Below are 108,365 nucleotides of genomic sequence, written 5' to 3' on the forward strand. Positions count from 1 at the left end.
GAGGGGTCAGGTAGCAACCCGGACCCTCGAGCCCAAATTCCAGGTTTGTGTCATGACACGCTTTGGTCATTTGCGCCCCCTTGTGGAGCTCTCTTGTAACAAGTGCCGGTGTGGCGTTTAAGGCCCAGCTTCTCTGGGAGCAGATGAACGCCGGTGGAAAAGGCGGAAGCCCCTTGGCTGGGAAAGGGGGGGGGGGCTGGCGGCCAACTTCGCCCCTCTGTTCACGGTTTCATCCGAGACCCTTCCTCCACTTGGATGTGGCCGTTCCCAGAGATGCTGTTGCCTGGGCAGCACAACGAAGAGGCAGCCTCGGCTCTGGGAAGCAAAGCGCTGGTTTAGAAGCTGCAGCTTGGATCCGGCCCTTGGCCTGGAGTTAGGGGACCCCCCACCCATGCTTCCCTTTGTTCGGTTAGCCCATGTGGGGCGGTGGCTTCGCAGGATCCAAGTTCAGTATGGCCAAAAAGGGGGGTGGTTTGAGTTAGACTCGTCCTGAAGGGGGGCTGAGGGGTGGGTGGGGGGTGGATTTCATTTGCTGGTCACTAGAATGGGGAGGGGGCAGCTGAGGGCTGGCAGAACTCAACCTCCTCTCTTTTTTTTTTTTTTAAATTTTTATTTTTTTATTACACAGACAACAATGGGAAAGGGAGAGGATGGAAAGAAAAAAGTGGGGGGAGGGAAAACCCATCTTCACATACAATATGTCGTTTAATCACAGGTGCATCCCTACTTAGTTTATACATCCCGTATCTCTCTATTGTATATTTAATAAGCACCACAATAAGCTAGGGTTTAAAGAACAAAAAATAACAAAATAAAACAAGGGAGAGAGGGGGGGAAAAGGGGGGGAGGGGGGGAGGCCAAAAAGGACAAAAAAAGGTCCAAGAAGGAAAGGGGAAAAAAAACAAAACCGAAATGAGTAAATTGACATTTGAAATTAGAGAGCAAGAGGATGAACAATTTTATAAGATATGGGACTTGTTTTATCAATGGCTAAGGGAAAAAAAACAAAATTTTGGAAATGAAAAATGATACACTTATGCCTTAATTGGAAAAAGTAAATGATGATATAATTATGCTGTGAAATAATTCAACAATGATATAAGGAAGTACTAATATAAGGTCTGGTGATATAATGTATAAGGTTAAGAACTTATTATAATGATATTTCGCTGCTGATAAGGCAATTCTAATAGGGGAACAAATGAAAACTGGTATATATAGGCAGCGATGCCTTGTTGAACAATGAAGGAATAAGATCTCTGTTTGAAGGTATGAAATGCAAGGTTAACAATGAATAGAAGTATATTCTTATATTCTCTGGGGGAAAACAATGTTAATGTTAACTGAATATATGTTGTAGAAGGAAAATGAGGCCTTTAGTTACATTAGAGGAAATATCTGAGATGGTAAATATTATTTGAAGATGTAGATGTTAAAACAACCGTAATCAAACGACATGCTGCATGTGATGATGGGTTTTTGTTTTTGTTTTTTTGTCTTTGTTTTGTTTTTTCCCCTCAACCTCCTCTCCTTATTGGGGGCCTGTTCTGGCCTTCAGCCGCCCCGTGCCTCGTTTGTGCACCTGGTTCCCCAATTCTATCGCATCTCCACCTCTAAGGGTCCCACTGAAGTGGGTGGGGGTCCCTTCTCCTTTGCCCGCTTTGCCTGGGATCCGGCAGTTCTGGCTGGGCCAGAGGCTCCTGCTGAAAAACGGCAGCTCCCTCTGAGGTGAGGCTGGGCGTGTTTGACATCACGCAGAAGAACAGGCGGATCTGCCTGGCATCACCGAAACCCAGATGGCAGAAAAGAGGGCGGGCCCTGCAGGTTTCAGCCTGGCAGCAGCTGTTGGAGTAGTGCGTGGCATAGGTGGGCCTGAGAGAGAGAGCCCTTGCCAGAGACGGAGCCAAGTGATGGGTCAGCATTTCCGGGGGGGGGGCTCATTTGGCTGTGGCAGGTCTGGCAGTAGAGTCCCCTTGGCTAATAATGGGGGGGGATGTGGACCACAGCTGGGTGCCACACAGTCGGTGTCTCTCCCTCCAGCCACGTGGGACCGGGCGTCTCTTCCCCAGGTCCTCCTCAGAGAGTCGGGGAAGCCAGCAGCCTTTTGAGCACTGGGGGGGGGGGGCATGTTGAGTTTCCGCAGAAGCTCTCACAGACTTGAGCTGATGAAGCTGAGGGAAGCAGTTTGGCACAGACCCAAGAAATTCCAAACTCTTCACTGACTCCTGGAGTTCATTACAAGATGAGCCGATGGCCTCGGATGGCTCAGCAGGGTTACTTGCCCCAAATACCAGGGACAGGGAAACAATGGAGGGCGGGGGGAGACCTCCAGGGGATTGCGGGCTTGGCAGAGGCCCTGGGTGCCAGCTGTGGAAATGGGACAGGCGGGCCTTGGCCTGATCCATCCAGGTGGTTTTGTGCGGCTGATGGAGCTCCACCGCTTGAACCCCCAGCCTCCCTGGTCCTTCCCACCCAGCCACCCTTGGGCAGAAGCTGGGGGATAATGGCTGCATCGGCAGCAGGTCTCCACAGAATCGTTCCCAAGTTTGCAGCGCTGATCAAACCAGGGGCACCGATTCCCCTGCCGGTCCCCCAATGTGCCAGTTCTGAGTTGGTGCGGGCACAAACTGCCGTAGGTCCTGGCCGTGGGCAGAAGGTGGGCAGCCTTGGTTTCACTTCCTTCGGACAAGCGGCAGGAAGCTGGGTGGGTGGGAGCCACGTCCCAGGAGAGCTTCCCAGGGAGAACCCAGCCAGCCGGTTCTGCCCAGGTGGGCGGTTGCTTCTGCTGCTGCTGCCCCCTCTGGCCTGGCCTTTCCCAAACTCAGACCACTGGCTAGAAGAAGCCCTTGAGGGCTGCTGGGCTGGGCTCCTCCCCGTGGCTGGAGAGGGTCTCGCTGGGGGTGCCTGTTCTGGCTGCCCAACCTCAGCAGGAGAAGCCTTTCGTGGCCTGTTTTGGAGGCTCTGCTGGTGGTGCGATGGGACCTCTCTTCACGAGCAGCAGGTGCGTCCAGGGTTGAAGGAATCCAGGATGATCGTGTGCATTTCAGGGTCCTGGCTTATTACTTCCGCTTCTAATCTGCTGAGGGTGCTGGAGTAGAAGCAGAAGGTCAGCCTTGCCAAGCAAAAAGGTCCTTGCCCAGAAGTTCAATCTTGACTGTAAGGTGACATTAACAAAATCTCTGAAAACACTCCCCCCCCCACTTTTACAGCTGAAGAAATTAGGGGAAACGGGGGAGGCTTCCTCGGGGTCCCCTAATCCTTTCCCTGGGCTTGGCTGCCTTTTCTCTGGCCTGTTGCCTCCTGCAAGGCCTTTCCCGTTGCACAGAGAGGCCCGAGATCCCTTCCCTACATGGCATCGGACCTGGGTACCTGAGAGACCGCCTCCTGCCAATTACCTCCCATACACCGATCAGATCTCACAGACTAGGCCTTCTCCGGATCCCATCTGCCAGCCAATGTCGGCTGGCGACTCCCCGGGGGAGGGCCTTCTCTGTTGCAGCTCCAGCCCTCTGGAACGAGCTCCCTGTTGAGATCCGGACCCTTACTACCCTCCTGGCCTTCCGCAAAGCCACAAAGTCCTGGCTGCTCCAGCAGGCCGGGGGGGGCTGTTGAAGTACCCAGCCCCACGGTAACTCTGAATGTTGTGTATTTTAAAGTCTTGTTTTGTCTATTTCTCCCCCTTCCCTTGTTTATTGTAAGCCGCCCGGAGTCCTTCGGGAGTGGGCGGCATACAAGACCAATAAACTCAACTCAACCCTTCCGGAGGCTCAGGCACCTCGCTCAGCTCCAGGCTGCAAAGTTGGGAACAACCATCAACGCACCCTGGCTAGGAACGGTGGATTTTGCTCCTCCCTTGAGTAAGGATGGTTTATGCTCTAGTCCCAGGGGATTCATTGAATTAAACAAGAATAGAAACAATGAAAGACAGCTGCTAATCGGTCCAGGGTGGCCTTACCAAGGGGCACTGTGGTCCATCCCCATTCCTGTGTGGGCTCAAAGTGAGCCCCATATCCCTGGGGGAGACAGCCAGCCCCCCTCCCCCATCTGCCCTGCAGCCGCCTTTGATTCACAGAGAGGCTCTTTGGAAGAACCGCAGGCTGGGCTCCAAAGAGCTTGGCTGGTGGCCCCCAGCGCCAGGGGTTTTGTGGGGGCGCCAGCTGGCAGCCGGTGCAGCTCCTGCAGGGTTGGCGCTACGCAAATAGACCGAGTGTGCCCTGATTCTCCAGGCCCACTGCAAGGTGTGCCAAGCGACGCTTCCCAAGGGCCCTGAGCTCCTACTTAAGCGCACCATGTGAGCAGCGCACAGACGGTGTCCAGTTCAGGTTCTACATTTAACAGGATCGCTTTAAGCCTCCTGCACTGAGGATGAACCTGCTAGGATGGCTGGCATTGGCGGAAGATGGGCGGGTTAGTGCAAAGCTGTGCCAGGGCAACCGGGGGCCAGGAGAACCTGGACACCTCCCTCCGCCTGGGACAGCGCCCAGTGAGGAGGCCTGGAACCGCTGAGCTGCCCCACGGTCTTCCAGGGTCCTCTCCACTGTGGGAGGGGGGCTTGGAAACCCATTCCTCGTGGGCCTGACCTCTGCCCTCTCCCTGGGATGGGCAGCCTCTGCTGCTCCTCTGCTTTCTGCCAAGTCCAGGGCTCCTTCCTAATGGGCACATTTCGCCTGGTTTGCCACTAGCCTCCCCCAAGCCCTGGTCTGACCGGGAGAGCATCTTCCAGCTCTTCCAGGCAAGGCAGGGTGTCTGATTTAAGCCAGCGCCTGGTTGCCTTGATTGCGTGAGGAAGAGGCCGCCTTTAACAAGGAGAGTTCCGTGGTCCTCCGTGTCAACCAGGTGGGGTTTCCCTTCCCTCAGCTCAGGCCGAGGACAGCAGGGAGCCAACTTTGCATCTCGGGCAGCCCTTTGGCTCCGGCCCAGGTTCCCCCTGCCCTTCCCCCCTATGCCGAGTCTGGCTGGGCTCCCCTGCAGAGCCCCCTTGGACCCCAGCTACCCTTTGTCCCACCCACCCACCCAAGGTTTGGCTCTCACAACTCTGCAGGACCCACTTCTGGTGGAGGGGGGAGAAATGGGGCAGGCCCCCACCTGGGCAGAGTCCAGGGGAAACTTCTGCGGGTGAGAGCAGGGCAAGGAAATCGGATGCTGCTCTGAGACCCGGCCAGGAGAGGCTGACCCTCGGGGCCTGTGCGAAGGAGGAAGAGCCGCTCGGCCCAACTCTGAGGAAGGAAATGGGAAGGAGCAGGGAGAGGACCGGAAGGAATTCTCCCCGTTTCCCAGAGAGTGAAAGTGGGCGCCCGGAGGGGACCTTCGGACCTGCAAGAAGATTCTGCCACTGTAACCTTAACCATGAAGGTAGAGGAGGTGCTGGCATCTGAGCTGCTTCTACCCCAAAGGGCTGGCACAGCAGGCGGGCCCTTCTCCACCACCGCCCTGGGCTCTTGCCCTCAGCGCTGCTGGCGTAGCTGGGCCTGCTACTTTCCACATGGCTCAGCACCAGCAACCGAGGGCCACCGGCTCCCAGCCTGCCTGGTTGGCCTGACTGCAAAGGGCTAGGTGGTCAAAGGTGGACCTCTAAGCATCACCCACCCGCCCCCAGAAGCCTCGGCCACCCTGGCCTACCTGAGGGCCAAACGCTTCCCCTCTTGTCCCCCCCCCCCCCCCCCGCGAAGGCGCTGAGAGCCTGGAGCAGGAAAGGCTGCCTGGAGCAACCGGGGATGCTGAGAGAGCGTTGAGGCCCTACAGAGGAATCAACCTCCGGCTGCCCTTCTCTGGCCCTGCAGGGGGGAGCCAGCCGGTACTTTAGCCTCCCAGCAGGACCGATGGCCTCCAGCCTGGAGCCACATGGCAGCCAAAGGCCCCATCGGGACAGGCAACCGCAGGGGCACGAAAGCAGCCTGGGAAGTGGCACCGAGAAGGAAGACGGCCCAGCTGGCCTTAATCTTAAATGCCAGGATTAACTTCTTGGCCTCCTCTTGGCTGTTCTGCTATGTAGGCCAGGCACCGGGGGGGGGGGGAGTTATGGACATCTCCAACCTACCTGTCCGTCCCCCCCAAAATGGTGCCAAACTCTTGCCAACTCCCAAGGCCAGCAGGCCCACCACCGGTCTCCCCGCTCTGCAGTCAGCAATTCCAGGGCCTGGGCGGGGGGGGAGCAGCCCCCAGGAATGAACGACGGGGGCACTGAGCTTCTTCCTCCCAGTGGACTGGCAGAGCTGGGACTTTGTGGGAGGGCTGGGGGTCTGACATCCCAGGACATGGACTGAGTCACTCACTGCCCCCCCCCCGGGTGTTCCCACCCAACCCCCCCCCCCCCATCTGTGCTTGACTGTGCTGCCTTCCAAACGCCAGAGCAAAACCAAAACAGTGAAACGTGGCAGAGAACGGCTGGCCTCCACTTCAGAGGTTACCCACGCCAAGAGAGGGGTTGTCTGGGTGGGAAGAGCCCCCCAGGCACAGCGGCCTTCCTTCCGTTGTGGGGGAGGGGGGCTTCCTCTGCAGCTCAGCTGTGAAGACGCTCCCAGCCCCAGATCCTCTTCCTGGCACGGAAACACGTCAGCAGCAACAGCAACACTTTGGCCTCTGAGCACGGAACACGCTTAGCTGAGCCCCCCCCCCCCCCGTCCTCTCTCTCGTGCCAGAAAGCCGCCCAGGGTCTTTGGCGGTCTTGAAAGTTTTCCTCTGGGAGCAGCCGTCCTTAAGCGCCATGACTGTCCCTGCGGCCTCACTTCACTCTCGCCTCCACGCGGCGCCCTGGGAGTCCCTGCCAAGTCCATAGCCCCTCTCATGGACCCCCCCCCCACTTCAGAAAGACTCAGCCCCCCCACCCTCTGTGGAAGCTGCCTGGGCTCCTCCTCCCCCAGCTCCCCCAGTTCCCCGTTTCTGCCTCCTCCTTGGGCAAAGTTAGCAGTTGGATGAAAGTTCTCAGCATCAGGACCTTCGGCTGCAAAAGGCCCAGAGCAGGGACTCCTCCCGCCTCGTCCCGGAAGCCTCTGCTCTTTTAGACCCAGCGTTGAACTTGCTCTGAGGAAGATTTGGCTTTTTTCTCTCTGCAGATCACCAGGAAAAAATGTTGGCCTGTGTGGGAAGGAAGCCTCTCTGAACGCAGCTGCCAGGGAGGAAGAGGAGGAGGAGGAGGAGGGGGGGGCATGCTTCCCCTGATAAGGAACCACCAACCGCTTCCCCCCTCGCTCGTTCGCCCTGCTGAGCTGCTGCCGCTGACTCTCCTGCCGCTCCTGGGACGGGCACAAAGGGAGCTTTTGCTGCCCCTGAAGATGGTGGAGGGGTTTGTTCCAGGCTTCTGCATCCCAGATGTTTGGGGGGAAGGTTCCCCAAAGAGTCAGTGGGCGAGGGAACTGAGGCACAGCCATCCCTCCCCAGGGGCGCAAACGGCCCTGCCCAGGAGCCCCCCCCCGCATCAGGACAGCCCAATCGGTGGGCCTGAAAGAGGGGAGGGCACAGCCGACCGGTCGGCCAATCTGCCCAGGATGATGGGCTGCCACGTTTGTTCGCACCGTTGGCCTCTGCTGAGGCTGCCTCCTCCTCCTCGCCTGGGCAGAGCCAGCTGGCAAAGCCACACTGACAGGGAAGCCTGGTTTGGCTACCTGGCTCTGCCCAGAAACTCTGGGCGTGACACGCACCCTCCTGCAGAGCAGCCTCGGCCAAGATGGCAAAGCTCTAAGTGCCCCACCTGGCTCCAAGGCCGGTTGGTTTTCTCTCCGACTGGCCTACCTCGCACGGTTGCTGTGACGCAAACTGGGGAAAGAACGTGATGCCGTCCGTCCCCCCCCCCCCCCCAGTTAACAGAATTAGATGAGCTGGTTGTTCTTTATGGTGGGGCTGCACGAACTGCCTTGCAAGTCTCAAAGCCTCCTCCTCCTCCCTCCTCCTCCTCCTCCTCCGCGGGTGACTTCCGGCAGCCCTTCCTGGGTTTCTTCCTCCGAGCTTAAGCCAACCGGGGCTCCTGCCTCCTTTCTCCGATGGCTTCCTAGGCCGCCGCTCTTGCCCCACTCTTCCCCCCACACCTTCTGTGGCACCTGTGGAGTAGCATCAGCAGAGCTCCTACCGGTCTTCCTCCCTGCCAAGGTCACCCAAGGGTGGAAAAGTGGCTGGGGGGCCTTTCAGAGGCCTAAGGCACAGAGGCATCAGTGGAGGGGGGGGCTGCCTTGTGTAGTGGGGAGGACACCCCATTCTCCTTATGCAAGGCAAGGGAAGCCTTCCTCCTCCTCTGAAGGGGGGTCTGCTCTCCTTACCCACCTGCAGGGCGCCTGCTTCCTCCCTGGAGGGGACCAGAGCTGGCTGCTGGGGGGGAGGGGCTGGAGACAAAGCTGTTGGGGGAGGAGGTGATCAGGAGGACAGAAGCTCCTAGAAGAAGGGAGGGGGCGGGGGAGTCAGTCCTCAATACTAGGCAAGATTGGACCACTTAAACAAACTCAAGAGTCCAAGAAATCTAGGAGGCCCCATAAGCAAATAGCTTCAGCCACAGCTTGCTACAGACCCCTACCCAAAAGACCCCTACCCAAAAGATTGCTACAGACCCCTTCCGCTAAACAAAAGAGGTTCTCTTCCTCCTTCACCCCTCACATCCTGGACATAGCGCATTTTCCGAAGTATAAGACGCACTGGGGTATAAGACGCAGCAAGGTTTTGAAGAGGCAATTTTTTTAAAAAAAGTAGGTAGGTAGGTAGGTAGATGGAGGGGGAGGGAGAGAGAGAGAGAGAGAGAGAGAGAGAGAAATACAGTAGGTAGGTAGGGAGAGAGAGTAGGTAGGTAGGTAGGTAGGTAGATGTTTCCAGGTGCATTTATCCATGTGCTGGAGAAGGAGATCGCTGACAACATGAGACTTGTTCCTGCTGGCACAGCACTTGATCAATGTGATTCTCATCAATCACTCTAACTAAAAAGCTTTCCAAAAGGAAAAAAAAAGTTTTTGTACGCTGCAAACCTCCCAAAACGGCTCATTTTTTGTGAAAACGGGCCTGTTTTGTTTCAAATAAAAGGCATGAATAGCCTTGGGGGGCCTCACGACGCTATAGGGCACCGCAAACCTAGACAACTAGACAAGAAGAGTTTTCTCCCGAATTCCATCACTCTGCTAAACAAATAATTCCCACAACACTAAGTTATCTACTAAGACTATATTACCATTCTTCTTCTCATTCTTACTAGTACATATCTCTTTCCCCTTATGGCTATATCCATTTGCTTGCATCTTGACAACTGATATTATTTTTATTGTTTCCTAGTATGATTTGATTGCTTACTAGTATCCTATGACTGTCCCTGTTGTATCTTACGATTCTTGAAGAATATATTTTATGTTTTCTTTATGTCCACTGAGAGCTTCTGCACCAAAGACAAATTTCTTCTCTGTCCAGTCACACTTGGCCAATAAAGAATTCTACTCTATTCTGTCTAATTTCTATTTCTAATTTCTATTTCTAATTTCTATTCCTATTTCTGTTCTTATTTTCTTCTTGCTCCTCTTGGCTCCCTCTTCACAGCAGGGTGGCTGTCTGCTTCCTTCTTTCCTGCCCTGCCAGATTCATCCCTTCCCATGGTCCCTCCCTGTGGATGTCTCTCTGCAGACCTCCTGGATGAAGAGCCAATAGAAGGACCCTCCCTCTATGGTGAGGGGGGGGTTGCACCTGGAGACTCCGAGGCTGCTCCCACAAGGCTCAGGACTGAGGAGAAGGGAAGGAGGGGCTCCGCAAAGGGAAGATCAAGAGATCCACTCCACGTTATCACAAAAACTGAAATCACGTAGGTCTGATTGTGCTTTGCCTCCTCGCTGGGAGTGGGGCGGGGTCTGCCCGAGACTTTGCCCACTCCTCCTTTGGGCCATTCCCGCCTGGTGAGCTGCTAAGGAAACTCTCGGGCGAGGCTGCTGGCCTCTTTGCTCTCTGCCATCCCAGCTTCTCCCCCCAGCAAGGAAGGGAGGGGGGATTTGTGCTAGTTGTGGCCAGAGGGCCCCTTGCCCACCCACAGCTTGGAGAAGAACATGATTTCCCTTTCCTTGCAGCAGGTGCCAGGTGTGACCCTCAGCAGCCTCCAACCTTCCTGATGCCTCCACTAAGCATGGGGGGGGGGGGCAGAGGGGTTGCAGGGCTGTAAATCCTGCCCAATGAAAGCAGCCCCCAGGAAAAGGGGAGCGAGTCACCCCCTTACGCTGCAAATACCTCTGGGCACAATTGCTTAATAAACTTCCTTCAAAGTTGGGAGGCTCTTCTCAGCCTCCCTCCTGTCAAGCCTAAATTGAATGTCAATGTGCCAATCAGCAGCAACCAGAGGGTGGGAGGGGAGCCCTGCACAGATTGGGGAGGGGGCAGAAAGGAGGAGGGGTCCTGTTCTTCTTGTAGCCCTAACCAGGGCCCAGCTCCCCAGCCTGGCTTTGCTCAGCGACCCCACTGATTGGGGCCAGAAGGCAGGAGTCCCCCAGGAAGGGGCTGCGGCTAGCCTCACCCAGCTGAACGGCTTCCTTTTCTCGGGTGGCTGATGCTCGGCCTTCACCATAACCCCTCCACCCCACCCCCATTTCCCAAACTCCTGCCCTGTCTGTGGCTCCTTCGGAGGTTTCTCTTCTTTGGCACTTTTCTTCCCACCAGAAACCTTTTCACTCCCACCAGCACCTCTCGGGATGAGCCCCTCAAAGCCAATTTGGACACTGTGAGGAAACGTAAGGAGTGCTTGTGTGTGTGTGTGTGTGTGTTTTCCCTCGTCTGCTCTTTTTGAAGAAAGCTAATTTAAAACTGGATTTGTCTACTGTTGGAATTGGATTACTAATTTGGACTATACTAACTCAGGGGAACCTTTGAAGAGAAGAGGAACAATTGGAGAAAAGAAGAAAAACAGGGAAACTAAAGACTTGAAATTCGGGTCAATTGTGAAAAGAGATAATTGGGGAGGTTGTAAAAACCTTTTAAACTGTTGTAAAATGGAGTTTCAGATATATGGAGAAATATTTTTGATGCTTAAAAAAGCGTGTGAATCTTTGATAGACAACCAAGAGATAGAAAGTTTGTTTATACACCCAGAAAACAGAAATAGAATTTGAAGGGGGGAATTTAAATGAAACGCAAGAAGTTAAAAGAGAAGAGGAAGAACAAGAGTCAATTGGACAATATTATGGAAATTCAGAGAAAGGTAGAAAGAGTAGAGAGGAAAGGGGGGAAACCCTCCCCAAAAAAGAAGCAGTTAAAAGATAAAAAGGGAAACACTTTGCAGAGACAAGTGGAAGTTTTGGTGAGGGGTGGGGCAAATAATACAACTAAAAGAGATAAAAAGGGATACAGGAGAGAAAGCGCAACACAGACCACCAAAATGGAAATAAGTGAAATAAGACTTCAAGAGAGCTGGATAAAAGGCAGATTAAAAAGCCAACGGGATCCTTAAAAGGATAAGAGATGATGCATAATCAGGAAAAGGTCAACAGGTAAAGATTAGTAAATATATATAATAAGGTAGATCATTAGATGGGAATGTGAAAGTAGACAATAATATTATTACTTTTGAATGTAATCTAATGTGGGGAATTTTAAATGTTAATGATTGGGGAAGGGGAATTTGTGAGATTTTTGGGGAAGAAGAAATAGAAATATAGGGCATACAGGGATGTCAACTATGGGTAAAATTGAATAAGAAATGAGAATAATTATGTAAAGAGAATAATATTGTTGAAATGGGAATAGCAAAAATATTGTGATAAATGATTAATTTAAGATGAATTAACAGTAATTAGTTGAAGACCAAAAAAAAAAAGTATTTAGCAATGATATGTAAAATTAAATGAATTGATGGGAAAGACAAAGGATTATATAAAAGAGGTGAATATTGATAAATGAAACTGTGATTATAAGTGTGATGTATAAGAGGAGACCTCTGTCCATAAGCACTCTCTCCATAAAGGAGAAAGAATCTATCTTGGGGGAAAAAAATAAAAAATAAAACTTGTAGTAAAAAGAAAAAACCGGCCAAGCCCTCCTGGGGGGGGGGGGCGGAGAGAAGCCGTCGGAGGGGGCGGAGGGAGGGAAGCGGCGGAAAGATCTGCGGGGAAAGTCGCCCGTTCCCCCTCCGAGCGCCTGGCGGGGGTTTCCGTGGCCTTGGCCGAGTCGGGCGCTCCGGCTGCGCTTAGCCTCTGCCCGAGGGAGCCCGGCTGCGTCTTCCCGCAGAGGAAGCCTTTTCCCCCCGGAAGATGGCAGCAACTCCGCCTGGAAGGGTTGCAGGCAGAGGACGCCGCTTGCCCCGAGACGGGCGGTGGGTGGGTGGGGGCCGTGGGGGCCCCAGGGCCGAGCGGCTCCCGAGCGGCAAAGCGCCTCTGCGGAGCTCCAGGGCCCGCGGCTCTTCCCGGGCAGCCAGGTGGGGGACGGGGGAGAATGAGCAGCCGAGCGGGCCCAGGGAAAGACCCGGGAAGGCTCAACTGCTGGGCGGGGCTTTCCCTCGGCCCTTGGGGGCTGCCAGGGGAAACGGGGAGGGGTCCGTTTGTGGAGGCTGACGGGCAAGAGCCCCCGCAGGCTCTTGCTTGTGCGCCCCCCCCCAAAGGGGAAGGCAGTCCAGGGCTTGGAGGCCCCCCTCCCTCCAGACAGCTCGGGGGAGGGGGGGGTTCGCCCTCCAGGGGCCCCAGAACAGGCTCTCCTGCGGGGGGGGGGGGGCTGTGGTTCTCCTCATCTTATGGCTGCCTTCACTGGAGGCCCCTCGTTCCCCCCAAAGAGCCCAACGTAACTTTTCCAGAGATAAATAGCTGCAGCTGCCAAATCAGAGGCTGGGATTACACAACAGGAAGCTGCACAGGACACTCTGTGATAAAATGTCCCTGAAATCAGCAGTCCAAAGATGTGGGAGCCTCAGCGCTAACGCCAAGCAGGCCACAGCTGGCGGGCTCTGCCCTTCTTCTTCAGGGTGGCTCAGCCGAAGGGCCGGTGCCCCAACCGAAGCGCCTCCCGGGGCCTGGGCTGGCCCACAGGTGCCTCCTCCCGAGATGCTCCCGGGGATGGCAAACACACCCTGTGCTCCTTCCTCCCCCCCCCCACTTTCCCCCCACAACAACAAAACCCCGGCGGAGGAGGTGGCCCCAGGTTGAGGGAGGGGCGGCTTCCATGGCTGAGAGGGCACCGCCCCCTGGCTCCTAGCCTGCCTCCCTCCCCACTAGGCCAACCGGGGCGGAATGAAGCCCCGGAGGAGGAACTCTGGGCTCCTGCAGATGTGCCCTCCAGGCAGTGCAGCTGGCAGGAGAGACCCAGGAAAGAGGCTGGGGGGGAAGGGAGCGTCTCCCTTGGAAAGTGGGTGGCTCCTTTAGGATTGCAGGGTGGGGGGGGGGGAACGTGGGGTTTTTTTTTAGGAAGCAGCTGTTTCCTGCAGAGGTGACAGTGAAATCTCTGCTGGGGGGGGGGAGGGCTGCCAGCAGAACCATTGCCAGTGGGAGTTCATGGCAGGAAAATTGCAGCCTTGGCAGGGAAGAAAGAAGAGGCAGGGAGCCTCTTCCCCCACCACAGCCCCCTCCCCACCCAATCCTCTAGCTGGAGGAGGAGGCTTGTGAGGAAAGGGGCTCCCCCTCTGCGCACCTTCCCTTCGCACAGCCATGAAAGGATTCTTCAGCGTCTCCAAATTGCATTTCAGGAGGAAATCTCCCAGCAGGCCCCAGCAAAGAGGGAGGAGGGCTGCTGCCCCCAGGACCTCCTGGCCGAGGGGGCAGCAGGGGCACCCCTAGAAAAGCTTTCCTGATCCCGACTGGAGTCCCAGCCAGCTTCCCTCCGGCTGGGCCACAAGAGCCTCTTCGGAAGGGCCGGCAAGCCCACCTCAGGGGAGGGGCAGCTGCTCCTCCGGGCTGACCAGGGAGGGCCGTCCTTGTGGGAGAGGAAGGCAAGCGAGCCCGGCTGCATCTGGAGAAGCTCAGCTGCCCTCGAAGGCCGGACAGGACTTCCCCCAATTGGTGCTTTGGGGAGTTCAGGAAAGGCAGGAAATCTGGGTCCATTTAAGAGGAGTCACTGTTTTGCCTTTGCTTTGCCCAATATGGAAAGTCCCAGGGCCGGGAAGGGGATCGGAGAGAGTCCCACGGGTCTGCCAGAGGCTCTCCTGGGGAAGCCCCGCGTCCCACCCCAGGCTTGGTGTCCTCTGGGGGAGGCTTCGGAGGGGCCTCTTCTGGCCTGGGCCCCTTTCCAATCTCCCAGGGCCCTTGAGACTGCGCGAAGTCAAGCTCCGTGAAAGCAGACTGCGTCTCCCGGCCAATTCTTCCTTTCTCCTTCCTGTTTTGTCCAAAATATTTCCCTTCCAGTTCCTCCCTCCTACAGCCTGGTCCTTCCTGTAGCTCAGGGGAAGGCGGCAGGGATGGACACAGCGGTCAAATCTGAGGGACCGCCAGAAAACACCCTTTGATTCAACTACAGCTGGGTTCCTGCAACGGGTCCTCTGGAGAACGTAGAACAACAGGGTTGGAAGGGACCTTGGAGGCCTTCTAGTCCAACTAGAAGCAGGGGGCTCAAGCAGGAGACCCTACGTTATTTCAGAGGAGTGACTGTCCACTCCGGTCCCTTCTTGAAACCCTCCAGTGTCTTAATGGTCACATTCATACGATAAGCAGTGCTTCCTTACTGTTAGCCTGGGTTAGATTTTTGAGAGGTGGCTTCCCATGTTGTGCGAACCCCATTGCTCTCTTCCTTAGGCTTTGCCCCTCCCTTTTTGCCTCCCCCCCCCCTCCGTGGGCGGATGATGCCTGAGAGGCAAGGAGGTGCCAGCCCTCTGCTGGGAGGCAGGCGGGGGTCAGGGGGCGCCCAGTGGCTGCTCCTCAGGCCCAAGGCAGGGTGGCCTTGGGAGAGGTTGGTTTCCCCATTCACCCCAAAAGGAAAAGTATAATAATAATAATATTATTATAATAATAACAGTAGACTTATATGCCGCTTCCTAGGGCTTTCAGCCCTCTCTAAGCGGTTTACAGAGTCAGCATATTGCCCCCAACAACAATCCGGGTCCTCATTTCACCCACCTCGGAAGGATGGAAGGCTGAGTCAACCTTGAGCCGGTGAGATTTGAACCGCTGAACTGCTGATCTAGTCCCCCCCTCCCGCCTTTCCTCCCTCCTGAACTGGCCCTCCTGGAGATCCTGCATCTAAAGGGCATCTGAGCAGCTGGGAGGGAAGAAGGAGCCCCCGAGGGGAGTCCCTGGGGCAGGAGAGGCTGGGAAGAAGCTCCCGTCATTCTGCTGGGCAGGTGCTGAGCCAGGGCTTTCCCCCCCCCCTTGTGCTACTATGAAGGACACCACGAAGGTCTTCCCAGAAACCCAGAGCCAATGGTCCCCTGGCCGCTGCTCCCTTTCCTTCCTTGGTTAAGGTGGGTCTCTGCTGGGGCTCCATCTGCCTGGATCAGGCAAGGTGCCCGTGGCTGAGCAGCCGGGGGGGGGGGGGGGCTGGTCAGCCCAGCAGGAGGCTTCCTGCCTCTGCCCCACAACCACCAGGAGGTCAAAGGTCGGTAGCGTGGGGGCCGTGCGCTGTGGGAAGCAGGACTGGGCGCAAGGGAGCAGCCGCGGCTTAAGAACAGGCTCCGAGCTCACCCACCAGGGGGAAAGGGTTCGTCAGTTCTGCACAGCAGACACCCCCCCCCCCGCAATGCCTTCTGCAGCCGCCCCCTTCCGCCCCAATTGTGCTGACCGGAACAGCCAAAGCTGCTTCCAGGAAGAGGAGGCAGAGGCAGAAGGGGGAGGGGGGCAGCTGGCCTCTACGGTTCTTCATGCTGGGGCCGAGGCCCAACTCTCTGGGATCCATCGCTGCTCCTCGTGCTCGGCCGCGTCTGATCAGGCCTGGGAGAGCAGCCTCTGCGGTCATCGTTCAGGGCCACCTTTGGAGGCCAAACCTTCTCATGCATCTGCTTTCCATGATCCCTCGACCACGGTCCTTGGGGCCTTTCTGGGAACCTCTCCCGGTTTCTCTCGGCCATTTCAAGGGGGGAGCCTGCAAGCGGGACTCCGGCTGAGCACGGGCCAAAGCAGGGCAGGCTGGCAAAGGGAACCCTCTGCTGGGCGGCCCTCAAGGGGGCTTTTGCAAAGGGCAACTGGACTTTCTTCTCTCCGTGAGAGGAAGACCTTTTGCTTCTCGCCCAAGAAGCCCCATCCGTTCTGAACTGAGGAAGCCTCTTGGATGGGAGGGTAAATGCTCTCCAAGGAGGGTGGGGGGGGGAAACCCCCAAGAAGGTCCCGTTGCCTCTTTGGGCAACCGCGGCCTGAATGAATCTCCACAGACATTGAAGCAGCCTCAGTTATTCAGGTGGCAATTAACCTTTTCTCCCCCTGTTTTGAGGCTGTGTGTCTGCTGTTCTGCAGGGAACGTCTACGCAGGACCTCTCCTTCCTTGGAGAAGAGCCTTGGATCCGTCTGTTCAATTTTATTTTCATTTTAAACACGTTTCAGTCTCCAGGTCTCCAGCTTCCTTACGTTTGGATTCCACGCCTACCCAGCTGCCCTCCCTCCCTCCCTCCCTCCCTCCCTCCCTCCCTCCCTCCCTCGCCCTTCCGACAAATCTGCTCAGGCTCCGCTTCCTCTAAGTCAGAAGGAACCTTGAGCTGATTCAGCCGGTCCACATCTCTCCCGGGAGCCCCTTCTGCCCTCGTGTGCCCCCAGCCCCCCCCCCCTCAGCCCAGCCCCCCTCAAGCGCCGGCTTCAGCTGCCAGGAGTGCCCGGCTTCCTCGGCTGCCTCTGGCAGAGCCCCGCTTTGTGCGCTGAGGCTGCGTTCACACAGCATGCTGAAGGAGGTTGGTGTGAGAGTGAGCAGCTGCATTGGCATAAACATTTAATGAATTAAATAGAAACCAAATAAAAGTTTAAGTGATCATTAATTTCATTTCAATGGGTTTGGGGGGATAAAATCATCGTCTGGTGCAAACGCAGCCCACCTGGAGAGATTCGGCAGAGGGTGCAGAGCCAGAAAATGTGGGGGAGCATGGGAGGGGAGAAGGAGTGGGCAATGGCAAGTATCCCCCAAGCATTTCAGGGCCCTGCAAGCACTTTATGGGGAGGGGGGCTTTGCCGGCCTCTCCAACCTCCCTCTTTGCAGCCCCTTTAAGCAGCTGGCCAGGCTCAATGGCAACCTTGACTTCTGCGGGGGGGGCAGGCAGCCTCCCCCTTGCCTGGCACAAACTCCTGCCCCTCCCTCGTGCCCGGCTGCCCAGCCCTCCCAACAAGGAGCCCAAGAGAGCCCCCTCCGTGTGTCTGAGTGGCCAGCCTTGCAAGCCACGCCCAGCCTTGCTGGTGGACCCCCAGGAGAAGCACAGGGCTTGGGAGGGAAGGGGGAGAGCAGGGCAGGGTGGTTGGGGTTTGGCCCTGGCAGGGCAGAGCCAGCAGGCAGCAGGAGTCGGGAGGAGTGGCTGCCCTCTGGCTTTGAGTTGGCCAATGGTGGGGGAAGCTTCCCTGGCACAGGTGCTCTCCCCCACCCCCAAAAGAAAGATTTATAGGACTGAGTGTGTGTGTGTGTGATAGCCTTTTGGTGCTGGGAAGGGTCACCCCACCTTTCAATGGAAGCCCTGGCTGCGAAGGAGGCTGTTCCCCCAAAGGCCTTCTGCTTTCCAGCCGTGTCTCCCCCCCTCCCTGAATGAAGGGTGCAAGTAGAGAAGGTGCCCAGATCTTCAATCCTGGGGGTCTCCCATCAATCAGAACAGATAAAGAAGGGGCCTCGGAGGTCTTCTAGTCCAACCCCTGCTCAAGCAGAAGACCCTACACCATTTCAGAGGCTGTCCAGTCTCTTCTTAAAAACCTCCAGTGATGGAGCACCCACAACTTCTGGTGGCAAGCTGTTCCACTGGTTAATTGTCCTGACTGTCAGGAAAGTTTCCCTTATTCCAGGTTGCTTCCCTCCTTGATTAGTTTCCGTCCATCACTTCTTCCCTTGCTTTCTGGTGCCTTGGGAAATACCTCGACCCCCTCCTCTTTGTGGCAGCCCCTCAAATACTGGAAGATGCTCTCAGGTCCTGCCCTGGTCCTTCTTTTCTCTGGCCAGACCCAAATCCCGCAAAGTTTTTAGTCTCCAGGCCTTTAATCGTTTTAGTTGCCCTTCTGCGCATGTTTTCCAAAGCCTCAACATCTTCTTTGTAATGTTGTGACCAAAACTGGATGCTGCAGGATTCCACGTGTGGCCTTGCTAGGCTTCATGCTTCACTTGAGTTTGGTTCTGTGCTTCTGTTTATACAACCAAGGATGGTATTGGCCTTTTTGGCTGCTGCCTCTCCTTGAAGGGATCGTCCACTAGGACTCCAAGGTCCCTCTCAACAGTTCCAGTTTTGTAACCAGGTTTCGCCTAACCTGTGCTGGTCCCTTTGGTGCTTTTCCCGCCTAGTTGTAAAACCTGGCTTTTCTCCACATTACATTTCATTTTGCTGGATGGGGCCCATTGTTCATGTCTGTCAAGGTCTCTCTGGATCCTGAGCCTTGTCTTTTGGTGTGTTGGCTGTTCCTGTCATCAGTGTCATCTGCAAATTTGACGAGTTCCCCTTCTATCCAGTGGTGAAATTCAATTTCTTTACTATGGGTTCTGTGGGCGTGGTAGGCAAAATCCCCATTCCCCTCCCCCCACTCTGGGACCAGCCAGAGGTGGCATTTGCCGGGTCTCCTGACTGCTCAGAATTTCCACTACCGGTTCTCCAGAACCTGCCAGAACCTTCTGGATTCCACCCCTGCCCCTATCCCCTCGTCTATGTCATCCATGAAGGCACTGAAGAGCCCTAAGGGGGTGGCACCTCCCCTGCTTACTTCCCTCCATGCGGATGTAGAACCATTAAGGACTAATCACTGAGTACGCTTTGTCAGCCAGTTACAAATTCATCTGGTGGTGATGGAGTCTATCCCACATTTTTCTAGGTTGCTAAGAGGTAGGTTGTGGTTTACTTTGTTGAATGCCTTGCTGAAGCCCAAGTATATTATGTCTACAGCATTTTACTGATCTATTAATTTAGTCATTTTGTTGAAGAAGGAAATAAGATTGGTTTGGCGTGATCTGTTTTTGATGAACCCATGTTGGCTTCTGGTTATAATTTCTAGGTGTTGCTTGTTTCTAGATGTTGGCAGATCTGGTTTTTTATTCTCTTTCCCAAGATCTTCCCAGGTGTTGATGTTAGATTGGTCTGCAGTTTCCTGCGTCTGTTTCCCCCCCACTTTTTTTTTGTGAAGATGAGAAACACATCAGTCCTTTTCCAATCCTCAGGTGGTTCCTGGTACTCCAGGAGTTTTGAAAGATGCAGTGGTGCCTTGGTTCTGAAATAATACGGCCGGCCGGCCGGCTCCTTCAGGAGACTGGGATGTAATCGGTCAGGTCCCAGTGACTTCAATTCCTCAAGGCCAGGCAGGGGTTCTCTTACCATTTTCCTGCTGGGCCCGCAGCGCTGCTGACGGGGAAAGGGCCTGGCTCCGTCCATCCGAGGTGTGACGTCAAGCCAGCCTGGCCATCTTCATCCCCACGGGGGACGCAGGGACTCCAGCTCTCTCAGGAAGGGGAGGAAACAGGAAAACCTGAAAGCCTCAACACAGGAAGCCAAGCGGGGCGGGGGGGGGAGGACGGGGGGGGGGGGCTGGGAGGAGGCAGGACGTTTAGATCCAGGCCTCGGGAGGGGGAGAGGCCGGGATGTTTGTGGGGGGGAGCAGTTAATGAAACTCTTATTTGGGAAAGGCAGCAGGGATCCTGAAGGGCAAATCATTGACCTCCTCAGCAACCGAGTGGTCAATGCTCTACCTGACCCTGTGGCTTCTTACCCCAACCCCCCAGACTTTAACCTTAGACTGTCCACTGCCGACCTCCCCGCATTCCCAAGAGGTCCTGAAGGGACGTGCATAAGCGCACCAGCATTCCTACCGTCCTTCTCCTAATGTTTCTTTTTATTCGTACCCATTTCATGTATCCAAAATCATGTTTATACACATATATGTTGACTAATACATGTTTGACAAAATAAATAAATAAAATAAACTGATCTTTTCTCCCTTCTGAAAGGGGAAAGAAGGGATCTATGGTGCCTCCACAAGCAGGGGCAGTATACCTTGGAGTACCAAGGTTAGAGACAAGCTTCACCCCTGCAGGCACGGGATGAACGCTGGAGGGCCTGGAGGAAAGGAGGTCCGCCAAGAGGAGGGGGTGCAGGAGGAGGAGGACAATGCAGCCCCCACCCTTAAGGGGCACCTCGAAGCGGCTGGCCTGGCTCTGCTACAGAAGGCAAGTGGGGGGGGGCAGGCAGGGGCTGCGAAGGCCTTGGAGCAAAGGTCTGGGGGATTCGGCTGCTGAGCCCAGGGTGTCTCTGGGAGGAGCAGAGCCCCTGGCACACAGCAGGGCAGAGCAAGGGGCAGGGTCCTAAAACATGGCCCCCTCAGGCCTGCTAGAGGGCCGCCTCCAAGGCCAGAGGCCGTGCAGGAGAAGCCGTGCAGGGGAAGCCGCAGGGGAGCTGAGCAAGGCTGCTGCTTCACAGCTGAAAGTCAGAGCAAAAGGGGGGTGGGGGGGTGGGCTGGCTGCATGGCGCAGCTGGGGAGGGGTGAGTCCTCCTGGGAGGAAGGCTGCAATCATCCCCGTCAGCGGAGCAGCTGCTGTCTCCCTTCTGGAACAACAGCAACCCATCATTACCCAGCCTGGCAATTGCCTGCAACAAGAATAGCTTCTATGCCGCAGACCTGCCTGGCCTCGCTGGGGGGGGGGGGCTGCAGCAGCAGGGGGGGGTGGCTGGGGGGCAGTTTCACAAGGCAATGCCTAGGCAGTCCCCCCCCCAACACACACACCGGTCAGAGGACCTGCGGAAAAGTGGGCTCTGGGGAGGCAGCTGGAGGCTGGGCAGGAGGAAGTTCTTGCCAGAGGACCAGCTAGCATTGGTGCCCCGGAGGCCCCCCTGGACCTCGGCCCCACTGCAATCAAGCAGGCAGCTGTGGAGCTGGCTATACGTAGCCCCCCCCCACCCTGGCACGTGGGTTTCCTTCCTAGCTGCCAGAGGGTGCAGGTCACAGAAGGGACCCTGCGGCCTCCCCCCCCCACCACCCCCGGCCTAGTGAGGATGCTGTCCAGTGCCCAGGTTCTGCTTGTGAGAGTTCAGAGAAAGGAGGTGGCAGCTGGGGGGGGGGTGCTCAGACCCCTCCCTTTTTGAGATCCTGGTTCTGGGGTTCAGACTCCACCTTGTGCCCAAACAGGTGGCAGGTGGCACAGACCTCACAACTCAAGGGACGCCCCTTGGAAGCCCCCCGAGAGGCTCTCCCCCTTGGCTCAGCGTTGCCTCACTGACCCCGCGGGCACCGGCACACACATCCCCTGTGTGCCACGGTCTCCTCAGGCAGAGCAGGGGGCAGAGCTGCCCATCTTCACAGCAGCGTCCCTGGCATCTCACCCAGGACTGCTCAGGCCTTAAAGGGGCTGCCAAACATGTTGTTCTTTTATCTGGCCTCCAAAGCCCCGGAGGAAGGGAGGGAGGGAGGGAGGGAGGGAAATTCCCAGCCTGCTCTCTGCATCATGACCATTTCCAAAACAAGGCCTCCCCCCCCCGCCTCCTGTGGGGAAGCTGCCAGCCAGGTAGGGAGGAGGAATCAAGCAGGCAGGCAGCCTTGAGTCACTGTGCAGCAGCCACAAGAGACCTCGGGCTCCCCCACCTCCCCCGTGACCCGTCAAAAGCGCGGACGACAAAAGCGCGATCGACAAAATCGCGCCTTTGACGTCATCACAGCGCGACGAAAAAGATCGAAAAATTCAAATAAAAATTAATAAAAATTAAATTAAAGCAAGCCGATTCACATAAAGGTAAGGGTTAGGGTTAGGGTTAGGGTTAGGGTAAGGGTAAGGGTTAGGGTTAGCTTTAGAGCGTTAGCGTTAGCGTTAGGGTTAGGATAAGGGTTAGCGTTACGTTTTTCGTTACTTTAACGGTTAGGTTTAGGGTTAGGTTTAGGGTTAGGTTAAGAGTTAGGGTTAGGGTTAGGTTTAGGGTTAGGTTTGGGGGGGTTAGGGGAAGGTTTTAGCTTTATTTTTACATTTTTTCGATCTTTTTCGTCGCGCTGTGATGACGTCACAGCGCGCTTTTGTCGAGCGCGATTTTGTCCTACGCGCTTTTGTGGTGGAACCCACCTCCCCAGGCTCCGCGGGGCCTTCTCTCTTTGCTCCCAAGAGAAGGGGAGCCATCCGGGGAGGCAACACAGGCGGAGGACAAGAAGGTCGTCATCTGAACCTCCACCTGTGGATCTGGCTGCCTGTACCTGACACCTCCCGGGTGATGCTCCCAGGCCCACCCAGCGATGGAAGCAGCCCTTTTGCCTCCCCACTTCCCCTTTCTTACACAGGGTGAAACGCCAGTTTCTACTGTGAACCGCTGGGAGCAAAAACCGTAAGAATGTAGAAAAGCTCCAGTCCGGATGCAGATCAAGGATAAAAATGGAGCCCTCCGGTTCCCTTCCCCCCATCCCCCCCCCCACACACTTCGGTAGCCCCACAGTTGGTCTGCAGCTGCCCGACATCCATTGTTTAAGTCAGGAAAGGGAAAGAATCTGCTGGCGGGAGGGGGGAGGGCAAGGCTGCCTGCAGCTGCTTCCTTCCAGAGACCGTCCAGGGACCTCCACAACACTGGAGAGGGAAGGGAGCCTCCCCCTCCCTCCCTCCCTCTGGCTCCCAGCAGGGCCCAGGGCGGCTGGCTGCTCTCCTTTCCGCTCCTCGGCAGAAGGAAGGCAGGGGATCCCCGAGTCCGTCCAGCCAGCGAGCGTCCCGTGAGCGGCCTGGGTGCTTTAATGAGCCCCCAAGAGAGAGGCTGCTTACAGAAGCCAGCTCTTCCTACTTACTGTTGCCAGCTGCAAGCACTTTTCTACTCTGACTCCAGCTGGAGGATCATCCCTTCCTCCTTTTGTCTCCTCTGGGGGCTTCATAGCCCCCAGAGCAGCCTGATGTCCAGCCCTGGGAACTTTAAGACTTCTGGACCTCCCAAGGCTGGACACTCTGCTCCGGACACTCCATCCTCATCCGTATCTAGCCTTCCTTTGCTGACAGCGCCTCTGCTAAGCACCCTGCAGGGAGCAACCCAAAGTCCCCGGGGGGGTGTGTGTGTCTGAATGGGGGCTCCGTGGCCAGAAGAGCCTCTGGCAGGACCTCCCAAAGATGGACTCCTCCACCAGCCTTCCCAGGACTGTGGAAGAGCCTTGCCTGGTGGTCCTGGGAGGGGCAGAAGGGCACCAGCCCTTCCCTTCCCATCGAACTAGGAGGCAGCTGACGTTACCCCCAAAGGCCCAAAGGAGCCCCTTGGATCCGCCTGGGGATTTCCCAGGATTGGCCTTTCAGCCTGTGTTGCAGGGCATCATCGGCTGTGCCAGGCAAGAGGGGCGGCCTTTAACCAGCGCCTGCTTCCTGCTCTGCCAAGCACAGCTTGTCCTTCCACCGGCCGGGGTTGGTTCCTTCGTTTGTTTATTGGATTTATATGCCGCCCTTCTCCCAAAGGACTCAGGGCGGAGTACAACATTAAAAAAACCCCACATATTACACACAAAAAAACAGAGTATCCAAAAAACAAACCCAATTAAGATTAACCGTAACATTTAAAAGCTGGGGAAGCTGCTGGGGGAGGCCATCGTTGGTATGTCCTGCCAGTGGCTCTTCTGCCCACCCCACCGTGTCCTCAGGCCGATCAGACCCCCCCACGGGGACTCTGGGTCGCTCCCTGCAGGGTGCTCCAAGCGTCTGTGGCCAGGGGGGCTTTCCCAGTGCCAGGAGGGGGCGAGGCAGGGGAGTGGCTGCTTTTCCTTAGAGGGGCTTCTTCATGCCAGGTGGCTCCCCTAAGAGCCAACCCAGGCTGGTCCTGTGGCTTCAGCGCCGATTCCCGCTGGGCCGGCTGCTCCGCTCATGGCAGCCACCTCCTCCGCCAGAGCAGGCTGGCCTGAGGAACCTTTGTTCTGTGTGTGTGCTAGAATCCCACTTACAGGCCCAGCTGTTTTCTCACAGATGCTCTGCTGGGCAGAGTCTTCCAAGCAGGGCTTGGATCTGCCAGCTTCCCCTGCGCTGCTCAGATGACAGCAGCTGCCCAGCCTCTCCCAACTGGAGTGGAACAAGGCCTGGGCCCAGAGCTGCTCACCGCCTCCTCCCTCGCTCACAGAGCTTGCTGTGGCCTCCCCCGTGCAGCCTTTTCACTCGGGGCTTCTGCCGGCCTCACGCTGGCCTGGGGCTTTGAGGGTCCTGCAAGGCATACCCCTGCCTGCCCGGGTTGAAGGGGAGAGCGGCGGCTCCCTAGCCGGGGCTTGCGGCAGCGGCCGAGGGTTCCTCCTTCCAGGAGATGCGGCCCCCCCTGCAGAGGGGGCGTCCGGCGGCTCTTCCCTGGGAGGCGGGACTGGCTCCTCCGCCTGGAGCGGCTCCTGAAACTGCGCGGATGGAACGCGACTCCCCTGAAAATAGAAGCCGCCCTTCTAAATAAAAACCCGGACGGGCACAAACGGCCGGGCTTCCCGCCATTCTCCAGGCCGCCCTTGGAACGAGCCGAGTTCGGGTGTGTGCACGCGTGGGTGCGAGTCTGCGGGCGGAGAAGCTTCCCGAGCTCGCCTGGCTGTCAGGACGGATGCGGCCGCCGCTTCTCTCTCGGTCAGGGCGGGATCCGTGGGCGATGCGCGCCGTGAGTCACCGCTCCGCCCGACGCTCCTGAAAGACCCTCTGGCTGCTCCCGGGAGACCCGTTTTCGCCCCGCCTTCTCTGCTTTGTGGATGCCTCATTATCCGTTTATTAAAAATATTTCTATACTGTTACTTCGCTTAAAAATCCTGAAGACACCAATAATATTTGCTCAAAAAATAGATTGAAAGTTGAATTATAACTATCCATTCAACCCCAGAGGGAAATGTTAGTAGAATTAATGACAAATGAAAGGCAACATGAAAAGTTATTTTTTCCCACAGGTGCCAGAGAACCATCAGGCAGGAAGGGCTCTCTGCTGCTCCGTCCAGGGGCTCCCCCTGCAGGAATCCCCCCACCTCCTTTCCCTCTGGCTGGCAGGCCTGGGACCCTTGGGGGTCTCCACCCTTTGGCTTCATAAGGCCCCCTTTCCTGCTCTCCCGCTTTGCACCTTGGGTATTGCCCAAGTAGAATGTACTCCATTCTCAGCCCCCTCCCACAATGCCCTCTTTCTTTCTTTGGCAGCACACCCCCACGTTGGGCAAGGGCGATGCCCAGAAGGTGGGCTGTACCATTTCCCCAAGTTATAGGGCAAATGTTCCTTTGCCACCCGAGAGTCGTTCACACTGCATTCTGCCAACCTTGGTTCAACAGCTCTAGTATCTTTGGATTTTGCCCCAAGGTATTGTGTGAACCCAAAAGAATCGGTTAATCCAGTGCCCCGTGGAGCCTGTTGTCCGGAGGCAGAACCGCCGTAGTTCCTGCAGAGCAAGGGGTCCGTCCGTGGGTGGCCATGGCTAGAGTGAGTGGGAGCTGTGGGGCTTCATTAAAAAAATAAAATCCTTTAAAAACTCCCAAGGGCTTTTCCAAATCCTGAGCAAAGGATTTGACTGGCATCTCAGGGCCAAGCTGCCTACAACATTCCTATGGGAACAAATGGTGGCTGCCTCTCTTGGGACCAAGGTTTGGTTCACGAAACTCAGGTTAAAAACCTCTTGGCTACACAGACAACTCACTAGGCTCGACTGCTACTTTTAACCCTTTTTTCATTGGCCTGGCATGTTAGGGGATGGCAGGTGCTACATTTCTACGTGATCAAAAAGTATCTTCTGGAACTCGGCTCCTTTGGAGAGCTCAGGGCCAAGGTCCCCACAGTGGGCTAATTAATTAAACCAGCTGTGCTGCATGGAACCTCCCCCTCCCCCCCCTCAGCTCAAGGGACGGAAAGCTGCTGTGGCTGATGGAGGGGCAGAATAGACCTGGAGAGGCCGGGAGAGCCTCCTGCCACCCCTTCAGGGCCCAGCCAGGGAGCAAAGCCGGCTGTGGCGAGAGTGCAAAGGGGAAGGAAAGACCCCCAAAGCCTGCTGGTCAGCCACCCTTCAATGGGGACGTTTCCTTCTTCCTAGCAACTCACCCCCCCCTCCAAGGCTGAGAGACCCCTTTCTGGGCAGAGGTGCATGAGGGCCCTAGTAGGTCTAGGGAGGCTAAGGATGCTGGTACTGCTTCCCCGCCTAAAGGCCCAGAGAATCTCCTGGATCTGCTGAGAGATCTGTCCGGATGGAGAAAGCAAGGCCCCATGAGCCACAGCCACACTGGCTCACCTGGACAGAGAGGGCCGAAGGTGGTCTCTGCCCATCGGAGGACACTGCTGGCACCCACCTGTGGGACTTCCTGCTGCAACCCCCCCCACCTCCAACAGCCTGCAGTCCCTCCCAGGTGGACTGAAACCAAGCCAGACACGAGCCTGGATTAATTATAGCTGAAATGACACCCACAGAATTCAGCTCTCAACCTCCATGCTGCCCCGCCCAGCACAAGCTGGCAGCAGCCTACCCGTCTAGCTGTGGGCCTTGGGGGCAAAGTCCAAGAAGGCCCAGTCTGGCCATCGGCCACGCTCCTCGGAGCAGCCTCTCCACCCCCACCCCGGAAGGGCTCCTTTTGGCCAGGGGCTCCCAGGGCTCCAAGTGATTTGGGCTCTGGGCAGATGGAAGCTTGACTGAGAAGCGACCAAGAAGCCACCATCGCTCAAACCAGGTCTTGGAATAATATTGGCCCAATAAGGTCCCTGGCCTTGCAGGTGAGATGGAGCAGGATTGGGAGATGCTGAGGAGGCTGTGAGGTGCCAAGGCAGGGGGGGAGGTGCCAGCAAGCCCAGCTATGTCAAGGCTGAGGAACAGCCCCCCCCCCTCCACACACCTTGCACCAGCAGGGAGATGCCAGGGCTGGGTGCAGACTGCCCATCAAATGAAGGCACACAGGGTGGGAGGGGGGCTGGGGGGGTGTCAATGTGACCAGCTGCTCCCTGCCCAGAAAAGGTTGCAGGATTCAGTCCTGCTGGAAGTAATTGACGGACTTCTTATTCTTTAGCTTAAAAAACCAAAAGCTCCAGGAATCAGGCTGCAAACGGGACAGTTGTTCAAATTCTTACACCGAAAAAGCTCCTCCCACCCCCAGAAGAGCCGCCTAAGGCAGGACTCCAACAGGCAGCCCCTTCCCAGCCCAGACCCACCACCACCATCCGAAGCCCAGCTGGGCTGTGGGAGGGGCTCAAGGACAGGGCCCTCCCTTCCCGGGAAGTACGGCGGCGGCGGCGCTTTTCTGTTGCTTTTATTGTGTGCAAGACAAACCGAGACAGCCAAAATCCAGGTGTCCCCCCCCCCCCGCACCGAAGGGGGCAGCGACTCCTCAGGTTCCAGTGAAGATCCACACGGTCCAGTTTCTTTTTGCACAGCAAAAAATCCGGGGGGCGGAGAGGGAAGATGAGCCCCTGGGGAAGAGCCCCTCTGCCCGCAGAGCCACGAAGGAGCCCCGCCCTTTCAGACGCCAAATTCCACGGCTGGAAACAAACGCGCCCCCCCCCACCCGGAGGACCGACCAACGTTTGGCCGCAACTGCGGGGAGGGGCGGCAGGCAAGCCGGCCTCCGGCGCCCATCCCGGATCGTTCTCCGCCGGGCCGCCCCCTTTCCTGGCGCCGTCTGGGGCCCCGCGGAGCTGCGGGAGGAAGCGGGGCTGGTCAGCCGCAGTCGGGCTCCGGGCTGTGACAGGACCGCAAGGGCGGCGGGGGTGAGGAGCCCCCTGTTCCCCCTCCTCCTCCTCCTCCGCCGCCGCCCTCGTGTCCGTTGCTCTCGATGGAGGACTCGCTGCCGGTGCTCTCCCCGGAGAGCAGGCGGGTGACGCGCAGGTCGGCGCGGAGAAGCGCCACGTCGTTGCCGATGGCCAGCTCGCCCAGGCCGCAGATCAGCTGCCCCAGGCTGGACCCCGCGGGCGCCGCGCCCTCCCCGTCCTCGTCCTCCTCTTCCAGCGGGGCCAGCAGCTCGTCTTCCTCGTCCTGGGCGCCGTCGCACTCCTCGTCCTGGGCGCCGTTGGCGCAGGCCGGTCCGGCGGCGCGCTCCTCCAGTTCCTCGCCCAGCGAGTCCTCGGTGATGGAGCCCAGTTTGGGCGCGCTACGGCTTCGCTCGACGGGCGGCTTGTAGCAGCCGCCCGGGCCGTGCAGGAGAAGCTTGCGGAGCGGCACCAGCGGGATGGCGCCGTCGGCCCCGGGGCCCACCTGCTGCAGCTGCTGGTGCCGCGCGTCGGCGCGCTTCTTGAGGCGGCGGAACTCGGCCAGCGCCGCCGCCGACGTCTGGTACAGCAGCAGCGCCATGGCGCGGGCCTTCTCCGCCTTCGAGACCAGCACGGCGTGGCAGCGGAGCAGCACCGCCTTGTGCTTCACCTCGTGCCGGTAGATCCAGGCGAAGAGGCGCGGCAGGCGAGGGTCCGCCACGCAGTAGGTGACGCGGTGCAGCAGGTAGAGGTGGCCCGGGCGGGAGGCGGCCTCGGCCGGCACAGCGGGCGCCAGGCGGATGCCCTGCGGCCCGATGGTCAGCTTCATCTTGGTGCCGTGGCGGCCGGCCTCGCTCTTGGCCCAGATCTTGGCCACGGCCACGTCGGTGCAGCCCTCGCCCTTGGCCTGCAGCGTGGTGGCGTTGCCCAGGTAGAGCGCCGTGTAGGTGGGCGCCTCGCTGCTCACGCGGAACTTCTTGCGCTTGGAGCGGAACAGGCTGCCCATCCTGGAGAGGGCGCTCTCGGCCGGGCAGGCGCGGGCCAGCGAGCCCAGGGCGGCGGAACAGGGCAGGCTCCCGGCGCCCGCCTGGCAGTAGTCCTTGGCCTTTCCCGACGGCGGCGGCGGAGGAGATGCGCCGCGCGGGGCCGCTTGCTGCTGCTGCCGCTCCCGCCGCCGGCCCTGCTGCGGCTGCTGCGGCTGTTGCTGGCCCTCCTCGTCCGTGGCCAGCAGCTCGAATTTGTGCCTCTTCCAGGGCAGCATCGCGGCGCCCCCGCCGCCTCCCGGCGGTGCAGCCAGCCCGGGGCGCTGCGGCTGCTGCTCCCGGTCCTCAGCTGGACGCGGCCGCCGTCGCCCAGGCCGCCCGCGCATCCCGAGGGACCGCCGGCCCGGGCCCCGCCGCCTGCCGCCGCCGCGCGCGCGCCCGCCGCCACTCCGTCGCCATCACCACCGCCGCCGCCGCTGCGCGCGCGTTACATGCCGGCCTAGCCCCGCTCCGCCGCCGCGCCTCTGCTGGCGCTGCTTGGCCGCGCCGCTACATATAGGCCGGGCGTGGGAGGTCGCTGCGCCGGGAGGCGGCGCCCGCGATGCCGGTAGCGAGGCGAAGGGGAGGGCCGAAGCAGCCGCCGCAGGAGGGGCCGAGGATGTGGCCGTTGGGTCGGGGGCCTCAGCTGGGGCTCCCCGCTCTGCTCACTCCCGCTGCCCCCGCCGGCAGTCTGAAGTCCCTGCGGCCATCGGGCGGAGGGAGCCTGTCCGCCTGCCCCAGGACGAAGCGGAGCGACTTCGCCCCTCGGGAGAGGCCTCTGAAGAGCCCCGCCGGCCGCCCCGCGCGCCTGGGGGTATGTGTGTGCTGCGACCGGGCGCCCAAATGCGGAGCCGCACTCAGGTCGCCTGCTCTCCGCGCCGACGGCCTATCCGCTCCTGCCGGTCCCAGCCCTTCAACCGGTGGGACCACCGCAAGGCGTTCCCCTTGGACAAGCGTCGCCGCCTGGGCCGTTTCCTGACCCGCAGCGGGGGCTTTAAAGCGCGCCCGGCCTCATCCAAACCCGTCTTGCACCAGGAGGGCTGCTGTGCTGATGCCCGGAGGGGAAGCAGCGTCTGGTGCTTTCGGGGTTTTCGCTGCCAGATAAACCTATTTCTGGAAAGGCCTTTTTTTTGTTCCTGTTTTGCTTCTCTAGTTGATGTCATGGAGGATTTTACACTTCGTGTTCAAAAGGAAGATTTTCAGAGGTAAATGGACCATCTCAAAAAGTGTCTGACTTTGGACTTAACCTGATAACTGAATTAACCGATGCCTTGATTAATGGACAAAGTGGGTTTGCTACAGCAATAAGTCAGAACTGGCAAACCAAGTTTTAATGTGAGTCTGTGGCTTCCCTGAGGTGCCCCTGTTTACTCAGCTTTCTGGTCAGAGTGAAGAGACAGACACCCTGGGACCCAAGAACAAAAAGGTTAGCCACCACTGTCCTGTACCCTTTAATACAAATGGCTGCCCAATCCGTTCTTGGAGCACCCACAACTTCTGGAGACAAGCTCTTCCACTGTCCTGTCAGGAATTTTCTCCTTGGCTCTAGGTTGGTTTTCTCCTCGATTCGTTTCCTCTTGTCCTGCCTTCAGGTGCTGTGGAACACGGATTGACCCCCTCTTCTTTGTGGCACCCCGTCAAATATTGGAACACGGCTATCCTGTCGCCCCAGTCCTTCACTAGAAGAGTAGACGTACCCAATTCTTGCAACCACCTTTCATATGTTTCAGCCTCCAACTCTCTTAATCAGCCTCCTAATTAAGACTCGCAGTCTGCCCTACTGCACAGGGCTATTGTGGGGAAAAGAGGAAGCACATCTAGATCAGCAGGTCAGCGGTTCAAATCTCACCGGCTCAGGGCTGACTCAGCCTTCCATCCTTCCGAGGTGGGTAAAATGAGGACCCAGATTGTTGGGGGCAATATGCTGACTCTCTGTAAACCGCTTAGAGAGGCCTGAAAGGCCTATGAAGCGGTATATAAGTCTACTGCTATTGCTATTGCTATTGCTATTGCTATCCTGCCTTGAGCCACCAAACAGAAGTTGGGAATGAAATCTAAGAAATAAGCCAATAGATCTTTCTGCTGACTGGGTGGAGTCTGCTGTTTTGGGGGGGGGGGCGATCTAGACAGAGGGGCAGGGGGAAGGAGAAGCAGTGCCACACAAACACAACCTCTTGCATCCTGTGCTAGAAGAGAAGGTGGGTGTGGGCTTAGTCACAGGCCAGTGAAAGATTCTTCAGCTGGCAGGATCTGTGATGGGAAGGAGGGGGGGGGCAGGATCTCAGGCAAGTCCCAGTAAGTGGGAAAAGGCTGCTAGTGCTCTTCCCTCTGTTGGTGCTGGTGCTGCCCCAACCCAGCCTCCCGACTCTTCCTAGCAAGGGATGAGACCAAAATGTGCTGCCTGCCACTGCTGGGCAGCTTAACTTGGAGGCTTTGCCCTTCTTTGTTCAGAAGTACCTGGTCACTTAAGGTAGCCTAAAGCGCTGTCCAACCAAAGTTGTCGTTCTCCGCTTAAAAGCCACCCCTCGACCTGCTCCGTGGAATGAAAGTGGCCTGAGACCGGCCAATTCTCCTTCCCTCTGCTGGACCCTTTGCACTCCCTGGCATCAACCCCCCCCCCCAGGTGCTCACTCTGACTTCGGACGTTTTGGTGCTCAGCCGGTGTTTGCGGGAGCTACAAACTCCCCAGGCTCCCCTCGCCCTGCAAGCGCTTACGGCAACCACAAGCAGCTCTCCCCCGTCCCGTCCCCCCCAGTGCACGGCCGGCAGGACCTTTGGACCAAATCGAGGCCGGACAGAGGCGTCCCCTCCTCGCCTCCGCCTGAGTTTGGAGGCCACCCGCGGCCCCCCGGCGCCCTTTCGTCCCCTGCAGACGGTCAGGGTGAACCCTCGGGCGTTTCCGGCAAAAGAGGCCGAGCTGTGCCTTCGTGACGCCGGCGGGGATGCGTGTTTGCCGCATTCTTTCCCCTAAAGGCTGAAGGGTCGGCCTCGATTAGCCGCCTTCCAGCGCTTCCCCACGCTTCATGCTTAAGTTTCTAGTCCTCCTTGTCCTCCGAAGCTTCCCCGAGGCAAAGGGAAGGAGCCGCGGCCCTCCAGCGCCCCCGTGAGGCCGGAACTGACGGTTTCCGGAGGTCGGTTTCCGCCCGGACCCTTCGCGGTAGCGCTCCCGGCCGCGCCGCTGATTGGCTGCCCGCGCCACGTGCCCGGAAGCGCCGGGCGCGCGATGGGCAAGAAGCAGGCGCCGGCGCTGGGGCGCTCCCTCCGCCGCGGGGGCCGGGCGGCCGGGGCGGGATGGGTGAGCCGCGCCGCTTCCCCTTCCCGTGGGGGTGGGGGTGGGGTACCGGGGCGGGCCGGGAGCTCCCGAGGCCCCCGTGACGGCGCGTCTCCTCCCGCAGCGCCACACGAGCGAGCTGAGCGAGCAGGGCCGCGGCCCCCCGCCGCAGTCGGTGACGGAGCAGAGCCCGCTGGAGGCCTTCCTGGCGGCGGCGGAGCTGGCGGGCGCCGCCTTCGCCGCAGGTGAGGAGGGCCGGGCCGGGCGGCGGGTGGGGGGCGGCGGGGGCGCCTCTGCCCGCCTGACACCGCTTTCCGCCCGCAGAGAAGCTGAACGTGCGCTTGGCCCCCGGCTGCGGGGCTGCAGAGGAAGCCGGCCGGCCGCAGGAGGAGGAGGAGGAGCGGGTGCTGCGCATCCCCAGAAGGTGCGTCCCCCGAAGGACCCGGCAGCTCCGGAGAAGCGGAGGGAGGGTGGGTGTGTGTGTGTGTTGCGGGGGGGGGGAGGATCTCCTAGCAAAGGCCGGGCAGGCCGAGGGCGAAGCGCTGCTGGGTCCTTTCCCCTTTTTCTTTCCTGGGGATGCTGGAGTTGGCATCTCCTTCCCTCCCTCTTCTGAAGCATCGGCTCCTCTTTCCGGCTTTGTGATTTGCAGATTTGATCCTGAGGTTATAATAAACCCCTAGGGTGGTAACACCTTTATTGCTCAGCTAAATGTGAGCTGAAGCTACAGGCAACTTTGAGGATGTAAATAAACTCTGTTGAAAGGTGTTTGTTTGTTTTGTCCCTATCAAGGCTTTGTGAGCTTTGCTTAACGGTGAAGCATATGTTGAGTATAAAACTAGGTTTCGTATTTCTACTACAATAACTGTGAGACTGAGATCCTGTGAACGGCTCATGTCTCAGCCAGCCTTGAAATCTTGCCTGCTCTATGCCTTGTTTCATTATTCCTAAATAGGAATGATAGGCAAGACTTGGGCATCTTTTCCTTGCCTCTTCTGTGTTTTTAAAACATAATTTTCTCTAGAGAACTACTTTTGAAAACCTGACAGTTTGTGATATTTTGTGTTCTTCAGCTGACCTATGTAACATGTCGATATGGATTGTTGCTTTTATGTAGCATTAATGATAGGGAACCCTTTGGATGAGGTCTTTGCCCCTGGGGAAAACAAGGATCGAACATGTTCTTGTGCTTTCCCTGCCTTTTTTCTAGGCCACCAAGGAAGGACTTTATGCAGGACAAGAGGTCGGGCTAGGAGACCTCCAGGTTCCTTCCAATTCTAAGATTCTAAAATTCTGCATCCCTTGTAGGCGGCTGATAGCCAGCTCTCTTCAGGATTAATTTCCATCCCTTGTTTTGCTTTCCTGCTCTTTCATCAGGTGTTCTACGAAATCTGTCCTCCCATGAATTTTAGATTGATACAAAATGTTTTGAGTTCTGTTCCTCTTTCCTTCCGTGTTCCTTTTAACTATTCATTCTCGGGTATAGAAGCTGTTTGCGAAAAGTTCCCATCTTCCCTGAGGGGCATGAAGAACTGCCTGAAAGGCTCACCGATCAGAAAGTCACTGTCCAGTTAGCTCTCTTCAGCCTTCCTCTAGGATCCCCAATCTCTGCACCAAGACCCACTACTGGGCTGTGGCTTATTCTCAGCCAGGCCGCATGAGTGGCAGCCGGTATGCTCATGCGCACAGCTCAACTTACACGAGCAGCGAGTGCCAGCATTTGCAACCCCACTCACACAAATGAAGCTGTAAGCGTGCACACAAAACCATCTCCTACCCCCAACCCCCAACCCGGAAAGGTTGAGGAATGCTGCTCTAGCAAGTGTCTTTTGGTTTCCATTACCAAAACTGTCTCTTCCAAGATCATTTTCTATTGCTCTGAAGCAAGCATTTCTTTGTGGTGCATTCAGCAGGCTAACCTCTTTTTTCATTTTGTGCTTGGTTCTACCAGGCCGCCATGGGATGAACAAACAAGCCCTACAGCATTGGACCAGGCCGAAAGAGACAGCTTCCTGAGGTGGAGGAGGCGGCTTGCTTGGTGAGTCTTCTGGCGTTGGCCCAGGGAGTCATCAAAGAGCAGTTTATAAGTGTAAAAATGAGAGACTTCCAGACATGAGTTCAAAGCACATGGGCACGTTTAAGAGGCTGGAGTGAGCAAAAGAGGCCCTCCTCCCCACAGAGACACTGAGGGGGAATGTTGGGAGCATCTTTCAGATGCTTTTTCAACCGATGTCAAGAAGTGCTCAATATACTGAATATCCAAGACAGGAGGATTATCCAGAATGAAGCAATTTTAAAAAATTGCTCTTGTGCTGCTTCCTGTTTTGCCATGGCCCAGCCTTAAAATGAAATCAACTGAAAATAAAAGTATAGCATTAAATAAAATTCAAATAACAGCAAAGCTTTTATTAAACGGCAGAAACAGCCCTGAGGACAAAGTTAGCCAACAAGTGGGGAAGATTGCTTCTGCAAAGGAAAAGGACAGCACCACCACCCCGCCATGTCTGGAGCGAGGGGGCTGCAAGTTCCACCTCCAGGGGAAACTGGCAGAAGCCAGGGTCAGGAAGGAAATTGTTGGTTTTAGAGCCAGCCATCTCATGCAGCAAAAGGGGCTTTTGTGATGAGGGACTTCACAAAATTGTTCTTTCAGAACTGTTTTATTCTGCAGGGTTTATGCCTCTCAAGTTCATGGTATCGCTCATTAAATAAAAATGTGATTGTAAACAGAAAAGCATCTCTTGAGTGTGCTTCCTTAAAATCCCCAAGACTCTTCCCCTGCGTTCTTACAGGCTGGAGGAAGAGGAGAACCTCCTGCTGACCCCATTTGAGCGAAATTTGGATTTCTGGCGTCAGCTCTGGAGAGTCCTGGAGAGAAGGTAGCTCTGCTTTGACTGCGAGAGTCCAGTCCGCCTCCCGGGGCCAGGCAGGGTCTCCTTGGCAGCTCAGGCTGCCTATCAGAGCAGGTGGGATGGTGAAAAGGAGTCTCCTTGTGGACAGGATGCTCTTGGCAGAGGCTGAGGCCGTTGGTCCTGGCGAGAGGAGCTCCTGCCATGAAGGATCAGCCTCAGGAACATACGGGGGGGGGGGGCACTACACACTTGCCTGCCTGTGTGTGGGGGGTGTCTGTCTGCTGCCTCAGGCTCCATGCTGGGCTCCTGTGGGTCAGGACTGCCATGAGCTCAGGGCTTTAAGCTGGGGGAATAGCGCCTCTTGCCTTCTCTCTTGCAGTGATGTCGTGGTTCAGATCGTGGATGCCAGGAACCCCCTCCTGTTCAGGTGCCGAGATCTGGTAGGTAAAAGGAACTGAGGCAATAGCTCCACTTTCTGCTAAAAGTCACCCATGTTCCAGGACAGGCGAACTATATTGCCTCCTGGCCAAAATTAGGGTGGGAATAGAATACCCGTATTTGTCGGAGTATAAGACGCACCCTTTTTCCTCAAAAAAGAGGCTGAAAATCTGGGTGCGTCTTATGCATCGAATACAGCATTTTTGCTTCCCAAACCCCGCCCCCTTCGCCAAAATGGCCGTGCATACCCTTATGAAAGCTTTCAGAGAGCTCCTGGGGGCTGGGAAGGGCAGAAATGACCCCCCCCCACAGCCCCCAGGAGCACTCTGCAAGGCCCCCCAAGGCTATTCATGCCTTTTAATTGGAAAAAAAACCAGCCCTGTTTTCACAAAAAATGGGCCGTTTTTCAGAGGTTTGCAGACTGCAAAAACTTTTTTTCCCCTTTGGAAAGCTCTTTAATTGATGAGAATCACATTGTTCAAGTTCTATGCCATCAGAAACAAAGCCTTAAGGTTTGTCAGTGATTTCCTTCTCCAGCACATGGATAAATACACCTGGAAACATCTTGCTACATATCTAGTCACTCACTCACTCTACCTATCTGCTGTATTTCTCTATATATATATTTCTCTCTCTCTCTATGCCTCTACCTACCTACCTACTCACTTTCTCTCCCTACCTATCTACTGTATTTCTCTCTCTTATTTCTCTCTCTCTATCCCCCTACCTACAGTTGCAAGAAAAAGTATGTGAACCCTTTGGTTCACATCAGACAGTGCTTCTTGATACCAGTACACCCAAAACAAGTGTGACCCGTTGCTCTCCTGGAGTCTGGATCCAGGGACAGGTGGAGTTCCCTCTTGCAGGGACGGAACCTTCCAGGGTTCCAGGAACATCCTGTTTTCACTGCCTGGGCCACATCCAGACCATGACAAATCCCTTCCTGAGTCAGAAGTTTTGGAAAATTGCAAGCAAGCCCTGCAGATTGGCACATTCAGGCAGGAAAACTGAACATGATGATGGGGTGTTACAGTGAACTAACTTAAAGCCACAGACCTGCCCTCGGGATTGCATTCCACTGCTCAGATCTGTATAGGAGCCAACCTCTGTTTTGGGGGACCAGCAGGACAGATTGGTGCATGAGTTATCGTAAATGGATGGCTTTTAACAAGAACCCCGATAAATCACCAGGGGGCTTGAGGAGAAGTCTTGACTCCTGCGATCGGCAGAAAAGTATTTTGTCGCAACCGAGGACATAAATTGGTAAATGTGGAAACAGAATGGCCGAATGAGCAGCAGCAGCTCGTGCAAAAAGAGTAGAAAGTGCAGCCTGTAGGTTTTCAACCTCTTAACAGAATAACAGAGTTGGAAGGGGGGCCTTGGAGGTCTTCTAGTCCAACCCCCTGCTCAGGCAGCAAACCCTGTTTCATTGGTGGGGAAGTTCATCTCTGGCATCTCCAAAGCTCTTGTTCCTCTGACCTCTCTCTCTCTCTCTCTGTCTGTCTGTCACAATCTGGTGCTCTTGGGGACATCTCGGCTCGGTCATCCTCAAAAGAGCACCAGATTGTGAGAGACCCGAGAGCGATGAGGAAAGAGTGGCTCTGGGGCTTCCTGGTGCACACGAATGGACCGTCACGGGGTCCTGGGTTGCCTTCTGGCCCTTCTGGCTCCAGCTCCGAACACTTGCTGTGACTTGCGCTTCCTCTGTCGGGCTCGATTTCTCAACCGACTCCGATGGGGATCTGATGATGTATTGCTTAGTAATTGCTTAGTGCTTGTGGTTAGGGAAGAGCACGAATCACAGCATGACAGAACTCAAGGGGGCCGTTTAGCCCACTGGAACAAAGTCCTGGCTTCCTGCAGACATAAACGCCTCTTTGGCCTTTGCCCTAAGATGCCCAGTGAAAGAAAATCTAAAGCATCATAACGGGTGATGTGGTTCCATTATCCAACTCCTCTCATTTTTAGGATTGTGATGGTGGTATATTAAGTTATAAACGTTCTTAACTGTTATGTACATTAGCAAATCAGAAATGAAAGGATTAATCTAGCAAAAAAAAAAAAGAAAGAAAAGATTCCTTGAGAGAGCCATGCTGGTTTCTGGCATTTTTTCAGAGTGCTTTCAGACCATTCTGCATGAGGCTGTGCTGTGGGAAGGACCTTGGGGGCCCCGAGGAGGATCCACAGCTTAGGTGACCTCTGATAGGAAGCAACTCGGTCTGCAGGTGGGCAAAAAGCCTTTCCAGGTTTTTTGGGGACTAAAGAGAGGAAAGGCTTCCTGTGCTTGCCCCACCTGTCCCTGAGGCGGCCTGAGCTGCCCCTCCTCCAGCTGTGCCCGTCTGTCTCCCAAGACTTTTCCTCTGGCATCGGGCTCCGCTTGCCATCTGCGCTCTCGGGGAGATGCTTGCCAGACTGCCCGGTCTTCAGTCTGCCGGGACTTCTTTCCTGGCCTTCGAAGGGAGGGGCTACTTGGCTTTTCTCCAGCCATTGGCCACAGTTCAGTTAAGAGGAGCCTCCGATCCCTCCTCTCCGTCCTTGGACAGCCCACCGTGCAGCTCCTCTGCTCCTGGAGGTTGGGAGAGGCCTTGCCCTGACCGTGTTTCTCTCAGCTTCAGCCTTCGGTCCAGCTCCCGGCGGCATTTTTCTTTTGGCGACGGGTGAATCAAAATGGGCCCTGAGCAGGCCTGCCTTTTCTCTCTTACCTGTTGGTCTTTGGGCTTCCCTATTGAGCAGAGTTGGCATTTCTTTTGGGCACAGAAACCCTTTCTTATTCTTACCATCCTTAGAATCGCCTCCGGCGAGACACACTTGATAAGTATATCAATCCTTCACCATCCTCATTCTGAGCTTGGTTTTCTTCCCTGGGGTTTCATAGCTCTGGCACACCTGCCCGTCCTCTTCCTCTGCCACCTGAACTGTACTTGTCCTCCTCCTAGCCACTGCTAGCCCAGCAACAGGTGAGGAGGACGGTGCCCATCTCCTGCTTTGTTTCCATTTATTCCTTAGGGTGGGAACTGTGTTTAAGTGGACGTAAATCCCACCCACCCACCCAAAAAGGAGAAAAGAAAATTGGCTGCCCAGGAAATGGATGCCAGCGATTTGGGTCAAGCTGAAAAGAAGAAATCGGAAGCAGAGCGTGAGGCTCCGGCCCAGACTCTGTAAGGAGCTGGACGATGATCCAACCTGGGGGGGTGGGAGGGCGGCCACCGGGGCAGCTCCTAAGGCTTGGGAGGGTCTTGCAGTCAAGGGAGGGAATGCAGTCAATGGGAGGGTCTAGCACTGGAATTAAGGCCAAGAAAGTTTGTTGGTTGCGTGCAGTTTTGGTTTCCTTCAAGAAATCCAGTGCTGGAGAGTCCCATTCCTCCAGTGTTCCCACTACTCCAGTTCTTCCACTGAATTTCCCCTGGTGGTTAGCATGGGAGAGCTGACCCCCTTCTTCTGTCAGGAGAGAACTCTCAGCAAACAGTTGAGGAATTCCCCGGGAGGAGGACCGTGCTTGGTGACATCACCCAACGGATGCCGTCACAGGACGACGATGTTCATAAATATCAGCTGGCGTCATTTCATGTGACTGAGGAGAGGCGGCCCCTTCCCTGGAGAGAAGGAGGAAGTTCTTGCGGCTGCGACTTCCTGCCTGAAGGCAACTCATCCTTTCATGACGGTGACGGCAGAACCATCCGATTCTCCAGCCTTGGCCACCTTAAGGCTTGGGGACTCCCAGATTTCCTCAGCCAGCCTTCTGGGGGTTGACGCCCACAAGCCGTAAAGTAGCCAACGTTGGAGAAGCCTGAGTTCTAGTCCAGCACAGGGCTGCCCCACTGTCCGCCTAGCATCCCCACCAGGCGGCCTTTCGGAACGGCTCCCTCCAAGAGGGAACTGGGCCGCCTCCTGAAGTTTCTCTTCCGTGGCTGAACATTTCCTGAGCTCCAGCCAGAATCAGCTTCCCTGCAATGGAAGCGCCTCGATGCCTGAACAATCCTGCCCTGCCTTCCCCATAACGCCCCTCCAAGTATCTAAGGACAGCTCCCTTGTCTCTCGAACGAGCCCTGCGTTTCCTATTGTCCCTCCTAGGTTTTCCCTTCAGGCCTCTTTTGGTCTCCTCTGGAGAAGCCCCAGATGGGCAACCTAGAAACGATGGTAGAAAGAACTAGGGGTCCAGGGAGCCTCCCCTCTTTGTTGTTGTGGTTTTCTTCTTGTTTGTGTTTAGATTTTTGTCTGATGCTTCCCCCAGGGGTGTTGCCTCCGCTGGAAGTAGGTACCCAGCCTCCACGACTCTCTCTGTGTGGGCATCATCCCTTCTGGCGTCAGCTTTCTCAGTTTGGCCCCCTGGCGCCTTGGTTTTCACTTCCCTTTTGACGTCCTTCCTGGAAGGTGCTCAGAACTGGGTCCTGGGTGCAAAATGAGCCATGCAGGTTAGAGGGGAGCAAGAGATCCTCTCGATCTTGACCCCCTTCCCTTTTGGTTGTATCGGCATCACTCCCTTGGCTCACACCCGGGTTGGGATCCTTCGAAGCACTGAGATCCTTTCCACTCAGATCCTTCTTGCCCAGAATGTTCCCAACCAGGGATTTCCCCCCCCCAAAAAAAAACCCCTCCCAGGTGTGGCCCTTGGCGTTTGTCCCTGTGGAGGCTTAAGAGCTGCGGTCCCACAGGGGTTAGAGTGCAGTACCGCTGGCTCCTTCTGCCGACTGCCGGCCGACAGATCAAACCTCTCCGGGCTCAAGGTGGACTCAGCCTTCCGTCCTTCCGAGGTGGGTAAAATGAGGGCCCAGATAGTTGCGTGCAACATGCTGACTCTGTAAACCACTTATGGCCGTGAAGCCCTGGGAAGCAGCATATGAGCCCTAAGGGCTGTTGCTATCTTGTGGGCCTCTGCCCGTGACTGTAGCTTGCAAGACCCTCCTAAGTCTTAGGAGAGCCCCAATGCCCCCCCCCCTCTAGATTGGCTCATCGTCCAGCTCCTTACAGAGCCTGGGCCAGAGCCTGGCGCTCTGCTTCTGGTCAGCTTGACCCAAGTCGCTGGCCTCTGTTCCCTGGGCAGCCGTGTTGGGTTGCCGTTCCTTTCTTTCCATCTGGGTTTTCTTTTGTTACCCCTACTTACACCCAGATCCCCTTTAAGGAACAAATGGAAAGAAAGTTGGAGATGAGCACCGTCCGAGCCAGGGGTCCGTCCCATCCTTCCCCTCCACCGAGAGAGCCAGAAAGCCCCCCGTCTGGCTCTCCCTGTGTGGCATCTGCACTTCCACGGCTCCTGGGCTTCCTCCGACGGCGCTTCCTGGCCACGAGAACTCAGCTAGGCCTCCTCTCAGCTGCCTTTGATTGTCTCTCCAGAACTCCAGAAGCCTCTGGGGAGCTTTTGGGATCTTGCTCTCCTGGCCAGGTTGTCCTTTATTGCGTCCCTCCTGTCCGAGGGCTCCGAGGGCTCCATCAGCACCAGGAGGGCCCAGGCCTTCTGCCAGCCAGGAGCAGAGCTGGCCGGTGTTGGCTTTGTCTCGCCTCCTTCCTGCCCGAATGTTCTCGGCTGAACCCCTTCCTGGGTCACCCTCCTGGGTCTCATGTTCCCTCCTCCTCCTCCAGAGGGATCCTTCCCGTGAGGTCCGAGGGCCAGCTGCTCCTCCACGGGAGCTTTGAAGGGGAGGGGATCCCCTCCCGTCAGTCTCCCGTCGCTTGGCGTCTCTTGTAGGAATGCTACGCTAAGGAACTCAGCCCGGAGAAGGAGAACCTCATCCTGCTCAACAAAGCGGAGCTGCTGGGGGAGGAGCAGCGCTCGGCCTGGGCCCGGTTCTTCCAGCGGGAAGGGGTCCGCGTGGTCTTCTGGTCGGCCTTGGCAGAGGGGAGCCGGCTGGGGGCCACCCCTGAGGTGAGAGGAAACCGGGGCTTGGTTGGTGGGTGAAGAAGCCCTGCTTGGCCTCCCAAAGGCCCCCGGGGGGTATGTGGCACCCAAACCTTCAGCTGCCTCAAGCCTTGAATTCCCGGCCCTGCGAGCGCCTTGCGTGGACCCCCTGGGCTGGCAAGCCCTCCTGCCTCCCCCTTCCCTTCCCCTGGCCCCCTTCGGCTCCTCTCCGGCTGGGGAGGGCCGCGTGCTTTACACCCGCCTCACCTGGCCAAGGAGCTGCCCCGGGGGGGGGATGCATGGGGTCTGTTTTGGGGGGAAAGTGGGGGTCTCTTCTGCGGCTTTTGGCCACAGGCGCCCCCTTTTCTTCGCTGAGGAGCTGGAAAGCAAGGAGGAGGAGACCACCCACCGAGGGAGCCCCCCCGGCCCCCAGCAGGAGAGCGACACGGAGGAGGAGGAAGAGGGGGAGGTGTATGAGGACTGTGAAGAGGAGGAAGAGGAAGAGGAGGAAGCCTGGCTGACCTGCTCTGAAGATGGGGAGCACGAGAGCCCCGTTGCGCCCTTGGGGAGAAGCAGGGCTGAGCTCTCACAACCCCCACCGCCCCCCCAGGGCCCCCCCGTCAGAAACAGCAGCCGCCTGGTACAAAGAGAGGAGCTGCTGGAGATACTTAAGGCCGTCCACGCTGGGAGGAAGAAGGTCCGGGAGGGAGAGCTGACCGTTGGCCTGGTGAGTTCATGGCTGTCCTGGGGAGACTCTGGCCGTCAGGTCCTCCTCCTGTGGAGCGGGGGGCGGCTTGGGGAAGGGGACGCCTGGCTCCTTCCTGGTCCCAGAGGGCCAAAGGTGGTGCTGGGCGAAGGCTCCGGGGGGGGGGAGGGAGTTAGGGTACGGAGCCCTTCCCCCCTCATGGCTGGGTTGCTGTGGCCCAGCGGGGGATGGGCTGCGGGGTCTTGGGGGCTCCTCTCCGTACGTCTCTTTTGCAAGCAGCTTTTCCATGGCCTGCAGTCAGGCCTCCACCGTGGCTCGTTCCTTCCGGCACTCGTCCCTTCTCCTCACAGCCGGTTGGGAAAAGGGGCTACTCTGCACCCTTCGATTCCTGGACTCTGAGGGCCCCGAAAGGGGCTTCAGCAGAGCCTCCTGCTTGGAGCCAAAATCCCAGGCTGTGCAGCCCCCCCTTGCCAGGCGCCTTGTCTGCAGGGAGCTGCCTCCTGGGAGGAAGCCCGCCTGGCCCTTTCCCAAGCCAGCTGACCCACACCACTCAGCCAAGCTCCGTGAAGTGACCAGTATCTGCCCCGCCCCCCCCCCCTCCCTCCCTCCCTCCCTCCCCAGGTGGGCTACCCCAACGTGGGGAAGAGCTCAACCATCAACACCATCCTTGGGAAGAAGAAGGTGTCTGTCTCCACCACGCCAGGACGCACAAAGCACTTCCAGGTACTGCCAGGAGCTCTGTGGGCTGGTGCTCGGAGCCCCCCTCCCTCCTCCCCGCTTGGTCGCCCCCTGGCAGTGAGCCCCCCCCCCTTTGAATCTCCATCCGGGAGAGGCCTGGCCCTGGGCTTCCCTTTCTGCTCCCCCTGGGCTGCCTCGTTCTTTCCTGTGGAGAGCCCGGGAGTGGGCAGAGGGGCCCTTGCGTGAAAAGGCAGAGGGTGCAGAAGCCCCGGGATAGGAAAGCCCATGCCCCCCATCCCCACCCACCCACCCCCTGGCTCTGCTGCAGCGGAAGCCCGGACCTGGGCTGGCCTGCCTCGCCCTTCCCTGCAGGAGGGAGGAGCGTGTCCTGAGCCTGAGGGGGGGGGGGACTTTGCAGACGCTGTTCGTGGAGCCCTCCCTTTGCCTTTGCGACTGTCCCGGCCTGGTGATGCCCTCCTTCGTCTCCACCAAAGCCGAAATGGTTTGCAGCGGCATCTTGCCCATCGATCAACTGCGTGACCACGTCCCCCCCGTCACCCTCATATCCTTTCTTGGGGTACACCATGGCCGGGCAGGGGAGGTGCACGGAGGGTGGGCAGGAAGGGAGGAGGCTGCCCAGGTTCAGCCTGGAGAAGGGAGGCAGGCGAGGGCCTCTGGCCGGAGAGGGCCAGTCCTTCAGGCCCCACGTCTGGAGACAGCTGGGGGGGGGCAAAAGGGGAGGGGCCGGCCCACCCAGGCGGGGCTCAGCTGTTCTGGAGTGAAGAGGGGAGGAAGCGTGGGGGGGGGGTTCTCTCAAGAGGGAAAGAGGGCCCCCCCACCCAAAGGCCCTTCCTTCACTCCCCCACGTCTGCCAACGGATCCCTCGGCCAGTCCTGGAGGCCACCTATGGGATCAGCATCCTCCGGCCACGCGAGGATGAGGACCCGGACCGGCCACCCACACCGGAGGAGCTTCTCTCGGCCCTGGGCTGTGAGTAACACCCCACAACCCCCGGAGGCCCAGAGGGGCTGCGAGGAGCTTTGTGCAGAATCTGGATGTCCCAGGTTCACAAGCTCCAGGGAGAAGAGGGCAGGAGCTGCCCCTTGGACGCTGGTCTGGAGGGGGACCTCTGGGGTTGCTGGGGGAGGGCAAGGGCAGGGGGGATGGGGGGGCATGGATAATGTTTCGGGAGCGGAGAAGTAGAACCTCATAGCAGAGAAAACCACTGGGCGGAAACCTGGGCCGGGAACAGGCAGTTCTCTGGCTGAGACTGAAAAGGGGGAGGAAAAGGGGGGTTGTCACTCCCCAAGGGCAGACCCTGGGCAGCTCTGAAAGGGGAAGGGCACAGCCCCCTCCCTCCTCCCCCTCCCTCCTCCTCCTCCTCCATAAATCTGATCCTCCGTCCATGGGTCTCCTTGGAAGGGGCAGAGGGGCATTCTGAGTGCTGGGTTGGGCTAAGCCCTGTGTGGCCCCCCCCTGTCTTCCCAGCAAAGGCCCCGGGGCCCGGGCTTGCTTCCCCCCCACGATGCTCGCCCCGCAGCCTCTCGTTTCCTCCCTCCCCTCCACATAGGCATGAGGGGCTTCATGACGGATCACGGGCAGCCAGACCAGCCACGCTCAGCCCGCCTGGTGCTGAAGGACTTTGTGACGGTGCGTTTGGGGGGCGCCTGAGCCTTGGGGGCAGAGCCGCTTTCAGAAGGGGAGGGCGCAGAGGAGGCATCCTTTTGTCCCAGGGGCTTCACTGGGGGGGGGGGGGCTTGTCTGCACCACCGCTGGCCTGGCAGGAGGCAAAGCCCCCCCCCCCGAGCACCCCTCCCCCCTGATTCCATGAGGGATTCTTGTGAGGAGGCCCCCGGAGCCCCCTTTCCTCCGGGGTCTCTGATCCAGACAGACAGGCGGAGGGAGGTGGACGTATGCAGCCACAGCAAGCCTTCAGCTGCTGCTGGAGCCCACAGGCCGGGCTGGAGAAACCGCCCTTCCAAGGCCAAAGCAAACTGCAGGGGGTTTAACCCAATGTGTGAACCCGGCCAGAAAGCAAGAAACACCCGGGAACGGGGAGGCCCTGATTAGCGGCAGACTGGCTGCCTGGGCAGGGACCGGGGGGGGGTCCCCCAGGGCTGCTTTGGGGGGGGGGGCGTGGGCACGGCCTTGCTCCCCCAGAACGTTTCTTCCCCTGGCCTTCCCTGCAGGGCAAGCTGCTCTATTGCCACCCACCTCCGGGGACGGATGCCAAGCTCTTCCAGCAGGGGCTCCAGCGGCTTCGTGCCAGCAAAGGGGCAGCAGTGCAGAGTGACGGGGAGCCGCCGCCTGGCAGGGGCCCCAGGGCAAAGCAGGTGGAGAACCCAGTGGACCTGGCCTTCTTCCACCAGGTGAGGCGGGGGGAGGCCTCAGGCGGCCGGTGGTCCTGCTCGCTCCGCCCTGCCAGCAGCCCCTTCAGGGGCAACGTTGCCTGGGCCTTTGCCCGTCCTTGGACCTTGGGGCCTCAGTGCTCTGCCTGTCTTCCAGGAGAACGTCCGGGCCCTGACCAGAGGCAACCGGGCCGGGCTGGGCTACCCAGCAGGGACGGCTGACCACCCCCTTTCCGGACCTGGCATGGCCGATGGAGCCGGGAAGCCGTGGAAGAGGCACGGCAACAGGAACAAGAAGCAGAAGCTGCGCCGCCTCACCCGGCACCTGGAGGCCTGATGGGGGGAGGCCTGGGGGTGGGGGGCAGCAGAGGCTCCCGAGGGAAGGGGCTGTCCTGGCGCCCTCGGGCGTGGGGAGGGGGCTCACCCGGGGCCCTCAGAAATAAAGGACGTTTCCGAACGGCGTCTCCTGATCCCTTGGGCTCGGTCGTCTCCTGAGTCACCACGAATGGAGCCTGACACCCATCGGCCGGCTGAGGGGGCTGGGTGGTTCTGCCAGAGGGGGGGGTGGGTGGGGTTTTTATGGGCTTTTTTATTACTATGCACTGGAATTACAAATGATGTAAGGTGCCAGGAGCCGAAGTGCAACGTAACTTTGTTAAATGAAATAAATGAAAGGCTGAGAACTTCCCGTCAGCAGAATCTACTCCCCAAGTGGTGCCTTTTCCTTTCTCAAGCCTCCTCCCTTCGCTTCGCACCCCGGCCGGGCAGGTGCCTCATGGGGACAGAGCTGGCTGTAGAAGCCACAATGACCGTAGCAGCCTCTGAAGCCTGTCCTGGCTCAGGAGACCTGGGTGGGTCTTGCCACAAGGCCAAGGAGGAGGAGGAGGAGGAGGCTCAAGGGAGGGGGAGGGGGGAAGGGACCACCCCAAAGGCCCCCGGTTGGCCTCCAGGGAGGAGCAAAGGCTGGCCTGACCCCCCCAAGGCTGCCCTCAGGCCCCCCAAGGAGCGCTGGCTCTAGTCCTGCTGGGCCTGGGCCAGCTTGGAGCCTCATGGCACCCGCTTCTGCCCTGCCCAGTGTGGGTGGGGGTGAGGGGTCGCCTGATCCTTGCAGGGATTCTCAGCTTTCCCGGGGCTGCCGGGAGTCTGTCCCCCTTGTGGGCATCCCCTGCAGCTCATTCCCTCTCCCCCACACGGGGGCGCTCTTCCCCCTGGATTAGCCCCAGGGAGTTTCAGCCAGAAACAAGCCTCTTTCCCCTTATGGGGACGGGGGAGGGGGCAACCTTGGAAAGTCATTGGAAAAACAACCCCCTGTAAGGTTTTATTATTGGTTCTTTTACATATGCGGGCTTCTTAATATTTTGTCTTTATTATATCAATATATATATATAGGAGTGATGTAACTGAACAGAAAAACCCATGGAAAATTAGCTGGCAATATTTGTATTCAGCAAGAAATTAACAGATGCATCTTCCCTTCTGTGGAAAAAGTAAAAAAAATTTTTTATTTATTTATTTATTATCAAAATTTATTTGCCGCCCAATCCCGAAGGACTCCGGGGGGGGGGGGGGCTTACAAAAAAGAGAGGAAAAAAAGAGAGTTTAAAATCACAAAACCACCACATGCATTCATTCTAATCAGGGCTGGAGCTCAACAATGAGGCCAAGAGCCCCAGGCCTGCCGGAACAGCCCGGTTTTTACAGCTTCCCTGAAGGCTTTATTTCCCCTTCAGGCAGAAGCAACCTGGGGGGGGGGGATTTTTTTGGAGCTGCCTCCGACCCTCTGACATACAAGCGTGGGCGGGGGAGGGGTGTCCCTCGCCTCCATGCAGCCTGTTTTTCGCTGTGCAACACTTGAGGTGTTCCATGCACCCAGCACCTTGATGGGATTTAGAGGTGGGCTTGACTCGGCCATCCCCAAAACCTCCATTTCCTTTTTCCAGCTCTGCTTTGGGGGATTTCCGTGGTCATGTTGCAAGGCCCCCTTTGCGCTGAGTTCCAGTCTCCCAAGAGATGTTGTCCTGCTACCCCGCAAGCGTCCCCTGGAACAATGAAGGCTTTGTGGTGCCCTCTGGGGTGTTGAGCTGCCCAGGTCCTGACGCCATGAAGCAGTAGCAGACCATAACTTTAACTCTCCCCCTGTCCCAAAGGGGCTTTTTCAGGAGGCAACTGGCCTTTTGTTTTTTTTCTTTGAAGATGTTTTGTTTCTCATCCAGTGTTTGAAGAACCCTCTTTCCCCAGGCCATCCACACATTCCATTCCAGGGCTGCAACCAGAAACTCCAAACCTGGTTGTTTAAGCTTCTATTTCATTCCTGTGTGGCTTAGCAGCTGGTGCGGGGCTCCACAGGGATCAGTTCTAGAGTTGGCCCCATTGCACAAATCCAGCAGGCACCCACACCACCCACACAGCTTCTCCATTGAACTGACCGCTTCAAAGTTCAAAGCAATTCCTGAGCCAATAAGGAGGAGCCGGGACGGCAGAAAAACGAAAGCCCGAAGTCTTGGAAGGAAGGAAGCTCAGCTAGGCTGCTCCCCTTCTGACCTGGAGAGCATGTCTTCCCCAGATGCCCCCAAGCGGAACCCCCAAAGGCTGCCTGCCCTGCCCTGCTCACTACAGCTGAGGAGGGGGCTTCGGATGGTTTTCTTTTTCTTAAAACACTCTTTATGTTTTGCTGTGAGCTGCTCTGAGTTACCGATGGCAGGTAGCAAGGACTTGTTAATATTTTGGAAGCAGCAAAGTGCATGGAAGGAATGTTCCAGTGACATCACCGGCTTTTGTGGGGTGGGGGCATCGGAGGAGCCCTTGCTGTGCTTGTACAGAAAGTGGACGAAGGTCTCTGGCTTCACTGTCTGTGTCATTCAGACAAAGCTGTGTAAATGCTCTTAGCACTGGAGTGGGTCCCACACCTCCTCCAACACCCGGGGTTGTTTTTTTTTGGGGGGGGATGCTTCTCTGGCCAGTGGGTAGATCTGCCTAGCCAGGGACGTTTCATGGGGGGAGGGGCTTCTAGGTGGCCCTTGGGGACTCGCCAGCTATCTTGGGTGCCAGAGAAAACACCTGCAGCAGCTGTTGTCACCTGTGTGTGTGTGGGGGGGGGAGGCTCGTCAGGCCCACAACTAAGGCCCGGTTCCTAAGACCCACCGGCTGCAGCTCCATGTCCCCCCCCCCCTTGTGTCGCAACTTCTGCCTGGTCCAAGACAAGGGGGGAGGGGGGAGAAAGGAGCAGCTCAGGGCCCATGACAATGGGCGAGGTTCCCCTGGATCCCCTCCTGATAAGACCCGGACCCCGGGACAACTGCCCTCCCGCTTTCTGCCCGCTGGGGCGGGGTCTGTTCCGGGGCCCTGGCTCACGTCCAGGAGGAAAGCCTGCGGGGGGTGGGGGGCGCTTTCCCTGCAGCTGGGCAGGAGGCGTCCTCGGCCTGCTCGATCAGGGGGCTGCCCGGACGCTCTGCCCCCCCCAGAGTCCTGCTGGCCGAGCGGCTGAAGGGGCGCCGGAGGGCAAAATCCCCCCAGGACGGGACGGGGCATCTTGAATTGGGGCTGCGGCCCGGGGGAGGCCTTGGAGAGTGCCGGGGAGGCCTCCCGCCGGGGGCTGCATCGGCCGCACTTCCACGGCGGGCACCGGCCCTTCAGAGCCGCGGGGGGGAAGGGAGCGGCGGCCCCGCAGGGTCCCCTCGCGGGAGGGGAGAGGTTGCCGCCGCCCCTCCCACGCCGCCGCCGGTGAGGGGGGTCGCCCGTGGCCCCGGGGCGGGGGGGGGGTTGGGGAGGCGGGAGGGGAGCCCGGCCTTGGGGGGGGGTCGCGGGGGCGGGGCTCCCCAGGGGAAGGGCGGGGCGTGAGGCAGGTGCCCCTCCCGCGAAGGCACGTGGGCCCGTCGGGAGGCCCGGCCGGCGCGGTGCGTGACGTCACTTCCCGTCGCCGGCGCGGAGGGCCCCGCGGAGCCGGTTGGACGCCTGCAGCCTGGCCGGGCGGGCGAGGCAGGTGAGTGCGGGCGGGCGGGCGGGCGGGGGCGGGGAATCCGAGGCTGGGGGCCGTCGGGCGCTGCGGTGGGCCAGGCAGGGTCCCGGGGGGTGGAGAGCTGGGAGGGAAGAGGCGGCGGCGCGGGCCACGCGGGGCTCCCATCGGGCGAGGCTCCGTCGGGGCGCGTCTGCCCAGGAGGCCGCTCAAGGGGTCCAGCCTCCCCCCCCCCCGGCAGGAACCCCGCTGGCAGCTGCGGAGGGGGAAGCGGGACGGCGCCCTCCGTCCGTCTCCCCTCTCGCTTCCCCGCGGGAGGAGCCGCCTTTGCTGCCCTCGGGGCTGCCCCCCCATCGCCCCCCTATTCGTGTCCCGGAGCCCCCGGGTGGGACGGGAGAGGGAAGCCGAGGCTCTCCCGCCTGGCCCGGCTCCTATCCCCAGCTGCCTCCCTCCTCCTGGTCAGGCTGAGGTTCGGGGCCGGGCCTGGGTCCTGCCCTTCCTGGCCAGGGCTGGGGGGCTCGGGGTGGAAAGAGCTGCCCTTTCCGGTCGGAGGAGGAAAGGACCCCGCGGCCCCAAAGGGCTCTCCCCCCCCCTCGGGCCAAGGTAAGGCTCTGGGTTCAAGAGACGCGCCTCTCTACACCCCCTCCCCCTCCCTGAAGTCCGATTTATGAAACGGCTGTAATTTACATTGAGCACACCGGGTGCGATTTTATGAGTAAACCAAGAGAGGAATTTATGTTTTATGTTTATTTTAAAAAAAGAACGAGGTTTTGGGATTGGTGAAGTTGGGATTAAACCAATTTTTCGAAGGTTCCCTCTGAAGGTGAAAGAGAGGTGGGCACAATGCAAATCAAGGTACAGGATTACTGCATCGTGCCCACCTCTCTTTCACCTCTGGCAGGCACTCTTGGGAGTGGAAGCCTCCTGAGTTTTACAAAGTCTCTGCCAGGCATTTGGGCAAAATGGCCCTTTGGAGCAACAGGGGAAGAAGAGGCGTCCTTGGTGGTGGTGGTGGTGAAATGGGAGGGGAGGCAGGAACCCTTTGCATCTTGTCTTTGAGAACACCCAACAACCTGGGCCCTGCAGGCTGCTCATCCTTTGCAAAACCTCCCCCATCGATTCCCCCAGGCTCTCAACAGGGGCAGAGCTTCACTGGGAAAGTTGGGATACATTCAGCCAGGCCTTAAAAGTCGCCCCTCTTGAACTGTATAACATAGGCAGACTATCAGCACGGGGAACATTTAATTTTGCATTACCGGTATGTCATAAATCGCTTTATGATAAATGTCCTAAAATGTTCTTTAAAAATTGCCAAATTTCAATTCTGTGGGAATCCTGCATCCTGGGTTTTGGATGCATTCTGTAAGTTAGCCCGTTTGAGGTGCCTTGGTTCAAAATGTCTTGCCCTGTAATGCATCGTTTTGCCAAGTTAAAGGTTGCATGCATCAGATTTTTATTAGTTTATAGATTTAAAGCCGCTTAATTCCAACCACCGCATCTAGCTTGGTAGTTTGATGGATTCCCTCCCAAGAGAAACCTGCACCCCCTGTTGATTTCATGTCATTGTTCACCCAGGAACAAGGAGGATTAAGATATCTTTTAAAATTACTCTGAATTTCTTTACATAGAAATGCCTGAGGTTGTATCCTTCCAAAGATCCTTATTGTGGATGTTTTACTTTTTATAATACTTTATATATATCCCATTCAGGAGAGTGAAAAAAGCAGAAAATGATGAAATTTTCCCCCAGTCCTTGTGACATAAAGCGGCATTTCCTTAGAAGCCCATCTTGTGTCTGCTGAGTTCAATCCCTTCAGAAAATAAAACTTCAGCTATTTGGGGAGGGGGGTGGGGGGGCCGTGAAAGGGCAATGACATTTGAGACTGGTGGTTTTCATCAGTTTTTATTCCTTCTTTGTTTAATATGGCAGTAAAAAGTTCAGAATTTAAAAAAAAGAAAATAGAGAACTAAAGGCCAGCCAAAAAAATCAGAAAGGCTTACATTACATCAACAAGAGACTTAAGGAAAGAGGCCCATGGCTGGAGTTACCTATTCGATATTCCTAGAATTCCCTTAGAAGAGACAGCCGTAATCTTGGTCAATACAGGCAAGAATAAAGGGCCAGATTTGGGGGGGGGGGGAGACCCACCCTGTCCTTTAATAGCCGGGTTCATTGACGTTCTTTAACTGTCGCTTTAGTCAGAACTCTTATAAGTAGGAGGTTCATTTCTGACTCAGGCCTAGAGTTTAGTCTGGCAGCCTGTTAAAATTGAACTTCCAGGTTGGACCTGAATCATATCTTGTGCTGGCTGTGCAAATCCCTATCTTAACTGGGATGCAGGTCAGAGTGTCTTGACATAGCAGATCTGCTTGCCACACCTGCCCTGTTGCGAAAGAACGTCGTCGTTGTCGTCGTCCTCCGCCTGGGCATATCTGGAGGGAGCCCAACAGCCCCCCTCTCGGGCGTACATTGTACCTTAGCTGTGATGTGAGGCTTGGCTTGCCTGATTTGTTAGCATAAGGTACCTTTGGCCTTAAGCCTCACTGTCCAAGTGAATTTTTTTTTTAATACACGGCAAAACCCATAATTCTGTAAAGAATGCACTTTTCAGCAATGTAAATATTGTTTTAGCTTGATGGGTGCTCCATACAATGGTCTTCCTTAGGCCCAAACTTTGAAACAAAAGCTTACATTATGCTGCAAATCCCAAGATGGGAAACGATAAAAGAGAGAGCTTTGTTAAAAAGTTGCTGGTATACTTGTAAAATTTCCAGGTATTCATCATCCAGCGATGATATCATGCAGATTTCCAAGTGGTGTCAAGGGGGCAGCTTGACGCCATTCAGCTGCGGAGTCCTTCTGGCCGCACAGAAGCTCCTCGGAGGGCTGGAGGGGCTGCACAGAGGCAGGAGGGAAACCAGGGCCTGGGCCATTGCGTAGCCTCCTCCGCCGCCTCCTTCTCTCTTCACGGAGGATACCCCAGAAGAGGAGGCAGAAATGGGAGGAAGGGAGCCCTTGTTCACTTTTCAACAGGAAGCGGAGGCGACCCTCCTGTGGGCCACTGAGGGAGGAGAAGCTTCTTTAGATCTGCTTTACAGTTGCGCAGCCCCTTTAGACCAAGGGAGGCGTGACTGCAGCCTCCTTTCGTTCCTCGATGGCATTCGCTCTCTGGGCCCGGAGTTTATTCATTCATTTGGCGTTTTCAGTTTTTCTTTGAGCTGAGCGCAGGACAGGCAGCTGGCGAGGTGGTGGTTGTGGCGGCGGCTCTTGAACCGCGGGGAGGGTGATGTCAGATTTTGGAAGTCTCTCAGCGGGGGACAGGAGGGGGTGGCAGGGTTGGGCGCTTTGTTCCCTCAGTCTGGAGGGCTTCAGGGCACGGATGGCGGGGTCTTCCCTAACAAGACCCCCAGTATCGTCTCTCCTTAGAAATCTTATCGCTCGGGAGATAAGAACAAGGACAGACAGGGCGGCTGCTGTCGCATGACACGGCCCAGGTATTGTTTAAGCAAAATATGCAGACTATTTTTAGGTGCCTCCAAGCAGCTCTTGCCAACTTCCTCTGTGATTTCATCTGGCCTCCCAACTCCCTGCTGAGCTCTGGGTCATACGGGCCACTCTGGGAGGCGCCTTTCTCGGAATGCGGCTGGGCGCTCCGGAGCTCCAGTCTCCCTCAGCTCTGAATGCCTATGAAACAAAGCAGGCACGACGCTGCTGCTGCTGCTGCTGCTGCCCTTCCTGAGCCCTTCCTGGTTTTCAGGGGCGGTGGGGGGAGTCCGTGGGATCTGAGGGGAGCTGCTTCCCTGGTCCGGCGAGGTCCCTGGCCTCTTGCCTAGTGAAGCATGGAGGCCCACTGGGGGTGGTGGGGGTGGCGCAGCTTCACCCTCTGCTCCAGTGATGGGGAGCCCCAAAGAAACTGCACTGTGAATAAACCATTCTCTGCCTCAGAAACAGGTTGAAGGAGCATCGAGTCCTCCTGAAATCCAGGCAGGATCATCGCTTCTACTTGAGGGTTGGTGTGATGCCCACACAAGGACACCCCCCCCCCACAACATCCGTGTGCAGCTGTTATTGTCTCTCTTTCGTAGCTCTGCCTCTCCTAAAAAGGCCCTTGCAGCCCTGTGCAAAGCTTCCTTCAGAGCTCCTCGGTGGAGGCTGCTGCTCTTCCTGCCCGGTGGGGCTCCCAGGGGTCTGGATTGCCCGAGGGAAGACTGGGCAGCTGCTAGGAGAGGCATGCAGTGGAGTTTCATTCTGAAGCGGTTGGTCTTTGGTTTTTGTCTTTATTTTGGTTGGACAGCGATGATTGAGTTGTTGCTTTTCACGTTGTCGTTGGCTTAGTTGCTTGGCGAGTGAGCAGCCGTCCAAACCGAAGGAATGAATGGGTGAATAAACAGTTGCGTCAGGGAGGGATGCGATCCGGTTGAATCCTGTGCATACTTTTCCTTCTGCACTGGCAGCGTTTCCGGATTTGTGCACTTGCACAGCTCTTCTCAGCAGAAGCCGTGAAGCGGAAATTGGGGGCTCTGACCTCGTGCTCCTCCTGAGTCCAGGTGTGGCTCCCTTTGAGCCACACCTGGACTTCTGGCACCTCTCTTTCTTCCCTGCAGGAAGTGGCTCCATGAGCCGGGAAACAGATTCTTGGGGAGCGTTTCAAGCTTGAATCCCGAGTGGGGCGTCTTCTATGCCAGCGTTTCTCAACCGTGGCGACTTTAAGTCAGGCGGACTTCAATTCCCAGAAATCCCCAGCCGGCAAAGCGTTGAATGTCTTGACTTAAAGCCGCCACGGTTGAGAAGGACTCTTATGGGCTCTTCCGCCATCTGCTGACGGAGCAGATGAGGGACAAGGCTTTGCAGGGATGGCGAGAGGCCGCCGCCAGGGGAGCAGGCAAGACCCCCTCATTCCTGCCACCAGTCTGCCACACCTCCAGCCGAAACCCAGTCGCCCACCCCCAATTCTCCTTCCGTGCTGTGGAAGCTAAAGATGACCTCGCAAGCCCCCTTTTCCCGACGGCTGGGCGCCCCGGAGGCCTCGGGTGCATCTGCCTGTTTTCTTACGAGGAAGTAAGGAGTTGGGCAAACGGGGGCAAATTCAAGGCACGCAGGGGGGGTTCTCAATCAAGAGGCCTCCTGGCAAAATGAGAAATAACCGAGTCCGGAAGGAAGGAGCATTGAACGAAGGAGAGCAGAAGGGAGCGATCAAAATGGAGAGAATGAGAACGCCTGAAGGAAGAGTGTTTGTTTGTATCCCACCTTCATTATTCTTACTAATAACTGGCACAGGAAGAGGAGATCGGCCCGCTTGCCCCCTGATTCGTTTTGGCCGACAGAAACAGAAATACAGGACCCGCTGTGCCAAGGGGAGTCCACGCACCCCTTGAAGCGGCAATTGAAGCCTCTCGCCCACCGACTCTGACCTGGCCCTCAAGGCCCTTTGGCAGGCAGCCCTCAGGGTCTCCCTCGGGGGGGGGGGTCCCTGGGGGCAGGGCAGGCACAGCCAGGGTGGAGGAGCGGGAGGGAGGGGAGGGAGGGGGGCCACCGGCAGCCAGGCTTTTCTGAGAGCCTCCCTAAAGGGAGAAGATGGGAGAGGAGGGGTGGAAGAAGGGCAGATGGCTGGGTCAAGGGAAGGGGAGCCAGGCCTCAGGCTGGAGGCCCCAGGGACTCTCTCTCTCCTTCCTAAAAGCCTCCAGTGTTGAAGTTGAAGGGAATGTTGGTTGGACAATCAAGGTAAAGGGCCTCCTGCCTGAGAAGGGGGCTGGACTAGAAGACCTCCAAGGCCCCATCCAGCTCCATGACTCTGTCATTCTGTTAGTGAGCAATGCTGGCATTCAGCCCTCCCTCCCTTTCCCTTGCCTTTCTCCCTCATCTGCTGGCTGTTTTCCCCCCAAAGGGAAGAGTGGGATGGGGGGGGTGTCATCAGTCATGGGGGCAGTTTGTGAGCCTGCCCCCCCCTCCCCGGTCCTATCCTCTGGCCACAAAGCCCCACCCCCACCCCCCGGGGCAGCCTCCCAGTCTTCGAGTATTTTTTTCGAGTATTTATTAATACTTATAGGCCGCCCTTTTCCCTGAGGGGACTCAGGGCAGCTTACATAAAATGAGGGGAGGGGGTATACAAACAATAGACACACACAACACATAGAGTAAAATAATAAGCAACATTCATTCATCATTCGGGTGGGGGCAATTATCTTTGTCCCCAGGCCTGACGGGATAGCCAGGTCTTGAGGGCTGTGCGGAAGGTCTGGAGGGTGGTGAGGGTACAAATCTCCACAGGGAGATCGTTCCAAAGGGTCGGAGCTACTACTGAACAGGCTCTCCTCCATGTAGTTGCCAGTCGGCACTGACTGGCAGATGGAACTCGGAGGAGGCCTAATCTATGAGATCTAATTGGTCGCAGGGAGGTAATTGGCAGGAGGCGGTCTCTCAAGTACGCAGACCCACTACCATGAAGGGCTTTATGAGTGACAAGTAGCACCTTGAAGCGCACCCGGAGATCGACAGGTAGCCAGCGCAGCTCGCGGAGGATAGGTGTTATGTGGGTGAACCGAGGTGCACCCACAATCACTCGCGCGGCTGCGTTCTGGACTAGCTGAAGTCGCCGGATGCTCTTCAAGGGCAGCCCCATGTAGAGCACATTGCAGTATTCCAGCCTAGAGGTCACAAGGGCCCGAGTGACTGTTGTGAGAGCCTCCCGGTTCAGGTAGGGTCGCAACTGGCGCACCAGGCGAACCTGAGCAAATGCCCCCCTGGTCACAGCCGTCAGATGATGGTCAAAAGTCAGCTGTGGGTCCAGGAGGACTCCCAAGTTGCGAACCCTCTCTGAGGGGTATAGGGTTTGACCCCCCAGCCTGAGCGATGGAACACTGATCGAATTATTGGGAGGAAAACACAACAGCCACTCGGTCTTCTCCGGGTTGAGTACAAGCTTGTTAGCCCTCATCCAATCCATAACGGCCTCAAGACCCCGGTTCATCACGTCCACCGCTTCATTGAGTTGGCACGGGGCGGACAGATACAACTGAGTATCGTCCGCATATTGATGGTATCTTATCCCGTGCCTCCGAATGATCTCACCCAGCAGTTTCATGTAGATGTTAAATAGTAGGGGGGATAAGACCGAACCCTGCGGCACCCCATATGTTAGGGGCCTAGGGGTCGATCTCTGCCCCCCCACTAACACCGACTGCGACCTGTCCGAGAGGTAGGAGGAGAACCACCGTAACACAGTGCCTCCCACTCCCACCTCCCGCAGTCGTCGCAGAAGGATACCATGGTCGATGGTATCGAAAGCTGCCGAGAGGTCGAGGAGAACCAGGATGGAGGGATGGCCTCCATCTCTGGCTCTCCAAAGATCATCGGTCAATGCGACCAAAGCGGTTTCTGTGCTGTAACCGGGTCTGAAGCCTGACTGGAAGGGGTCGAGATAGCTTGCTTCCTCCAAGGACCGCCGAAGCTGGAAGGCCACCACCTTCTCAACAACCTTCCCAACAAAAGGGAGGTTGGAGACTGGACGGTAGTTGTTAAGGACAGCTGGATCCAGAGATGGCTTCTTCAGGAGGGGTCTCACCACCGCCGCTTTAAGTGCGGCGGGGAAGTGCCCCTCCCGAAGAGAGGCGGTAACAACCGCCTGGATCCAGCCTCGTGTCACCTCACTGCTGTTGACAACCAGCCATGAGGGACACGGGTCCAGTACACAGGTGGAGGCACTCACAGCTCTCATGGCCATGTCCATATCCCCAGGGGCAACATCCTGAAACTCAACCCAGAGGTGGTCTACCTCATCCTCTTGTGCTTCGGCTGGAACTGCAGGGATGGAGTCCAAATCCGACCGAAACCGAGCAATTTTGTCCGCTAAGAATTGGGCATAATCCTCAGCTCTACCCTGCAAGGGTTCCCCCGTATCCCTCCTATTTAGGAGGGAACGGGTTATCCTAAACAGTCTTGCTGGGTGCTTCTTTGTGGGCTGGGTGTCTTTGGTGCCGTCCCTGCAAGGCGGGCTCCCCAGGGCAAGCAGTGACCGCCGTATGTCCGTGCCAAAGCGTCGGCGCCTTTCCCCCTGTTTTGGGGTCTCGTGCTCGCCCCAGCTCTGAGCACAAAGCCGCCCATTGTGGAAGCAAGGAAGGGTTTGGTCGGAGGCATAATATCCTCCGCGCTTTTAGCCCTGCAGATAAGATCAGGACTCCTGCCTGCACGGCCCTCGGCCCCAGCGGCCATTTGTGTGCTTTGAATAGAGTGCGCTGCTCCCTCCGTCTGGGGGCCGAGGGCACATCCTCCGCCCCCCATTCAAGCCAGCCATTGTTGGCCTTTTCGGTGGTTGCGCTCCAGGGCGAGCTGTGCCAAGAGCCTTTCTGATAAAAGAGTTTAAGCACTTTGGAGACTTTGTTTTCTGAAGGTTCTGACAAAACAGTTCATTGGCAGGACTTCCTCCCAGATAGCAGGATGGCTATTAAGGAACGGCCTCAGCGATAAAAGCTGGCCAGGCAGCGGAGAGGCTGGAGGGGAGCTGCCGCTGCCGCTGCTGCTGCTGGCGCTGAAGGAGCCGGGCCGTGGGCTCCAAGCGCCTCAGGCGAACGGCCGGCTTGCCCTTCTGATGCGCGGCCTCTCCAGGCTTTCCTCCCTGGGGGTGAGCGAGGCGCCTGGGGGCCGGGGGACGATGGGCGCTTGGCAGTCTGGCTGGAGCAGGAGAAACGGGGAGGGGGGAGCAGCAAGGAGGGGAGGGGAGGGCTTCACCCACCAGGGTCTCCCTGGATCCTTTCAGCTTTGGTGTCTCGTGTTAGGGTCCCAAATAGAATCCGAAACCAGGCGTCCGGTCAGGTCTGCAGCCGTATTCCTTCTGGATCTTTGGCCTGCCATCTTGTCCTGCAGGGAGGTGCCAAAGCTGCAGAAGGCGGGGCTTGCTCTGGGGTGAGGGTGGGGGGGGTCGCGTTCTGTGGGAGTTCAGAGTTGACACTCTCCAGCTTTCTGTTGTAGAGGGGGGGGGGCTTTTCTCCCTTCGGCTGCCTTGCTTGGAAGGGCAGAATAATCTTGAGGACCAAGCTCAGCTTCATGGATTATAAAATGGGTTTTCTGTGCCCGGTTATCCTTTCTTCCTGAGGCCTTCCGATCTGGCAAGGAGGCGGGGACCCTATTTGCCTTTTCCGAGGGGCGGGGCCAGCCCTTCAATGGGACAACAGGCTGAGAGCAGCAGTGTTGTTATTTATTATGGTTGGTCAGCCAGATGTTTAGAGAGGAGTTGGTCGCCTTATCCTCTTATCGGAAACTGGGGTGTTCCGGTGTTGTTGTTAGATGGTATTACAGGTCTTGTCCCAAAAGTTAAGCCCTTCGGAGCCAAGCTGCCCTTTGCAATTGACTGGTGGTGATTTGGTCAATGCCGCCCGTGTTCAAGCGGTGCTCCAGGTGTCTTCCGATGGCACCCAAAGCGTCTCCCATTGCTATAGGTCTGGTCCTCGCTCTCTTCGGCCACAGTCATTCAACTTCCGTTTGCAGGTCTTTGTAAGTTGGATTTTCTCCAGTTTTTCTATTCGGTATCTCCAGATATTGTAAGATCCATTATTCAGATATTACTTCTTCTTTTTTTTTTTGTCTTCTGAAAAGTTGTAAAGTCTAGAATGTTCTGTGCCTGGTCTGTGTCGGTTTGCCTTCTAAAGTCCCGGAGCACTTTAGAGTTCCTTTCTTTTCAATGACTTTCTCTGTTTTATGATCCCACCAATTTTTCCTTGCAGGCAAAAATGGTATTTCTTGAAGATCTCTGTGGCTACCTTGCCATGCCGTTGCTTGTAGTCGGTCCTTGTGATTTTCTTGCAGCAGCTGCTAATCAAGTGGTCTCCTTCTCCTCCTGCATCGGTTCTCCAGGCTGGGTTTGGAGCAGCCAGAATTAGCTCCCTTCTTCAACTCTCCTGCTCTGAGCCATTTGCCACGTCTCGTGGTTACCTGCCTTTCCCCCCCCCCCCAATGTAGTGGCCCCGTGATACTTTTGTCTTCTTCCGGTGCCTCTTTCCTGTTCTTCATTTGGTCTTCCTCGTAGGCCGTTTTGGTCTCCCCGGTGCTCAGGAAGCGTCAGTGCATCTCCTTCGCTGTCCTTCAGATAGTCCCCCAAGGCCCTTTTCACTCCTCCAACTGCCTTGCGTACTTGCAACGTTCCCCGCCCCTCCGTTTTCCTTGGGAGGGAGAGTCTGTCAACACTGCTGTGTGGATACCTTGTTTTTCTGACCTTCCTATCCTTTAGTTCTGCTTGGGTCCAGGTCACTCGTACGGCTGGAATTGCCCAGGTGTCGGCTCCCTCGGTGCTGTTTCCTCCTCTGAGTTTTTCACTCTCCCGGCGCCTTCACTTCTCACCACCTCCTTGACTTCCGCGTGCCTGACGTTGTTGGTTTGAAGGATGCCCAGGTGTTTTTAGTGGCTGTCTTCACCCAGGCAGACTTGGTGTTATTTGCAGAGGCCTCTGGATTCCTTCAGCGTTACTGTTTTCCCCTGTTGATGCTAAAGGAGGCATCTTCATCCAGGCCAAGCTCTCCACTACACCCGTATCCTCTTATTCCTCCCTTCCCTCCCACAACAGGTAAGAAGAGGGTGGACCTCCTTCTTCCTCTTCCTCCTCCTCCTCCTCCTCCTCCTCCTTCTTCTTCTTCTTCTTCTCCTTCCTCCTCCTCCTCCTCCTCCTCCTCCTCCTCCTTCTTCTCCTTCTTCTTCTTCTTCCAAGAACACATTCTTAGATCAGTTCGGACAGGAGCATGGATTCTGGAAGATGCTTTATTTTGGGGTCCAAATCTAAAGGGCAGATTTTTAACTTACTCAGGGGGAGGCCCCAAGTTGGCTTTACTAGTGCAGTAAGAAGTGAGTTTTACAAGGAGTTTTAAGAGCTGCTCAGCTTGAGGTGGCATTTCCCCCCACCCAGTGACAGCACCTGGGGCTGCGCTTGTGGGGAAAGAGCGCTTGCCTCGTGGCCTCCTTGGGGGCCGGTTGTCCCTTTGGGGACAGCGGCTGACCTCCCTCTTCCGGGGGTCTCCTGGGAGTTTGACTAACTGGGTTTTATTCTCTCGGGAGCGTCACTCCCACCTTCACCGTGGGACGGCCAGAGGCCCCAAGTCTCCCCTGGCTCTGGAAGAAACGGGGAGGAGGCCGAGGCTGGCTGCTTGTTTCTCCAAAGGCAGCCTAGGCCCCAGGAGCAGGGTGGGGGGATAGCCCCCCTGCCCTTTGGAGGTCATGCTGAGCTCCGAGCAACGGGCCTGATGGCCACCTGGGTACAGAGAGTGCTGGGCGAAATGATGAGCGTCCTCCCATGGACAAGGAAGGGAGCAGCTGGAGCGCCCACTGGGTGGGAAAGCCCACCGGGCGTGGAATCACAGGCCAGGTCTTTAAAAGCCCCCCTTCTCCTGGGCAGAAGGAAGCCCCTTGCTGCCTCCCCTTGGCTCTGGCCTGTGAAGCCTCTGGGGATGGCTGGGAGCCCTGTGGTTCTTTGCCTCCCTCCCTCTTCCCTGCAATTGGAGAGGAACCTTCTGGACTCTGCCAGAAAACTCCCCCCTCCCCCTTTAACTTAGATTGATTTAGATTTATGCAAAGGCCTTAAACTAAAAACTGGAGGCGGGGAGACAGCCGCTTGTAGGGCCTGAGCCCAGGGAAGGTCGCCCGAGTGGTGGGAAAGAAGGGAGCTCTCGGTACAAAACGGGAGACGGAGGAAGCAGACAAACATGGGGTCAGTCAAAAGGCCCCCAGATGCCCCCCCCCCCCACACCAATCCTCAAAGGACGAGGGAGAGGCTTTGGGGGAACGTCCTGGCCCAGGGCTGCCTTGACTGGAACTTGGTGGGAGGAAACGCAAGGCTGGAATGTGCAGCCAGAAGGATTTAAATGGTTCAAAAGAAACAGACCTAACAAAGGTAGAGTAGCACTAGATGTGAGAAATAACTACACCTCTGCAAAAGAAAAACTCCTTGGTTGCATTTGAATTAAGATCAAAGTGGGGGGGGGAGAGAGAATGATGTGGGCTGCAGCTACCAGAAAGGTGATAGTGGAATCAAGATCCGGTGGGGGGGACGGGGGACAGTGCTGCTTTAGGACGGTTAAGGGGGGCGAGGTACCTTCAGCCTGTTGAAAGGAAAGATTAGGGCTGACGGGTCTCCCAGTCACGGTTGATAAAAAATTGATGATTTTTATCAAACTTACTTTAATAAAATGCTCTTGGAGTAAACATCTATCTAAGGATAGTTTTCTATTTAAGATGTATTAATAATTTAGTTTATTCAGCATGAAACGGAGCTTAGTTGTGTCCCACGAGGAGGCTGTATATTCTGCAGTATCGGGACTGTCGGTGAGTCAAGAGCGGGTCAGAGGAGGAGCCGCTGCAGGACATCGATGGCAGCTGCCCTTCAAAACCATGACTTGATTTAAGCCAAGCCTTTTTACTGGTGACTTAAATCATCATTTAAATCCAATCCCCCGTGGCTGAAGGGGCTGCCCCGGGGAAGAGGGCTTCAATCTCTCCTCCAAAGCACCCGGTGGCTGGACTGGAGGTAACTCGATGGAAGATGGTTAAAGAGAGACGCAACCTAGGAGTGAGGCAGAAGGAGGAAGCCGTGGAACGGCTGTCCTCCAGAGGTTGTGCTGGCTCCGTCAGAAGAGGCTGGGCAGCCATTGGCCCAGCCTAGTTTGGGGCCTTGGACAAGGAGCCCCTCCTGACTCTCCTCCTTCCCCCCACCCCCCTTTGTCTTTTCCCTCCGAGGGGGAGGCTGGGGAACGAGGTGGAGCCCTCTGGCAGGGAGAGGAGGGGGGCAAAGGTCCACTCGGGAGCCCTGAGAGAGGGAGACGGTGGCAGCTCTGCCCTTTGCCCTCCCGGGGGCTTCCTGCGGTGGGTGCTGCTGACGCAGGCGGCCCAGGGCTTCCCCTGCACCCAGGTGGAACCAGCCGGGGCTCGCTGGAGCTCATCCGTTGCACAAACAAGCCCAGCCTCCCTGGGAGGCGTCAGGCATTGCTGGCAGCATCACCTTATTTCCTGGTCCGGGGAGTCCAGGATGGCGAAAGAAGGGGAGAGGCACACCTGCCACCATCCCTTCCTGTCTTCAGCAGAGGAACAGAGACCGGAGGGGCAGAGAAAACGCCAAGGAGGGAGGGGGGGTGGCCAGGTGTGGCTCTTCAGGTGCAGCTGCCTTGCATGGCTGACAGGCTTGGTTTCTGTTTACTTCAAGAGGATTTCTACACAGATAGCCCTCCACTGAAGGCGGATTCCCTCTGCTAAGCACCTCCTGCCCCATTGGATGATCTCGTCTCACCACAGTTCAAGTGAATCCCTGCAGCTGTTCAGGGAGAGGCGGGGGGAGAGGCGGGGGGGGGGGGTTAAGGAAATCCGGCTTCCCCCAGAGACTTTGCTTGCTGCAGGAGGGGAAGCTGTGGCCGTCCTACAGCCATGCCGGTGGTTCTTTCAAGGAGAGGCTGGACTGCCATTTGTCAGAAAAGGTGTAGGGGGGTTGGACTAGATGACCTACAAGGTCCCTTCTAACTCTGTTCATCTGTAAAGTGTCCAAACTTTGATCCCATCACTGCGGGGAGGCTGCGGCGCTCGTAAACAAGTGTGAAAAACGCTCATAAGTGGCCTTTTTTCAGTGCTGCTGTAACTTCGGATGGCCACTAAATGAGTGGTCGTAGGTTGAGGGCTGCCTGCACCCCCTTTTCTAGCCGAAGGATGACAAGGAGCAAAAGCTGTGCATCCTTTCCAAGAGCTCCCTTGTAGAGTCCAGGCCAGGGATTTCCTCCGGGCTGTGGCCACAGAGCCCGTGCCCCCCTCTTCTCCCCCCCACCACCAAGCGGGCGAGAGTTGTGGGGTTTCTCTCCAGAGGGGCTTTGCCCGAGGAAGGCCAAGGCAGAAGGCAGAGCAGCTCTTAGTAAATGGGCTTCAACTCAGCCCTCCTCCCGCGTGGCTGGGCGTGGCTGGGCGGGGAATTCTGGGAGCTCTTAAAGGGGCCGAGGTTGAGAAACTCTGGTTTCAAAGCTGCTTCCTTTTTCTCCCCCAGTCCGAGGTTCCCTGGGACCAAGCTAAGAATCCAGCATCATGGACAATGAAGAGAACGTCCTCCAGGAAGGCGAAGAAGAGGAGCTGGTAAGCCCTTCATCCTCATCTCCCTCCCTCCCCCCTCCCAGGCTTAACTCCATGGCATCAGACACACAGACAGACACAGACACACAAGCACATACACTCGCAGCTGCAGGCAATAGTTGAGCAGAGACGAAAGGTTCCCTGCAGCCATTCCAAGCCCTCCCACAGGTTGGCCAAGATCTCGCCTGCCTTCAACATGCCCTCCTCACCCGTGGGAGTCCCCTGGGCCTCTCGGGTCAGGCCCTCGCTCTCTCAGCCCAGCCTACCTCACATGGCTGTTTGGGGAGATGAATACCCATGGAGACCTCCTAGACCTATGGGAAAATCCTTCCTTCCTTCCTTCCTTCCTTCCTTCCTTCCTTCCTTCCTTCCTTCCTTCCTTCCGAAGATGTGAAGGTGAAAGCTCCCGCAGGGGCCCCAACAAGCTGCACCCCCATCTCTATAGCAATAGCAGTTAGACTTATATAGCGCTTCATAGGGCTTTCAGCCCTCTCTAAGCGGTTTACAGAGTCAGCATATCGCCCCCAACAACAATCCGGGTCCTCATTTCACCCACTTCGGAAGGATGGAAGGCTGAGTCAACCCTGAGCCTAGTGGGATTTGAACAGCCGAACTGCAGCTAACAGTCAGCTGAAGTGGCCTGCAGTGCTGCATTTAACCACTGCGCCACCTGGGCTCTAGGCAAATGGGCCCTCAAGCTCCTTGGGCTGGTGGCATTCGGCCCAAGAGCCGCTGTAGCTGTGCCCAGCCAGGCTGTGGGGGGAGGGGGCGGGGGGGTGCCCTTCCGCAGGAGTCCTGCCAGGCTCAGCCTCCTCTCTCCGTCTGTGCAGAAAATCTACGGGTACAACTTCTGCCGGTGGAAGCTGGTCTTTGTGGCCGGAGGGGTGCTGTGCTCGGGTGGCCTCCTCCTCCTCCTCCTCTACTGGATGCCAGAGTGGCGAGTCAAAGCCACCTGCCAAAGGGCTTCGCTCAGGCACTGCCAGGTGGTCCTGCTGAGAACAACCGTAAGCCGGGCAGCTGCGGGGGGGTGGGGGCCTTTTGGGGCCGGGTCTGTCCCCACCTGCTCCTCCGGATTCAGGAATGGTCCTTAGCGCCTCCCCCTCAGGCCTTCTGCTTCGAGAGCCAGCGGGCGGTGGGGGTGGCTCGTCTTTCCTGGTGGGATCCACCTTTTGATGCTGTTTTCCTGGCTAAGGTGTTGTCATAAAAAGCATGGAAGGAAATGGAGGTTGGGTCGGAGGGCATGCTGGCACCTAAACCTGGGTTAGCTAACCCTGGGCGGCTCCCCCTTTGTCGCCTGGGCCCCAGAGAGCCCGCTCCGCACGGCCAGGCGGCTCTGAGGGCAGGAGGAGGGCTCTGTCAGGGCGGCCCAAGCGGGTCTCGGAGGGTTGGCAGCCTCCCGCGACTGCAGGAACCGGAATGGAAAGGCCTCCTCCTCCCTCTTTTCCTCCTCCCTCCGAAGGACGAATTCCAGAGCTGGTTCTGTGCAAAGGTCCGCACGGTCTTCTCCCTGGGCCCCCACCCCTTACAGGCCCCCCCAGAGCTGGCCTCGGAGAAGGTGGCCAATGGCTCCAGCACTCCTCTGTGCGTCCCTCCCTCGGACGAGAACAGCAGCAGCGCCTTGAACGGCCACCCCCAGGCCCCCCAGCTCCTCCAGGTACCCAGCACGGGCAGAGCGGCCTGGCGAGGCCTCCTTTCGCCAGCGAGGCTTCCGGGAGGCTTCCCTGATGGGGCCACAAGCGAAGGAGCCCCCCGTTCGGCTTGCCTCTCCTGTGGGCATTCTGACCCAGGGAAGTGGGGCGAGGAGGGGGGCAGCAGGTGGAACCCCTGCTGAGTCCCCCCCTGAAGCGGCAACCCGGCGTGTGTTTCTTGCCTTCCAGCTGCGCTATTTCACCCACCACAGCGTGAAGTATTTCTGGGATGAGGCCGTCCAGAACTTCACTTCCATAAAGTAAGAGGCGCTGAGAGGGGGAGGCCCTGGCAGCACGAGGGCTTCACCCGCCTGGGCCGGCCTTTCACACAGCCCTCCCCTCCCTTCCCTGCAGAGGCTTGGATGACTCCGCGACCTGCGCGTCCATCCATCGGGAACACAGCACGGGGCTGACGAAGGAGACGCAGGACTACAGGTGAGCCCCATGGCAAGGAACACGGGGAGGGGGGGCTCCCCCCCCACCAGCTTCCCCCTCAGCAACAGCTGCTGCTTCTCTGCCTCTCGGCCAGCAATGTCACCTCTTCCTCCCCACACACACACACACTCGGCTTGCAGGTCCTTGTGGCCATCCGGAAAGGGCCCAGAGGTGCCCAGGAACCCCTGCAGGACCGTCGGCCTCCGAGTGTGTGTGTGTGTGTCCCCCCACCTTGCCCGGCCAGCTCTTCTTCCTCCTCCTGGCTGGTCAGTGCTGGGGGGCCGTTTTGGGCAGCAGCCGCCAGCTAAATTTCTGCCCTTTTCCTTTTTTCATCTCCTTCGGATGCAGGAAGATTTTCTACGGACTGAATGAAATTGCGGTCAAAGTGCCTTCCATTTTCAAACTGCTGATTAAAGAGGTGAGCCTTCTGCCTCGGAAGAGGGGTGGGGTGGGGGGGGCTGTCCTTGGCCCCCGGGGTCTTGGGAAAGCATGAGCAGGGAGGGAGGCTGGGGGAGACTCCCAATCTCCCAGGGGCCCCCGTGTCTCAGGCTGCTGCCGCCGCCGCCTGCGTGTTCCTGTGAAAAAGTCGGTGTCAGGGTTGGGCTATGCACAGGAGCCCCCCAACGTCTCTTCATGGGCTGCTTTTAACTCGCTGCGTCACCTAAAAGTGTTCCCGCTCCTTAAGCAGAGTCTGGTTGCTCTGCTTCCGGGATCCTGGGGTGGGAAGAGGCCAGGCGTGGACAGAGTGGGGGTGTGGGGGGAGCAGGACTGGGCCATCACCCTGAGGGGGGAGGCCTTTGCAGGTGGGTGTAGGGCAGGTATGTGCAAGCGTGCCGACCTCAGCTCCCAGAATTCCCTGGCCAGCAGGAATCACTGCTGCGGTGCCCAATTTCCTTTTGCTTTTATGGAATGAACTTTAAAGAAAACAAAGAGAAGGAAAACTAACAATAAAGAAAAAGGAAATGAAATTAAAAATCAAAAGTAAAATATATATATGCACAAATGCATTTGAGTAAGGAACTGTCCTTCCTTACAATCAACCTGTAGCTAATCTGTTTCAATGCCTGATTCTGTCCTAATATCACCAACGCTGGAAGCTACTGGATAGCTGAGGAGGCCCCGTGCTTCTCTTTCCCGAGCTGGAGAATATTTAAGTAGGACCCAGGGGATCCAATTCCTTGGTCCAGGCGCCAGTTTTCCCATAATAAGAATATAGCTCCAGGGGATCTAATATTAAATCTTCTCTCAAATTGAGTCTTAAAGCTTTTGGGACCTGCAGCCTTTAAGTGAAACATTCGTCTCCAGCATCTTCCCAGGGAAACAGCTGAAGGCAACGGGAGCTGAACTCCTGTTATGTCAAAGTTTGCCTGTCGAACCCACCCATCGCAACAGAAAGGCATCAAGTGCAAGTGTGCGTGCGCGTGTGATAGGCAGCTGAGTGTGCCAGAGCTCCAGGCTGAGCCTGGGCAGGCCCTGTGGCTGCAAAGCCTTCCCCAGAGCCCTCGGAGAGGGGAGAAAAAAAACACACGGCCATTTTCCTCCCTCAGGAGCCTCCCCCCCAAAGGATGGCTCTCCCCACCCTCAGGACCCCACTTTCCTAGAAGCAGTGCCTGGGCGAGGGACCCCCGCAGCCCCTCCTCAGGGTTGGGGCCCTTGCAGAGTGCCCAGGGGCCGCCCTCTGCGACCTCCACCGTGGTGGGAAGCCACGGGAGATCCCAGGTGGATCCTGGACGCTGCGGTCGTGCAAGGTTCGCCTCATGGCAGCCACTGGGACTGCCACAAATGCCACGTGTGGGCCAGCACGGCCCTGCGACATCAGCCCCCCCCCCCCCCCCCGGGACAACCGTCTGGCTCAGGGACGGAGTTCCCAGGCGCTTTTGTCCCCGGAATGGCTGCTTTCCGCCTGGATCTCAGGAAGGCTCCCGACTGAGATGCCCCCTGCGGACCTTTGGGGGGGCCCCAAAGAAGGCTTTCCACTAAGGGGGGGGGGCACCCGCAATTTGGTGCTGTAAGAAATGCAAAAGGCCTAATTCAAGATGTGGAAAACCATCAGGCAGCTGCACGTATTTAAATCCCCCCACAGCCGTTTGTGAGACCTTGGGCTGAACGTTAGGAAAGTAGATGTTGCCCCTGAATAGGGAATTCAGCATTCGGACAACCCGGCGGAGGAGACGGCTGCTCTCTAACCCTCCTTTCTGTTTCTCTCTGTTTCTCTCTCCCCCCCCCGACACCCCCCCCCCCGGCAGGTCCTCAATCCGTTCTACATTTTCCAGCTGTTCAGTGTGATCCTCTGGTGCACGGATGAATATTACTACTATGCAATTGCCATTGTGATCATGTCCCTGATCTCCATCGCCAGCTCTCTCTACAACATCCGGAAGGTGGGGCCGGGGGGGGGGGGGGCAGAGGGGCCACAAGCCCTGCGGGGGCCTCGGATTCTTTTACTGTGGCTGCTGCTCTGCATGATCAGCTGGCTGGGTTGGCACCACGGGCCAAGCGTGGGTTATTTTTAACTGACCGAGTGAATCCGTCCAGCTGGGTTAGTTTAGCACCCAGGGCCTCTGAGCAAACGCTCCAGTTGGTTATTGGGTTAAGTATGTTGGTGCACAAAGGGAGCCTTGGTGTTCCCAGCGCGTTGCGTCGTCCTGCCCTAAGCCGGCATGGCTGTGCCTGGTCTTGGATGGTGTCCTTCCTTGGCATCAGTTTGCCTGAGAGACGTCCCGGATCCTGCCGTCGATGGGCCGCCTACTCCATGCTGCCCAAACGTCCGAAGGTCCAGAGACATTTCAGAGCAGATGACTCTGACGCTGAAAAGCTCACGAAGCCTTTTGAATGTTCGACGTTTCTGCATAAATGACTCAGAAATAAATATGTATAGTTTTGGATCCCTTTCTTCAATGAAGAGGTTAGCAGGTCTAATATTTTTGACTAATTGGATTCGCTTTATCTGCTTTTAGGGCTTGGGTGGAGAAGGGAGCCCATTCTGGGTCCTATTTATGCAGAAATAATGGAAATTCAAAACGGTTCACAGACGTTTAAGCACAGCTCTGGAAACCCGAAAGTGCCGGTCGCAGGGGACCCATTTGGGGCACCCCCATTATAGCAGCCTCTGCAGAGAATCGGGCAGAAGGACCGTGCTGGACCCCTGGGCGGCCTTCAGGAGCCCCCAGAAGTAGCTGGCAAGGAGGGAGCCTGGCGGGTTTGATCCACTGAGGTTCCCCCCAGGATTATCCTTAGCTCACAACCATCAGTCAAGCGGCAATAAGATCAATAAGCGATTAAGATGAAAGATAGCGAGCACGGAGAAGCAAAAAGTCTTGCCAAAGTCCTGGGCAATCAGCCAATTATTTCAGAATGTGTCTTCTAATTCCCCCCTCCTCCCTCCCAATTTGTCTGGTGCCACAAGCGTTTGCCCGGGGTCTTGCAATTGGTGCCACATCCGGCTGGGGTGCCAGGCGCAGCCTCAAGTGAAGCCCAAGGGAGATTTTTGCGCTGCGAATGGGTGTGTGTGTGAGTCATCCTTTGAAAGGCAGACCAGGATTATGGTTTCCTCTGCAGACTCGGTTTCCAGGTGCTCCTTAGTTCATCCCTGAATTTGGGTTTCAGGAGCGAAGAGATAAGGCCCGCCAGCTGCTTTGGCCGTACCTGGAGGCCTCGGCCGGCTGGCCAAGGGGACGTGGAGACGCTCTGCACGGCCCCTCCTGGGAAGCCTCTCGGCTCTGATGGGGATTCCCCAGGAGGCCGGAGGGCCAGGCCGGCTGGACCCTGAGGCAGCGCTGGGCCCCGCAGAAAAGCTCTTCCAGCTCCAGGGGCCTCGCCTGCCTCTGTGGGACCGTGCGGCTCCAAGAGGGGGGGATGCCTCCCAGGGCAGTCCGGCTCATAGGAGCTCTTCCGCCTTCCCTGGTGGCTGGAGGGGTGGCTGGGATGGCTCTGCCAGGCTCGGGGCGTCCGGCTAGCAACGTTTCCCTCTCCCCCCTTCAGCAATACACGATGCTGCACGACATGGTGGCAGCTCACAGCGTCATCCGGGTCTCCATCAGCAGAGCCGACCACGGTAGGATGGGCCGGGCAGGAAGGGAGGGGGGCCTCCAGGGGGGCCTCTTGGGGGCCCCTGCTTGAGCCCCTCCTGAGGTGGAAGCTGCCCTGGGGCTGGGGGGCGAGGGGGCTTTCCAAAGCAGCAGGCGAAGGCTTCAAAGCTGGGCTTGGCCTGGGGGCAGGTCCAGTTGCTGCCAAGTGTGTGCAGGACGGGCTTCTCCCTCGAGGGACGGTGGCCCTTCCGGGGTGGGGGTCCCTCCCAGAGTCTTTGCCAGCTGCTTTCTGCACCGTCAGCCTCCGGGGGGGGGAGGGAGGTGTACGAGGGGCTTTGCCCGTTTCCAACCCTCTCGTGCCCTTCAGGTGTGGAAGAGGTTCTGTCCACGGACCTGGTGCCTGGGGACGTCATTGTGGTCCCGCTTCGGGGAATGATCATGCCCTGCGATGCCGTGCTTCTCAGCGGCACCTGCATCGTCAACGAAAGCATGCTGACGGGTGAGTCGGAGGGGCGCCTGCCCCGTGCCCGCAGCCAGGCCCACCGTGCCGCGGGTGGCCCGGGCAGTGAGCAAGCCCCTCCTTCCCTCCTCAGGGGAGAGCGTCCCCGTCACCAAGACCAACCTGCCCAACCCGTCCAAGGACTGCCAGGCCCTGGAGGACGAAGTGTACGACCCGGACGGGCACAGGAGGCACACCCTCTTCTGTGGCACCACCGTCATTCAGACCCGCTTCTACACCGGGGAGCTCGTCAAGGCCGTGGTCGTCCGAACAGGTACGTCTGCACTGGGTGGGAAGGAGGCTGCATGGTGGGGGAAGGCTGCCCCCCCCCCCATCATCCTTCCCCGTCTCTCTCCCCCATCACTGCCCGAATACCAATCAGGCTAGAGCTGGGCAGGACCTTAGAGGTCAACAAGGAATGGCTCCGGACTCCCCCCGGCTCCTTTCCTATGGAAGGTCTTTCTCCTCCGCCCTCCGTTCCCCCCGGAAGACGAGGCTCCGTTCCTCCTTCCCCCCATTGGAGGGAGCTGCCCTGGGCGCCAGCTTCACCCGCCTGCCTGGGCCCCTGGCTCTTCTAGCGGGCGGTAGCCTCCAGGCCCCCTTCTGACCCGCTCTTTGGGGATCCAGGCTTCAGCACGTCGAAAGGGCAGCTGGTGCGCTCCATCCTGTACCCAAAGCCCACCGACTTCCAGCTCTACCGCGAGGCTTACCTCTTCCTGCTCTGCCTGGTGGGCGTGGCCGGCATCGGCTTCCTGTACACCATCGTCATCAGCATCCTCCACCAGGTAGGCGGTCAAGGGCTGCGGTGTGTGCCCCCCCCCCCATGCCCTTGCTTGCTTAGGGTCTGCCCTTAGGCGGGGGGGGGGGGCAGTGCGAACAATGCCTTTGTTGGCCACAAAGCCGCCTCCTGGGCCAGGCGTGCCTGCTGGGGCGTCCAACAGGGCTGGGCTGGACGGCCAGAAGCGCCTCCCCCCCCCCCAAAGGCTTCCCCCAGCTCTGGCAAGGAGGTTGACCCCCAGCCCTCCTTCCAGGTCCCCGCTCACATCATCATCATCGAGTCCCTGGACATCATCACCATCACGGTCCCTCCGGCTCTTCCGGCCGCCATGACAGCCGGCATCGTCTACGCACAGCGGCGGCTGAAGAAGGTCGGCATCTTCTGCATCAGCCCCCAGAGGATCAACATCTGCGGGCAGCTGAACCTCGTGTGCTTTGACAAGGTCCGGCCTCGGCTCCTGTAGCCCCTCTCTTGGCTTTGCGAGGGGGAGGGGGGCATACTCAATGCAGTCCCAGCCTCTGTCTATCCTCCAATGGGCTGGTCTTTCCTGGCCACTTTTGGGGGGGGGTTCCGTGGCCTTCAGTGGGCTTGTCTGAGGTTGGGTCTTTCTGGCTGTGGCCCCCAAAGGCTGCAAAGGTGAAGCCAGGGCGGGGGCTCTCGGTCCCTTAGCCCCCACTCTGCCTAAAGCGCCCTTCTTCCCCCTAGACCGGGACCCTGACGGAGGATGGCCTGGACCTCTGGGGCATCCAAAGGGTGGAAAGCGCCAGGTGAGTCAGAGCAAAACCCTCTCCTGCTCCTCAGCCACTGGGTGCCCGGGACCCTGAGGGCCGCCCCACCTGCCCAGGGCTTGGGGGGGGGGCTTGTAGGTCGGCCCCCTCCCCTTGGTGCTTGGGTTGCCCGTTCCCTTGAAGGGCGGGTGAGTCTGCTGTGGCCAGAGGCGCCTTCCTCACCCTCCCTCCCTGCCTCTGCCTCCTTCAGCTTCCAGCTGCCCGAGGAGAGGGCCTGCAAGGAGAGCCTGGTGCGGTCGCCCTTCGTGGCCTGCATGGCCACGTGCCACTCCCTCACCAAGATCGAAGGGGTGCTCTCTGGGGATCCGCTGGATCTGAAGATGTTCGAAGCCACCGGATGGGTGAGGGGCAGAAGCTGGTCCTGGGGTGGGGTGGGGGCAGGGCCCCCCCACTGCCGGCTTGGGCTCTCTGGGGCTGATGGACGCGTCTCTTCCCTCCAGGTGCTGGAAGAGGCCACAGAGGAGGAAACGGCCCTTCACAACCGGATTATGCCCACGGTTGTCCGGCCGGCTAAGCAGCTTCTCCCGGACTTCAACGCTGGGAACAACAAGGAAATGGTGGGTCCCCCTTCCTCCCCCTCCCCCACCCTCGGCCTCCTCCAGCAGCCACCCCCAGGGCCCCCTCAGGGGAGCCCAGGCTCTGCCCAGCTGCGGGATGGCCGGGGACACACACACTGCGAGCCGTCTTGGGGGGGGGGGGCTCGCGTGGCTCAGGGCCCTCTCACCCCCCCACCCCCCGGGCTGCTGGGGAGTCTTCCGTGCCAGGCCACCCTGCAGAAAAAACTCTCCTCTCCTCCTCCTTCCCTTGCAGGAGCTGTTCCAGCTGTCGGTGAGTGCTCCCCCTGCCCCCTCGCCCGCCTGCCGGCTGGTCCTCAAGCCCCTCCCTTCACCTGCCCCTCCCTTGACCAGGCCAGCTACGAAATCGGGATCGTGCGGCAGTTCCCCTTCTCCTCCGCGCTGCAGCGGATGTGCGTGGTGGCCCGGATCCTGGGGGAGAAGAAGATGGACGCCTTTATGAAAGGGGCCCCGGAAGTGGTCGCAGGGCTCTGCAAGCCAGCCACCGGTAAGCCTCCCTCCCCCCCCCCATCTCCCCTGCCCCACCGCCCAGGGGGGAGGCTGGCCGGGGCGCTGCCGGCGTGAGCCTCAGCCGGTGGCCTCTCTTCCTTCCCCAGTGCCGGCGGATTTTGAGCGGGTGCTGGAGGAGTACACCAGGCAGGGCTTCCGGGTGATCGCTCTGGCTCACAGGAAGCTGGAGTCCAAGCTCACCTGGCACAAGGTGCAGAACGTGGCCCGGTGAGTGGAGGGGGGGCCCAGAGGAAGAAGGGGCTGGAACCCCAGCAACGTCCTTGGGGTTGCCCTCCACACCCTGCCCAAGCACAGGGATCCACCCGAAGGCTCTGCCTGGGCCCCAACCTGAAGCAGACACACACACACGCGCGCACTGAGCAGGACCTCCCAGGAGCCTCTGCTCTCAGAGTGGCCGCCGGCCTTGCCCGCTCTCCTGGCAGGGGATCTGTGGTGCAGGGCTGAGGCGCTTCCTTCTCTCCGCCCGGGTCTGCTCCGTCCCCTGGCCTTTGCCACACACCCCCCTCCCTGCCTCTCCGGCAGCTCCTCCTCCCCCCCCCCCGGCAGCCGAGTGCGGGTGGCGCCCCCCTCCTTGCCCCGTCCTGGGCTCTGCCGGCACCTGAGAGAGAGCTGGGGCTCTGGAGAGGCTGGTGGGTCTGGGTCTGCCGGGTGCGAATCCTGGGCCGTTCCAGTGGAAAGGGGGAGGGGATTCTAAGGGGGCCCTGATGCCCTTGCAAAGACCCCCATGGCGCCGCCTCTCCTGCCCTAGAGACGTCATAGAGACCAACCTGGACTTCTTGGGGCTGATCGTCATGCAGAACAAGCTGAAGCCGGAAACTCCCGCCGTCCTCCGGGACCTGCACAAAGCCAACGTCCGCACCGTCATGGTCACAGGTGGGTGAGGGGAGAGCTTGGCCCTCCCCTCTCGCTCGGAGCATTTCCCTCCCCCACCCCCGGCTGTGAGCGTGAAGGAGGGAGGGCGGGGGAGGCGGCAGGGACCCTGGCCTTGTGGCTGAGGCCGTTGCCTCGGGCTGGGGTGGGAAAAGAGTGGGAGCCACCATCAGATAGAGGCCCTTCGGCGGCCCCCCCAGCCCCCTCCCCAGCAGGCTTTGCTGGGTTCAGGTGCCCCTTCCTGGAAGGAAGGAAGGAAGGAAGGAAGGAAGGAGGAAGGAAGGAAGGAAGGAAGGAAGGAAGGAAGGAAGGAAGGAAGGAAGCCTCCCCTGGGGGGGGGGGGAGAACCCGAAGCCCAATGGGGAGCCATCCTTCAGTCAGGAGAATCCAAGCCCAGTCCTGCTTCTGGTTCTTCCTTCCCTTCTTTGCTCTCTTAAGATGAACAGGGGGGAGGGGCCGTGGGGGGGGGGGCTGGCAATCAGCAGGGAGCCCAGGAGGCTTCCTTAAGGAAGGGCCTCCAGCCCCCTCCCAGGGCTTTGGAAAGGCCAGAGTGCTAAGGGCTGTGTGTGTGTGTGCGTGAAGGGCACCTGGCCTGAGGACTGGCCAAACTCCCTTTGCTTCACAGGGGACAACATGCTGACCGCCATCTCCGTGGCTCGGGACTGTGGCATGATTCTACCTCAGGACAAGGTGATTGTGGCTGAAGCGCTTCCTCCCAAGGACGGGCACCCCGCCAGGATCAAGTGGCACCATGCCGATGCCCTGGAGAGGGCCCACGACCCCACGCCCACCATCCACTCAGAGGTAAGGGAGGGCAGGGGGTGTCCTCTGGAGGGCCGGGAGAGACCCTTCCGCCCCAGGGGCACCTCAGGGGAGAGCCAGGCAAAGGCCCTCACTCAACACACACACAGATACACTCTTTCCCCCAGTCTGCCCTTTCAGCCGGGAGGGAAGCTGGGCCCTGGGGAGAACAGGGGCCCTGGGGGGAAGGAAGGAAGGGCCGGGAGAAAAGGGGGCTCCAAGAAGAAGATGAAGAAGAAGAAGAAGAAGCCCCCCCTTGGAGGAGAAGGGAGAAAACCCAAGAAAGTCCAGCTGTCCCCACCTTTGGGCCCCCCATGGGACTTGGGTAACGGGGGGGGTGTCTCCAGAGGGGTGGTCCATGCCCCCTATTTGGCCCCAACGAGCCGTCCACCCTTGGGAGGGGGCAGGGGCGGGGGCTGCCCCAAGTCGGATGCCTTGGTGGGCCTGGAAGGGGGGGGGGCTTCCCGTGTATTTTCTTTGAAGCTGGGCCCTCCTTGGACGGCCTCGTTCCTGATGATTGGCTCAGCCCTCTTCCTTCCTTCTGCATTTTAATAGCATTTTAATCTCTGTAGTTTTTTAAGGTTTGGTATCTTAATTTTTTACTTCTTTCATAAGTTGCTGCCCAGAATCCTTTGTCAGGGAGATCAGCAGCATAAAACTTTAATGAATAAAATAAAGAATTGGTCTCCCTTAGATGGGAAGCCCAATCAGGACTAAATTCCCAGGCCTTTCAGGTCAGGCATTAAATCTGCTTCTATGTTGGGTCAGCGCTCCGCCCCCCCCCATTCCCCCCCCCCACACACACCTGTCTTTGCCAGGCCTAGGTGGCAGTGACCAATTTGGTTGGCTTTATAGGTCAAACGTCTGTCCAGGAGGTGCTTCCTGGGGCAGCTGCGCTTAACTCTTTCCTGCCGGAAGAATCCCCGGGGGGGGGGCGTGGGGGGGTCTGAACTGAAAGGGGGCCTGTTGCTTCTCTTGCAGGACATTCCCATGAAACTTGCCCAGCAGAACGACGAAGATTCCCCCAAAACCAGGTTCCATTTTGCCATGAACGGGAAGTCCTTCGCTGTCATCCAGGAGCACTTCCAGGACCTGGTGCCCAAGGTCGGTCTCTGGGGGGCAGTTCCAGGGGGGGGGGCTGTGTGGCCCTGGGGGGGAAGGAGCCCCCTCCCCACACCGGCATCTCCCCCACCCCCCTACAGAGCTTCTCCCCTCGGGCTTCTCCCAGCCTTGGAGGATCCTGCGCTTCCCTGGGCCTTTCTGAGGCTTCCCCACTGGGGGGAGGGGGGGGAGACGGCAGCAGTCCTAGAGAGCCCCCCCCCCCTTTCACCCTGAGAAATGCAGCAGAGTGAAAAGGTGCTGAATTGCCTGGAGGGGAAGAACCTTCCTGCCTTCAACTTTTCCCTCTGTTGGCACTTGCACACACACGCACCAGCACCCCTTGTCTCTGTCTGCCTCTCCTCCCCCCCCCCCCGAGTGCTGAGAGACCCCCCCCCCTTTGCCTTCCAGCTCGTTCTGCACGGCACGGTCTTTGCCCGAATGGCCCCCGACCAAAAGACGCAGCTGGTGGAGGCCCTGCAAAACGTAGAGTAAGTACACAAGGGCAGCCCCCCCCCCCCCCCCCCCCCAAGACCAGGCAGAACCTGGCTGCTGCTGCTGCTGCTGGGCCCCTCGCCACAAGCAGGAACTCTGCCCTGGGGGGGGGGGGCTGCTGGGGGTCAGGAGACTGGGAGGGGGAACCGGCTGCCGCCTGGCCTTGGGCTCTGCTGCTGGGGGCTGCTCCTCTGCCAGCCTTTTCCCTCCTGCTCGGCTGCCCTGCTCTGCCCTGCCAGTTGCCCCCCAGCGAGGAGGGCCCTCCTGGGACTCTGACCTCTGCCCCACAGGACCTGCTCCTCCCGGGTTCAGAAGAGCTGCAAACCCCTTTGGGCCTGATGGGAGGGGAAGGGCTCTGTCCCACTGGGGCTGCCCTGTCAGCTGCTTTGGCCTCCTGCGGCTATCGAGCCCTGGGCAGATTGGGGGAGGGGGAGTTCCTCTCTCCCAGCCCCGAGAGCGCCCCCTCCTGCCCACGGCCCCTTCACTCTCCTGGGGCCCTTTCCCAGAAGTGGGGGAGGGGCTGCCGAGGAGGGCTTTTGCTTCCGCTGGCCCCCTGAAGGCCGGTCATCCAAGGGGGCAGGTCGGGTACATCCAGGGAAGCCGTTTGAGGGAACCTTTGCTGGGGGACTCTCTCGGGGGGGGGGTGTCCCTGGAACGCCCTCTCCCCACCCGTCCTGCTCACCCTCCCTGCTGTCCCTTGCAGCTACCACGTGGGGATGTGCGGGGACGGCGCAAACGATTGTGGCGTGAGTATTCCCTCCCCCTTCCCCCCCCACGGCTGCTCAGGTGGGTCCAAAGAGGGCCCCCCTCAGCCCCCCTTCTCCTTGCACAGGCTCTCAAGAGGGCCCATGGCGGCATTTCCCTCTCCGAGCTGGAGGCCTCCGTCGCTTCTCCCTTCACCTCCAGGACGGCCAGCATCGCCTGCGTGCCCAACCTCATCAGGTAAAGGGCTGCGCATTGTGTAGCCAGAGCCCCCCACCCCCAGCGGGCCGAGTGCCAGGGCGGCTGGTCCTTCCGGGGGCAGGGGAACCATGCTGAGGTCTGCCGAGGGGGGAGACACGGGGGCCACGGAATAGGCCCCTCGGGCCCAGGCTCCCCCGCCCAGGTGGGTCTCATGCCAGGGCAGCCGCGTCCTTCCCTGGGAGGGCAGGGGGTCTCCTGTTCCCGGGGGGGGGCATGGGAGCCCCCAGGCTGCCTCCCCAGCAGGGCCCTGAGACGCCTGCTGCTTCCTTCCTGCACAAGACGAACAGCGGGTGGCTCTCCCTGCCCCCCCCAAGGGCCCCTCCCTCCTGAGATGGGGCCGAGCAGGAATTCTTGGCTCCCCCCCCCACGAGGAAAAGTGGGGGCTGTGGTTGCCTCCACCCAGCGGCTGCTTTGCTCCGTCAGGGAAGGCCGGGCGGCCCTGATGACTTCCTTCTGCGTCTTCAAATTCATGGCTCTATACAGCATCATCCAGTACCTCAGCGTGACTCTGCTCTACTCCGTGAGTCTCTGGCCCTCCTGGGGGGGGGGGGGGACATCCCTGGGCACCTTCCCCCAGCGCTGCACTGTGCCTGTTCCCCCCCCCCCAGGGGGGCTGCTGTGCCTCAAAAGGCGCCCAGGGAACCAGAATCTGCCCCCAGAGCCCAGCAGCTTTCCCGGAGCAGGAGGACCGGGGGGGAATTTGGGCCTGGGCTGCGGCAAGGAGCCACCCAGCGAGGGAAGCGGCTTCCCAGGGGAGAGGAAGGCCGCCTGGGGCAGCAGGAAGCTCAGGAGGAAGGTCGGGATCTGGGCGCTTCAGGAGGAGGGGGAAGCGTTCAGCCCCCCCTCTTTGAGAGAGTAGTGGGGGGAGGGCTGGAGAGGGAGGGCTCCAAAGGGAGATCACGAAGCTCAGAGGGAGGGGGGGAGGCAGGGGGAAGGAGTAGCTGTCCTCCCCTCTCCATCCCCTGATGGGGGTGCAAACTCTCTTCTGCAGGTCCAGAGCAACCTGGGAGATTTTCAGTTCCTCTTCATCGACCTGGCCATCATTTTGGTGCTGGTCTTCACCAGTGAGTAGGACCGGCTGGGACCTCTGGGTCGGGGCTTGTGCTGGGAGAGCGAGCGCTCCCCCCCCCCCACTCCCAGGAGGACGATCTGGAGCGCTGGGATCCCTACCTGGCTGCAGAGAGATGAGGGAGGAGGCGCTGGGTCCCGAGCGGACTTGTCCTCCCCCTCCCGGCCTGGTGGCTCCCTTGAGGCTCTTCTGCAGTGCAGGGGTTCCTGGCCCATTTTGCCCCCCGCGGGGGGGGGGGGGGGGGCAGGAGGGGAAGGCCCCAAGAGGCCCAACCTCCTCGTCCTTTGCAACCTCCCCTGATTGGTCACGGTGTCTGAACTCAGCCGGGTCTCTTCCAAAGAGTCTCCTTGGTGTCAGTCCCGAGACTTTGGCTGCCCTGGTGCGGTTTGGGCCTTCTGGTGGCGTGTGGGCAGATTTCCCTGACTGCCCCTTCCCCCCCTCTCCCTGCAGTGAGCCTGAACCCCGCGTGGAAAGAGCTGGTGGCCCAGCGGCCGCCCTCCGGCCTCATCTCGGGGGCCCTCCTCTTCTCCGTCCTGTCCCAGATCCTCATCTGCCTGGGCTTCCAGGTCCTCGGCTTCCTGTGGGTCAAGCAGCAGCCCTGGTACGAGACGTGGAGCCCCTCCTCAGAGTAAGTGCCCAGCAGGCTCGTCCAGCGCGCTTGAGGTCACCCTGCAGCCCCGAGGAGAAAGGTGGCCGTGGCCAGTGAGGCTCTCCCGGCTTCCACTGGGCAGCCCCTTTCCTGCTGCTTCCGTAGCTCTTCCGAAGCCACCTCAGTCGCCATGACTTCGGCAGCGGATAACCGTTCCCCAGCCGTGGCGCAGAGAGAGCGTTCGTGACGAGAGGCCACGGAGCAGGGCACGCGTGTGTTTCTTGAGCTGGGATTCAGGAAATCGGCATTCTGAGCCTTCGCCCACTAGATGGCAGCAGAGTGCTTTAGCAAGTTCAGCCTTTTGGTGTCACCTGGTGGCCATCGGAACATCTGCACCCTGTGAAACTGTCCAGCTTGGCAGGCTCAGTCTCCCCCCACCCCTTTTCTCAGCATTTTTCTGCTTTGAGCGCTGAGAAAACTCCCTCCCCCCCCCCCCCGATGGCATCTGCCCCCAGCCCCAATTGCAGAAGAGAGGCGCCCAGTTGGAGCCCGGGAGAATCCAGGCGCTGGGCTAAGGCAGGCCTTGACCCCACCCAGCAGAGCGGCTCTTGCCTTGTTTCTGGCGGTCTCAGCGGAGCCTCGGGGCTTAACACTCGTGGCCCCACAGAAACCCTGACCCCACTCACTCGCTGCCAGGGGGCTGCTTCCCACCAAGTTCAGAGAAGGCTGTTGCCCGCCGGGAGATGGGAAGAGTTGCTCCGAGAGGAGGAGGAGGAGGAGGAAGAGGAGGAGGGGCCTGTGAGCCAGCACTCCTTCCCTGCCCCTAAAAGGCCCCTAAGGCTGCAGGGTGCCGTCTTTGCCCCCAGGGCTCTGCCAAGTACCTGCAAGGGCTCTTAAAAGCCGTGGGCAGGTGGGGGGGGGGTGCCTGTTCCAGGCACAGTTCAAGGGCAGCCGAAACCCTCCTCCCCGTCCCCAGCCCCAGGTGGGCTCCTCAAATGGGCTTCTCCCTTTTACAAGCGCCCCCTCCCTCCCTCCCTCCCCCTGCCACTTCCACCCTCCTTCTCCAGCGGAGGAAGGCCAGGCCTCTGGTAGGGAAGAGAGAGCCCCCCCCCCCCTCTTGTCTGGGAGGCCAAAGAATCAGGAGCAGCTTTTCCCCCTTGTTATTTTTCAAAGGCAGGACATTTTCACCCTCTGCGCTTCGGATGGCGGGAACGTTTTGGCCCTTTGGAGCCAATTTCATTACGAGGCGGAAACCTAAATTGGGGAGAGATGGGAAGTTAAAGGTTTTATGCCGATTGCGCCAATTCTCTCTCCGTGGGGCCTCAGCCGGGCCACTCCGAGCGTCCGATGAAGGGAAGCTCCCGTCCTCCCCGAGTTTCTGCTCCCAGCGTGGCCCCGGATCGGAATGGCCCAAGGTCCATCCTGGCCGGAGGGAGGCCGCTGAAGCCGCCCCAGGCCTTGCCCAGCCGAGGGGAACACGGGCACCTCCTACGGGGCCAGTGGGAAGGCCGCTCAGGGCAGGGGGGGCCTTGGGGGGCCCTGCAGCTGGGCTGGGGCCGGGGTGCTGTGGGTTCCCACTGGTGTCAGTGTGGCCGGGAGGGGTACGTGGAAGGTGGGGCGATTGGCTGCTGCAAAGGGCCTCTTGGCGGCTGAGGGGAGGGGGCAGGATTGGGTCTCCCACCCACCCCTCACTCCACCCCCCCGATGAAAGAGACGCTTCCCTGCTTAGCCTGCAGAATGCCTGGCAAGGAGAGGGGGCACCCCAGTTCCCCCAAAGGCTTCTTTCGGGTCGGTCTGGCTGCCGAGTGCAGCCTCCCTCCCTCCCTCCCTCCCTCCCTCCCTGGGCCTGGCTGAGCCCAACCCCCCCCCTCCCGCTTCTCTTCCAGCGCCTGCAACCTCTCGGCTGCCTCCAACGCTTCCCCGCCGGGTAACGTCTCCCATCACGACGAGCACAACATCCGCAACTACGAGAACACCACCCTCTTCTTCATCTCCATCTTCCAGTACCTCATCGTGGCCCTGGTCTTCTCCAAGGGCCGGCCCTTCCGCCAGCCCTGCTACAGGAACTGTACGTGGCCCTGGGGGGGGGGGGGGGAAGAGCTGCTTGGCTGGGGGGGGAGCCTTGAAGAGGGTGCACCCGCATCCCCACCCACCCCTGAGCAGGGACCAGTTGGGGAGGGGGAAGGACTTGGGGCCCCCGCCAGAGGGAAGCGCTGGCACGCAAAAAGTATCAACGCCAGCCCCCCACGGGTGGTGGTGGTGGGGGAGCAGGCAGGGCCTCTCTCTCTGCTGGGGAAGGGGCCGCAGGAGGCAGCTGACCCCTCTTCCCTCCCCAGATCTCTTCGTGGTCTCCGTGGTGGCCCTTTACGCCTTTGCCCTGACCATCCTCCTGCACCCGGTGGCAGCCATCGAATCCTTCTTGGAGGTAGGAGGGGGGGCGCCTGGCCTCCTCCCTGGGAGCTGAGCCCTCCCCCCCCCCCTCCTTGGGGTGAGCTTGGCAGCAGGGGCCCCTCTGGCTCCAGAGCCCACCCCGCCTGGGGGAGGGGCCGCGCAAGGAGGGCCGGTGGGGGACCCTCTCCCAGCACGGCCTCTGAGTGTGCGGTTGCTCCACAGCTGGTCTGCGTGCCTCCCGCCTGGCGTGTCACGGTGCTGCTCCTGGTCCTGGCCAACGCTGCCGTCTCCATGCTGGTGGAGGTGAGCCCTGGGAGCCGGCTTCCCCTCCGGAAGGGGGGCCGAGCGGGCAGCCCACGGAGGGGGGAGGGGTCCTGCTTAGCCCCCTCTTCCAGGCTGGCTGTAGTTGAGGGGGGGGAGCTCTGGAGGCCCCCCCCCCCCCCGGCGCTGAGAGCAGGAGGGACCCTCCATCCGGGCCCCGGAAGTGCTGGGCCGGTTGCCCTCTGCATGCGCCTGTCTGCTGCCCCCTCCCCCCCCTCCTCCTCCTCCTGGGAGCCCCCTCCCCAGCTGTCCTTCTCTGCACTGACTCAATGGCCCCGACTTTGCTCTGGTTCTGGATCCCTTCTGATTGTGCCTTCTCGATTCTCCCTGCTTCTCGGATCAATCACAGAACTTTCTCCTTGACATGGTCCTTTGGAAGGTCCTCTTCAGTCGAGACAAGCCCGGGGAGGACCGCCTAGCTTCCTCTTCCTCCTCCTCCTCTTCCTCCTCCTCCCACCCGTCTCAGGTTGGAACTCTGCATGTTTCCCCCCTCTTCAAGCATGCAGCAGCCCCCTCCTTCCGAGGCGGTTGGTGGGGCTGGGGGGCTCAGCCGCCGGTGGAGAAAAACCTGTGCTCAGCTGCAGAGGTCTTGGCGGGCAGCGGGGGACACGTGGCGGTGGGGAGAACAGGGCAGGCTTGGGGCCTTGGCTTTGCTGCCCTCCCCCCCTTACACCCAGGAGCTCCGGGGGACAGAGAAGGGGGGCGGCAAAGTGGGCCAGAGGGCGGGTGGGGGTCGACTCTGGGTCTTCTCCCCAGCTTAGAGGACTGGCACGTTGGGCCACAGCACCCCCACAGCTCCTGTGTGGGCAGGGGAGGAGGCACAGTTGGTCTGCAGCTGAGTTAGAGCCCCATGGGGAAGGGGGGGGTCGCCTTGTTTGATGGGCCAGGGGGGGGGCACGCCCAGCTTCCCACCCAGCTTCCCACCCTCCGTCTGTTCCCAGGTGGGGCTGGACCGCTGCCGTGGGTGTGCGCTGCTGGGACTGCTCGGCCTGAAGAAGAGGCCTCCCAAGGCCCGCTACGTCCACCTGGCCCAGGAGCTGCTGGTGGACCCGGAGTGGCCGCCCAAGGGCCGCACCACCACCGAGGCCCCCGGCCCCTCCTCCTGCCAGAACGGCTCCTGCCAAGTGATCGCCATGACGTAGCAGAGGGCCCCCCTGGCACATGCCGGGGCTGCCCACGGCCTGGCCTCTCTGCTGCTGACCGGACAGATGGACAGACGGGCTCCGCTCCCCTCTCCCCTCACCCTGCTGATGCCAGTCTTCCTCCCACCGGGGGAAGGGACGGGGCCTGCCTGGCACTCCTGGGCCTCCCGCAAAGGTCCCTCTGCATTTCCCCCTGGCCAGAAGAGCTCCTCCATCTGGAACTACGCCCAGGAAAGGACACTCGGCCCCACCTGGAACACTCTGGGGGACGCTCTGGCTGGCCCCCGGGGGAGGAGAGGGTTGCTCGCTTTGTCCTCTGCGAGAGCTAGGTCTGGTCAGCCCCTCCCCTCCCCCGTGCCCAAAAACGTCCCACCCCATCAGGAGACGCAGCCCCCTCCCCACCTGAACTTGAAGGAGCTTCGCAAAGCCCAGGGGCCGGTCCCAGGGAGCGGCAGAAGCCGGCAGCTTCACCCTCAGGTCTTCCTTCTGCAAGAGCTCTGCCCTCTGGGACGGCTCCTCCCCAGGCCCCCTCCGGGAGCCCCCGGCCGGCTGGAGCGGGTTGCCTTAACAGATGGAGCGCTCGGCAGAACCCTGGCTCAGAGCAGACGGGGCGCCTCCTCCGTCAGTGCAGCCCAGGCCTTCCACTGTGACCGCCTCGTTCGGGGCCTGACCAAGCGCCCCCCACGATGGCCTGCCGAGAGGACGGCCGGAGCAGGCTGACCGGAGGGGCAGCAACACCAGCTGGACAGTCTCTCGTGGGCAACCCAGAGGCCACGACCGCTCCAACTGCAGGCCTGCTGAAAGGACGGCTGTGCCAGGGTCGCAACTCCTCCACAATGGTGCTAAGAGGGCAGCAACAGCCAGGAAAGGATGCCGGAGGAGCCGGCTGCAGTCAGGCCCCCCAGGCCCCGTGCGAAGGAAGGCGTTTCCCCCTTCTGCCCTGGGAATCCACAAAGCACCTGCCAGGCTCCTTTGACCCTGGAACCGTGGCTTGCAAGCCCCTCTCGCTGCTGGGAAGCGGTGGCTGCCGGAGGACGGAGGAGCCTTTTCTGAAGAGGGGCCTCCGTGACTGCCGGCTGCCCCTCCCCGCTCTGCCTCCCCCCCCCCACGCCTCCCCGGCTAGGCAAAGCAAAGCGGGCTGGTCAGCAGGCTCTGTAGGGAGCGGCCACACAGCGCCTGCACGGGGTCGTGGGACTAAAAGCAACACTGTGTTGAAGCCGCCCTTTGGGGAGCAGTTGTGGGGACCCCCCTCAAAGCAAGCTGCTCTCCCCTCTGGAAGGGATGTGACGCATCTTCAATCTGTTCCAAGGACGCTTCAAATTCCGAAGTTGGGTGTTTTTAAATAATTATTTTCTTATACTTCCTTGAAGGCTTGTGAATTCAGGTGAACAAACATCACTTTGCTAACTTGGATTCAGAGTGGTTCGTAAATTATTTCAGACAGACTTACCCCTAAAGCTGTTAAGATTGTATATATGGCCAATTAAATCTTATTTTATTATTTATGCATATCTCTAAAGGACTTGCTCAAGAAAAGAGCAACTCTTAAATTATACTTTTTAAAATATCCAGATTTTAAAATAATATATGTACACACACAAACCTCCATCCCTCAGGGGTTTTTTTTTTTAATTAATGCCTTTATTTCTTCCCAAATAACTGTAATCATAAGACTGCTGGGAGTCATGGCACACCCACCCCTTTCCCTGGAAGCTGCTTGTACCCCCTGCGCTTCTCGCGGCTGACAGGCGGAAGCACCCACCCACCCACCCACCCACAGGGCAGCTCCTCGGTGAATGGGGAGGGGGCAGGAATCCTCTCCAGTGTCCTGCTGGTGAAAAGATGGGCGCAAGAAAGGGGCAAAAGACCGCCACCCAGTTCCCTCCGGCAGTGTTTTCAGTTGGCCCTTTTGAGAACTTTCCCTCCTTCATTATTATTTATTTTTCCAGTGGAGAAACGGTTTTCCTTCGCTGGGTGATTTTATCTACTGTAGTATATTATGGCTGCATATCAGTAGTTACGAGGTGAAGAATAATTCTTATGCTGCAAACGGTCTTATTCTCAAAAGCTTCCCTTGATTGACACAGACTTAAAAGGGCTTCTTTAGCTTGCAAAGATTAAATTCTAAAATCAAATGTTTGTATATATGATGGAAAAGTTGATTTGAAGGTTCAGATATCATTTTTGGGCATAGAAATGTCCACTTTTTAAAAGAAAAATGTATAAATATGCAAACATTTGGATAAATTATGTATTCTCTGCCACCAGCACCTCAGGTCAGGATTGGCAAGATCCCATCATCTTAAAATGTTTGAAAAATACTTTTGTTTTAACAAGTGGCTCCACATAAAAAAATTATTTTGCTGTTTTTTATAATGGTACCCAGTTGTAATAAAGACATTTTATGTAATTGTAGTAAATGGCCTTGTAAAATTCCATTACTATTGGGAGTAAATCTGATGTGCTCTTTCCGTGTTCCTGGGCTGCTGTGGCTACTAACCACACTGTTGTGCCCCAAGAGGCTTTCCCCCCTTGCTTTCTTCCAGGCTCGCCTCTGCCCTCCACGGGCACTTCCACCTCTGCCTCCCTGCAGGCCCCAGGCCAGCCAGGCCAAAGGAGGGCTAGGACGGGCGCCAATCAAGGGGAGAAGAAAGGAGGAGGAGTTTCCTCCTGACAGCGAGAACAATTAACCAGGGTCATTCGTGGGTTGCCTCCAGAAGTTGTGGGTGTCCATTGCTGGAGGTTTTTAACAAGAGAGTGGACAGAACAGTATATTATCTCCTGCTTGTGCTGGGGGTTGGACTAGAAGACCTCCAGGGGCCCTTTCAACTCTGATTCTGTTCAGTTCTGAAATGTATTCGTGAGCCTTTCTCATTCCAGGGGCCAGAGAATTGGGAAGGCTGAAGAAACGTTTGTTAGCCAGCCAGTTTTGCTGGCTTTGTCAGTTTTGGTGTCCTCCCAGCCCCCCACCCCGGGCAAGGCGCTGCCCATCAGTTTCAATTTCCCCCTACTCTCTAGGCATCAGTTGAGCCAAGCTGGCAGGCTCCGTTCCCTCATCTAGAAGGCTGTTCCTGCTTTGGCTACCCTCTTCATCTCTCTTCCCCCTCACACACGCACACACAGAGAGAAAGGTGGGGGGATGCATAGTCCAAAAACATGATTTATTGGATTGTTTGGGATATAGGACTGGGAGAAGGACTAGTCTGCTTAACTATGTGGGATCCAGCCAAATCTGGACTCTCATTTTAAAAGTTGTAAGGAAACGTGTAATAAGCCGCCTGGGGAAGCCAAGGGAAATCATCAAAAGAATTAAAAAGAGAAAGTTAGAATATTTTGGACAAGGGATGTGACACCTGAAAAATACCTCCTCCTCCACTTAACCCCCCAGGGAACGATTGAAGGCAAAGGAGGTCCAGGCAGAAGAAGAACCTCACGGCTTCAAAATCTAAATGACACGTTTGGGCAAAACTCAGCAGCCCCTTTTTTTGTGTGTGGCTGATAGTGATAAAAATGGGATGGCCAACATGATCCCAAAGTCCCATGACGGATAAGGCAGAAGAAGAGGGGAACTCGGGTGACGAGGATTGTAAGTGAATGTACGTTTATATGCAGCTCTTTCCATTTGGCTGAGAAGTCAAGTAATCTGCAGCAAACGTTGGAGAGATTATATGAGGCAACAAGAAGAACGGATAGGAATTCCTATAAAGTTATATAGGCTTCAAAGTTATGTTTAACAGGAAAGATGAAAAACTGCAAGTCTAGAACTGGATGGCAGCATTTGGGTCTTTGGGGCTGGGAGGCCCAGGGCTGGCTGGCTGGCTGGGGCCTCCCTCTCATTTCCGCATTTCCTGCCTCCAATTTCTGAGGTTACTATTTTGGGGCAGGCAGGCAGGCATGGCTGGGTTCATTGCCACTTGGAGATGCCCAGTGGGACGGGGCTGCCTGACTCCGGCCAGTCCAACACAGCCAGTCCCAGCTGCCCACTTTCCTGCTGCCCCCAGCTGGCATCCTGCTGAAAGGACGGGAGCCAAGCTGGAGGGAAAACCCGGCCCGGCCCATGCCGACTCAGCAGGGCCCTTCGGCAGCTGCTTTGAAGAAGAGTCCAGCTTGGTGGTGTGGACAGACGCTTTCCCGGTGGTGTCAACGGCGGTGGAGGGGCCTTGAAATCTGGATGGAGGAAGTGGTGACGTGGAGTTCCAGAAGGATCCTTGCCTGGAAAGGCTCCATGCAGCTAACGAGGGGCAGGAGGGGGGGGGAGACGCTCAGGCCGCAGAAGCAGCAGCAGCAGCAGCGCCCGGGGAGGAATCCAGTCGAGGCCAACCGCAGCCCTTTCCCTGCCAGGGAACACATGGCCCAGGATGCGGCTGCTCCCATCGAGGGGAGGGGGCTGCTGAGCACCATCTGTCAGTGGGGAGCCTGCAGGACCCCCAAAAGGGTGGGTAGCTGCTCCTATTCCTCTGGGCCTTTGCCACTCGGGCAGAGCAGAAGTCTCAGCCAGCAGAGGCCCCTGGGGGCCCCTCCGTGAGAGCCGCTGGCCGGTGTGGCAGAGGAGAGGCAGGGGGCTCCTGCTCATCCACAGGGGGGCTCTCCCGCTGCCAGCCTACATGGAGCAGGGCGGGGCATTGCCTCCAAGGACAGCCAAAGGCCCTCTGCTCTGCGGCCCTGCCTGGCTCCTGCCCCGACTGCTAACCCTGGCTGTGGGGTGGCAGCCACAAACCCTGCTGCAGCAGGACTGGGCATCAGGCGCTGGCCAGACTGGCACAGTCAGATGCAGATCGACTAGTTGCCCAGTGCAGCCCTCAAATAACACGGCTGGTTTTGCTGGGGAGGCCGCAGCACCAGCCCAGCTGATTTGGGCAGTTTATGGTCACAAGACAAAGGTTGCTTCTAGATTGCGTCCAAAATGCCATTTGGGGCATCTGCTTTTTCCTTTGCTCTCCCTCCCCCCTTGAAACGAAGAGGATCACTTGTGGGGGGCCCTGCTCCACCTGGGAGTTACCCCAAATCCCTTCCCTTCTCTGGGCCTTTGGGCTCCTCTGCCTCTTTCTGTGGCTCTGGTCTCCTTTAAAGGAATTCTGAACTCTTTGGTGTCAACCCTTGGGGACATCCTGTGTTGCTGATGTTCCCTTTCTGCCCTGTTAAGGCTGCTTTCATCTCTGGCTTTATGGTGTTGATTTTGACTGGCTGCGTGTGGATTTGGATTCGGCTGAAGAGGGGCTGATCACTGCAGGCCCCTTTGAGAACTATCGGCTGCCAAGGAGGAGAATCAGGCTTGGAAGTCATTACCGGGGAATCTTGGGGGGCTGCCAGATTCCAAGCGAGTCCTGGGACGCTATTATCCTCCCCCAACTCTCCCGCAGACTCGGACACGGGAACTGCTGATCCCAGGAATTTGGTCAGGAAGCTGCCTGTGGACTCCTTTTGGGAGGCCTGGAGGAGCTGCCCGGATGAAACGCTGACACTGCGAGCCATTTGCTGCAGCCTCTCCTCGGGGGGGAGGAGGAGGAGGGAAGGGCCTCTTCGCGGCCTCCCCTTTCCAGTGCCACCTTTTCCCCTACAGGACACCCCACACACACACACACCAGCCTCCTCCCCTCGTGAGACATGGGACACGCCAGAGGATGCTGCCTCCCATGGGGTGGGGGGAGAAGCTCCACTTGGGGGGCACTTTGACACTGGTGTGTCTGGAGGCTCCCCTCCTCTTCCTGGGGAATGGTTTATGCAGAGCACCTGGACAAGGAGGGGGGCGGCTGGGAAATGGCTTTCTCAGGGAGGAGCCCACTCAGCAGAGTCCCCAGCAAAAGGGTGCCCGGGTGGCAGATCCAAAGGAAGTCCTTTTCCCACAGGACACACAGCGGGGGATTCAGTGGCTCACTTGCAAAGATCCAGAAAAAGGCCGCCATATTAAGTGATACAATCAAACCAAGGTCAAAACTACTGAAGCCCCAACTGTTAAACACAGGCAGCCCCATCACTTCCCTGGGATACTCAGACAAGCAAAATGGGCCAGTAAGACTGAACTGGCCCAGAGGCTGGCCTGGGGGTCACAGGGGAGCCTGCAAATCCCGAGCATCAGGCTAGATGACCTCTAAGGACCCCATGGCTTTAGACAGACCGACTCTCCCCACCTCGGTTGCCTACAATACCTCCGACTCTGGTGCACAGAGGAGCAAGAGAGTCAGCGCTGCAGCTTCCCTTCCTTCCTTACTACGGGGTCGTGTGACTCCAAGTCCCAGGTCGGCATTTTAAGAGACCCAGGACGGAGGGAGGAGGGAGGGAGGGAGGCTGCCTCTCGGGCGGGTCTCTTTTCTCGCTCCTCCCGCTCCCTGCTCGGTTGCAGCAACCTGTGACGCTTCCCTTCGCTGGTGCTTTAAATACAGGGAGGAGGAAAGCGGAGGGTCGCAGCGGACCCAAAGCCCGGCAGCCGTCGCCTTTCCTTGGTCTCGGGTAAGTGCCTCCCGGTGCCTCTGCAACGACGGCGGCCTGTTCCCAGGGCTGGCGGCGGGGCGGGGCGGTGGGTGGGTGGGGGAATTCTTCCTTTCGCCTTTCCCTTTGCTGCTCGCGGGGAACCGAACCGTTAGACTGCGAGACAGACGCCAAACCGAGAAAGCGCTTCAAACAAAGAGAACAAAAGTGATGGGAACCCCCCCCGCTCTCCGGGTTGCTGGGCGCGGGGGTGGGCGTGGGAGGGAGGGGATGCTAAATTCTTTCGGCAAACGAGACCCCCGCCCCGAAGCGCTCCTGGAGTGCCGAAGAGGGCGGGACTCGGAGACAAGCCCGTCCTGCACCGCCAACTGCTTCCATATGGCCGAGGCAAAGCTGCGGCGCGGCCAGATTCCTTCCTCGGGGAACCGGCGGGGGGCTGATCTGGCCCAGCTGCCGCCGCAGGGAAAGTTCTGGCGTGGAGGACTCGCGCACGTCCAAAGCTTGCGGGCCGGGGGGGGGGTGTGGTAGGGGGAGCAGCTCGGGATTCTTCCCAGAGGGATGCTCTCGAGAGCGCGGGCGGGGTGGGTGGGTGGGTGGGCGACCTGGACGCCACTCCCTCGTAGCTCTCCGGGAGAGGAAGGGCCTGCTGGAGATGCCCTGGCCGAGAGCACAAGCAACCAGCGGCCTCTGCGGCCTCTGCGGCCCGGGTAGCTGAGTGCCTGAGGCCCTTCTGCCGTTCGGCCGACGTCTGCTTCCCGCGGAGTAGTTCCCAGACGGGGCTTTCTCCCCGCGACTCGATTCCGCGCGCACAGCGGGCGATGGGATGGCGGGGTTGGTTGGTCAGGGAAAGGACTCCGCGTGTTCAGAGAGACGCGCTGGCCGTGTTCGCACAGCGCTCCTGACCTCAGACAGGCTTCGCAACTCGGTTCGCACAACAGGTAAGTGTGGGGAGTCTTCACTTGGATGTCTACTGTGTGAAACGTAGTTTGATCGATTCGGGATCAAGGGGTTTAACCCGAATCGATCAAACTACGAGAGAGAGAGAGAGAGAGCGCGCGAATTCAGGAATCAGATAGAACGGTTCCTGCGGATGCAGCCGAAGGGCAGCGACAGCATCGCGGGCGAACGGTACCGAGCGGTGCGAGGGTCCAGGCGGGGTAGCCCCCCCTCTCGGGCCACCCGGACATCGCGAGCCGAGCGTTTGAAGCACACGACGCCCCGGGGGCGGCCGCTTTTGCGGGTTCGCTCTGCGCTCAGCAGTTCCCATGACCTCACGCGTCGTGAATGCGGTCCCGGGTGTGTGTCTGGGGGACGGGACTGCTCCGATGCCTCCCCCGTCCGCTTGCCCTCTCCCTCCCCGCACTACAGGCTGGCTAGTCCAAAATCGGCCTGATGGGCTGTAATTATGGTGACCGCAAAAGCTTCGCTCAGCGTTTCCAGCGGAAGGCGATTATGGGCTGGCGGGGAAGGCGCGTTGGAAAGGACAGCCAGACTGGGAAAGTGGGCATGGCCAGGCCTCTGAGATGGGGGCTTCTGTCTCCGCCGCCCCCTCTCTTGTTCTGCGCTCCGGGAAGAGGCATCCATCCCTCAGGAGTCCCGCCAGAGACCAGCTGCGGTCCCTTCGCCCAGATTCTCCTGCTAGACCCGCGCATCATAAGACAAGGACCGTTGCTGTCCGAGCAGAGGTTCGGAGAAGTTTCGGTCAAGGGGGCAGGCAGAGCTTGGCCGTCTCCCGGAGAGGAAAGGGCCCCCCCCGTCCCTTGCCCAAAGCTCAGGAGCCCCTCCCGTCAGCAGAGCGCAGGGTTGGTCCGTGAGCCTTCTCCGTTGTCTTTGCTGAAATTCCTCTTGCCGATTTCTACTTGTGGTTCCAGGTCGTCTGGTTCCGTCTCAATCTTGACCCTGCCCTCTAACTGTCCCCTCCGGTTTGTGTCCGGAGTAAATCGGGCAATCTGATTTTCTAACGGCCCCCATTCCGCTGTAAAGATGGAAGTTCCCCTTGTCCGGTCGTATCTGACTCCAGGGGGCGCTGCTCATCTCCGTTTCTTGCCCAAGGGAGCCCCCGTTGTCCCGGAAGACACTTCCCGTGGTCATGTGGCCAGCACGATGATACATCGAGGTGCACGGGACTCTGTTCCCTTCCCACCGAAGTGGTCCCCATTTATTCGCATTTGCATGTCAGGAGGGCTGGAACTGGGCAAGAACGGGGGTCCACACCCCGTCAGGCAGCACTCGGGCCTCGAACCCAAGCGGGCAACTTTCCAGCTGGGTTCTACTGATAGGCAGTTCCTCGGGTTTGCGCAATCGCTGCCCACGTGAGCACATTTTGCCCTGGTCTGCCACCGAGCGTGGTTCTTCCAAGCCACGGATGTTCCCTGTGGTTCCGCCCTCTCATTCCGGGCCCAAAAGATGGAAGTATCAGCGGTCTTCCATCCCTCTCCGAGACTGGCTCTTGTTTGCCACGTCTCTACTTTTGAGCCATTCGGCTTTCGTGGGCTGAGGGTGGTGGGTCTTCTCCCCTTGCTGCCCTTAGTAGATCTCGGCCCCTCCCCTCCCCCCCAAGCCAGGGCTAAGGAAAGGCTTAACCAACCAAGCTGTGTTCCCCAAACCAACCTCGCTCGGCTGAAATCCACTCCCTCAGGCGGCCTGACTAATGCAGAGCCTTCCATGGTGAGGGGCAGAGGGGGGGTGGGGATATAGAGACAGGCGGAGCCCTTGGAGGCCGAGTGCTCAGAACCTGGGCTAGGATGGGGGGGGGAAGGGGCGCAGCAGAGCCAGGCAGAAAACCCCCTCCCTGCAATTTGGCTACCATTTAGCAGCATGGGGAGGGGGGTGGGCGGAACTGCCCCGCCAGAGGCCCCAGCACCCAGGGCGGCTGCAGGGCGTGAGACGAGAGGGTACTCGCTGCTCCGCGTGGGACAGTCCAGGGTCTCACACCAGTCTCTCTTTCTCCGCAGGCAACATGACGCTCCGCTCCGTCCTGCTCCTGAGCTTCCTGCCGTCGGTCCTGGCGGGCGGCGTCTGCCCCCTCGGGTGCTCCTGCTCCAGGACGGCCCAGGTGGAGTGCTCGGGCGCTGAGCTCACGGAGATGCCCACACCGCTGCCCGCCAAGGCCATGAGCCTGCAGGTCACCAACACGCACCTGGCTGCTCTGGGCCCCGCGGCCTTCAGCAATGCCTCCCAGCTGCTCGCCCTGCGGATAGAGAAGAACCTGCTGGAGCGCCTCAGTCCCCGCGCCTTCCAGGGCCTGGCGGCGCTGCGCTACCTGAGCCTGGCCAGCAACCGGCTGCAGGAGCTGCCGCCCGACGTCTTCCGGCCCTTGGCCCGGCTGGAGGCCCTGCTGCTGTCGGGGAACCAGCTGCGCCGCATCCAGCCGGCCCACTTCGCCGGGCTGAGTGCGCTCAAGGAGCTGCAGCTGCACGGGAATCGCCTGCAGGGGCTGCCCCCGGGCGCCTTCGACCAGCTGCCCAGCCTGGCCCGCCTCAACCTGGCCCGCAACCAGCTGGTGCGCCTGCCGCCCCGCCTCTTCACGCCGCTGGCGCGCCTGCAGGTGCTACGCCTCTATGAGAACCAGCTGAGTGAGCTGGCGCCCCGGGCCTTCGGCGGCCTGGCCGAGCTGCAGGAACTGGCCCTCTACCAGAACCGGCTGCGCCAGCTCCCCGTCGGCCTCTTCGCCGGCCCGCGCAGGCTGCAGAAGCTGCTGCTGTCCGGCAACCTCCTGGAGACGCTGCCCGAGGGGCTACTGGTGGGCCTGCCCGAGCTCTCGAGGGTCTCGCTCTTCGGAAACGCCCTGCGCGAGCTGCGTCCGGGCACCTTCGGCCCTATGCCGCATCTGCGAGAACTCCGGCTGGCCGACAACCAGCTGGCCTCGCTGCCCGGCCACGCCCTGGCCAACCTCACCACGCTGCAGGTCCTCGTCCTGAGCAGGAACCGCCTCGTTTCTCTGGCGCCCGCCGCCTTTGCCGGTCTGGAGGCCCTCGAGGAGCTTCACCTGCACTCCAACCGGCTGGTCACGCTGGACGAGGCGCTCTTGCGCGACCAGACCTCGCTGCGGAACCTCTCCTTGCACAGCAACCGGCTGGCCGCCGTGCCCGCGCGGCTCTTCCAGGGGACCCCCGGCCTGCGCGCCCTTCAGCTGCAGAACAACTCATTGGAGGAGCTTCCGGTGGGCATTTTCGACGGGCTGCCGGAGCTGCGCGACCTCCAACTGCACGACAACCCCTGGCGTTGTGACGCTGCCACGCGGTGGCTTCGGCGCTGGCTGCGGGAGAACAGGTCCAGCCGCGGCAGAGAAAGCCACCACCCCCGCTGCGCCGCCCCGCCTTGGCAGCTGGGCCGCTCCCTGCTGGAGCCGGAGGCCACAACCTTCGGTCCTGGGAGCTCCGCACCGCTGGAGGGCTGGGGAACCGTCTGGAGCCGCACGGAGGCCCCTTCGGAGAGCGAGCCGACGCCGGAGACGCTGTCGCCTGGACGCTGGCAGCCGCCGCTGGATATCGAGCCTGGCAGCGCAGAGATCGCGCACGAGTTCCCGGGGGAGCTCCCCGTAGCGGGGCGAGGGGGAGGCGGGATTTGGGGCCTGACCCGCACCCAGACGGGGGTCGTTGTCACCTGCCTCGTGGTGGGCTCCGCCTTGCTCCTGGGGACGGTGCTGGCAGCGGGCGTCTACGGCTCCAGGCGGAAGCGCTCCGTCCCGGCCAAACCCTAGGTCCGCTATGGGGCTGGCCCGGTCGCGCCCTTTCTTCCAGCACCTTCACCCGCTCCACCACGTCGGCCCCGGCCCTGGCTCAGCAGCAGACCGGCGCCCCACAGCTCTCGCCGCTACTAGCCGACTTTTGCCCCGAGGATCTGTGCCCAGACGGACGCTGGCGCTCCTTCGCTCGGCCCTCCTTTGAGGCAGATTGCGCGCCTTTCAATCGAGGGACGCCCAGCCCCGGATTCGCAGCGGGACGGCTAGGAAGGCCGGGCGGTGGCCGGAACCAGCACTGGGAGGTCGGGACAGTTTGGGGCACTTAGGAAGAGGCGCCAATCCGGGCCGCACTTTCCTCACGCAGGCTGCAAGTCTGGGCTGTTCGAAGGGACGGGACCCCCATGCAAGCCCCACTCCCTCTCCAAAAAGGCGCTCGGCTCCTGAACCGTCGGTCCCAAGCGGTCGGAACCTACGCGGGTCGCCACACACCCAAGGCCGGCGAAGGGCTTCTGGGGCGGGCTGGAGTGCCCCGGGGGTGGCGCCACTCGTACGTTTCCCATAGAGGCGCAGAGAAGGTCGGCAGATTCCATCTAGGGAGGAAGACACGCGCACCCCCGACTCCGGAAGCCCCGTGGCCGCCCAGATGGGAACAGGAGAAGCCGCGCGCTGGCCTGGCAATGAGCGGTCTCGCCCTGGGTGAGAAAGGCCCGAGGCTCTCCCGCTGCCTCTCAGCCGAGGACGGCGCTCCAGGCATCCAGCTGAAGGGGACCGGGCTGCGCTTGGACGTTGCGGAATGCAGGCCGGTTTCCCAGGAGCCGTGGACGGGGAGGAGCCCGGGCGCTGTTGCGGTGGGCAGGGCCGGCTCCGGGGCGTTTGGCATTTCTGGGGAGCAGGGAATCGGGCAGAGACTCCGCCAGTGAGCCAGGAGAGGCAGAGAAGGGCGGCGCGCACCTCCTCCGGCGGCCCAGCCAGGCGGTTCGGTCGGCGAAGAGTTCCCCGCAACGACGGTAGCGCCTTGGCGGCAGAGGAGGAGGGTTGGGGCGGGTGGGGCGGGGCAGCTCTGGGAGGGAGCAGAGGAGCCTCCTGGACGGGGCTGTGGACCAGTGGCCGCCGGGCCTATTAAAGCTGCTCTTCTCGCTTCATCTCATGCCCCCCGTTTTCTGCCTTGCCTCCCCCGGGCTGGCCCAGCGTGTTAAAAACGGTTCCTTCCCCTGAGCCCCGGTGGGGGATGGGAGGGGGACGGAAGGGCGCAGAGGGAGGGGGGTCAGCACAGCATCAAGTGGGGCTGCGGGATGGGTGGAGTGGTGGGGTTCCAGATAGCAAGCACCCCCATTTCCCCTCTCCCCCCCCCCGGGTCAGCTTGAACTCGTTATCCATGGTCAATGCCAGGAGATGCACTTATGCCCCCAACCCCCCCCTCCCCATGGCTGCCAAGCCTTGCTGCGAGTTCGGCTTTACATTCAAGGTCTTGGTCTGTGCCCACCCTCCAAAATCAATCTTGGCTGCAGCTTCACCTGGTTCACACATCATGCAAACTAGATCAAGTGGATCCCCAGCAGCAGCTCTTTTTCCTATGAAGAACAGCCCCCCCCCCCCACATACACAGCACGGCTAGCCCCGCCCAGTCAGAAGGGCCCCTGGGCAGAGCGAGGGAGGGGCCGGGGAGGCGGCGGGGCCTCTACAGCCGAAGAGTGCCTGGGAGAGTCCACGCGCCCTCTGCCACGGGGGGGGGGCTCTGGGGCTGCCCTCCATCCCTGAGGCTGAGGGGCCACAGCAGTTCCAGGAAGGGGAGAGCCCCGTGCAGGCAGGCCAGAGTTCCAAAGCCGGGAAGAAGCGGTGCGGGGGTTTCCTGTGCTGCCAGCGGCAGAAGGAACTCTTTCCTCTGTAAAGCAGGAAGCGACAGAGGGAAGCGGGACTGGGGTGGACATCAGAACCACCCACAGACCCCAGGAGATAAAGAGGCGAGTTGAAAGGGGAGGAAGGAGGGAGGGCCAGTCACTTCTAAGCTGCTTTAGGCTCCCCTGCAGAAGGCCCCCTCCCCCTCCCCCCTTTTGCCACTCTTCCCGCAAGAAACAAAACATGGAAACTCCTACGCCCACCAAAAGACCCCCTCCATCCCCCGTTCCTTTTCTCCTCTCTTGCCCCGGGTTCTGTCTGGCCAGGTAAGCGAAGAGGCTTTCCCGGCTTCTGAAGCAGAAGGATAACCCCCCACCCCCCTCTCCCCAAAGGCTACTAGGATGCCTGCCCACCCCCCAGGCCCCTGGGGATCAGGGAAAGGCAGCCAGCCAGGGGCCTGAAGCCCAGGCATGGGGGGGGTGTGTCATAGATGGGGTGAAGGTGGCGAAAGACCACTCCTCCTCCTCCTCCCTTCCATAGGAAGGTGGGCAAGCCTTGATTGACAGGGTTCCTCAGGCATAATGGCATTCACACAACATGTTTAACCTGACAATAGCAGTTAGACTTATATACCGCTTCATAGGGCTTTCAGGCCTCTCTAAGCGGTTTACAGAGAGTCAGCATATCGCCCCCAACAATCAGGGTCCTCATTTTACCCACCTCGGAAGGATGGAAGGCTGAGTCAACCCTGAGCCGGTGAGATTTGAACCGCTGACCTGCTGATCTAGCAGTAGCCTGACTCCACTTGGTTGATAAAATCAAATGCAGGTATGCAAAGCTACAGGAAGACTCTTCTGTGCCGCGCTCACCTATCAGGGCCTGTGCTTGCTCTTGACATGACCCGGTTGTATGAACACAGCCAGCCAGAACACTGCCCCCCCCCCAAGAACCAGGCCAGGCAGGAGACTGGGAAGTGGGTTGCCCTCAGCAGGAGGTCATCCTGCTCCCTTCCTGGGCTCCAGGGTCTAGCCACCTGCCCCTCTGGGGCTCCCAAGCGCTTGGGGACTGAAGGATCTGGGAAAGCACCTGCTGGGGCTTTTCAGGTGCCTGGTGAATCGGGGCCTTCTCTCCAGTGAGGGCTGCCCAAAGGCCATGCAGCTGCCCCCAAAGTGCTCAGGTGGGATTAGAGGCCAGGCCTCAAAGCCTCTCCCCCTCCCTCCCCCGAGGGGAGGGTCCCTTGCTGCTGCAGCTGTTGATTGAGAGGCCAGTGCCCGCCCTGCTCCCCTCCCAAGGCTGCCAGCCTTTGCCCCAATCTCTGAAAGCAAAGTCCTGCAGATGCCTCTGCCCAGTGGGTCACTGACTCGGCCGCCCTGTTGACCGAGGCTGCTGGTGGAGGCTGGGGACACAGGGTGGGGGTTTCCTTGGGCAACTGGCCACGCAGAAGGTAAGTGAGCATCTGGGGAGCAGGTCCTGGGCTGTGGATTGAGGGGGGGGGGGTCCACTTGCCATGCTGGTCTGGGGAGTGATGATATTTCTCGCTCCCACTGCTGAGAATTGGCAGTCCCAGAATTCTGAGATAGGGAAACGCAGGGACGTATCTGGAAGCTCCCAATATGTAGCATTGGCAAAGCAGAAAGAGCCCCACCCCCTTCCAAGCTGGTCTCCGTTGGGCCCTTTAGCCGCAATCCTTGCGCATCGCTGTCCCGCGTGGAGGGGGGAGGGGGAACAGACTGCTGCTCCTTGTGCAGCATTCAGTGCAACTTCCAGTCGCCCCCGTCATTCCCCACCACCCCAAGTCCTCTGTATGGGATCCAGCCCCAAAGCCCATCTGCCTCCAGGGAAAATCCCGCCTGGGCCAGGGGTGCCTGTCTGCATACTGGGAAGGGTGAGGGGGGCATCCTTGGCTTCCTCTCTGCTCCCTGGAGAACCAACCAAAGGATGCCGTTACAACGGAGGCCTCCTGAACCCCCGGAAGTCTGGAAGAAGGCAACTTTAGATCAAGGGCTTAATAAATGAATCCGTTTCAGGAAGTGCCTAAATAAATAAACATCATGGAGTTGGAGGGGACTTTAAAGGCCATCTAGACCAACTACTAGTTCTGTTCATCATCCACAGGGGCTCTCCAGCCCCGAAGTCCTCCAGCAGAGAACCTTCTCCTGAGGAAGCCTGTTCCACCGGAAGAGTCAGGGAACTTCCGAGCTCCCTCCTGGGCGCTTTGACCCACCAGGTCTGGCTCTGCCCTTTGCAGCCCCCCGGGAGTCCGTCCATTCCCTTCAGGGTGGGATCGCCTCTACCTCCCCCCCAACCTTGGGTGGGCTGAGCATTCCTAGATACGTCCGGGGCTCAGCCTGTGGCTCTCTCTTCGTCTTGGTAGACCTCCTCTAAACTGGCACCAGTTGGCTGGTGCCCTTTGCCCAGAATGGGCCCAACCCCTTTGTCCTCTCCTGCTGAGCCTGGGGACACCTCTCCTCCCAAGGCTGTCCAGCTGATTGGCTGGATCTCCACCGCAGTGGACAGTGAACCTCGCCTAGAGGTCCCTTTGTCCTGGGGGGAGGGGAGGAGCAGAATCGACGGGCAGCCCCCTGCTTGCCTCCTCTTTGATAAGCAACATATTGAAAGCTCACCAATGGGTCAGGCTGGCTGAGGCGGTGGCCCTCCCTGCCTGCCACATCATCCCAGGCCCTTCTCAAGGCTTGCCCAGAGTGGTGGTGGCAGCAACATTACAATGTTTTATTCTGTCATTTTTCTATGTAATTCAAAGGGGAAAACAAGCCTAATTCCGCCCCCCCCTCACGCCTTCATTTTTTCTGCAACAACAGGCCTGTGAGGTGGGTCGGGCTGAGATAGGGACTGGCCCCAAGTCACCCAGTTGGCCTCCATGCCAAGGGACGACCTAGAACTCACCATCTCCTGGTTTCTAACCCATGGAAGAGTGGTTTGGGGATTTTCATTTCCGGTTTTTGTGTGCTTCCGGGTTTCGCTGGGCTGTGGGTGTTTGGATGACTTTGGGATTCCTGCAAAACCCCCGAGGGTCCCGCGGGTGAGTGATAGATGGAGTCCATCGGAGGGGGGGGGGCTTCTGCCACGCCTGGAGGCGATCTCTCTGCCCCTGTGACTCCTTACTCCCCGCCCCTGGGCTGCTAAGGGGGGGTTTCTTTCTCGGCTGGGTCCCGGGGAGCTGGGTGGCCTATCTCGAGACCGCCAAGGCTGGGGAAGAGCGAGGGCAGAGGCTTCTTCCAGAGCCCTCGCCCACTCCCACCCGTCTGACGGCGGCGCTTCTGCCTTTCCTCCGCAGGCCCAAACGATGCGCCCCCGGCCCGGCCTCCTCCTCCTGCTGGCCTTGGTGCTGGCCCCGCCGGCGACCGCCGCCTGCGCCCGCCTGTCCCCGTGCCGGTGCTTCGGCGGCGCCACCGTCTTCTGCTCGGGCCGAAACGTTTCGGGCGTCCCGGAGGAGCTGCCCCCCGAGGCCACCCGGCTGCTCTTCGTGGGCGCCTCGCTGAACTCCTTGCCCTGCCGCGCCTTCGTTCCGCGCAGCAACGGCAGCGCCCTGCGCCAGCTCTCCTTCCTGGACTGCCCGCTCCGGACGCTCCCGGGCTGCGCCTTGGCGGGGCTGCCGAGGCTGCGCGAGCTGGACGTCGCCCTGGCCCAGCTGGCCGGCCTCCCCCGCGGGGCCCTGCTGGGCTTGGGCTGCCTGAGCAAGCTGGCCGTCCGCTTCAGCCGGCTGGAAGCCCTGGAAGAGGGGCTCTTCGACGGCACGCCGGCGCTCCGGGCGCTGCAGCTGCAGGGCAACCGGCTGGCGGCGCTGCCCGCGGGGCTCTTCCAGCCGCTGGCCGGCCTGCAGTCGCTCTCGCTGGCCCAGAACCAGCTGACCGAGCTGCCCGCCGAGACCTTCCAGCCGCTGCTGCGCCTGCGCGAGCTCCGCCTGAGCGACAACCGCCTGACGCGCCTCCCGCCGCGGCTCTTCCGTCCCCTGGCGGCGCTGCGGGAGCTCTTCCTGGACGGGAACCGGCTGGCCGAGCTGCCCCGGGGGCTCTTCGCGGGGCTGGGCCGGCTGCGGCGGCTGCACCTGCAGCACAACGCCCTGGGCCGCCTGGAGCCCCCCGGCCTCTTGGCGGGGCTGCCCAGCCTGGCTTTTCTGCAGCTGCAGGGCAACCGGCTGGCGGCGCTGCCCGCGGGGCTCTTCCGGGGGACGCCCCGCCTGGTGGACCTCTCCCTGGCCCACAACCGCCTGCGGGAGCTGCCCGACGGGCTCTTCGGCGACCTCTCCGAGCTCTCAGTCCTCAGCCTCGCCCACAACCGGCTGGACCGCGTGGCTGCCGGGACGTTCCGTGGCCTGGACGGGCTGGGACGGCTGCAGCTGAGCCACAACTGCCTCGCCGTCCTCCCCGCGGCGGCCTTCGCCAACCTCAGCAGCCTGGAGGCCCTGGACCTGGCCCACAACCGGTTGGAGAGCCTGCCCGAGGGGCTCTTCGACGCCAACGAGGCCCTGGCCAGCCTGGCGCTGGAGGGCAACCCCTGGCGCTGCGACTGCCGCCTGGCCCCCCTGGCCGACTGGCTGAGCGATATGGACCACCCGCTTGGCGCCCGCGTCTTCTGCCGGGCCCCCGCCCCCTTGGAGGGCAGGGCTCTCCTAGCTGCCAGGGAGGAACAGCTCCTTTGCCCCTGCCAGCCTGGCAGTGCCCGCTGCCCAGGGGAAGCTCCGACTCCCACCAGAGAGACAGGCGGCCTGGACTGGGTTGCTTAGAGGCCGACGGGCACCATTCAGGGCAGACCTCCCTGCACCACCCCCCACCCGGCAAAAGAGGGCCAGGAGGAGGACGGGGTTGGGGAGCTATAGCCCCGCCTGGTGGTCTTCTACTGCACAGCAGGATCCACTCCGACAGCGCCCCCCCCCCTCTGAGCTTGACAAGGAGGGGCAGGGAGCTGCGGAGCGGTAGGCGCAGTTCAGGCAGCGCCCGTTCCAAGTGCTGCAAGATCCAAGCCAGGGAGCCGCCCGGAAGCGCTGAGGTCCCATCCTGGAGCAGCTCCTGCTACAGAGGTAGCCTCGCCCCTGTCCCGCTCCCGGCTCCGGTCCCCGGGGCTCCCTGCACAGAGCAGACCGCTGGATTCTCCTCCCTGGAGAAGCACCTCGAGGTTCCCGTTTTCCCTTTCGGCAACAGCAGACGCCGCCACCCCCGCGCGCCTCATTCCTTTTGGGGGGGGGGGGGGGGCTCTGAAGATTCTAGCTAGGCTTCCCTTGTTTCCTCCTAGTCCTTTCCCTCCCCCCTCCTTTCTTTCCCTTCCCCTCCCCCTCCTCCCATCCCATTTACTTTTCTTTCTGCAGATTTCGTTGCTATGATGGTTGCTGTCGTGATGTTTGAGGACTTTGATATCTGTGTGATTGTTGGGTACTTTTCGCAGGGGCTGAATTAAACCCAATCCGGTGTTTTATCCAACCACGGTACATGTAACATGTTTTGCTTAAACCAATAAAATCAGTCAATTATTACCTATCCCACCCTCCAAAAATCCGCATCTCTTCCTCCCCCCCCAGGGGGCTTCCAAAAGGTGGTGGGTGCAGAGAGGCCTGGCCTCCCTCGCACTGACCATTGTGTCCCTTGGGCAGGGAGGGATTGGCCTTTCCCATAAACTAGTCCTGGTCCCTGATTCCCCCCAAAGCCGCTCTCCCCAGTTTGGCCCCATGGGGTTCTGAGGGCCAGTCTGGGAACAGCAAAGGAGCCCCTTGCAGGGCCTCTGCTAGCAAAAATGGGGCACGGGTGGGGCTCGAGCACCCCCCCCCAAACCACTTTCAGCCTCCGCAGTGGTCCAGGAGTCTTTGACTCAAAAGGGAGGAAAAGTAAAATATTTTACATTTCATGCTTGTGGGATTCTGCTATTTTCACCCATGTCAACAATGTGTATCGTTCTGATCTTCCTGTGGAGTCAGTTTCTTGATCTGGCCTCTCTCTCTCATAAGGTGAATCAAGCAGAGCAAGTAAGTATTAAAAAAAATCACAAATATATGCCTCTCTATTTTTACACGTTTATAAAGCCATGTCTGTAGAGGTGCAGTCCCGTGTCATGCCCACCGTGGCCACCCCCAGCCCTCCAGGGTCAAACCCAATCCTGATTTGGCCCTCAATGAAACTGAGTTTGACGCTCTAAAAGAACCCAAGCGGACAGCTGTCTTCAAGGAGTATAAATCCTTCCATCCCCCACCATCCAGTCAGAGCTGAAGAAGCTTCTGGGAGGAGAAGCGAAACGTCTTCAAAGAAAAAAGTCCAGTTGCCTCTTGACAAAAGCACTTCCGGGACGACCTGGATGACGAAGAGCCTCTATAGACACGAGTGCAGGGAATGTGTCAGGGGGCTGGCCCTGCTTCTGGGAAGATGGGGGCACCCTTGACTAGGGGGTGTCTCTCTCCCCTTCTGCTCAGCTTTGGCAGCACCAGCCTCCTGCCATCTCAGGGGGTCTCCACACTGTGGAGAGTGGGTGCCAAGCGAAGGGCACTCCTCCTGCCAAGGGAGGGGCAGCTGAGCCCCAATGTGCCCTCGGGGGGAAGAGAACAGAGCCACCAGCGGTGACTCCTGGGGCTGCCAAGCGCCTCTCGCAGCTTATCAGACCAAAGCAGAGAGCAAAAGGTGCCTTGGGTTACATGCAGATCTCCTCCACCCTTCTGGGACATAAGATAAGGGAGATAAGGGCCACCTATCCCTCAGAGGCCCATCTGGATCAGGGGCAGATTCTCCGGGGAGGTGAGTGGCGCCTTCTCAAGACCTCCTGCTGCCCTGGCCAGGAAGGATTTCCGGGGGCTGCTCAGCCAACAGGTGCGTCCTCTTAGCCGCCACATCAGAGACCTGCGGGGAGGCCCTGGAGGGAAGGGTGGGCAGTCGGTGTTCCCTTTGCAGGGCCAAAATGCTCCCTTTTGGTCTGGCTGTGACTGCAGCAGCAGAGAGCAAGTGAGGGGGGGGGGGAGCCCTGCGGTGTCCCCACAGGTATTGGTCCCATTGACCAATGACTTGCAAGAATTAAAACAGCAGGTTGAGGACCTGTCAGAAGGGTCGAAGAATTGATTCAAGGGGTCCTAGAAATTAGGACGCTGCAGTGCAGGGAAGGTTGGTGGGCACAGGGAATACTTTGAGAAAGGCTCAGGGCTGTTGGTCTCTTCCAGCATGTGGCTCAGGGCCACCATCCTCCTCCTCCTCCTCTTCCTCCAGACCAGCCAAGGGAACCAGCAGAGTTGCAGTGGCATTCCGAACGGGAGCTGCCCCTATCAAGACGTCTACACCAAGACCCGAGATATCACAGAGATCCCCAAGTCAGTAGCTCCCATTATCACCGAAATGTTCTTTGTGGAGACCAGCATTGTAGAAATCAGGCAGGGAGCCTTTGCGAACATGTCTAACCTAGTGAAAATTGAATTTATAAACAGCAAGATTAAGAGAGTCGAAGTGGGAGCTTTTGATCACTTGGGGAAACTGACGGATTTGGAAATAACGGGAGCTGAGTTAGGGGATCTCCCGGTGGGCACCTTCCGGTCCCTGGATCGCCTGCGCAAGGTGAACCTGAGGGACTCCCAGATGAGGAGGGTTGAGAAGGGGCTCTTCGAGGGTCTTGGGGATTTGGAAGAGCTTTACCTGCATCGGAATGAAATTGCGTCTCTCCCCGATGGAGTTTTTGACGGGCTCCCTAAACTCTCCTTGTTACATTTGGCGTCAAACCAGCTCTCCAATTTCCCACGGGATGTTTTCCAGCAACTGAGCCAGTTGAAGACTCTCCGATTGCAGGATAACCAGATTGGGAGCCTGGCGGAGGGGACCCTGGACAGCCTGCAGGAGCTGGTGGAGCTCAATCTTGAGAGCAACAGGCTCCAGGCTCTCCCGCCCAACTTGCTAAGACGGCTGGTCAACCTGGAGAAGATTTTTCTGGACAAGAACTCGATTGACGTTCTCCCAGAGGAGACCTTCCTTGGGCTGAGCAAAGTGAAGCAGCTGAGGGTGGCTTCCAACTGCTTGAAAGCTTTCCCGCCCTTGGGGGCCATGCGGCTGCTGAAGGAGCTGGACCTGAGCAGGAACAAGATCTCCTCCCTGGAGCATTTGACTTCCCTCCCCGCCCTGACGACTCTTAAGCTCCAAGGAAACCTCCTGGAGGCCATCCCCACCGGTCAGTTTGACCACCTGGGAAAACTCACTTCCCTGCATCTTGGAGACAATCCGTGGAGGTGTGACTGCCACCTTCTCTACCTTCACCAGTGGATAAGCGCTAATGCCAAAAGAATCAAGGATGCCAAAAAGTTAACCTGCAGGAGCCCAGGAGGCCTGGCTGGCAAGAATGTGATCTCGCTGTCAAAGGACCAGCTGGTCTGTTTAACAACCACACCCGTTTTAGCCACCTTCAAAGCCACCCGGGTGCCCACTTCTTCTCCATCTGCCACCCCAGCAAGGAGAAGCACAGCTGGGGCTGCAGCTCAGCCCCCCATGCTGCAGGAGGCCCCCACCACGTCTCAGGCCTCAGCCACCATTCCTCAGACCCATCCTGCGAAAAGCACCCAAATCCTGATGACCAGCAGCTCCCCCACGAGCACCCAAACCCCAACCTCAAGCTCCCCCCTCGCCCCCCCTCAGAGTCCCACCTCAGCCAGGACAAGTCCTGAAGCCGCAACATCCACATGTTCCTCAACCACAAAGAAAGATACCGTCACTGTCTTTGAGATTCCTTCCACAACCCATGAAATATTTCCCACGACTTCTCCAGCCAAAAGCAAAGAAGCCACAACTGTCACTGAATTGCCTTCCACAATGCTTCAAGCCACAACTTCCATGAGTTTTCCAGCCACAACCGAAGACGCCACAACTGCCACTGAATTGCCTTCCACAACGCTTCAAGCCACAACTTCCACGACTTCTCCAGCCACAACCGAAGACGCCACAACTGTCACTGAATTGCCTTCCACAACGCTTCAAGCCACAACTTCCATGAGTTCTCCAGCCAAAAGCAAAGACGCCACAACTGCCACTGAATTGCCTTCCACAACGCTTCAAGCCACAACTTCCACGACTTCTCCAGCCAAAAGCAAAGAAGCCACAACTGCCACTGAATTGCCTTCCACAACGCTTCAAGCCACAACTTCCACGACTTCTCCAGCCACAACCGAAGACGCCACAACTGTCACTGAATTGCCTTCCACAACGCTTCAAGCCACAACTTCCATGAGTTCTCCAGCCAAAAGCAAAGACGCCACAACTGCCACTGAATTGCCTTCCACAACGCTTCAAGCCACAACTTCCATGAGTTCTCCAGCCAAAAGCAAAGACGCCACAACTGCCACTGAATTGCCTTCCACAACGCTTCAAGCCACAACTTCCACGACTTCTCCAGCCAAAAGCAAAGAAGCCACAACTGCCACTGAATTGCCTTCCACGCCGCTTCAAGCCACAACTTCCATGAGTTCTCCAGCCACAACCCCAAATGCCACAGCCATCTCTGAGATTTCTTCCATAAGCCACCAGTTCACCTCTTGTACAGATACTCCGACCACAGAGGATGAACCGGGGACCCGAACCACGGAGGCCACTGTGCCCTGGCGCACTCCCACCAAGGCAGCCCCCACTGCTCTGACTAACATCAGCTCAGCAAGAACCTTTGAACAGTTTACAGTCCCCAAGAGATCCACAGAAAGCCAGGATCCACCCACCGGCAGTCCTGGGATCACCACGTCATCCGTGTGTAGCTCCAGACCCTCCGTGCCGGCCCCACCCACCGGCCCCACAGCCCCCAGGGCGACCCTGGCACAGACGCCCCTTCCATCTGCAGCAGAGCGCCCTTCCCCTTCTCTCCCTCCTTTGCCCCCGAGTGTGGGGAGCCCCCTTCCCCCCAGCCGACCTGCTCCTCTGCCACAGCACCAGCCCTGGGACTTCCTGCTGAGCTCCAACTCCCGCTACTGCCCAGTGTTCCTCTGGCTTTATCTCTCCATGCTCTCGGTGGCCGTCTTCTGTGCAGCCGTCCTCGGGCGCCTGGCATACGTGCTCCACAAGGCCACCGAGTCGGTCCAGTTGCCTTCCAGGCCAGTGAGGCTGGTGCAGGTCAAGGCCAGGCGAGGGAGGGAGTGAAGGGGGGTGGCAGGAAAGCAGCCATCTCAACTCTGGCCTCCTGGGACACCCACTGAGGGCCTGGGCAGAGTGGCCTGCGCTGGGCTGCTTCTCCTTAATACTGCCCCCTCCTGGACCCCAAGATGGGGAAACTGAGTCTGCCAGCTGTAGCCCTACCTGGAACAGGAGGGCCTTTCTTCTCCTCTCCACCATGTGGTGGGGCTGTTATAATGCACTTGTGGTAGATCTCTCATACCACAGACGTGGGACCTCTGAGATTCCCCCCCCCTCGCCCCACTACCTATGAACTGCTGAAGGGGCCCACTCCCCCACCGCCTCAGGAAACCTTTAAAGCCAGCTGGGTTAACCCTGAATGGCGACAGGAGGAAGAATGGGAGGGGCATTGGGGGCCGAGGGAAGCAGGCTGCTTCTATTCCCTGGCCAAGGGTATCTGGGGGCCTTCCTAAGGAGGAGGTCGCAGAGGTGGGCTTATCTCAAATCCTCCAAGCCCAGGCTGTAATTCCACCGGGTCTGCCTGTCTCTTTGCAATGCAGCCCAGGAGGCAAAAGATAAGTAAGATCTGGTTCCCCTTTTGGATCAAGGCTCCAAAGGGTTTTCAGCAAGCACCATAGCCGTGTGTGGAGGGCTCCGGGCGTATCGCACGCATGCTAATAAAAAGAGTGTGGTATCTTCAAAGCGATTGGCTTGTTCAGAGTGGCCGCAGCCCACTGGCCGTGGGGATGGGGGGGGGAAGAACACTCACAAGCTTTGATCGGTCCAAAATGCAGCTGCCTAATCATTGGCCAATCCAAAGGTGGGGTACCTGCACCCTGGGGCCCCACTGGTGTCCAACGGAGGACAGTTCCAGGTGCTGGGGGGGTCACCTGTGTGGGTTGAGATGCAGCACCTTCAAGGCTCCTTTGGATGGTGGGAGTTTACCTTTCCTCTGGGCTGGTTTTTCTGTTTCCTGCCTTTTATTGCCGGAAACCACCAGGAGTGTTGGGAATGCAGAAACCCGATCAACAAGCAAGCAGGCGCCTGGGGTGAATCCCACCTGGGTGTTTTCCGCTGCTCTTTGGTGTCAGGCAACCGAGAGCTTCTGGGGTGGATCCGCTTTGCAGCTTGGCCCAAGACAATGAAGGCCCAGAATTGTGTCTGGGTCCCCACCTGAAGCTGTTCTGAAGGGCTGAAACAGAAGAGAGAACAGAAGAGAAAATATAGAGCTGGGTGGCTTCCTAGAGTTTTCCTGGACCCTCATCCTTTGCCCCTTTATTCTCCTCTCTTATAACAAAAGCACAAAAGCATATCGGGAGTCTATTTGTTATGTAAAATAAGATGGATGGATGGGCGGATGGATGGATGGATGGATGGATGAATAGAAATAGATAGATAGATATGAGGGAGGGAGGGAGGGAGGGAGAAAGGTGGCTGGTTTTGCAGAGCCTGCCTAACCGCGCAGAACCAGGGCCTGGAACCGCTTCGGGGCCACTTTCCCCTCTGGCCCCGAGAAGCAGAAGCGGGGCAGAGCCCAGGACTTCTTGGGCAGAGGCTTTGCGGGAAAGGCCGCCTCCTGGGGAGGAAAAGGCCCCGCCAGAGCAGCTCCAGGTAAGGCCGTCGGCCAAGGCGGCGAGAGGCCCGCCCTGCCTTAGGACTCTTTCGAAACCAGCTCAGGAAGCCGCTGCGGGCGTTGCGGGAGGCTGGGCGTTGCGGGGCGCTGCTGGCGTCGGCCTGGTCAAGTGGCGGAGCGGAGCAGGGGCGAGCGGGGCCGGAGAGGAGAGCGGGGCAGCCCAGCGCTGGTAAGGGAGGCTTCTGTGGAATAAACGGACACCTGGGAAGCACCGGAGAATCTGAGCCTGAAAGGAGGAAGCCCGGCAAACCAGGCTTCTCCCGCCCCGTCCCCGCGCGCCACAGACGCGAATTGAGCCGCAGCGCTTCCCCGCCAGCCTTTCCTTCCCTGCGAGCGGAATTCGCCGCTGCGACCCTCCGCACTGCGAGGCCTGGGCCGCGCGGCAACAGCGCCTCCCTCTGGCTGCTCACCGGAGCGCCCGTCCCGCGCTCGCTCGCCACTCCTCCAGCTGCGGCGGTCTCGCTCAAGGCGGCGTCGGGGCGGAGATCCTGCCGGCCTTCAGACGGAGCGCTCGCTTGTCCCGCGCTCGCCTGCCGCTCTTTCTCGACCTCCTCCTCAGGAAGGCCCCCAGATACCCTTGGCCAGGGAATAGAAGCAGCCTGCTTCCCTCGGCCCCCAATGCTCCTCCCATTCTTCCTCCTGTCGCCATTCAGGGTTAACCCAGCTGGCTTTAAAGGTTTCCTGAGGCGGTGGGGGAGCGGCCCCCTTCAGCAGTTCAAATCTCAGAGGTCCCACGTCTGTGGTATGAGAGATCTTTTACTACCACAACTGACCTGATCTGGGGAGGTCGAGGGGCCGCCGCCAACCGTGGGCCGTTTGAGCCGAACCCCGAAGCCGCCTCCGCGGAGGAGCGAAGGGCGCCCGTCGATTCTTCAGCAAACCAAGCGGGGTCGGCGTGGGGGGTGGGGTGGCGGCGGTCGGCGCGCCTCGATCTGTGTCTTTATCGCCCGTGGCCACTTTCCCATTTGCGGCCTTCGACTCGCCTATGTTCTCGTTGCTGCTCCGCCGAAGGCGCCTCCGGCGAGGCCCTCTTGCAAGCAGCCGGTAGATGGCGCCAGAATACAACTCTAATGGCCGCTGGAGGCCGCGGCGGGGTCGATCCGCTCCCTCCCCCCCCCCAAGAATGGGATCCTATTTTCCCTGCCGGTTGGGTGGCGGAGCGCGCGCGTTCTCAGCAACTCCGCCATGGATGGAGGGGGAGGAATGAGCTCCCCATCCCCCCTTCTCTCTTGCAGTCTCCCTGCGGGAGAAAGACCAGGAAATCCTCTTCCACGGTTCAGCTCCGCTTTTTCCAAAGTGCTGCCAGTCCCCCCCCCGCCTTTTTTTTGGCAGCCGCAGTTCAAGAGCTCCTTTTTATAGCTCTTAAACTGTGGTTTGCTAAAAAGAAAAGAAAGAAACACAAGAAAACCATCCACCCTGTTGCCCTGCCTGGCACTGGATGCTGGGGGACAGAAAGCTCCCTCCATTCCATGGAAATGCGTCTTGCCCACATTGCGAATGACACCGTCCACCAACACTTTGATGTGGCACCAATTACAAAGAAGACGGGGGAAGGGCCTGCTCTGCTGGCATGGACGTGTCTCCAGAGCACCCCTCCCACCCTTGCCAAGACTGCCTACCAACTAGAGGCCAATGGCCAGAAACCCTGAGGGCACCCAAAACAGAGATGGCCAGACCCCATCAAGAAAGACATGCAGGCCGGCCTCCTGCCCCCTGGAGATGCAGCTGACTGTGCAAAGCGGCATCCAGTGATCCCAAAAGCGGATCCTGCGCCTGTGGGAATCGTGACCCGTCAAAAGCGCGGACGGCAAAAGCGCGATCGACAAAATCGCGCCTTTGACGTCATCACAGCGCGACGAAAAAGATCGAAAAATTCAAATAAAAATTAATAAAAATTAAATTAAAGC

The 108,365-nt window shown here is 58.9% G+C and overlaps 6 protein-coding genes across 9 annotated transcripts; 5 read left to right on the top strand and 1 right to left on the bottom strand.

The window, feature by feature from the left end:
- Positions 1 to 27,151: 27,151 nt before the first annotated feature.
- On the bottom strand, positions 27,152 to 30,296 carry FAM43A (family with sequence similarity 43 member A). Its single transcript, XM_087724977.1, has one exon. The coding sequence runs from the start codon at positions 28,971 to 28,973 to the stop codon at positions 27,576 to 27,578; it is 1,398 nt and encodes a 465-aa protein (XP_087581103.1). The 5' UTR covers positions 28,974 to 30,296; the 3' UTR covers positions 27,152 to 27,575.
- A 1,526-nt stretch (positions 30,297 to 31,822) lies between these two features.
- Positions 31,823 to 45,291, top strand: LSG1 (large 60S subunit nuclear export GTPase 1). 3 transcript variants are annotated; one of them, XM_087724974.1, is made up of 14 exons: positions 31,823 to 31,921; positions 32,022 to 32,142; positions 32,222 to 32,321; positions 33,846 to 33,932; positions 34,684 to 34,770; positions 35,123 to 35,183; positions 40,865 to 41,041; positions 41,391 to 41,741; positions 42,342 to 42,443; positions 42,817 to 42,959; positions 43,264 to 43,388; positions 43,969 to 44,048; positions 44,588 to 44,767; positions 44,904 to 45,291. In XM_087724974.1, exons 1-14 carry the CDS (start codon positions 31,850 to 31,852, stop codon positions 45,081 to 45,083), a joined length of 1,866 nt encoding a protein of 621 aa, XP_087581100.1. In that variant the 5' UTR covers positions 31,823 to 31,849; the 3' UTR covers positions 45,084 to 45,291. The 3 variants fall into 3 exon arrangements, with proteins under 3 accessions (XP_087581100.1, XP_087581101.1, XP_087581102.1); XM_087724975.1 differs by having other exon boundaries at positions 41,394 to 41,741; XM_087724976.1 differs by having other exon boundaries at positions 41,625 to 41,741.
- A 3,339-nt stretch (positions 45,292 to 48,630) lies between these two features.
- On the top strand, positions 48,631 to 82,129 carry ATP13A3 (ATPase 13A3). 2 transcript variants are annotated; one of them, XM_087724980.1, is made up of 33 exons: positions 48,631 to 48,725; positions 62,696 to 62,781; positions 63,609 to 63,782; positions 64,238 to 64,432; positions 64,656 to 64,726; positions 64,821 to 64,901; positions 65,250 to 65,319; positions 67,148 to 67,282; positions 68,883 to 68,955; positions 69,297 to 69,428; positions 69,523 to 69,702; positions 70,056 to 70,213; positions 70,460 to 70,648; positions 70,912 to 70,973; positions 71,185 to 71,335; positions 71,435 to 71,551; positions 71,805 to 71,822; positions 71,903 to 72,056; positions 72,166 to 72,286; positions 72,828 to 72,952; positions 73,575 to 73,753; positions 74,732 to 74,854; positions 75,260 to 75,339; positions 76,047 to 76,089; positions 76,176 to 76,285; positions 76,730 to 76,826; positions 77,298 to 77,370; positions 77,826 to 78,003; positions 79,851 to 80,032; positions 80,301 to 80,389; positions 80,578 to 80,658; positions 81,026 to 81,142; positions 81,618 to 82,129. In XM_087724980.1, exons 2-33 carry the CDS (start codon positions 62,734 to 62,736, stop codon positions 81,816 to 81,818), a joined length of 3,807 nt encoding a protein of 1,268 aa, XP_087581106.1. In that variant the 5' UTR covers positions 48,631 to 48,725; positions 62,696 to 62,733; the 3' UTR covers positions 81,819 to 82,129. The 2 variants fall into 2 exon arrangements, with proteins under 2 accessions (XP_087581106.1, XP_087581107.1); XM_087724981.1 differs by lacking the exon at positions 81,026 to 81,142.
- Positions 82,130 to 88,227: 6,098 nt separating this feature from the next.
- LOC106557304 (uncharacterized) lies at positions 88,228 to 92,967 on the top strand. Its single transcript, XM_014076520.2, has 2 exons — positions 88,228 to 88,265; positions 91,199 to 92,967. The coding sequence occupies exon 2, from the start codon at positions 91,204 to 91,206 to the stop codon at positions 92,944 to 92,946; it is 1,743 nt and encodes a 580-aa protein (XP_013931995.2). The 5' UTR covers positions 88,228 to 88,265; positions 91,199 to 91,203; the 3' UTR covers positions 92,947 to 92,967.
- Positions 92,968 to 98,068: 5,101 nt separating this feature from the next.
- On the top strand, positions 98,069 to 99,652 carry LOC148043398 (uncharacterized). Its single transcript, XM_087726030.1, has one exon. It carries the CDS (start codon positions 98,069 to 98,071, stop codon positions 99,506 to 99,508), a length of 1,440 nt encoding a protein of 479 aa, XP_087582156.1. The 3' UTR covers positions 99,509 to 99,652.
- Positions 99,653 to 101,515: 1,863 nt separating this feature from the next.
- Positions 101,516 to 105,527, top strand: LOC148043399 (uncharacterized). The gene is made up of 2 exons (XM_087724979.1): positions 101,516 to 101,570; positions 101,915 to 105,527. Exon 2 carries the CDS (start codon positions 101,916 to 101,918, stop codon positions 104,850 to 104,852), a length of 2,937 nt encoding a protein of 978 aa, XP_087581105.1. The 5' UTR covers positions 101,516 to 101,570; position 101,915; the 3' UTR covers positions 104,853 to 105,527.
- The last annotated feature ends 2,838 nt before the right edge of the window (positions 105,528 to 108,365 follow it).

This window comes from Thamnophis sirtalis, unplaced genomic scaffold, assembly GCF_051295495.1.
Source record: "Thamnophis sirtalis isolate CommonGarterSnake01/CBP01778 unplaced genomic scaffold, rThaSir2_p1.2 scaffold_11, whole genome shotgun sequence".
In the NCBI taxonomy this organism is placed as follows: Eukaryota; Metazoa; Chordata; class Lepidosauria; order Squamata; family Natricidae; genus Thamnophis; species Thamnophis sirtalis.

Coding starts and splice junctions, on each gene's coding strand:
- FAM43A (XM_087724977.1), bottom strand. CDS start 28,973: ATGCGCGGGCGGCCTGGGCGACGGCGGCCGCGTCCAGCTGAGGACCGG.
- LSG1 (XM_087724974.1), top strand. CDS start 31,850: ATGGGCAAGAAGCAGGCGCCGGCGCTGGGGCGCTCCCTCCGCCGCGGG. Junction 31,922..32,021: donor GGGCGGCCGGGGCGGGATGG/GTGAGCCGCGCC, acceptor CTCCTCCCGCAG/CGCCACACGAGCGAGCTGAG. Junction 35,184..40,864: donor TGTTCAGGTGCCGAGATCTG/GTAGGTAAAAGG, acceptor CGTCTCTTGTAG/GAATGCTACGCTAAGGAACT.
- ATP13A3 (XM_087724980.1), top strand. CDS start 62,734: ATGGACAATGAAGAGAACGTCCTCCAGGAAGGCGAAGAAGAGGAGCTG. Junction 76,090..76,175: donor ACGGCGCAAACGATTGTGGC/GTGAGTATTCCC, acceptor CTCCTTGCACAG/GCTCTCAAGAGGGCCCATGG. Junction 81,143..81,617: donor CCTCCTCCCACCCGTCTCAG/GTTGGAACTCTG, acceptor GTCTGTTCCCAG/GTGGGGCTGGACCGCTGCCG.
- LOC106557304 (XM_014076520.2), top strand. CDS start 91,204: ATGACGCTCCGCTCCGTCCTGCTCCTGAGCTTCCTGCCGTCGGTCCTG.
- LOC148043398 (XM_087726030.1), top strand. CDS start 98,069: ATGCGCCCCCGGCCCGGCCTCCTCCTCCTGCTGGCCTTGGTGCTGGCC.
- LOC148043399 (XM_087724979.1), top strand. CDS start 101,916: ATGTGGCTCAGGGCCACCATCCTCCTCCTCCTCCTCTTCCTCCAGACC.